The sequence below is a fragment of the Hemiscyllium ocellatum genome, chromosome 8 (genome assembly GCF_020745735.1).
Source record: "Hemiscyllium ocellatum isolate sHemOce1 chromosome 8, sHemOce1.pat.X.cur, whole genome shotgun sequence".
Taxonomy (NCBI): domain Eukaryota; kingdom Metazoa; phylum Chordata; class Chondrichthyes; order Orectolobiformes; family Hemiscylliidae; genus Hemiscyllium; species Hemiscyllium ocellatum.
This window is the reverse complement of record NC_083408.1, coordinates 32,667,970-32,789,865: the sequence shown is the minus strand read 5'-3', so window position 1 is coordinate 32,789,865 and position 121,896 is coordinate 32,667,970. Positions and strand designations below refer to the sequence as shown.

The window sequence follows — 121,896 nt, the reverse complement described above, 5'->3', positions numbered from 1 at the left end:
AGGCAGCATCTCAGGAATAGAGAATTCGACGTTTCGAGCATAAGCCCTTCATCAGGAATAAGAGAGAGAGAGAGCCAAGCAGGAGTTTCTGTGCAGAGGAGATGTCTCTCTCTCTCTCTTATTCCTGATGAAGGGCTTATGCTTGAAACGTCGAATTCTCTATTCCTGAGATGCTGCCTGGCCTGCTGTGCTTTGACCAGCAACACATTTGCAGCTGTGATCTCCAGCATCTGCAGACCTCATTTTTTACTACAAATAGGATACCTTGCCCAGGATGGTGGTCAAGAAGCTGCACCTAACCAGGCTTGTATACAATCATATTATAAATTATACCTTATAGTTGATGAAGAGGATCTGCCAGTGTCTGCAGCATAGCCTTCCTCTGACATATTATAGCATCAAAGAATTTAGGCAGCTGGCCCAGTTCATTTGCTGGTCAATTAGGCCTATCAAGAAAAATGTCATGCAATAGACTTTTTTTCAAAACCTGTGTGACATATCTTGAGTACCTTAGTTTTCAGTCTATGGTGTACTTTAGATTATGCATTATCTAATGCATTGTTGTTCCATTTTGGAACCTAAAGTGGTGATTTGGTTGATTCATACGCAAAGCACTAGAGTCGTGTTTTGGACAGCAAGAGTTTGGAAGCTTTATGTTTGGAATTATTTTGTGTAATGTAGGATTGGAATATACAGATGATCATGAAGTAGTGAAATTTATCCCTTGGGCATCAGTGCAAATGTGAAGGGAAATGAAAATTAAATAAGGGAGGACACAGTAGTTATATGGAATTAAGCCTGTTGTTTACTATGTTGACGAAATCCTTTGTCTATCTGATCTTTTTCCCCATGAGACCTCCAAAAGCACCTTATACTCAGAGAGGATTTGGTCGATTGCTTTACTTGGTTTGATTGACCTTCCCTTAACAGCGTCATCTGCTGCTGGAGGTTCAGGCAAAACTACTTGAGTTGTCCTGCCTGGCATCCTCCCTCACCACTGCTAACTGCTGATTCTGTTACAGAGGTTCTTGCTTGGCACTTGGTGTCTCAATAACTACATGCAGCACATTACATCAGTCAGATCTCCAGGAGTCATCTGATTGATGGCATATGTTGCTTCAACTCTTGCCTCCCAAAGGACATCCTTCGCCCGTTTTCCAGGATAGGCTTTACTACATGAGTGCACCCTTCTGATTCACAACACACAGGTTATTCCAGGATTCAAACTCCATTCGAGCCATCATGTGCGAACACTTAAGGTTTGCATTTCCACTGAATGAGCTGTTTCCCTCAACATCATCTAGCATAAACTTAATGTCAAGCAATTGTCCCTCTGTGAACCATTTTCTGAGGCTGATTCCAGCTGTCAGTTCAACAATATAGGTGTGGCTACCTGTATCCAAGTGATAGATGATTCTGCAGGGATCAGAGTCCCAGACATTCTTTATCCTATTCTGACCCTGATTTTCCAGTTCCGAAAGAATATGCTTGCACTGATTGGAAATTCAATCCTGTCAGCTTTGCAATTGTTAAATGCTTTTCTTCTAAGTCCTCTTGGATACCAACTTAAGCCTCATGTGATGCTTGGCCATCCACCGGCAATCCCCATCAGAAGGTGGGGTGAGCCCAAGGAAATGGCCCACAAGAAGGACTGGGCCTCATCCAAAGAAAGGATCGTATGGAGGATAGCCTGTGGGTGAGTGTGGAGTCTTATTATAAGCATAAAACAGTTCCAGAGGGTTTTCGGGCCACTTTCATTTACTAGCAGGAGGCAAGGTATAGTTGCATCATTTATATTGTTCTTTACCCACTGGATGAAAGGTGGTGATGTGACTCTTGGCTATGCCAAAGGCCTTGCAAAGCTCCTGTAGAATTTTACTGTTCAAGTTATGCCCCAGTCACTGTGAATCTTACATCAAACATTGAAACAGACATATCAGCCACATACTCTGGCTATAATACAGGCCTACTGGTCATGTGTGAATTTGTTGGAGTTTTCTTTGAGTATGAGAACACGTTCAGTCCTATCAACTGGGATGAAGAACCACAGACCCTATTGAAACACTCTTAGAGATTTCTTGAGACCAGGGATGGCATGCTAGGCAAATTTGTTTCCCTGTTTTGATAAAAGTACAACACTCACAATTGCGATGGTAGTTATCAATAGCCATCTCGAATCAATAATGCTTCTCACTGATCAAGACAGTCATCTTTTCAGTTACCTGGTGTCCTGCTTGATCACAAACTTCACAACTCAGATGAGTTCCTTCACCTCACCTCCCCATAACAATGACCCAGCTGACAGAGGACTCCATCCTCCTTGATTCTCTTCCAGCATCTCACACTATTGTCAAGTTTTGATCCATCCAATAGCTCAAGCTTGGTTGGTGGATGTAGGGCCTTCTAGGAATGGCACAGTCTGCTGGTGTCTGTGTTTATCAGCTGAAGCTGCCTGAGGTCTTCTTTTGAGATAGATAGCAAAGGTGAGACAACACCTGGCTCTCCCTGTCTGGACCTAGTTTGGATCTCACTCATAGGTGCATTGAAGTGTCCAGCATTCTGTACCTTGGTCGAAATATCCAGCATTCTCCTTCACCATCAGCAGCTGTTGCCAGAGGTTCCATGACACTTGAAGTAACTTATAGAATAGAATTTAATCCCATGGTCTGAGTTTTTAAGAACATATGAAATAACAACAATGCCACACAGATCCTAAATTCTGCTCCACCATTCAATAATATTTACATTAGCTCCATGTTCCTGTCCTAATCTACTGTCCTTAGACTCTCTTCATGTTGACTGTTAATTTCAGTCTTGAACATATTCAATAATGAGCATGAGCATTCCAGAGCCTCTGTGGTAGAGAACTCCAAAGATTCATAACCATGAGTAAAGGAAGCATTCTCTTCAAACCCCAAAATAGTCAATCCCTCATCCTGAGCTTTTAATTCTTGATTCTTCAGCTGAGGGAAGGAGCTTTTTGTCAATTGAGATACTCTCAAGGAAAGTTACGTACTCTGCAATGAGAAAACCTCTCCCACTCCTAAACTTCCAAGAATCAAGGCACAGTATACTGCTACTACTCTTCACAGGACAACTCTTTCATCACAGGATGATGCTTAAATATTGCTGAGAGGCACTTTTGACATGAATCCTTGACCTCATCGCCCTTATCAAGGAGGAGGAAGAGAGCATGCTGAAAGATCTCAGAGAAGCCATAATTGTGACCATTTTCAAGAAAGGAGACAGGTCCGACTGTGGAAATTACAAAGGGATCTCTCTACTGTCTGGCATAAGAAAGGTAATTGTACAAATCCTCCTCAACTGCCTTCTGCCAGTGGCTGAAAAGGTTTTTCCTGAGTCTCAATGCAGCTTCCGCTGATCAGAAGGCACAATGGAAATTGATTTTCTGTACGTGACAAATCTAATAGTGCAGCGAACAACACCATACTCTGTACCAGCCTTCAGCTCTGTCAATGGTGAGGGATTGTGGGATATCCTCCTCAAATGCAGTCACTTGCAGAAATTTGTCACCATTCTCCGTCTGTTTCAGATTGACATGCAAGCTATAATCCTCATACACGGATCCACCACAGATTTAATACAGGGTCAAGCAGGGCAGCATCATCACACCAGTGCTGTTCCCCACCTTCCTTGGTGCAACACTTCACCCTATCTCTATGAAGCTCCCAGTCAGAGTGGGGCTAACCTACAGGATGCATGAGAAATTGTTCAACCTTCAACACCTGCATGCCAGAACCAAGATACTCCAATCTCTGTCATTGAGTTATAGTATGCAGATCACACTTATGCGTGTGTACATTAGAAACCGGTCTACAAACCATCATTGACACATTCACCAAGGCATTTGAGAGACCAGACCTCAGAGTAAACATTCAGAAAACAAAGGTTCTCTACCAGCCCTGTCCCACCACATAATAGAGCCTCTAAACATCAAAACTCATGGTGAGCCTACAGACAATGTGGATTATTTCCAATATCACAGAGCCTCTCCTTGATGTGAGCAGACATTGACCATAAAATCAAACATTAACTCCAATGCACCAGTGCAGCTTTTGGATGCTTGAAGAATAGAGTGTTCAAAATTTGAGACCTCAAACCCAGCACCAGGTTCGTGGTCAACAGAGCAGCTGTAGACCCCACCCTCATGTATGCAGCAAAAACATCGACCATATTCAGCCTGACATTATGACCAGTGGTGCCTTTGCAAAATCCTGCAAATCCAATGGCAGGATAGCGAACCAAAGTGAGTATCCTCTCCCTGCAATCCTCACTTTCTCCTAAACCTATTAGTCAACTAATTGTGTTTATAGCTATTTATCAGAACCAATCTAGCACTTATGTCTCTAGGAATTCATGGCACTTTAGCAAGTAAAGGAGGGCAAGACTATAGCAGGTGAAGGAGTAGCCAGAGATGAAGACCCTGGGGTTGGGGAGTCCACAGCTACAGGACATAAGTTTAGGCTGAGAGAGAAAAGATTTAAAAGGGACCAAAGGGGCAACTTTTTTCACACAGAGGGTGGTGGAGGCTGGGACAATTACAACATTTAAAAGGTATTTGGATGGGTACATGAATAGGAAAGGTTTAGAGGGATATGGGCCAAGTGTTGGCAAATGGAACTAGATTAATTTAGGATATCTGGTCTGCATGGACAAGTTGGACTGAAGGGTTGGTTTCCGTGCTATATATCTCAATGTCTCTATGACTCAGGCCTATATCCCCAGTATCAAGACACTGCTGCAACAGGCAAGCCACATTATCTGCATATTATCTGCATGTCCAGACACAAGACTCCTTAAATAAGCACCATACTCCAAGCTCCACAATGGTAAGTGATTACTAGGATGGCAGAGAAAATGATACAAGGACACCCTGAAAGACTCTCTGAACAAATACAACATGCTCACCAATGTGTGGAATCACTTACCCTACAACAGACAAACTGGAGAAGGAACATTCATGAAGACACCAACCACTTTTGAGTGTCACTGAGTGAAGCGAGGGAGGGCAATTGCAAACAGCAGAGAGCCAGCAGAATGCTAGATGCTTCCCATCCAACTATTCCTCAAACAGCACCTGCCCCATTCATGGCAGAGTCAGCAGCTCCAGGATTGGATTTTATTCAGCCACTGTAGAATCCACCTCAGAGTGGAAGCAACTCATCCTCTCAACCATATGGGATTGCAAAAGAACTACTACTATGCCTCACATGACAACCCTATTATCACAGCACGGTAGTAGTGTAAGGCACTGTATTGGTCCTGAGATACGAAAACCAAAATGGTACATGGTACCACAGGTATGGTCATAGCAAAGCCTATAAGTTGCATCTAAACTTTCTTACTCGTACATGCCAACCTCTTTTCAATAAAACTAAACGTGTCAAACATTTGCTTTCCTAATATAGTCTTCATTTAGAATATAAGTTTCAAAAGTATAACTTACTCAATGATGTTTGTGTACATTTTGAGATCTATAATTACCAACGGATTCCTTACAATCAGTTATATCACGATGAGTGAAGATTGAGTATTTCATCGCCATAACTAAAAACGATTACTTTTGTGCAAATTATTGAATGGAATATAGACCCGATGGGCCTCTTTCGTTCATTTTCACTATAACCGTCAAGTGCTAAAAAGACATGGCTCGTCAGAACGCAAACGTAAGTTTGTGCCGTGGAAATATCTTCACGAAAGGATAAACAACTTCAGGTGAACAAAATCACTTCGTTTTTAATTACACACGGGCATCTCAGAAGGAAACATTCACAGTACAGTTACATGACGCCTTTGACAGCCCCCGACACGTCCCAAAGTGCCGCGCAGAATAGCGATCTCAAAGGAATGGTCAACTTTATTATTTCAGAGCATAAGTAAATAGTTTGGTAGACGAACATATCCAACTAAATGCATGAAGATGACTTGAGTGTAACTACTGGGTGGAGTCTGCCTTTGCTGCGTGGGGAACGAGCAGCGTGAAGCACTGCGATAAGATTGTGAGAACGCTACAACCAATGTCCCAGCGCAAGTGATTGCGGCGGCACTGCGTGCTTCCCGCTCTGGAGCAAAACCCTCGACCCTCCCCTGGTTTATCTGATGGGCAGCTCTTCATGGAGGGAAGGTCAAACAGCTTGCATCCTCCATGACTGTTGTGCCCCGTAACCTTGCAGCGCTAATCTGTTGCAGGAAGGACTCACGCCCTTCAGGATTGTTACACATCCACACCTTCCTCCCCCTTCCCGACCTCCCGCGGGGAAGTACACATGCGCACAAGACCACCGTCGCTGGACACCTCCTCCATCCTCGAAGCTCCGAGGTCGACAGAACCCCTTCCGCGCACGCGCCTCATGGGCCGTGACGGTCTGGCATCCCCTTCCCGGACCGCACATGCGTGCCGGCGTGGGTGCTTCGGGGCGTCGTGGGGAAGGGGAAAGAGCGGCGCAGGCGCAGGCCGGCAGTCGCCCCACCTGCCCCGGCCCCCCCGCGCACGCGCAGTGCTGCCGGGAGCGTCCGTGCGCACGCATGTTTCGAGCCGTTAGGTCACACGCAGGGCCAAGTGTTGGAGCGGAAGAAACAGAGTCACTCGGGTCGTGCCAAAGGGACAAACCGATTGAAAAGCGGGGAGAAATGAGTTGGAGGGGTAGGGGAGACAGATGAGAAAATACAAGACAGATTGAGGGAGGTGGTTGCGATTTCCCCCTCCCCCCCGCTCCTCAAACCAAATCCACACACTTGGGTTTCGGCTCTCGGTGCGGTGTCGTGTGAGAAGGAGGGGCGGTTGGGGGCGCGAGCGCGAGCTGACGGTGGGGGCGTGCCCGGGTTTCTTGTTTCTTCACGCGCTCAGCTCCTTCCACCGGACTCCTCCACCGGACTCCTCCACCTTCCCGAGGTGCAACGGTCGACGGGCGGGTGGGCCGGCCGCCGCGAGAGGAAAAACAAGGGAGGCCCCGAGCACGTGACGGCGGGCCAGAAGCTGGTGGTGGGCGGCAGGACGAAGGCCCAGGGGCGGAGACATAGGCGTGGAGGTGGGGGGGACGTTTTGGGGTGAGGGGAGCAGGACGGAGCCAGGGAGACGAGTTAAGGCAAGCGTGTGGCTGGTGGGGGCGCTGAAAAAGGAGGAAGCTGGACGTCAGGGAGGAGCTGCAGAAATTAGCACCTCAGTGGCAGCTGCGCGTCTGGAATAAGGCAGGCCCAGCATGCGGGAAATCCTGCCCCCCCTCCTCCTCCTCCTCCTCCCCCGTGAGCAGAGTTTTGTTTTGCTGGGCAATTGAGCGGGCAGGGTAATTAGGCGGCATCGAAGGGCTGTCTTATCGCAGCCTCAGCACCCACTCTGAAAGCACGGGCTTGCAAGCGGTCAGGTTTTCGGGTGTAAACATCGAAGCCCGGCGGAGGCGGCGAAGTGCTGCCGTCGGCGGCGGGAGAGAATCTCCTTCCCCGTCGTTGTCCCGCCCGGTACTCCAGGATCTTTGCCGGGGGCCACGTTGCCGGAGCTAGGCACGCAGGACGCAGAGCTGAGCACCGGCATCTGTTTCACACGAGATGGGTAAGAAGGTCTGATTTTTTTTTTAAAAACCGTAGCAACGCCCTGCTTTTCACCCCCTCCCGGAAGGTTTAAGAACGTGTTCAGTCTTCCTGTGTCAACATCGCCCGGGAGGAGGGGACCGTACTGCTTGTTTTTCCACTGGTTATTTCGTCTGGAGAGAAGCGTCGGACAATAAAACCCAATTTTTGTTGTCGTTGATACCTCCTATACGCTTCTGCTTGTTAGGGCATGGCGGGAGTTTACATTTCCTGCCGATTTGTTTTTGTTTTTTGTTTAAGCAGCGCGGTTTATACCTGTAAATCGAGAGGCCCACGGGGAGAGCCTATGCACCGCGGGATGAACTGCTTTGGGGACGGGGTGAGGGGAGCTGGGTTTAAAAGTGTGAAGCCCGCAATCTGAGCTGAGTCGGTTCCCTGGGAGTAATGGGAACAGCAACATCTTTCAGTCTCGACACGTGTGGAAAGGAACCACCAGACCCGGCCTCGGACTCTCAGTAACACAAGGGTTAGCCTGGTTGGGAGAAACATTTACCCCCCTCACCCCAAATTCCCGAAGTTTATAGTCTCAATCAGGTTGCTGTTGGCGGCGGATTTGGTTTGTTTGTTTACGTTGGGGGCAGATTTCTCTTGCGATTGACAAAACTCCGCTTGCCCGCATTCCTGTCTTTCAGTTGGAGTCCTGGTATTTGCTCACTTACTGATTGAAAGGCGCTACAGGGAAGGGGGTTGAGGACAACATTCCCGAATTAACATGAGTCAATGTTGTACTCCTTTCATGAAAAGAAGTGAGTATCCCCCAATAGCCACGAGGAGGTCCAGCCACTGACCCAAGATTGGGGGCAGGACCTAGACTCTAATGCCCATCGTTGCGGAAGAGGTGTCTCACGGACTGTTGGTCCCCAGAACTGGCCTCTGGTCCACATGGGTTTGGGGTATTCGATGTTTTGATATTTGATCCCTAGAGTTTGAGGTATAGAATGTCCTGGCTGTAATCCCCAGGTTTTGGGATGTAAGATGTTCTGGTTTGTAAACCATTGGTTTTGAGATAGGATGTTCTAACCTCTAATGCCCAAGGTTTTGGATTGGTATATGTTCTGGTCTCTGATCCAGTGGGAGTTGTAATGTTGGATTTTCTGCTTTTGAAATAGTTGATACATTGGTTTTAATTTTTCAAAACTGAATAGATTCGGGGAAGGTTCCTTTAGATTGGAAAATAGCTAATGTAACTCCTTTCGTGAAAAAGCAAGGGAGGCAGAAAGGAAGCTACAGGCCAGTTAGCTTACCAACTGTCATAACCCAAATGTCAGAAGCTATTATTAACGACATTATAATGGGCCCTTAAAGTCCTGGGCAATCAAGCAGGGCCACCATGATCTTGTCAAAGGGAAATTATACTTAACTAATTTATTGAAGTTTTTTAATGAAGTACCTTGTGGTATAGATGAAGGGGACCAGTGGATGTACTGTATTTGAATTTCCAGAAGGCATTGGATATGTTGCCACATCAGAGGTTATGATGGAAAATGAAAGCTTTGGTGTAAAAGGTAACATATTTGGCAAGGATAGAAGATTGGCTTGCTAACAGTAAGCAGACAATGAATTTTTTTCTCTCAAGTGATGTGCTGCAGAGTTTGGTGTTAGGGCATCAACTACTTGCACCTTATTTGATTTGGATGAAGGTTTGTTGATGGCATAGTTATGTAAGAAAGTGAGTTGTAAGGAGGATATAAGGAGCCTACAAAGGGATATATATAGATCAAGGGGGTTAGTTAACTGAATACTGGTAGGTGATACATGGTTTAATTCCTTCAGTTGTTCAGGTTACCATGGTATCTCCTTCTCAACCTCTCCCCACATCTGAGGCTTGATGACGCTCCGGTTAAACCATCATTGATTGTCCGTGTAGTTACAGAGCAACCCTATGGTCTGGTAGGACTGTGATGTCTTTGTTTTAGTTTAAGCGAGTGGGCAAAGATCCGGCAAATGGAGTATTATGTGGGAATGTGTGAAATTGTCAGTTTAGCAGAAAGAATAAAAAAAAGAAGCATATTATCAAAATGAGAGGTTTCAGAGCTCTGAGATGCAGAGAGATCTGGGTGTCGTAGTGTATAAATCACAAACAGGTTAGAATGCAGGAGCAACAAGTAATCAGGAAAGCTTATGTTATGCTTTGTTATAAGGGGAATTTAAATAAGAATAAGGTTATGCTTTAGTTAAACATGATGAGCATTTGTGTGAGATTGCATCTGGACTACTGCATTCAGTACTTGTACTTATGGAAGGATGTTCATGACTTGGAAGCAGTTCTGAGAAGGTAAACTAGACTACCACCTGAAATTATTGGATTGCCTTATGAGGTAAGGCTAGACAGACTAGACCTGTAACCTGCTGAATTTAAAAGAATCAGAGGTAACTCAATTGAAACATGTAACATCCCCAGGGGACTTCACCAGGTGAATGTTGAAAGCATGTTTCCTCTTTTGGGAGAATCTACACCTAGGGGGTCATAATTTAAAACTAAGAGGCACCCATTGAAGATAGAGTTGAGGAAACATTTTTTTCAGGGTTTAAAGTCTTTGGAATTCCCGTCCTCAAAAGTGAATGCAGAATCTTTAAATATTTTTAAGGCTGAAATAGATTCTTGATTACCAAGATGTGGGAAAGATTGTTGGGGATGTGCAGGAATGTAGAATTAATGTTAGAATTAGATCAATCATGATTGTTGAATGGAGGGGCAAGCTCAAAGGGCTGAGTGGCCTACTCTTATTGCTTGTCGGTATATTCATGATTCACAGGATTTTGGCGTTCTGGCCTCTGATTCTCCCCCCATTCCACGCCACTCTCAGGCATGTTTTGAGCATGTGAGATGATCGGGTAACTGATCCCCGGGTTTTGGGGTGTGGAATGCTCTGGTCTTTGATCCACGGGATTTGGGGGTGAGAGATGTTCAGGTCTTTGATCCCCAGGGTTTCGGAATGCGGGATGCGCTGGTCTTTAATCCCCACATTTCGGGTTGTGGGATGTTCCCTGATCTCCAGAGTTTTAGGTGTGGAATGTTCTGGCCTCTGATCCCAGGATTTTGAGTTGTTGAATGTTCTGGTCTCTGAGACCGCCCTGTTGCTTCACTTTCTGAGCGACAAACAATGCCACTCAGTCCGGGGCTGCTCGGTTTCCTCCCCCACCCCCACCCGCCGTCTCCGCTGTCCTCGGAAGGGATCAGTGGAGTATATTCGGGCTATCAAAGGTCCAAAGACCGGGGGCGTATTGAAAACTCCGATTTGGGGGCCGAGATGAATGGAGAAGGCGCCAAATCAGATCGGGGAGCTCGATTGAAGCGGTCTGAGGCGGCAACAACTCCCCTTCACGTGGTAGGGAGGAAACGGGGATATCGGGGTTGGTGATTGAATGTGTCCCGGCAGAGTACCCGCCATCGACCCAGTCGGTCTTTTCGGTAACCGCCTGGTTCAGCCCGATATTGGGCCCTTCAGGATCCGACCGAAACCTGTGCCAGACAGGATAAATCGAGCGCAACATGATGCCTGCCGATTTCAGAGCCTGCTGAAACAGCCTACTCGTGAGGGATAATGTACCCTCCATGCGTTTCCTGTGGTCCGCATAGGGTAATCAGACTCTGAATCAGGATTCATTGGTTTTAGACCGTCAATAATCAGGTATATGTAAATTGTATTTACACAGATTGGACGCAAGCAGGACTAAATACCTTAGAGACTGAATTGTACATTGGGTAATTATGACATTGTAGACACAGGATTGGGCTAAGCTGTGAGCTTCTATATAACATTGGATTTTTTTAAAAAAGTAAGCATTTGAAGGACCCACAGCATCAAAATCAAGAACAACCTGCCAGTGGAGGAACAACATTTGAGACCTGATCTTTTAAAGTTTATCAATTTACTTTGTAACTTTTATTACATTGCCCCAATATTTTGAGATAACACAAATACTTTGACTTAGTTGTAGCAGATAAGTAAACTTTGGTTGCAGGGTTTTCTTTTAATATAACATCACAAAATTCAAACTTGCTTGTGTTCAAAACAATGCTTAATAGTTTGGAAAGTGAACAAGAATCTGATTTATTTTATTATCATACATGTTTTATGTTCTGTTACTAAGCATCCTTGCAATACTCATTGTGGATAAATATTAAAATTGAATGTAAATTCTTAGCTTAAATGGAGACTAACCTTTTTAACAACAGCTTAGTATTTGTGCAGCAGCATCTTTTAATGTTTAAATGTTCTGAGGTGCTGCATTGGATGTTTATCAGACAAAAAGAAACAAATCAATCCATAGAAGGAGAGAAAACCATGGGTGTTTAAATTCTTAAAATAGAACAAAACAATGGCGAATGCTGGTGATATAAAATACGCAAAAAGAGAAATTGCTGGAGAAACTCGGCAAGTCTGGAGCACATGTGGTCTCTTGCATATTTGTAATTTTATTGTTTTCACCACTGGCAGCTTTGCCTTCAGCTTTCAAGGCCTTAACAGCTAACGGGGTCCCAAAATGTCTCTGCCTCTCTCCTCTTTCGAACCTAAGAATTTAAGCAAGCAAAAACAGAAATTATTGGAGAAACTCAGCAAGTCTGGCAGCATCTGGAGAATTTTAAAAAAAAGTCTGAAGGAGAGTCACTGGACCTGAAACATTAACTGATTTCTCTCAATAGATGCTGTCAGACCTGTTGAGTTTTTCTGGCAATTTCTGCTTTTTGTTTCTGATGGTTCACTGGTCCCCCTACAGTGTGGAAACAGGCCCTTCGGCTCAACCAGTCCACACCGACCCTCCGAAGAGTAATCCACCCAGACCCATTTCCCTCTGACTAATTGACCTAACACTATGGGGCAATTTAGCATGGGCAATTCACCTGACCTGCATATCTTTGGACTGTGAGAGGAAACTGGAGCACCTGGAGGAACCCACGCAGACACAAGGAGAATGTGCAAACTCCACACGGGCAGTCACCCGAGGCTGGAATTGAATCTGGTGCTGTGAGGGTATCAGTGCTAACCACTGTGCCGCCCATTTATTTGGAAGAAACTATATATGCTGTCACTGTTTGATTTAAGTTTACAATAAATAACCAGCAAGATACTGCATGAATTTATTTTATCTTTAATTTGTATATTACTGAAAACATTTATGATGAGTTGCACATTGGGGGGTGGAATTAGATCGTTTTTAAATAGAATAACGGGTGCCTCGGAGAAGTTTGCTGGAATCTGAGAGGTTTGAACAGTTTCTGAACATATTTGGATGATTATGAATGAAAAACTGATGTCTAATTGAGATAGTTATACAAAACATAGATTATGGAGTTAGGTATGACATTCAAACAATTTATAATTTTACTGCAAAATTGATGATCTTGGCCCACTTAAAATTTACTGTATTTGTAGCTGTTTTGCAATGATCATTATTGTGCATTTTATTGGTGTGTGTACTGTTAACATGCCAAGGCTACAATTTGTAACTTTCTGGTACCTATGTTGTGTATATTTGAGTTAACATTTCAGATGAAACGTTTGGAAAGTGGGTAGAGAATTGCGTAACTTTTGTGATACTTAGAGTTTGACTGGTGTGGTTGAAATTCTTCATATACCTGTATTGATTTGTCTTCAGCAAGTTTTATCACTTTGAAACATTGAATCAGGTGATATTCATTGAGTATCAAACATAATCTCTGTGTAGCTATGTTTTAATGGTCATTGAGGTTAGGCTTTGGTACATGCTATTAGGCCACTGTGCACATTTGAGAGTCTTAGATTGTTTTGTTATCAGCCTGAGTTCAGGTGCTGCACCACTACTTACTAGCAACCTGAAATGTGAATGGAGAATCTAATTTGGCTCAGGGTTAGAAAGTAATAAACACAATTTTGACTAATATCTTTTCAGATACTGGCGAATAGTGTACGCTCTTTAAAGTAAGCCATATTGGAGAGATGACTTACCGAGATATATAAATTACACCATTTTGATGGACTTGGCAATCACTTTGTTCTGGAGTAACTTACCAGTGCAGCAGCACCTGTAGAAAGAAACTGAGTGAATTTTTTGAGTAAATTATGACTACTTTGGAACTGAAGAGAAAATGGAAAACTGATATGGTTTATACTGTAGAAAAAGATGGAGAGGCGCAAGCAGAATAGAAGTGAAAATTGGAGGATGAGCAAGATTGGCGAGCATAAATGTCTCAAAAGGAGTAATGGTGGGGCAGTAAAACAGGTCAGAGGTTAATGAAGTTGTTGCACTGTCTATAGAATCCAGAAGGCTATAAACTGCCTAAGTTGAAAATAGTACTGTTCCTCAGCTTTTATTGGGCTCCACTGCATTCGACCTATGTCAGAAATTACAACACAAAAGCAAGATGGTGAATGAAAATGGAAGGTGACCAGAAATTGGGGTCATGCTTGAAAATTGAATGGGTGTTTTGTGAAGCAGTCACCTAATCAATGTTTGGTCTCCACAATGTAGAGGAGAACATATTGTGAGCAATGAATACAATATCCTCACCTGGAAGGACTCTTTGAGGCTTTGGACAGTGAAGAGCGAGGAAGTAAAGGGGCATGTAGTACACCTCCTGCGATTGTGTATGGAAAGGTTGTGACAGGGGTATGAAGTGTTGGGATGAAGAGAAGTGAACCATGTTGTCATGAAAGGAATGGTCCTTTCAGATTGTTGACTGGAGGGAGAAAGTTGCTTTTAATGGTGACTTCATATTAATCATGGTGGAAATGACAGAAGATGATCCTTTTAGATATGGAGACTGAAAATTGAGGTCAAGTACAGAATGGGTGAAGGCAAACATGCTGTAAACAGTTCAGGCATAGTGGAAGGCCTTATTATTCTCAGTAAGGGAGATCCTTTGTTCAGGAAAAAGAAATATATGATAGAAGCACAAATGTGGAATGTAGTATAATTGCAGCAGATGCAATAGTGAGCGGAGTGGAGTTCCTTCGGGAAGCCAGGTGTGCAGAGGTGTAGCAAGGTAGCTGTGGATGTCAGTGGGTTTGAACTGAATACAAGTGAACAGTTTATGCTTGGCACCAAGGAAGGGAAGAGTCTAAGATGAACTAAGTGAAGGCAATAAAAGAGTGGAAATTAGAAGCAGAATTGATTTTTTTTTGCCAGTTCCGGCCAAGAGCAGGAAGTGGCACCAATTCAGTCTTTGACTTACTGGTGAAGAGAGTTGTGGAAGGGGACCCAAGTAGGATAGTGATAAAGAATGTTCTACAAACACCACAAAAAGGTGGGCTTATTTCAGGGGGCCCACCAATGTATCCAAGGCCCTGCTTTTATTTGGAGAGAGTGAGATAAATTAGAGGAGACATTGTTTGTGAGAACAGGCTCAGCTAGGCAAAGTGGTGAATCTGCACAGATCAGGTCTCCATACCAGGAAGAATCAGAGCCCTCAAACTACATTGTAGGGATAGGAATGTAGAGTGATTGGATTTTCACTGAAGAGGAGATGGTTAGGACCAGAAAACTATTGGAAACATGTTGTAGGGTATCAGAAAAATCTCAAATATATGTGGGAAGAAACTGGGCAAGGAAAAACAGTCTAATTCAGAAGGAGTAAATCTAGTGGGGCAGGAGCAGGAAGAAATGATAAGTCTGCCAGGAATTCCTAGTTTCTGACATCTTTCCAAGTTATTCACTAGTACAGGCCTTTTAGACTAGCTGATGTTCAACATTTACTTGTTGACTTCTATCTGACTTTTCAGCGCAATGGGCTTGTATCTGTTTATTTCTGTTTTGCCACACATTGCTTATCATGGTTCAAAGAGCACACTGGGGAATTTTTAAATATTGTGCATCTGACAGCCTGCTGTATGGATCCGATAGACAACAGGAACCCTAATTGGGGATGATCCAGATCAGAAAAATGGATTCAACCAAAGAACATGCAGGGAACATACAACGACATAACTTTTCACATCTTTCTTGGAAACTTTCTTGATCTTAGTATCAAGATTCACTGTATGGCAACTGATGCATGTTAACTTGAACTGAGAGTTTGAGTTCTTTGGAAACGTGGGATTCTGAACGGCCGCCAATGGATACGGAGAAGTTAGGAATGATTCCTGATGGAATTTTATTTGACACTATAAATATTTTTGTTTGTATCTTACAGGGTGGTAGATGGGCCTCTCTTGACAACAGGTTTGGATATCTGTTTTTCTCTCTCTCTCTCTTGTTCTATCTCGGATGAGCTTTGAACTCCAAAACAATATGGAGAAACAGCAATTAGTATATGCAAAACAGGAGACCAACACCACCTCAAACTCAGGCACTCCTGCTGCATACTTTGTCATTCTCAAGCAGGCACCTGGCAGTGGCGGCACTGAGCGTAGTATGTTGGTGGCTAAACAAGAACTTGGGGGTGTCCTAGAAAAAAGAAACAAATTGGGACCAGGAAATGTTCACCACCCATTCGAATGCCGCTCTGGAAATGTCTGTGTCACGTTGGAGAACCAGGAGATGTGGAGTCAGTTTTACAAACGTGGCACAGAGATGATCTTAACAAAGCATGGCCGGCGCATGTTTCCTAATTGTAAATTCTGCATCTCGGGGCTTGATTCTTCACGGAAGTACATTCTCGTGATGGACATTGCTCCTGTTGACAACCATCGCTACAAGTGGAATGGGCGTTGGTGGGAAGTAAATGGCAAAGCGGAACCACATGTACTTGGCAGAGTGTACATTCATCCCAATTCACCTTCCAGTGGAAGCTACTGGATGAGGCAGCCTATCTCCTTTTACAAATTGAAACTTACCAACAATACTCTAGACCAGGAAGGTCATATAATCCTACATTCCATGCATCGGTACCTGCCACGCTTGCATGTTATCCCTACTGACAAACCCACTGATGTAATTCCTCTCAATGGCCCGAATGTACTCACCTTCACTTTCCCACAGACCGAGTTTGTGGCCGTGACTGCCTATCAGAACTTAAAGATCACACAACTGAAGATTGACTTCAATCCATTTGCAAAGGGCTTTCGGGATGATGGGCTGAACAGTAGGCCCATGCGGGAATTGAGATCCCGAAGCAATGAGTCAACAGATGGCGGTTGCAGTGATGATTCTGCTTCTTCCCGAAGTGCAGTTTTGGACTCCAGTAAACACATCAAAATTAAAAGTGAGGAGCAATCTGAAATGCATTCCAGGCACATGAAAATGCAAGGTGACATTTGTGCATCTCCAGCTACAAGTTTTGATGAGGAATTGTACAACACTGATGAAGAGGAAGGGTGCTTTGAAACCGAGATACCAGAAGCCAGTGAAATTGATTCAAGAATGGGCATGAGGCAGAAAAGATCAACTGAAAGGTAAGCAAAGGCTTTGAAAGAACAACAAGTCAGATTTTTATTTTAACATTAACTTGTTCAAAGCTGTCTATCTCATGACAGCACCATGTCCCCTGTCATTTTGATACAGGCACCAAAAAAACTGACTTTTTTTAAAGGAAGTTCTTATTGTCCTGATGCTTAAGTAGCTGCTTAATGTCTGTAATATTCAGATAATTTGCTTTTTCTTTGCTTCAACGTAATTTGTACTTACCAACATGAAAAAAACCTCCCTTAGTCTATCTCTCTGCCAAACATGTCCATGAGAATAACAAATAGCTTAAAAGTGCATCAACACTGTCCCAAACCAAACACAAAGTACTTAAAAAAACCAAATAACTCTGAATGCTGGAAATCAGAAACACGAACCGAAATTGCTGGAGAAACTCAGCAGGTCTAGCAGCATCTATGGAGAGTCCAGTGACCCTTTTTCAGAAACTATTTCTGTTTTTATTTCTGACCTCAAAGTACCTCCATTATAATAGTGTGACAGTTCCAGTTTCAATCTGGATTTTGTGGCTTTGTAAATCATCATTCTAAATTATTTTAATCTGCATGTATTCCTGTTCCAAAGTAGATTTTGGAGTTCTCAGCTTGTTTTGCTAGGCCCGTGGCAAGGCAGAAGGTATGGTTCTCCATGACATCACGGGATTTCAGCGTGAGAAAGGATAGTGTGTCAGTCCATTGGGCTATTAAATCGCCATACACCCATTATGTTTCTCGGCACTATCATGAAGGTTAGCTGGCAATGTTTAACAAAAGGATAAGCCATTTAATAGAGTGCAAGACCAATATGTGGCAGATTTGAAAAAGGCAGTATTGCTTGGTGTGTGAGATGTCAGTCACTGTAATTGATAGCAGATGTAGCCTATTTCAAAGTTACTGTGTTTGTTTTCAGGACGGTTATCTGTTAAACTGCAGCCATCTATCTTTAACTTTAGTTTCAGAACATTGAAATTGCTGTGTTTGGTATATTGTGCTAAGCAGTTGTTAGTCTGAGGTGGTCTTACCACAGTTGAATTTGTTGCTTATTAGTAGCTAGAAATAGCACAAGGCATCACTGTCTTTAAAGAAATTGAATAAAGTCGAAACAGAGTGGCTCATAAGCAGTGTGGTTTGTCTGTCAGCTCCTGTATATTTTGTTATAACCTGTGGCCCTGCCTCATCAGAATGTTTAGTTGAATACTGTTGTCCCAATTCATGAAGGGTGCCTAGAAAGTTTTTTTTTAAGCTTTTTGACAAGCAGCACTCATGGAATTTGAATCCTGTGTTAAGCAAGCTTATCTTACATATGTTTGACCTAGTAATTTTCCTTCAACCTAGGTTGCCTTCACTTGAGACAGTGGCACTTAATTTCAGTTTTCAAGACTAGTGAATTCTAGGTCTTTGAAATTGGCTCATCATCTCTTGATTGGTAGGTGAATAAGATCACATGTCATGTGTCTGAAGTTTTGCCTGACAGTTTTTCAACTTTTCATAGGGAGTACTGCATCTACATTTGGATGCAACAGCGTAGAATAAAAAACTATTTCAGAAAGGAAATAATTGTTTATTGCAATAAACAATTTTTATGTATTCTAACTAAAGAGACTAGCAAACAGTACAATGTAAAACTAAATATATTACCTGCCAGTGATATTTGGTGACCACTTTACATATGTAGTACTCTTTGTAGATTCACATTATTCTATTCTGGAAAGTTAGTTGTTGAAGGATAGTATGGAGCCAACTTTTACCCAGTCTTGCATTTTACAAAGTGAAACATTACAAGAGTGAACCTTCTAACAGTACTATTCCATAATTTCAGTATAAGTATTTGAAACAAAATAACTAATTGTGAAACTCCAGTTAATGTCCTCCACCTTCATGTAATTAACTGCTTGTGATTTTAATGATTTGTAGCTCAGGTTGAGGTACAGGATCTAAGTTTGCTCACTGAACTGGCAGGTTTGTTTTCAGATGTTTCGTCACCATGTTAGTTAACATTCTCAGTGAGCCTCTGGTGAAGCACTAGTGTTTTGTCCTGTTTTCCATTTGTATGCCTTTGGTCTATTAAGGTGGGTGATATCATTTCCAGTTCCTTTTTCTCAGAGGTTAGTAAATGAGGTCCAAATCAATTGTTTTTATCAATGGAGTTCCAGTTTGAAAGCTAGGCCTCTAGGAATTCCCGTGCGTGTCTCTGTTTAGCTGTCCTAGGATTGATGTGTTGTCTCTGTTGAAGTGGTGTCCTTCTTCGTCTGTACGTAAGGATCATAGTGGGTCATGTCTTTTGATGGCCAGTTGGTGTACATGTAGCCTGTGAATGCCAACTAGCCACCAAATGACATGACCCACGATCATTAGTATCGTTACATCCAGACGAAGAAAGACAACACATCCATCCTAGGTTAGGCTAAACAGAAGCACGCACTGAAATTCCTAGAGGCCTAGCTTTCAAACTGGAACTCCATCAATAAACACACTGATTTGGATCCCATTTACCAACCTCTGAGAAAAAGAACCAGAAATGATATAACCCACCTTTAAGAGACACAAATAGAAAGTGGGACAGAACACCAGCACATCACTGGAGGCTCACTGATTGTGTCACGTAGCATGGTAATGAAACGTCTGAAAACAAACCTACCAGCTCAGTAAGCAAACTTAAAACCAGAATTGAACCATTTATACACTTTTAAGAAATGTGTGGCAGATTCTCAACATTACTGTGGGAATACTTGAAATAACTTGTATACTTTTGTTGAGCACTTTATCTTTTTCATTTGAAAACAATGCAATAAGTGCTTGGTAACTCTGGTGCTCCAAGTTAATTCTTGCAGGCCAGGGAATCAATTTGTTCAATGTTTTCTTGCTATTTCAGTACTTCCCAGTATTAACTTGATTTGTCTATGGTCCTTCAAGTCTTCTGGAAACAACTAGTTTTGTTCAAGAAGATTGTACCACTGGTAATTTCAACTTTTCTTTAAAAGGGGACATGAAATATTTTGTTTAGCTTACTTTCTGCTTTCACAGTGCGTACTCCTCATGGTCATCTCTTGATTGTGTAATCTTTGGAGATTCTGCCTCATCCAAGAACTGTCTTCATTGAAACCATATCTAATCACTACGTGATTTCTCATAGTGTTCATATTGTCTTACCTTATTTAAATATATCTAAAATCATGTTCCTCCCTGAAATAAAATATGGCTGTTGCGCTGGAACTGTTCAAAAGTCAAAATTCTTCTCTTCAGAAATTTAACCAATTCGTTATCTATCTGCCGCTTCAAGAACTCCCATGCTTCAGCTTTGTGTTTTTGTCCTCTGAATGGGAGATGGGAGACTGAATTATTACAGTTTTTTTATGTGCCCTTAAATCAGAAATGTGTCGATTGGAACAGTCCTCTCTTTATTCACTTAAAGATCTAATTTATTGAATCAAGACTGTGCATCAGATCTTGCAGGCAGTGGTGAAGGCATGGCAGTCAATACTGTCCTTGAAGAATACTGTTTACAAAGATTTCAAGAGATCAAGAGTGTTTTTGATTTGCCCATATTCCAATTTGAATTTCAATTTGAGGTTAAAATAAGGGAATAATGGTTTCTGGGCATAGTGCAGTATCATCAAGTAAGTTGAGCAGCCAATCAGATTGAAAAATTCATAAAGCAATTGAGAAACTGTGTATCAATTGGATTTCTTAGTTTTACAGAGAAGAAATTAAGATTGGACATAAGATGTGAAAAATCAAACTTTAAAAATTTATGAAGTCTCCTGTTCAAATAGTGGTATTCTATTTTTACACTTTTAATTTGGGAAGGATAGAAAAGGTATTCATAAATTATGACTGGGTATGTGTTTAAAGATGTAGCTCCATCTCATTCACCAATGATTAGTATTTTCAATGGTTTCTTCAAGAATGGTGTGAAAGGTTCTTGTCAAATCAGTGAATCTGTCTTGATTGTATTTGCAAAGACTACTCACAGGATGCAGTGGCGTAGCAGAATCCATGTGCATGTGTAGACGCTGGAGGTTGTCTGTTTTAGATAGTTTATTGCCGTTATGAACCCACTCTGGCCTACCACTTGCTTTCTTTGTCCTCCACTTTTTCATGCTACTTAGGGTAATTCAGGAAAGGTTTTTTAGGTATTTCTCGATTCCCTCTCTGAACTTTCTGATTGTTTACTGTTTTAATTTTCTGTCTTGCTCTCATACTAACTTCTCTGACCTCAAATGTGTGTAATGCAGGTATTTCTTCTATAACACGATGGTTGTGTTCTGTGCAACCCCACATTATTGAAAAATTGGGCTTTAGAAACTGTGCATAAAGTGTTGGTGATGCAATCGAGTTGCAGGCAACACATGTTTTAAAAGTTAACACTTTAGAAACTGTATCCCCAATTCGTCAATCATGTTACAACAAATTTGCATTAATGAAATGTGCGTTATAGCAGAATGACCAGTATTCCAATGAAGTTCAACATAAGCTTGTGGAACAGCATTTCAGTTAGGCAGTTTATAGCTTTCTAGGCTTAACATTTTCAGACTTTAAAATCTCTCCATTTTATTTCGATTTTCATTAGAGATTTAAATTTTACTCATTTTTCACTTTTATTTTGGTTTCAGACAGTTGTTATTCTGTATTGATATCTCCTTTCAGTGCACATTTTGTCTCTTTACTTGTCTCACTTTCACCACTTCTGATGAAGTACCACCAGTTCTAAGTTCCTCACCCCTGTCCCCTAACCTATCCAGCGTTTTCTGTCTTTATTTCAGGTTTTCAACATCCACAGTAATATGCTTTTGTCTAGCTTTCTGTTCTTACTGGCCTCCTTATGACTACGTTTCTGATTCCCACAGTCCTTCATTCTCCATTCACCCCACCCAACCCCCATTTGTACTTCAGCCATCAAAGGATCAGGACTATATTTTCAACTTCCACCCCTCCTCTTGCTTATCTCCCACCTTGGTACTCCCTAATTGTTCTTTTGAACCTTAGTCCACAATCTGTAGCTTTACAGTAATTTTTCTTTGAGTTCCAAAGAGCTATGAGTTTGTTTTTTGTGCTGACACAACACTACTTCAGATTGCTCTTCACTTGCCTCACCATTAACAGATTGTCTGTAAGTTGTAAGAACATAAGTTGTGAGGGTGACAATGGTTACAAAGATTAGACAGGGTAGATCAGTGAGCGACAAGATAGCAGATGAAATATAATATGTAGATATGCAAAAATATTCCTTTTGGTAGTAAGCATATAAAAGCAGAATATTTTTGTTTAAAAAGTCTGAAACTTGGGAAAAGTTGATATTCACAAGGATGAACTTGTACAAGGTACACAGAAGGTTACCATGTAGATAATACAAGCAGCTGGGAAGACATATGGCATAACATTGTTGTAATGAGGTTTCAGTGGAGGAATTAAGATTTTGCTACAGTAGTGTCAAACTTTGAGGCCCACACGTAGAGATTTGTGCATGGTTTTAGACTTCAGATATATTTGTGTCAGAGGCAGTCCAGCAAAGGTTCGCTATATTGGAATCACATGCTGGAGATCACACTGGATCAGACAACCATCCATAGGGAGAGAGAAAGCTAACCTTTTGTAAGAGCACTCGAAATGTTAGCTTACTGTCTCTCCAATAATGCTGTCTGACCCACTGTGATCTCCAGCATTTGTTTTCAGTACAGATTCCAGTATCTGCAGTAATTTGCTCATAAAATTGTTTTCCTTATTGGTTCTGGGATGAAAAAAATTGTCCTAAATTGAGAAGCTGAGTACATTGGGTATATGTTTAGTGGAGTTTAAAATAATTCAAGTTGATTTCATTGAGACATAGAATAGTCTGAAGAGTCATGACACTAGGGGTATACACTAAAAGGTTTCTCTCCAGGTAGGGGAGTTTAGATTGTGAGAATATGATCTGAGGATAAGAGGATGATCAGTTAGGATTCTGATGAGAAATTTCTTTGCTTAAACTTTCAATCTTCCACCACTGGGACTATCATTCCACTTTAATTTTAACCCATTGCTTTATCAATTGACCAGGATTTAAGTGTTTTAACATCAAACTCATTCACTTTCTCAGTCCCTGAACGGGAGTTGTGTGCTCTAGAATTCGAACTAGTCAGCATCTCAAAAGCAGTTAGATGATAAGACGTAGGAGTAGATGTAGGCCATTCAGAACATAGAACTGTACAACACAATACAGGCTCTTCGGCCCTCGATGTTGTGCCAACCTTTTATCCTACTCTAACAACAAACAAACCTACATACCCTTCTTTTACTATCATCCCTGTGACTATCCAAGAGTCACTTAAATGTCATTAATGTATCTGACTCTACTACCATGGTTGGCAGTGCATTCCATACACCCAACACTGAAAAGAACCAACCTTTGACATTTCCTCTAAACCTTCCTCAACTCGCCTTTAAAATTATCAACTCGTGATAGCCACTTCTGATCTGGGAAAAATTCTCTGGCTATCCACTCTGTCTATTCCTCACATCATCTTGTACACCTCTATTGAATCATCTCTTATCCTTCTTTGCTGCAATGAGAAAATCCCTAGCGCTCTCAACCTTTCTTCATAAGGCGTGCCCTCCAGTACAGACAGCATCCTGTACATAATTATCCAGTGTCCGGAGCCCCCTGTTGTTAAAAATTCCATAGATTCGCCACCCTCGAAAAACATCCTCCTTGTCTTTGTCTTAAATGGGCCATCTCTTAATCCAGGACCTTCTGGTCCTAGACTCCCCCACAAGTGGGAGTAACTTTTCTGCATCTACCCTCTCAATGATTAAAGTATCTTCTCATTCATCTAAACTTCACTGAGTGCAGGCCCAATTTACTCAACCTTTTTCATAAGACCGTTCCTCCATACGCAAGATCAACCAAATGAATCTAATGCAGTATATCTTTCATTAGATAAGTGGACCAAAAATAAACGGTATTCCAACTGTGGTCTGATTAGTGCCTTCTGTAGTTTTAGCAGGACCACCATATTTTTATATTCCCTTCTTTTTGAAATAAAAGCCAACAATTTCATATCTTACTTGCTGAACATGTGTGCTAACTCCCCTCCCCACAAAGCCTTTGCAGGCTCCATTCTCCCCCATCTCACCTTATTATGTAATGGCATTACAAATACGCCGTACTGCATAGAACCTTTGTGCCAGGCAGTGCCAGTGAAGAGAATGGGAGCCTGGTTCATTTTGGGAACAGGCTTGGTACATTGCATTAGAATGCTAACTGGAGATGGAACATAAGCCTGGCTGAAGACTTATTTTTGTGGCAGTGCAGGCTAAACTGTGAAGCTGAAAGAACCAAATGAAGAATTGAAGAGCTAACAGGTTTGTAGAAAATAGTGGGAGATGGGTTGAAGTAAAGAACAATTCTGGATAGGATTGCGGAGAATAGGACGATGAGGAATATCTGGGGCAGGGATGCATAATGAAAGATTGAAAAGCAAGAAGTGTTCGAGGGAAAGGTCAGTCTTATGCAGAAGACAAGTAGGGTAAGGCCGAGCAAGTAAAACTGAGCAAGATCTAATATGACGGCAGCTTCTGAGAGGCTAAATAGGAGAAATTGGGGGTGAAGGAAATGACAGTAACAATTCTTCAAGAGAGGTCACATATTGCTTGTGAGAGTCAGTGTCCACATATTGCTTGTGAAAATAGTGTGAAAAGGAAGGTAGTGAATCGACTAAGTTGGAAACACCACTGGGTTACTTTAGCTTAATGGCCATTTAGTGACCAAATCTTGAAAATATATTGTGACATGCAATTCTCTGCAGATAATTCCAATAATAATCATTGTACCTTTAAGTAACAAGCTGTACCTGCCAGGTATCTACTTTTGACTTGTGTTTTGAAAATTTGCTCTATCTAGTTTCTCAGGGAAGGAGAAGACAATTGGAAATCGCTTGTAAATAAGGTGAGTTAGGCTTTAACGAGATACTAATGTGTGGAAATAAGGTAGTTACCATTCAGTGGTGAAATTCTGAAATTGCCATTTGGAGTTGAGGGGAAAACTGGAAAATTGTTTCTCTATTGTTGAGAATCTGATTTTTTTTTCATTCTTACTGTATATTTTTCCATCTCTCCCATCATTATTCATATCACTCCAGAACAATTCCACTCTTACTATCATGTTATATGTGGATATGTATCAGATCTTTGAGAATATTCTATATTTGATATGAATTTAACTGGCTTTATTTTTTTTTTATTCTCCAGCATCTTAAAACAGCTCCCTAACGTGTATTCTACTCATTCATTCGGTATTGCACCAGCTGAAGATCAGGAAGAATCTTTCAATATCGTTATCAAAGAAGAGCCACCAGAAGATGAGTACTACCATGCAGCAAACAGAGAGAATCCTGATAGTGCTGGGCTGAAATGTAAGAAAGAGGAGGAGAGTTATTTAGATTCTTCCAACCAGAGCACTCCAGCTTCAGAGCAACAGCTTGACGGGGCTAATTGTGATTTAGTGAATAAAACTATCGATAAAAATGGTGCCAGTGAAGTGGATGCAAATACTGGGGCTGTGAAACGGCCATTGAATAGCGCTGAAGGGGTGGCTAAAGCCAAGATGCTGCGAATGGAAAGTGGCAAAATGCCCGTTGTTTGTTTGGAGCCATGCACCATTACAAAGAGTACTATAAAAATATCTGACCTGCCACAAAAGTTGCTATCTCCTCGTCGGAGAATCAGGGTACCTTTGACTCCTCGTGCTCTCCTCCCTCTAAGTTCAACTGAAAAACCTTCTCACTCACCCAGTTCTGCTGAAAAATCTAAGCCAGAAAGTGTGGACTCATTGCCAGAGGGCATCAAATGCAAAGGGAATGACTCTGATTCTGTGTGTGGAAGGACTAAAAAGAAAAGGAGTACTTCTGCAATGTCACATAGCTCAATTGCATCTCATACAACACCATCCCAAAAGGCTTCTAATGAAAATTCTGAATTTTGCAACACCAAACACAATGAAAAGACTACAAATTGTGAGATTTGGAGCCCTGCAGGTAATGTGGATAATTGTATTGAGGATTCACCTATTTGTTCAAAGTCATCACGTTTGTCGACTAAGGCCATCAGTTCAGGTATCTGGAGACCTCCAGATGGCACAGCTGAGAGTATTAAAGAAATGCCTGTACTACACTCCAGCTCCAAGTCTCAGTGTGTATCAAAACAACAACATCTCGCAGTCAGAGCTAATAGACGGAGTCGATCAAAAAAGTTGCAACAGTCTGCAAAAGGTGCCCATCCTGACTCTGCAGCAGTTGTTTCCCTGGATTCCTCTGAACCCTTGGAACAGGAAGAAGTGTTCTGTGATGTCAGTCCAGACCTGGATGATGTAGAGGGAGTTACCTTCGTGTCATATGCATCTCAGGTAAGGGTGTTATCTGTAAATTAGACATGTATTTCATTAAACAATTTATTCTCATGGTTAAAACATTTCATTCCTACGTATATTGACAAAACAGCTAATAAATGGACCTTTCAGTATATTTTATGAATACTTAAATGTTCACAGTTTACAGTAATTCAAAACTGGTCTCCCTCCTATTGGAAGGATGTTGTGAAACTTGAAAGGGTTCAGAAACTATTTACAAGGATGTGCCAGGGTTGCAGCATTTGAGTTATAAGGAGAGGCTGAATAGGTTGCAGCTATTTTCCCTGGAACATTGGAGGCTCAGAGGTGACCTTTATAGGCATTTATGAAACCACGAGTGGCATGGATAGATGAATAGACAAGGTCTTTTCCCTTAGGTGGGGAATGCCGAACTAGAGGGCATAGGATTAGAGTGAAGGGGGAAAAATTTTCAAAGGGATCTAAGTGGCCACTTTTCTCTCACAGGATAATGTGTGTATGGAATGAGCTGCCAGAGGAAGTGGTGGAGACTGGTACAATTACAACATTTAACAAGCATCTGAATGAGTATATGAATAGGAGGAGTTAAGAGGGAAATGAGCCAAGTGCTGGCAAATGGGACTAGCTTCTGTTAGGATATCTGGTCGGCATGGATGAGTTGGACTGAAGGGTCATTTTCCATGCTGTACATCTGATTCTGACTATAATTCTGACCTTTGGAACACTATGGTTTGGGACTTTTTAGTCATTGTTGTCAGAAAGGCTGATCATTAAATGTGTACCGAGAGGGTATGGTGTTTATTCAAATTAACTACACCTAATTAAGGATGAAATAGATCTATCCAGCAGTGTGACAGATTCATATCAAACTAGAAAACTATTTATACAAAGTTTTCAAAGAAACGTAGGGCACTGCATGTTGTGACTGTACAGGACATTGATTACGTCACTTTTCGAACATTGTTCAATTCTGATCTCCCTGTTCTCGGAACGATTTCCAAAACCTGAAAGGGTTCAGAAAAGATTTACAAGGATGTTGCCAGGGTTGGAGAGTTTGAGCTGCACGGAAAACCTGAACTGGCTGGGGCTATTTTCCCTGGAGTGTTGGAGGCTGAGGGATGACTTTTTTCCTAGAGGTTTATAAAATCATGAGGAGGATGGGTAGGATGAGAGACAAAGTCGTTTACCCCCAGGATAGGGGAGTCCAAAACTAAAGGGCATAGGTTTAAGGTGAGAAGGGAAAGATTTCAGAAATCTGAGGGGTACCATTTTCACAGAGGGTAATGCATGTATGGAATGAGCTGCCAGAGGAGGTGGTGGAGGCTTGTACATTTAGAGTCATAGAGGTGTACAGCACAGAAAGAGACCCTTCAGTCCAACTCGTCCGTGCCAACCAGAAATCCGAACCTAATCTCGTCTCATTTGCTATCACTTGGCCCTTACCCCCCCTCAATCCTTCCGATTCATATACTCATTCACATGCCCAATAAATGCTGTTATTGTATCAGCCTCCGCTACTTCCTCTCGCAGTTAATTCCATACACGCACCACCCTCTGTGTGAAAAAGTTGCCCCTTGGGTCCCTTTTATGTCTTTCCCCCCTCACCCACCCCAGGGAAAAGACCTTGTCTGTTTATCCTATCCATGCCCTTCATGATTTTATAAACCTCTATAAAGTCACTCTTCAGCCTCTGACGCTCCAAAGAAAACAGCCCCAGCCTGTTCAGCCTCTCCAGCCTCTCTGTATAGCTCAAACACTCCAATCCTGACAACACCTTTTGTAAATCTTTTCTGAACCCTTTCAAGTTTCACAATATCCTTCTAATAGGAAGGAGACCAGAATTGCACACAATATTCCAAAAGTGGCCTAACCAGTATCCTGTACAACCACAACATGACCTTCAAACTCCTATACTCAGTGCTCTGACCAATAAAGGAAAGCATCCCTTTCTTATTTCATAGTTCCACCCAAATAATCTTCCTGGATGTATTCCCAGGATAGTAGTAATATTATCCCTTATCAAAAATGCCACTCCCCCTCCCTTCTTGACTCCCTTCTAACCTTCATATAACATTTCTATCCTGGACCATTAAGCTGCCAGTCCTGTCAATCCCTGAGCCACGTTTCTGTAATTGCTATGATATCCCATTCACGTGTTCCTAACAATGCCCTGAGTTCATCTGGCTTCTATGTTGTAGTAATTTATCAGTCTTGCCTTGTTCTCTACTTTACCCTGCCCTGACTGTTTGACTTACTCCCTTTTCCAACTGTACCAGTCTCAGATTGATCACCTTCCTCGGAATTTCCTTGGATCCCACCTTACGAGTTTAAATCCTCCCGAGCGGCTCTAGCAAATCTCCCTGCTAATTCGGGTGCAATCCATCCTTCTTGTACAGGTCATTTCTACCCCAGATGAGATTTCAATAATCTCTCTCTCTCCTGAACCAGTCCTCAGCCACTGCATTCATCTGTTCTATCCTCCTATTCCTACCCTCACTAGCTTGTAGCACCGGATGTAATCCAGATATTACTACCCTCAAGGGCCTCCTTTTTAAATTCCTGCCTGACTTTCTGTATTCTTCCTTTTTCCTTCCTATGTTGTTGGTTCCAATGTGTATAATGACTTCTTTCTGGTCCCTATCCCCTTGAGAACATTCTGCACCCTCTTTCAGACATCCTTGAACTGGTGTTCCCTGGCACCAGGGAGCCAACACACCATTCTGATTCCTCGTTGCTGGCTGCAGAAAATGCGTCTGTGCCTCTGACTAGACAGTCCCCTATTACAATCGATCTCTTGAAGCCTAACTTATCCCTCATTGCATTAGAGCTTGTCACGGTACCAGAAACTTGGCTGTTCGTGCTACATTCCCCTGAGAGTCCATCACCCCCTACCTTTTCCAAAACAGCATACTTGTTTGAAATGGGGGTAGTCACAGAAGACTCCTGCACTGCCTGCCTACCCTTCCTACCTTGCCTGGCGTTAACCCATCTACCTGACTGTATGTATGACTTTTCTCCCTCCCTATAACTGCCATCTATCTCACCCCCTTAGCTCTTGTAAATTCGTCATTGCCTCTAACTGTCGCTCCAACCGATCCATGTGATCCAATAGAATTTGCAACCAAATACACTGCAGACATAATCAACAGTAACATGGAAACACTCCCTAAATTCCCACATTTGACAGGAAGAGCATATCACTCAACTAAATGCCATCTTTTGCTCCTTCACATCTACAGACCCAGAAAATATCACTGTCTTTTTGACCTAAAACAGTGCTCCAGGCTAACTTAGTACTTGTGGTTTATATTTTAAAAAAAAAAATCAGTAAGGGGGGATTCAGGGAAACATGTAATCAAGAAAGAACTCACTCTGTTCACTACTGCAGACTTGAAGTGAGGTTACATATTAAAACTATACACTTATCTGTTCCTGTGCTGTGAGTTGCCCCACACAGGTTCCTCCAAGGTCAGCTGTGAATTTTGTTGTTTGTTAGTTTTTCCTAGATGCACTCTGATCTCCAGAGATTCATGTACTCAAACAGCAAAGGCAGTAACTGTGCAGATTCACTGCTGTGTCTGTTTCTTTCTCTCCCTCCTGACCACGAGCTCGATGCCTTTGTCTGTCTTTTCTCCTTTTAAAAGTGCTGTTGTTTTGACATTTTTCTCCAAAGTTCCAGAAGAATGCAACAGCATATAAAACAGTGTTTACTGCTCCTGGAATTTGAGGAAATCACCTCCAACACCTAAAATACCTCCAAAGGAGCAACTCTTCCAGCCACAATTTTTCCCGTTCTCCATCTTTGATTACCCAAAATCTTCCATCTCCATACAAATATGTTTCTCAATTTCCTGCTATTAGGGTGTCTATAATACAATCCTAGTAATGTGATCATCCCATTTTTATTTCTCAGTTCCATCCAAATAACTTCCCTGGATGTATTTTCAGGTATACCCCCCCCCAATTACAGCAGTAGTGCAATCCCTTATTAAAATCTCTGTCGCTGTCATCTCAGCCAGCCTCTCAACTATCGGCTTCCACTGTAATCTAGTCCAGCCTCTCAACTCTCCCTTTCAAAATCATCTGGATGGGTACATGAATAGGAAAGTTTTAAAGGGGTGTGGATCAAATGGGGCTAGATTAATGTTGGGGATATCTGGTTGACATGAATGAGTTGGACCAAAGGTCTGTTTCTGCGCTGTACATCTCTTATATTGATTTGGTATGAGTCCATATTTCACTTGGATCAATTTAACACCTTGTAATCCACAATATGGTTGTTCTGTTTTATTGTTTCTAGCAGATTACTACACACAAACCTATCTTAAATTGAGCTGAATGCATTTGAAGATAAGTTTTTTTTAGATAAATATCTAAAATAGCTATAAATAGAGATAGCTCACTAATATTCCAAATTCTTCTTAAGCTCTAGATTTCATCTGTTTCCGATTGTTCTCATACTTTTATCTTTGGGTTCCTTTTGGTGCTGTTGTGTTTAACTTTCTCATGTTCCAATCTGAACATCAAGTTAGGCATCTGAGGCCTGATCATCTCAGTAAGATTGTGGCTGATCTGATTGCTTCACAGTCCTGCTTAGCACCCCCCCCCATAACCCTTTATTCCCTTGCTTATCAAGAATTTAATATAATGCAGACTCTTCTATTGTTATTTGAGGAAGAAAGTTGTGACCCTCTGAGGGAAAACATTATCTTCTCTCTGTCGTAAATGCCTTGACCTATTGTTTAAATAATTTTACCTATTCCTGGATTCTTCCAAAGGTACACATCCTTTCCACAGACATTTGTCAAGACATCTTAATCAAATTATCTCTCATTTCTTATCCCTTTCAAATTTGAGGGTGACCGGAGAAAACTTCATCTTTAGAGTCATAGAGATGTACAGCATGGAAACAGACCCTTCAGTCCAACCTGTCCATGCCGGCCAGATATCCCAACCCAATCTAGTCCCACCTGCCAGCACCCGGCCCATATCCATCCAAACACTTCCTATTCACATACCCAACCAAATGCCTCTTAAATGTTGCAATTGTACCAGCCTCCACCACATCCTCTGGCAGCTCATTCCATACATGTACCACCCTCTAAGTGAAAAAGTTGCCCCTTAGGTCTCTTTTATATCTTTCCCCTCTCACCCTAAACCTATGCCCTCTAGTTCTGGACTCCCTGTTCCCAGAGAAAAGACTTTGTCTATTTATCCTATCCATGCCCCTCATAATTTTGTAAATCTCTATAAGGTCACCCCTCAGGCTCTGACACTCCAGGGAAAACAGCCCCAGCCTGTTCAGCCTCTCCCTGTAGCTCAGATCCTCCAACCCTGGCACCATCCTTGCAAATCTTTTCTGAACCCTTTCAAGTTTCACAACATCTTTCCGCTAGGAAGGAGACCAGAATTGCACACAATATTCCAACAGTGGCCTAACCAATGTCCTGTACAGCTGCAACATGACCTCCCAACTCCTGTACTCAATACTCTGACCAATAAAGGAAAGCATACCAAGCGCTGTCTTCACTATCCTATCTACCTGTGACTCCACTTTCAAGGAGCTATGAACCAGCACTCCAAGGTCCCTTTGTTCAGCAGCACTCCCTAGGACCTTACCATTAAGTGTATAAGTCATGCTAAGATTTGCTTTCCCAAAATGCAGCACCTCGCATTTATCTGAATTAAACTCCATCAGCCACTTCTCAGCCCATTGGCCTATCTGGTCCAGATCCTGTTGTAATCTGAGGTAACCCTCTTCGCTGTCCACTACACCTCCAATTTTGGTGCCATCTGCAAACTTACTAACTGTACCTCTTATGCTCGCATCCAAATCATTTATGTAAATGACAAAAAGTAGAGGGCCCAGCACCGATCTTTGTGGCACTCCACTGGTCACCGGCCTCCAGTCTGAAAAACAACCCTCCACCACCACCCTCACTTCTACCTTTGAGCCAGTTCTGAATCCAAATGGCTAGTTCTCCCTGTATTCCATGAGCTCTAACCTTGCTAATCAGTCTCCCATGGGGAACCTTGTCTAACACCTTACTGAAGTCCACATAGATCACATCTACTGCTCTGCCCTCATCAATCTTCTTTGTTACTTCCTCAAAAAAATGAATTAAGTTTGTGAGACATGATTTCCCACGCACATGTTGACTATCCCGAATCAATGATTTCCCACGCACAAAGCCATGTTGACTATCCCTAATCAGTCCTTGCCTTTCCAAAAACATGTACATCCTGTCCCTCAGGATTCCTTCCAACAACTTGCCCACCACCGAGGTCAGGCTCTCTGGTCTATAGTTCCCTGGCTTGTCCTTACCACCCTTCTTAAACAGTGGCACCACGTTTGCCAACCTCCAGTCTTCCAGCACTTCACCTGTGACTATTGATGATACAAATATCTCAGCAAGAGGCCCAGCAAACACTTCTCTTGCTTCCCACAGAGTTCTCGGGTACACCTGATCAGGTCCTGGGGATTTATCCACCTTTTAACCGTTTCAAGACATCCAGCACTTCCTGCTCTGTAATATGGACATTTTGCAAGATGTCACCATCTATTTCCCTACAGTCTATATACTGATTAGATCATCATTAGCCATTATTATTGCAGTTGCAACCTTTCAGTCTTTAACATGAGTTCTTAATACAGTTGGTAGTGTTTTTAAAATTCCTCTGAGGATATTGTTTCTAAGAGCTTAATATGTAGTTCTTTATAAAGCTTTTATTCATCTAACCCTTTCAAATTCAATATAGGTTTGATCAGGCTGGTTCCGTAAACTCCAGAACCTTTGCCTAAATGTCTCTGCTAATTTCTTTGAAGTAAATTTAAACGTCTTCACTGAGAAACCACTTCTGACAGTGAATCATGTTGTTTTGTGCTATATGGTCAAATTACTCACATAAGCAATGCCCAGTCTTTTTCTACAGCATCTACTTCAATACCTGCCATCTTCTGTTCAACTGTTCTATTTTAAGGTAATATTCACGCATCTTTGCTTTGTCTTTCTCTTGCACTTTTAATTCTAGTATTCTCAATTGATTAGTTTACATCAGATTAGATTACTTAGTGTGAAAACAGGCCCTTCAGCCCAACAAGTCCACACCGACCCTCCGAAGAGCAACTCGCCCAGACCCATTCCCCAACATTTACTCCTTCACCTAACACTACGGGCATTTAGCATGGCCAATTCACCCGACCTGCACATCTTTGGACTGTGGGAGGAAACCAGAGCACCCAGAGGAAACCCAGGCAGACACGGGGAGAATGTGCAAACTCCACACAGTTGCCTGAGGCAGGAATTGGACCCGGGTCTCTGGCGCTGTGAGGCAGTAATGCTAACCACTGTGCCACCATGCCACCTCTGTTCTCTTCTTTCCATCTCCCGTTACTTATTTTTTCCTGCCATCTATAGTTTCTTCTTTCCTCATGCTCAAACTGCTTCAGCTGTAACTGAATGCCACTTGATTCTGACAACTTACTAACTGAAATACTTTACCTCTTTTGTTTTTCCTCTAAAACCAAGTAACATGCTAGTACCTCAATTAACTCCACATTTTTGTTCTGTCAAGCAGTGCTACCTCTAGTTTGCCTGACAGTCAACCAAGCTTGGTTTTGAAATTTCCTTTGAGATTGCCAGCTAATATCCTTTGCTTTTTCCAGTGTCATTCCTTCAATATTATATAGATCCTGGTGCTTTCTTTCATCTGTATTACTGAGCAATACTACACCCAAATCTTTATTGCTTCTGCTTCTAACCCAAACTCAGATGCTTCCACTGGTTGGTAAAAAGACACAAGAGGCAGGTTTCCTTACAAAACAGTCTCTTGACTCGTCAGTTAAAAATCACACCTTATAGCAACTCTTGCAGGAAAGATACTTCATTTTTCAGGTTTACAGTGAATTTTGATTGCAGAGTACAGAGACTGCTCCTGAGCTGGAAAGGACTGAACGTTGCTCACTCTCTCTCCTTCTCTGTATCGTATTCACAACTCCAAGCTGTTCAGTTACTTGAGAACCAATCCCACTCTGCCAATTGTCTGCAACTCAATTTTAATTACTATGTTCTTCAAACATTTGTTTCTGATACTTGTCATGGATGTCAGGTTACTTGCTTTCAAAACTGCTGCCGCTTCATAAAACACTAATTTTTAAAACTCATCCTCCAGTTTTTAAAAACACAAAATAAAAAGAGATGTTCCTTGCAAAAGATAGCAACGATACCTTTACTTCCTTCTTCCTGCCATTTATATAAATTTTGAAAAGTTAAGGGTCCAGCACTGATCATTGTGGGTACCCTCCCATTACATTTTGCCAACTGTCAAAAACCCATTTCTGCCTGTTATATTTCCTGCTAGCTAACCAATTTCCTATTTTGGTGTGAGATGTCTGCAGCAGTGACAGAAAGCTGTCTGGAAGTGTAACCAATACACTCAGCATCTTAGTGTGTATGCTGTTCACGTTCTCCTGTATGTCACGTCTAATCCTAACCCAAAAGAGGTACTTACCTGAGTCTTGTTCAGCAAAACCCATCGATGGGCTCGTCGCAACAATTACTTGGCTGCTAACTGAGCCCTTGGTTAGCCAGAAGTGGAAGATCCAGTAAACGAGTGCTAACTTTCCATGGTGCCTACTTCCACCTTGGTCAGTGCAGGCAGTCCATGTATTGTGACCCCCTTACCCAAGAAAATAGTGTGCATCGGTTTGTAGGCTAGTCAGTTTTATTGATGTTTGAGGGATAAATATTGATCACATTACCAAAGAAAAATGGCTTTTCAAAAAATCTTAACTAATCATTATTATTTATTTTTGTTGGAACTTGCTACGTATAAATTGGCTGTTGTGTTTCTGATATTGCAGTAATGATTATACTTAAGTACTTCAGCTGTAAAGCACTTTTGGACTTTGTGAGATTGTGAAAGAGTGTATAAATGCTTGTTAAGACAAAACAATTTTGTCTTCCCCTTTTTCACTTTTTGTTTCTCAAACCTGGGCCGTTATAATAATTATGCCAATTTGTATAGGAGGTAGGTTGAATAGCAGTGGGAACTGAGTGATGATTTAGTGGGAGGAAATAAGGGAACTTGACTGTGGGGTATTTGCTTCAGATGTTGGCATTCAGAGCTCAAACAAACAATTGGATTAGGATTATGTAAGGAGTGGTTCACTTACAGCTGTTTGTTTTGCATCAAATCCACATTTTTGAATTTCTTGACTTTAAACAAGGCTAAAATAGTTATGTTTGTGTTTACTTCTGAATTGTTTGTTATGCTCTCATTTAAATATTTTTTCAGGATGCCTTGCAGTCCCACCTGGTTGAGCAGGTACCAGAGAACTCTAGTGATCTCATCCATCAGACAGGTATGAACCATAAAAATTCTCCATTTTGTTGTGTGCAGAGCAATGATGCTGGTAGCCAGATTAACCTGAGTTAATTAACCTGGAGTTCAAGAAATTTCTCTGTATGCTATTTATTCAAGTTTTATTTTACCAGAACCTTACTGTTGCTTCTGGTGAGAACTACGTTACAGTTCTAAATTCAGTAATAGAAATGAGCAAAATCGACATGAAAGTTTCCAACTAACTGAATGCGTGTTCTAGAAGAAAACAAACTAAAATTACTGGAGAAACTGAGCTGGTCTGGCAGCACCTGTGGAGAGCATGCAAAGTCAATGTTTCAGGTGTCAAAGCCCTTCATCAGAAGGAGTAGCAGCTAATAAAAGGTGGTATGTAAGCTAAACACAGGGCCTGAGTAAAAAGGAGTACATGACAGTGAAGATGGAGCCCAGAGAAAGAAACAGGCAAACAAAGAGATGGGTAATGGTATGCCAAGGATGGAGAAAAGCTGACAATGGAGACCATAATTGGGTGAGAATGGGTTGGCTAACACTGAGTGACAATGAAAGTAATGATGGTAGACAAGAAGAAAGATTAGAATAGAAATTGAATTGGAGAGAGGAGCAGAACTTCAAGATAGGCATACCTGGAAGAGATGTGACAGTGAGTTAAACACTGAAATAAAGGCAAGAGCTGTAGATGCTAGAAATCTGAAACAAAAACAGATTGCTGGAGAAACATCGGCTCTGCTTTATCTGAATTTATCCATCAATTTCTGCTTTTGTTTCAATGTTCTAGGAGACAGCACAGAATTTGTGATATTGCGAAAGCTGTTTTTTTTCACTACAATTAATAAAGGCTTTCAGTGCCCTATACATGGCAATAGTATAAGGTGTAATTCTTTCCTCAAAGATAGATAAATGGGAGCAAAATGACAACACGGGATAGGAATGGCCATTTAGTTCAGTAGTCAGATTTGTTCTTATGATCGCATAATCATAGTTTTTACCCCGTCATGAATATTCTGTGAAAATGCATTGTGAACTTCTGTTGAACTACTTCTGTGTTGCAATGGTAAATGAAACCGGTCAGTAAAATACATGTCTAACTTTTGGATTCTGCGTGAAACATCAGACTAATTTGGCTTCTTTATAAAACACTTTCAAGGTTGAATTCACACAGCATTTAATTATCTAACTATATTTGTCCCTATAATCTTTACAAACCAATTGTTCAAATAGCTCTCTTTGTAAGCATGGTACCTAGTAGGATGTTGATATTCCAGTTTAGAGTCAAATTTCGCATATTAACTTGGAGTATGGGGAGATTCCTTCATATGTGAAGTTTTGTTGAGTACTCTGTTTGGCAGTGAGTGGGTTGATTGACTTTGATGGGGAAGTCAAAGTTGAGATTTAAGTCCAATCTATTTTGATTCTTTTTCCTGTTTATACTCACTATGCTTTTTTGAAAACGTGATGTTGCTTTTTATTCTTGCAGTTCCCCAAGAAAGTGATGAGGAGAAAATTGAAAGACTGGAAGAGAAGCTAATTGAAGACTTAACTCATTTTGACTCCAGAGTCATTATGCACCCATCACTTAAAACAGGTGACTGTGATTGATATGACAAAGCATGAAAGCCAATCTGCTTGTCATCGGAGATTGTAAAGTAGATGTTAAGAAGTGATTTGAGATGTATCTAGTCAGTTTGATTTCCAGTATGATATGATCGATTTCATGTGATCATTTATATGTTGCACCTTTAAATTCTATGAAAAACAAACTGTTTTGGTTTGTTTTGTAAGGCTTTAGGTCTGATTTAAATGAATGTGTTCTTCCTATAGCTGGTGTTAAGCCAAGTTCCCTGATGTCAAAGGTCAGCCTAAACTTGAAGCATTTGGGAATTGTAATACTTCCTCCATCAGCAGGATGCAAAGATGCCTTAGAATGCTCACCCTCCACACAAACTGACCAGAGACCTCCAGGTGAGCAAGCAGCCAATTTAGTGAAGCATGATCGTCCTGTACTAAATAAAAATGTTTGATACCATTCACTGATTGGGCCCACATTCTGTTCTTCCCTCATCTGTATCAGTATTGACTTTTAGTCATTGGGTTTGGACTCAACTGTTTCTGTCAGTGTCTATGAAGATTTGAATTAATTTTTTCTAAACATTTTAATTTAAAATTCAGAGACAAGACTGAATTCAAACTGTCAGTTTAAATATTGAAGCACTGATCTGTCGACCAGAGCATTTTAAAAAATTGATGTTAGAACTTAGAATGTAATTGATCACATAATATTTGTTCAAGCTTAATAATTAAGTGGATTTCAGAATTTTGTGACAAAGCAAATTTGTGAGATATGAATAAAATTAGGTAATATATCTCCATTTAAATCAGATGGCTTTATTTTTCAGTGAAAGCACTGCAACTAAATTGGAAAGGAGCTATGCTAGTATTGACTTTTCCTGATTGTTCTGTTCACAACACATCTCGACTCTTGTTAATGTTGAAGATGTATCAAACTGAGACCATAAAATTTGGAGGGCTGTAGTTAAAGGATGAAGCTCATGTTGGGTATTTGAGTCACACTGTTAGATGTTTAATGTCTGCTTACCTGTTCTGTATAGATATATAAATCTAAACACAACTATGCTTAATATTTTTCATAATAGAAATCTGGTTAATTTTCTTCTTCTTCCAAAAAAACAATTTTATCATTGGTTCCATCCCTACCTGTCAGTTTGGGCATGCCATTCCATAGTGCAGTATGAGATGTTACGAAAGCTGTGTTTTTTAACATGTAATAAAGCCTGTCAGTGCCCTACATGTGGCAACAATGTAAGATATAACTCATTTTTCAAAGATACATAAATTGGACTAGAAGGACAACATGAGATAAGAACGGCTATTTAGTATAACAAGTTATGGGATAGCTGTTCACCCTCTGTCCATTTGAGCAGTTTGGTGTTTCAGAGTTGATTCAGCCTTAGATTAACCTTTCATATCTCCACCCTTTTCAGAACTTTTTTTAAAAGAAAAGGCGCAATGGTATACATTATTCTTCCTTTTTCCACTTTTGAAAGCAGAATGTATTTTTCTGGAAGATACTGTTTTTTTCAGACTAACTGTAAATCTGGATTCTTAAAGTAACCAGAAATGTGATCAGAAATGAGGCTTGATTAATCTTTACTTCTCTTTGCTCTCAATTTAAATTTGTACAGTAACAATAGCCACTAATTTTAGATGAGAATTTTTGTTTTGTACAGTTACTGACGTCTCCTTTTAACGTGTGTTTTTCTTAATAAACATTCAACAGAAGAAGAAATTCCATTTATTTCCAGAACAGGAAAAACAAATGATTTTACAAAACTGAAGGGTTGGAAACAAAAACTTGCACAGCAGACTGGGGCATCTGTTTCCAAACAGACTGAAGCAAGTAAGTTTTTCAAATTGGTGCGCTCTTGTGACTGAAAATGTTCATGGGGATAATTTTCAACTGGCAACCAACTGGATTGATTGCCACCTGATTTTTTTTTTTCTTTTCACTCTGTTGAAATTAGTTTAACAAAAATTAACATGATTTTATGAGGGGCAAACAATTTGTTTGAAGTACATTTTACACCCAGACAACAAAATTTAAAGCTATCCCAAAGTCATTCTTCCAACCCCACTTCAAAGAACAGAGGCTGCTGCTATCACCTGACCTCTCCAATTCCCATCCCATCCTGAATTAGCTAAATTTCTCCCATGCTTGATAGCCTGCACTTTTTTTTCTCTTCTGCAACCTGTCAACCCAGTTACTTTTATCCTTACTTAGATGTTTAGTCATTGCAGTACTTGACCAGGCCATCTGTTACTCTTCTACATTGAGCTGCTTGTTGTTCTTTGGGATCTGGTGACTCCATCAAATGAGGAGGGGCAATATAAGGGGGGGGGGGCTCAAACCTTCACCTGTCAGGTGCTGGGATAGATCCTGGTAGCAAATGTATTTCACTATATGGGCATTAACAATTGGATTTGATGTCAAGGAAGAAATTCCATGTTTAACCTGGTCTTTTTCTTTTAGTAGATCATGTCAATACATCTCTTGAGCAAAGTGCCTGCAGATATGTGACAGCAAGTTACGCTGCTTACTGTTTTTTTAATTCATTTAAATTTTGCCACGCAAAAGTCAAAGCTAGCTTTCCCAAAGCAACTCAATTCAGATTGTGGCCAGAGGTATATTACAGAACTGAATACCAGCCATCAGGCTTGTGGGGAGATGGGGGGACTATGCTGCTTCCATCAATGAAAATTTCTTTGAACTCAAACAGTAATAAGTGAACTGATTCTTTGTTTTGGTGTTTGTTCCAGCTTCCAGTTTGGAAAACACTGTGAAAAATCGTTCTGCCTTCTTAAGTGATAAACTGGATGAATACCTGGAAAATGAAGAGAAAATCATCAAACAGCGAGCTGATCTGTGCATAAACAAAGTATCAAAAGTTGTTTATCAGATGCCCACCAAAAGTTCCAGTTACGTCCGAACATTGGATAGTGTACTAAAACACCGGGCGTCTGAAGCCACCCCTCGACAGTCTGACTCATCTAGGCATGCTGTGGTTTCCTCACAGCCCACTTCAGTTGACTCTGTTTCCAAAGCCTGCGAACGGAGTGGAAAAGTAATGCGATCTAATGCAGCCAGCAAAGAGCAGAAGTCTTCAAGCAGTACAAAATCAACACCAAAAACAGCCAGCCCACCTACTAAAGCATGTTCTACACGCATGAAACCTCTGGGGCTGTCCAAAAAGCAAAAGAAGTTGATGGATCTGGAGAATAGTGCCCTTTGGGATGGAAAGTCAAGGACTTACATTACTGAAGAACGAGCAGAGGCATCTCTCTTAACTCTACTCACTGCACAGGTACTAGCTCTGATTTATATTAAAGGAAAGAAACTGGTGAAATATGTTGACAAGGGACTAAAAGAATTCAAAACTTGCTGAGATTGATCTTCCATTTTTAATTAGAAATTGCAGTGTACCTGTAATGAATGCTGATAAAGTTGAGTGCAGATGGAACAAAAGCAGACAATATCTTAATACACTTTCAAGTGCTAACAAGTTAAAAATGTGATTTTGTTGAAACAAACCACCTTCTACTACGCTTTATCAGTATCTTGATTATAAATTGTTAATAATGTCTGTACTTATTTTCACAGTAGTTCAACCTGAACATACCAAAGCTTAGACCTCCTGAGCAAGGTGAAATTATGTTGCCTTTGAAAGGTTACTGTTTCCCACAGGGTACTTGCAAGTATGTACTTGTAAGTTTCACAGCCTTGTTAAGTTCAGTACTGTAATTTCTTCAGACTCCAGTTCCTCTGAAGGCATCATCAAGAAGAACATTTACTTATTAAATTTTAATTTTCTGTCTTTCTCAACATTCAAAACTTGATTTTTTTAACTGATTTTTGGATAGCCTGGGAACCTGTTTAAGATTAGTGGCAGGTCCTAATTCCAGGGTTCATGGATTTCTATTCTCGGGGTTTCTGACTTTCAAAAGTCCCTTTTAAGTGAAGGCTGATTTCCTGCCAACCTGCATAGCTGCATTGTGGGGTTAGTGTCCTTAGCCTCCTCAGTTCTCTTGGAGTTGGGCCAACCTTTGATGGTTGATGGCATTTCACAGATGTCATGAACCACAGTCAGTTTGAGGGAGTCTTTTTAAAGGTGCATTCAAAAGATGTTCCTTGTGCCCCTGTGTCCACTGGATGCCTGGGCTGTTCACCAAGTTTCATTATACATTAGCTCAGAGCCCAAAGTCTGTTGAAAAACATGAACCCCAAGTTAAACTGTTTCTCTTCTGTCAATTGCACTGTTTATTTACGCCAGATAAAGGTTTGAAGCACTTGAAGTTTTTCCATTGATACTTCATACTGTCTAGATGATTGAGCATTTTATTGGCATGCAGCAAAAAGAAGATCTTTTAATGAAAGTCAAAAATTTTGATTTCAGTGGTTCATTACTGTGATACAATGTATTGAGGGTTAGTAGACATGGATGTTCCATAGCAATGCATGAGAGACTATGGGGAAGTAGATGGAGGGACTTAGGTTCATGTGGGGGAGTAGAGGTTGTTGGGGTAAGCATCAGCTGGCATGGATAAGGCATGGGGGGTGTATGAGGTCCAGAATTGCGCAGCTCTGAAGCAAGCTATTTATATTACCCATTGCAACACCTAACAGGCCCTGTAAGTGCCTACAACCTTTTACCCAGATTGGCTGACTAGCCTGCTATTTGCCTCCCCTTGCCCAAGCAATAAAAAGTTAATCTCTGGAACGATTTCCTTCTGAAGCAGGTGTGCAATGCTGGGTATTTCCATACATTCACTACGCACTTCAAAGGTGAAAATCCAGACCCAGCGTATTGTAGTTTTCTGCTTTCTGGTCATATTATGCTTTCCAATTAATAATCTTCCAAGTTACATCTGCACAAGCTAGTCTGTTATATTCCAATTGCCACTGCTATTGATTTTCTTTTCTCCACTGACCAACTAATTGTTGAGGTGAACATTGTAGAAAGTGGATGCCACTTAATATATTTTAATTGAAAGTCAGGTCAGGAACTTGTGCACACTGTTTGAAGGGTATGTTGATTGTGGGCCTAGCACGAGAAGCAGTGTAGCAGAAGACAGCACTACTATTTTCTTTTGCTGAACTAATATTTCAAGGCAGACAAAACATGGAACTATTAAACAGATTGCTTTCCCCTCTGTAAGGAGTTTGGCAACATTCTTCTATGTTGGATTTTATACTTGTCTAAGTTAAGTTGAACGGTGTAAGATGTATGACTAACACAGTTGAGCATAAAAATGCATATTTCTCTCATCATCTCTTAGGGAAAGCTTCAAACTAGAAAACACAAAGTGATACCTAAGCGGGCACCAATGTGTAAGAATGAGTTCTGCCGCTTAGGCTGTATCTGTTCTAGCCTGTCACAGATGAAAGAACCGCCCACGCATTGCCGCAAGCCAGAATGCATGTTCAATTGTATGTGTCCAAAACGTGAGATGTTGGTGCTGAAGTCTTTTGGGCGACGCAGAAGGCAGCTGAGCAAGTCTCTGCGGGAAGATCTGATATTCTACGATGCATTAGCAGATGATGATGAATGGAAACCAAGAACCAGAAAGAGGAAAAAGAAAAAAGTAGTTGAATATGGTTAGTGCTTTCTGTAATGATTTAGGATAAAGTTTGGTAACTTTATAGAAGTTAAAAGACTGGTTTACAAACTACATCCCATTTGGTGGAAAAGTGACTACATTTTTAAATTAACATAGTTCATGGAGCATGTGCACAATGTAGACCACCAACCTCTTGAAGAACAAAAGGATCATAATTTGTTGAAGGAACTCCTGGGCCAGATTTAACCCGGAGTCCAGATTTGAGTGTTGGATTCAATTTTTGTCCTGGCAGAGGTCCGGTTATACTCACCATCAGTCCTCTATCTCTAATGATAGTCTAGCACTGTCGTCCTCTGGGTCTGTGGTGACTGTGATGTACTGCTGATCTAGTTCCTCACATCATGAGGTACTGAAATGTGCATTGCTGGAAGTGCGTTCTTTTTAGATGTAAACTGATATCTCATCTTCCCTTTTCTAACGATGGAGGTGAACGTTAAAGATTTCCTGACATAATTTGAGGAAGATCAGAGAGTTCCTCCAGTACCCTGTGAGTGCCTCCGTACCTGGCAGAGACTGAGATTGTTATAGATGTTCTTCCTTTCTACTTTTTCCTTACATTAATTGTATTGAGTGGGATCCTAGCTCACATTTTCTAAACACTGACAAAACTTGTTAGTTAACTGCTGCTGGGCAAAACAAATGTTAGTCCTAGCACTATAATGTGCATTATAAATAATAGCATTACTTTTGATTTCAACTCTGATAAGATAATTTGTTAACTAATAGTTATTTCAGTTAGAGTTTTATGCACAAGATGCTAAATCAGCCTTTGAAGGTGATAGTGTTTAAATTACATAATAGGTTTGTCTTCGCGAATGGAAGGAAATATAATGAAACAATTACCTCGAAGCCATATATATTATACTTAATAAATAAAGATATCAAGTTTTTTTAAATACAAAAATCTGCAAATATTTTAGGGATTGGGATGGATACAAGGGAATCGAGACAAACACAAAATAGCAGACTAAGTTCATAGAATCTATGTATTCTTTTGTAATGTTGGTGTGATGTCAGTCTCCTGGTGTATTGAAGGCATAATTTTTAAAAGACGTTATAATTCCTGTAGCATCAAAATCTCTATCAGTACCTCCACCAGTAAAGTAGAATGGGAGAAATACTGTCTTTAATTTTTGTTTTCTTTTCCAAGCAGCAATTCCTGAACCGGAGAAACCTGTGCGACCATTTCCTCTATGGGTTCGGCAGGAGGGCGAGGTGGATCCTGAGCCAGTCTACACTGCACCTCTCCCAAAATCCTTTCATAGAAGCAAATTCCTTCCATCATCCCAACCACCATCTCCACTAAGTCCAGATGGGCATGACTCTCCTAAAGCTGATGTTAGTTCGGTGTTGTCGACTCCTGCTAGTTCACCGAAGCCCTCTGAGGTGAGCAGATGAAATTCACGTAAGGTCCTCCAGAAGTGTGTGTTCAGAAGTATCATTATTGTTTGGTAATATGTTGTGTTCTTAAAAATTTCAGCATTCATTCATATTGTGCTTTTCTCAGAATTTTTGCATGTCCCTTTTGTGAACAGGATACACCACAAAGGCATGTAGTTTAGTTTTCACTATTATTTGTGAATGCTGGCACAGTTCAGTTCTCAATGTGAATAATACAAATGTGTGGTCAGTATCAGGGACAAATACCCACCCTATAGAATTTCTAAATTATGAATTCGCCATAGGGCAAAAGGAGGAGAGGGAATAAACACCACTATCACAAGAGGAAAAAAGTGCAAGGGAAACTACTGGGCTTGTGACTGATGAGTTGCCTGGACCTGGTTTTAATTTATCCTAGGATATTAAAAGACTTAGCTACAGAGGTAGTGAGTACAATGGTCGTAATTCCACAAAGATCCTTGAATTCTGGAAAAATCTTGGCGAGGAAAGGTGCCAGTGTAATACCTTTTTATTTTAAAAAAGGAGACAAAAGCAGGTAATTATGTCTGTTGTTGGGAAAATGTTAGTGTCTGTTATAAAGGATGTAATTGTACAGCATTTAGAAACTAAAAATTAAGCAAACAGTGTCAGCAGCCTTATAAAGAGGAATCAGTCCTGACGCATTTATTAGAATTCTTTAAGGAGGTAATGAGCAAGATAGATAATGGGGATGGAATGGATGTAATATATTTGTATATTCAGAAGGCATTTAATTAGGTACCACACTTTAGTAAGAGCCCATGGTATTGGAGGTATTGTATTAGCATGGAAAGAGGGTTGACTAACAGACAGACAGACAGAATTGGGATGAAGGGGACATTTTCAGCATGGCAACCTAATGCTAATGGATACATATAGGAATCAGTGCTTGGGCTGCAATTATTACAGTACATGTTAATGCTTTGGATAGGTGAGAAGGTAAATGGTGAGGATGACGCAAGGAGTCCGCAGTGGGATAGACAGGTTAAGCTAGTGGGCCGATCTTTGCAGATGGACGACAATGTGAGAAAATATGAGGGTGTGCACTTTACTTAATGAAACATTGATCTCTTTTGTTATCTGAATTGCTGAAGGCTGTGGATTCTACAGAACAAGAATTTCGGAGTCTTTGGGCATAAATCTCAAGCTATCCGCCATTTTCAGTTGGGAAATCAAAGTGTGAAAATAGGGGAAATATAAAAGTGGAGGGGAGGGGTCCTCTAAAGGTAGACAAGGCTGGGATACTGTAAGCAGTTTTGGACTCCTTTCTTAAGGAAAGATGTAATGGCATTGAACGCAGTGCAGTGAAGGTTCACCAGGCTGAAACTGTGTAATAAAGGTCTTATGGGGAGAGATTGAATAGGTTTGGCCTTTTCTCACTGGAATTTAGAAGAACGAGAGGCAATTTCATTTAAACATACAAGATTCTTAGGGAACAGGTCAGGTTAGATACGGAAAGATTGTCCTCCTTTGTGGGCTGGTCTAGGACCAGAGGGCATAATCTTGATTGTCAGCTCACCAAGTTAAGGCAGAGATGATGAGAAATTTATTCCCTGAGGGTTGTGAATTTGTGAAATTCTTTGCAGAGAGCTGTAGAAGTTCGGTTGTTAAATATATTCAAGATTAAGCAAGACAGATTTTGATTCAGTAAGCTTCAGTTCCTATGTCTTATGGTCTTAGTTCAGATACTTTTCAGGAGTTGGAGCCAAAGGTAGACCTGTTAGCCCTCTGGATAATCATAACTCCTTGTGTGTAGGTAGAATAATACAATTCGGGAGGCTGATGTCCTTTCCTTTTGCTAGGCATAGAGTTTCGTTTTTGTTGTCTTACCATTTTTCGCATCCACTTGATTGTTTGAGGATAGAAACAGATTTGGGAAAGATTTAATTAACACAATAGACACAATATTCCACTGCAAACTGAACTAAACATGGTGGTACCTTTTTTAAATGTGAAGAGAGGAATCTTTTCTTAGTTGGGGTGAAGCTGCAGTCAGATTTGGACTCTCTCCTTCAGTCATGGTTGATTTATGTGGTTGTTGAGAAATGGCTATCATTTGATGCAGTTAATAACTATATTTCTTTCCAACCTGTATCCACAGCTGACACAAAATGAAATTTTAAAAATCTGGCTAGTTTTCTAGGATTTGGTTCTCCAGTGATATTGCACATCTTTTCTTTTTAAAGACAAAACATTCTAATCACATTCAAGTTTCATTTTTTTTAGTGCTTCTCTACATTTAGTTATACCTGCCACCTTGTCTGTCCAATTTCCAATTATATTGGCGATGTGTTTTAAATGTTATCATTTTACCTTTCTTATCTACTGCATTAATTAGCTTTGTATCATCTAATAATATAGCTATTATATTGACTCTGACTACAATTATAAAAGAAGATGCAAAATGGTTCTCTATGTGACCCTACTGGTTACCTTCTCCTCGGCTGATGACTGTCCTATAGAGCAAGCCTTTCAACTCTATTTGCAAACAATTACATACCCATAATAAAATGTTTCCATGAATTAAAGCTTTCTTATTTTCAGTACAAGCTTTTTCACAGGATCATTGTTGAAGGCCTTTCTGAAATACAAGTGTAGTAAATACACAAATGTATTCTATTGCAAAGATGAGCAGAAAATCACACTGGATAGACCTCCAATTCATTTAACCTGTAAATCATATTGGCTACCCAATTAGATGGTTCAGTGGGTTCTTTCTGCAAACACTCTTGTTTGGTGAGTGAGATGGTTTACATTTGCTCAACTTAGCTCTGAGAGCTTCATTTTTGAAGCAATCTTTCCTAACCTGTTGTTTATTCCTTTTGAAGGTCAAAACAGTATTTCTGTTTAAAGGTAAAAACTGCAAAATTATTCCAGGAATATGTTGAATAACAAACAATTGAATTTCATTTTGTAATTCTATGTAGAATCTATCTGACATAAAGATTGCCTTCCAGTTAATCAGAGATATGTACATGTTATTTTAAAGCCTTGCAATACTCTCATATTAACATAGGCGAAACAATTATTTTGCTCTTGTCTAGGTAAGCTTTCTTTTAATTTTCTGCTTTTTAAATTATTTTTATGTTTGCTTAAGGCTGATGAGAAAGGCCCAGTGTATTGGTATTTTGAAAGTATGATGACCTGTGCACGTGTTTGCGTCTTCGAACGCAAAAAAGTTGAAAGATCAATAATCTGCACCTGCAATTCAGAGCACAGTTGTGGACAGGTAAACTTGTACTTTTTCACTAGCATCGATTAGGTATTTTTAAATGCACATGAAGTAATGACCAGAGAGTTGAAGAGCTGACACTTTACAAGAGCTGGTACAGTGGTTAGCACTGCTGCCTCGCAGCGCCAGAGACCCGGGTTCAATTCCCACCTCAGGCGACTGACTGTGTGGAGTTTGCACATTCTCCCCGTGTCTGCGTGGGTTTCCTCCGGGTGCTCCGGTTTCCTCCCACATTCCAAAGATGTGCGGGTCAGGTAAATTGGCCATGCTAAATTGTCCGTAGTGTTAGGTAGGGGGTAAAATGTAGGGGTATGGGTGGGTTACGCTTCGGCGGGTCGGTGTGGACTTGTTGGGCCGAAGGGCCTGCTTCCACACTGTAAGTACTGTTTCATACTGTTTCTGTTTCATACTTCCTATTGTGTGTACAAGTCGCACTCCAGGGAATTGAGTGTACAACTTTGGTTGATGCGCACATGTATAACTGAGTACCTGCAGATGAGACGTAAAAACAAGCCTTGTCCAATGGATGTAAATTGCACTTTGCTAAGGTAACCAGCAGAGTGCAACCTGAGTCCTGGTTAATATTTATCCCTCAAGTAGCATTGTAAGAACTGATTATTTGGTCATGACATCACTTTTTGTTGAGTTTGCTTTTGGAAAACTGTCTGGTTTCCTACCATGTCATATAGCCATTTTGACAGTTCACTGAATTGATTTGTGATGTACCTTTGGATGTCGGAGACTGACAGGTCCTATATCAATTGGAAAACCCCTCATTCTTGGTATAGATAAGGAATTCTTAGTGATGCTGGGGAATGCCTTGTATTTGGATCAAGTACAAGTGAGAGAGAGTGATGTTGGAATGTTTAACCTTCACAAACCTTTAGGTTGTTACAACAGCATCCGTTTTCTGCCCTTAAATGGATAGAAATTATGTTGCAATGATGTCTGATTTCAACTTTTTAATAAAAACTTAGCAATTAATTTTGTTTTTGTCAAATTAATTGAGTCAATCTATTTTATATCTGCTTCAAGACTTTTTGTTTCTTGGTGGTCCAAATGGAGAAGCAACTCAGTGACAACGAGCACAAGCAGTGGTGGCTGGTTTCCGCTTTACTTCCCCTGTACATGTTAGCTTATAGGTACCCTTCCTAATGCTTGCATACCTTAGATTGGTTGCTGTGGTGAGTATAAAATGATGGCAACACACTATGTGACCGTGGCAATGCTCACCTCTTATTGCTGCTGATCTCTGTTTAAGTCAGCAAAAAAACATGTGCCAGGGCATGCCGTTGATAAATAGGACAGATGAAGAGAGCTGTAGGCTGTTTGCCTTGGATCAGGCATTTCCTTTTTCTTGCTAACCAGCTAGGGAAGAGATGAATTAGCATCCAAGTCCCTTTCTAAATTACAAATGTGTTCTCATTTGTTTCACCTGAAGTTCTCAAAATTGGAAGAAAGACAGTTAGAGAAATGTATGGAAAGAGAGTGCAAGATTTGTATGAATGGTATGCAAAGAGAATAGAAGACATAAATAAGACATGGGAGTGAACAGATAAGTGTTTGCACAAGGTTGAAGGAAAGATAAAGCAAGGGAGACTTTAGAACATACACAGAAAAAATAATTTGGACTGGGTAAAGCTTAGAGACTAAAGAGATGAAAAGATGATAAGCCATGCATATTTGGCTCTTTTATAACCTCCGAAAATCCTAAAGTACTTCACAGCCAATAAAGTATATTTGAACTATAGGCAGTGATGTAGGAAACAAGAGAACAAATTTGTTCGTAACAAACTTCCACAAATGATCGTGATAATGAAAATAACAGTATGTGTTTTGGGTATTGGTCGAGTGTCGTCTATCAGCTAGAATGCAAGAAGAGCTCTCCTGCTTGAAATAGTACCTTGAGACTCTTGCATCCACCTGAGAGATTTACTGTCTGATCCAAAACGTGGCACCTCCAAGTGCAGCACTTCCTCAGTGCTGTAAAAGTATCAAGTCAGATTTTGTGTTCACGTCCTTGGAGTGCAATTTGAACCTACAATTTCTTTGAAGATTACTATTGAGCCACAGCTGCTACCATGTCAGAATTACTTGTGCTAAATTTTCAAGCCGCACCTTTTGTGTTTCTAGGAAAACAATCTATACAGTAAGATTAATAACAAAGAAACATTTGAAGCATGCAAGTTGAAGCACTGCAGTGATTCCAGCTCCAGAGAGGGTAAGGACCATTTTGTGTATGTTCTGGAACTGACATGCATATAGTGTAGTAAATCCTAATAAGTAGAAATGAGATAACTTATTAAAGAATGCTGTAAGAGTATGTTCAGGAAAATAGGTTTTTGCAGTCTTTTGCCCACCACAATTGCCAAATTTGAAGTGTCACATAACTGAGCCTATGAGTAGTAAAATACCTACACTTAGAGGATCAACTAGTGTTTCTCCTTACTGCAGTATTGCAGCAAAGAGTGCACAGACAGCTCCAGGTGGTGTTGAACCATATAAATGCATAGTATCATACCCTATGGCGTTTTGAATTCTATTTCATATACTAGATAACCCAGTGTATTGTTTACTACTGCTCAAGTTGATAAGTTTTGGGAAGACCTGAGGCTGAAGGAAGATGCACACTTAGATTAATGAAAGTTTATGAAGAAGTCTAAAAACAGGATGAGGATTTTTAAACTTGAACATTGGGGGAGCCAGGGGTTTAATGAAGATCACTGATTACTGGAATGGGTCTTAACATTGAATGAAATGCACGCAGCCGACTTCGGAAAAGTTGGGTTTTATGAAGAGTCACAGGCTACCAAATGAAGTGCTGAAATGGTTAAATCTGAAAATAATAAAGCAATGTAGGAAGATGAAGAGATAACAGTAGGAACCAAAGAAGTTGGTGATGCATAGCTGGAATTGTACACTCTTGAGTGGTTATCATTTTGAAGCTCAGCTCAGAGTTGAACAGGTTGCCCTGATTGCAGTTTACCCAATATATCCGTAGTGGAGTGGAGTCAGTACTGTGGGAAACCACATTACATTTAGGACTTAAACAGGACTTGAAAGTTGAGCTGGGCACTTGTCAAGGTAATATAATGGATACTTCTCATCGCAAGTGAGACATTCAAAAGATTGTTGTGGGGGGGTGGATTTTTCCCATGTAAAGTTGATGATGCCTAGATTTATGCTGTTAGCAATAAGTGACTTGTACATGAGGATATCATGGACCCATCATGATATCTTCATGTACAAAAGCTGTCAGACACAAAAGCTGATTCCACTTTTGTGTCTGACAGCATCCCAGTGAATTTTATTAAGAACCTATTGCGTCTGAGGGATTGTATTAGCATGGATAGAGAACTGGCTAATTAATAGATGATAGTGTTAGTGTAAGGGGGGCATTTTCAGGATGCCAACTTGTGACAGGGATCCATGTTGGGAATGCATTTATTTACAATATATATTAATAGCTTGGGAATTCAGAAGATTCACTAGACTAATGCTGGATATGGAGGGACTATCTTATGAGGAGAGGTTGAGTAGGTTGGGCCTACATACATTGGAATTTAGAAGAAAGGGCAACTTTATTGAAACATACAAGATTCTTGGGCTTGACAAGGCAGATGCGGAAGTAATTGTTTCCTCATTGGGGAGTATAATCTAGTAGGTATAATCTCAGTACAAAATCGCCAATTTAGGATAGATGATGAGCAGTTTGTATCCTCAAAGAGGAGCAAATTGGGAGGATTCTCTAGTAGAGTTTCAGCCACTAAGTATATTCAAGGCTGAGAGATGAAATTTTAATCAGTAAGGGCATCTACAGTAATGGAGAAAAAGCAAGAAAACGTAGCTGAGGATTATCAGATCAGCCATGAGCGAATTGATTGCGAGAACAGACTCCATGGGCTGAGTGTCCTACTTCTGCTCCTGTGTTTTACAGTCTTATAGAAGCACTTTGGAACGTTTTAACCTGTTGAAAGTGGCATATGCATGCAAGCTGTTGTACTAATAAAGGAAACTCCATTTTATGCCTCCTGAGGGGGAAGATGGTTCAATATACCACTGGTTACCAGATACACATTGGATATTCCTGTGACTTTTCACTGTCAACTTTATGAAGTAGCTAACATGAAATGGATATCCACTTAATGGCAACCAGGATAGGATCACATTAAGCTCATGTCTGGACGTTTGCACTCTGGTTTGGAGTGCAAAGTTCGTACATTCCCCAAATCTGTAAACCTAACCACAGAGTAGCTGAGAGGTCAGATTTTTGTTACAAGGTGGCTGCATTTTCTGAGAAGGTCTGCCTTGGTGCACCAGCACTGTATTGAAATTATTTCTTCAAATTATTTAAAACAAACTTTTGTCCCAATACATCCTGCATGCCGTTTATGTTAATTCACGCTCTCCCATCTAACTCCTCATACCCTCCATGCCAATGTGTGTGTCTCGGCCCGTCATCATGCACCCTCCTATAGCCATGAAAATGTTTCTTTGTAGAGGAAATATACTTATTCTGAGTATTCTGAAGTACCCCCTTTAACTGGGGAAAGTCTTCGCTTCCTTATTGATCTATCCCCTAGCCTGCTATCCTAATTTAGTTCAGCTAGCTTGATTTTCATTATTTAAGTTTAAAGTACTAGTCTTAGACCCACTTTTATCCTGTCATATTACACAGTACCAAATTTAGTAGAACCTGCTGTCTGGTTGGTTTCAGACTATACAACCCTAAGAAGCTGTCTCAATAGCATTCCGTGACCACCTCATCAAAGTATATTGATGATCGGATTTTTCAGTTCATGTAATGATTAAATCATCCATGATTAGTGTTGTCCCTTGATCATAATCATCAATATTTCTTTTTACGCACTTCATCCTGCGCTGTGGTTACTGTATAGAGTCCAAGGAGTATCCCTATCAGTGACTTCTTTCCTCTACTGTTATTCATCTCCACCCAAACCGATTCTACATTTTGTTCTCCTAAACCAAGCCTTGCCCTTCAACTTTATTTAGTTTCCTATTCATTTTGAATATCTCCTATTCTTCAACATTCAGGACCCAATTCTCCTCATCCTACACCCGTATCTCCATAATTATCAATTATATTTGTTTACTTCAGACAATCAATTTGCGCATTTGGTTAGAAATACTACATATCCTTAGGTTAAACTTAGAGGCTTTATATCTTTTTGTTTTGTTTGTAGCCTAGTCTTGAATTTTGGTGTAGTCTTAGGATTTTCCTTTGTGTTCTTCCCTGCAATTCATTGATCTTCATTTCCCAAATTTTTATTTTGTGCTCCTGCCTTTAAATTTCCAATTCATTGCATTGACCCAAGCTTGATCCCTCACTCCTGTTTAATTTAAAACCCTCTTTGCTTCCTTAGTTCTTTTGCTAAACACTGAACCCAGATAAGTTCGAGTGCAGTCCGTTCCAATAGTGCAGTCCCCATTTTCTCCGCTGTCAGTGTCCCTAAACTGGAACATGTTTCTCCCACAGCTGTGTTTTGAGCCATATATTTATTTCGCCAATCTTACATACCTTCTTGTTAATTGGTATCAGGCTGACTTGGGATTCTACTGTGCAGCTTGGTTGTGCATCCTCATACTGTTCAAGTAGAGCCTCTTTCCTTGTTCTATCTATGTTATTGGTACCTAATGAACCATGACGACTTAACTCCACTCCCCACCCTTAAAGTCCTACTCTACCTGAGCACTTGCCTTTTGTCTGTACAGAACTGTCAGTATGCTATCTCAGACTGTTACTACATTTCCTTTATGCTGTCCCCACTTGAATAGAGTTGTGTACCACCATGCCATGGTCAGTTATATCATCTAATCTCCTATGGAAACAAACATGTAAATACTTGGAACTGTCAATCCAGTACAGATGATGTTAGGTTGTAAAATCAGTATTGCAACAGAAGTCCTGTGATGGTAGTCTTTGAACCTTAGTCTCAGAGTGAAATAGAAATCACTGGTTTAATTTTGAACCATACAACTTTTTACAAATGATTAATCTTGTATCAGCTTTGGCAGTTCCACTGAATTTATTCACATTTTATGCACAAACATGATCACTTTTACCAATCTGAGGGTAAAAAGGAGAAAGTGAGGACTGCAGATGCTGGAGATCAGAGGGTACCTGACCTCTCCCAAAGGTGTCTTGAAACCATATCTAAAAGAGTCCTGTAACACGAGCAAATCCACAAGGTTCAAGCATACTGTGATGAGATCTAAACTGCTCACTTCAAAATTCAAGTACCTAACTCAACAAACTTTGGGAGGAGTAAAATAAAAATAAAGTATTACTTTAAAAAAACTCAGCAAATGTAGTAGCATCTGTGGAGAGAAAAACAACATTCTGCATCCAATATTACTCAGCATTCTGAAGAAGAGTCATATTGGTGTCTCAACATTATCTCTTTGTTTCTCAACCTGCTGAGTTTCTCTAGCACTTTCTATTTGTACTTTTTATTATTTGTGTGCAGAGAAAATTCTGGCTTTCTAATTTGTCTATTAGTCTTTACCAAATTCTAACCTCTGCATTGTTTTCCAGCCCCTATTCTAACTCTGATTTAGAGCAGGCTGCTCCCAATTATATAGGTAAAACAATGACTGCAGATGCTGGAAACCAGATTCTGGATTAGTGGTGCTGAAAGAGCACAGCAGTTCAGGCAGCATCCGAGGAGCAGTAAAATCGACGTTTCGGGCAAAAGCCCTTCATCAGGAATAATTTTCCTTTAAACTTCTGCTTCCTAATATGTAGAGTTCTGCTAATAATTTGGCGCAGTGCTACCAAAGTATGCATTGCCACAGATATCATACTTCTGTTGAAAGCACTAAACTAATGTGGGGGTTATAAATACGAAAGGAACAGCTCAAAGTGATTAACAATGCTTGAAATTATATTGTTTCTTAAACCTAAGTTCTGTCAGCATTAATTTTTCCTTCAGCCTTTGTTTTATCTGCACTATGTTAAAATGGAAATGTTTTTTGAAAAGTTCATTCTTGTGATATGACATTGTGATAAGGTGAGTTATTGTCCATTCCGAAATGCAATGAGAATAAGGTGGTTTGTTTTATTTCTGAACCATTTCTGCCAAGTTAAGACAACTAGTGTCCTTGGTCTTTGGTGAATTGGTTAGATTTTTATGACAATAGGTTTGTGGTTACTTTCATTGATACTAAAATTTTGGGTGGGACTGAATTAAAAATGCAGGCTGTTATTGAATTCGAACTCATGAAAACTTGATAATATTCTACTACTACTCCATCCTGCAATAATTAGGGTATTTTTGTCAAAAAATTTAAAGTGGTAAACCTACAACATTATTTATCTACATTTTCATGTCTTTTCTTTTGTGCACAAATGATGTAGGATGCTTCATTGGCCTATTCAGACCATGTTCCTACACACCGATTTTCAGGGCTCATAAAGCCAGTCAGTGACAAAGAAGCAGAAACTACTGGCTCAAAATGGCCTTAGTTAACACTGCGGGCCAAGAGGAGCCTCTTCCTGCTCCTTCTAGGAATGTTTGCTTTCCTACTTCTGATTTATGATTACTTCCATGCCTCCTTTAACTCAGGATCGCTCAGATCCTGACTTCCTTTTTGCCCAAAACTCTGGCCTGTAAACCATTTGTCACTGACCTTCCTTTATGTCCTAGCTGTGGCAACTCCATTACGTTGACTTTCTTGCTCGACAGCTGTGATAACCATCCTGTTAATTTGGCCAATTGACAGGCAGAAACTGCAAAAACTGTTGTATTCAGGTCTCACCTTTTTACCGTGTTCCCAGCTTTCATGTATTTTCTGGCTGTTTTCACCCTTACTAACTTGCATTCATATCACATCTTTAACCTAGCATAACATCCTAAGATGCTTTACAAAAGTGACTACCAGCGAATATTTTGTGTCAAGCCACATAGAGAAATTAAGAGTAGCTGGCCAAAGGCTTGATCAAATAGTTAAGTTTTAAGAAATGCCTTGAAGGAAAGACGTTTTGAGAGCTTTGGAGCTGGATAACTGAAGTGAACACTGGCATTGGTAAACCTATGAAAAACAAGTATGGTTAGGAAGCCAGTTTTTGTTTCAAGAGTTGTGTGTGCATTGCTGAAAGACCAAGATTTATTGCCCATCTCTCATAGTCCTTGAAAAGATGGCGGTGAGTCATATTTTTCATCAATGTATGAATTATTAATAGACCACGAGTTGGGCAAGTAGCACTTGAACCAGGAGCCATTTATTACACATCTTTATAGCTACACAATCAGATTATAAACCTATCAAATATTATAAACCTATTGTAGCCAACATATGTACATAGTGTGGAATATTTACAAAAACATAGGGAGCATTGTGAGCGCCACACCTCCCACCACAATCCTAAGCATTGCTTTCATAGTCTACGTTGAAATGATTAGTCTCTCAGAGGATGGTGGTTTTTAGATGAGTCTAATCTAAGGAGCCTTTCTGGTGTAGTCTACCACACTTCTAAAAGCTCCTACTGTTCAGCAGATGTTTTTCTCTGTGATTGGCTGCTATTATCCTTTGAATCATCTGTTTCCTCTTTAAATTTGGCCAGCCCTGTCTTGGAGACCTGTGACTTGGTTGACACCACAGGTTCCATCTGGCCCATGTCTCCTCTAGACCAGCTCATCCTTGGTCAGCATCTTATACAGCGGCAGTCCTGCTTGAACTACCCCTGTTGCTGGAATAATTTCTCCCTAGACATATTATTTCTGACCAAGACTGTCTCTTTTTCTTTTGTGGAAGATCCTTGACTTTGACATTCCTGCCCTTCTGGCCACCTGTCCCTCTTGATTACGCTGTACCATCTGTCTGGTCTCTTTTGGCCATAGCAAGTCTCTCACAGTTCGTTACTGATATTTGAATGTGAAGGATGTCAGCAAGCACTTGGTCGTATGTGACGTTATGATATATGCTGAGGAAACTTGTTAATTCACTGACCGATCAAACACTCCCTTTGGAAGGCCTTCAAAAGTTGCTTCAAGGTCTGTACAAGTCTCCATCTGGTCATTTATCGCTGGGTGATGTAGAGCGGATCTTGTCTGTCTGACTCCATGATATTTCAGGTACCCGCCAAACTCTTTTGTGAGAAACTGTGGACCTTTGTCACTCATAACTTGTTCAGGGATCCTAAGCCTGGAAAATATTTCATCCATTCCGTCTACCGTTACTTCTGCTGATACCGACTTCATGACCACCACCTCGGGCCACTTGGAGTGGTCATCCACATTTGTCCCTCTGCTGCTCTTGTGAACTCACAATTTTCTGCTGCCTTGATAGTTGAGAACATTCCCTTGCTTGAGGGGATGATAACACTAGCACCGTCTTTACTAATGTGTAGAATTCACATGATACCGCATTCTCCTCAATCTGGGCGTCCGCGCTCAGCCACCAAAAATGGCTTCTTGCTATTTCTTCTGCACCACACCAGGGTGCCCTTGGTGCACTTGTTCCAGCATGTTTTCTTCTTTAATGGGGAAGGAATGACAACACTCACGTCATTCTGGGGAAGGGTTCCAAACACGTACCTTGTCTTCCTGTGAAAACTACATAATGTTCAGCCTCAGTTGGGCACCTCTGTATCCCTCAGTAGTGGCAGCCCTAACAAGTCATTTGCATTGCTGTGCTTCTCTCTGTATTGGTGTCTGATTTCATATGTGTAGGCTCACAGAGCCAGTACACATCTCTTTGCTGCTACCATTGACCATATCCCTAGATGCAAGACAAAAATGAAGGTTAGCGGCCTGTAGCGGTCAACAGCACAAAGTGTCTGACGTAAAGTTGTGAGGAGAACCATGTAACACTGAAACGATGCCCAATTTTTATTTTTAGCTTTTTGTCGCCTGTTCTCAACTTGGGCATAGTTCTCCTCCCACTTTATTAATGACCTTGATGAGAATCCAGTGGGCTTTTCCTCCATTTGGTGAGATTTATGACAGTATAGTGCCAGCTCCATAAGGCAAGATGTCACATGCTAACAGTAATGGTAACCTTGGGTTGAAGTGAGTTAACACTTGACCTTTTTAAGGCTTGCTTCACCTCGTGGTAAACCTCCTTGCATGGCAAATTCCATTTTCATAGCTGTCCTTTCCTGAGCAACTTATGTAAGCATTTTAGTATAGGTGTCAGATGCAAGTCAAGCTTGCTATAATAATTTTGTAAGTCCCAAGAATGATCTCAGTTGAGGCACAGTCTCTGATCTAGGGGCCTTCATGCTAACCTCCATCTTGGGCAACTTATATAGTCCTTCAGTGTTGATTTGATGCCCAAGTATTCAATTCAATCCCTCAAAGAGAACACTTATTTCTCCCTTTTTTACTTGTAGACCATACTTCTGCAACTTTTTAAGGGTTTCATTGAGGTTTCTCAAATGCTCCTATGGACTCCAGACAACCCACTTAAAATTTGGCCTATGGCATTCTGGAGCAGAGCTGGTGCTGACTTGACAACAAAATGGAGATACCTTTAGCAGAAAAGTCCCTGAGAGTCTCTATTGTTTGCAACAACTGAGACCTCTTCATGGACCTGCAACAGATCCATTTTAGAGAATTTCTTTCCTCGCACCAGTCCACGGAATAGATCTTTCATGAGTGAGAGTGGATGTTGTTCCATTGCCTTAAAAGTCACCACAAATCCTCGCTGCATCATCTGCTTTTAAAGCTGGAATACTTAGAGCAGCATATTCACTAGTGGTTACTGGTTCCAATGTTTCCAGATTCGTCGGCTGTTTCAGTTCTGCCTCAACTTCAGATAGCTTTTTTTAAAATTTCTGACCAGCCTGTCCTCTCTCAAAACAAGAACAAAATAGTCCTTTGATTCTTTGAAACATTGCAACTTAAGGTGGTACACACTTTGGAAGCCGGCTTCAAGACCAGGTCTTCTAGTCTGTGGTCTGTAGTTCTTGGGTATAATTGATCATTGTTGAACAATGGCATCCTTTATTCAGTGAATACTTAAGTATTGTGTACTCTGTCATTATTGCACACCAGAGTAAAATTTCAAAAATTGCTGATGATGCCCAACTTGGGAGTTGTGGCAAACATTGATGATGGCATAAATTGACTGCACCAGGGCTTGGCTATTCCAATGGGCCCTCAAGTAGCATATGGAACTTAATTCAGAAAAGTGTGAGGTTTAAGTTTTTGCAAGAGAGATATCTAGCCTAATTATTGATTTAATGAATGGCACAGAGACTGGGATGTCCCTTGAAGTGGCAGGAAATATTGAAAGAATAGTTAGTAAAACATTTAGGATCTTGGGCTTTTATCTTTATAGAATGTGTGCTGAAGCAGATAGGTTGTGATGATTCTCTATTAAGTTTTAGTTGGGCCCGAACTAAAACTTTGCGTCCAGCCTGGTCCCCACATTTCATTAAAATGTGAGGGGACACATTTAGATACTGCAGAGGGGACTTAACAGAATGGTTCTAAGGATGAGGACATTTCAGGAATAAAGGATGGATTTTAACCACAAGGTGAGGTGACAGAGACTGGTGGTGGAAGTGAAGACTATTAATGATTTCTAAAGGAAATTGAATGGGTATTTGAGTGAAATACGTTTAGTGAGATGGAAATACAGTAGTGGAATTAGACTAACTAGATTGCGCAGAATTGATGAGTTAACTTGTCTGCTGTACTGCTTTTAGATTTTCAATCTTCTCATTTAACTTGGACTGTTCTATTTGAATTTCTTTCCTATGTCAAGAAATTTAATCTGACTGCAACCACTCTTGGAAAGAATTAAGGAATAATCTCAGAATAAGATGTTTTTAAAGTATTGGGGAGAGTTGTTTGCTTACAGACATCTAATAGTTTATTGATAGTTTCTGGTTGTTAAAATGTATCTGAGTAGTGAAGACATTTTTAAAACTGAGGAGACCTTAACAATTGTGATCTGAATTATATCACCAAAACTTGACCTTTATAGAGATTGTGTTCTGTGCATGACCTGAGCATGTCATTCAAAACTCTTTTTTTTAAAAAATCAATCACTTTGTTTGGCTTATCTAGTGTTGGACTTTGAGAAATTGGAAGATTCTGAGAGTGATTCAATGTCACCAAATCCTTCGGAGATGTGCAAATCAAAGACAACCCAGGATATGGACTTGGATGCACAATGTGATAGTCCTCAGAAAGAGACTGCAGAATGTCCATCAACAGAGCAACAGACAGCGGAGTCTAAAAATGCACCTAAGCTGATTGAGATAATTTCAAATTGCAATTGGGAAGCAGAGCGTGTAAATATCCTTAAAGTGATTGCATGCCACACCGTCAATAAAGGGACTTCGGAAAAAATATATACTGGGAACTTCCTTCTTGAGATCATGTCAAATTGTGAAAACAACCAAGCCCTTTCACCTGAAGGTGCACCGATTTATAGCTCCTTAGTGAAGATTACTCAGCCAGGAATCAGGGAGAGAGAAGGAAAAATGTCAGTTCACACGATGTCCATTCAGAAGGTCTCCCAATCCTCTTGGCGCAAGCTGCCTGAAACACGACCAATTGCACCAAAAGAAACACCTAACAGTCACATTACAGGGAAAAGTCAGCTAACCAGCTTTCATTTAAGCTCACAAGTGGCTAATAAGGGAAAGCCAGTATATAATGCTGATTTGCCCGCTTCCATTAAAACCGGCTTGATCCAGGTATGTAGAAGGAGGGGAGAGGAAGGTGATGTAGTTCACATACAGCTTAAAGCCGTAATAACTCATTTGTAAATGAAATGAAGTACTATTAATTCATATAAAACAAATGTAAACCAAGTTAAATATTGATTTCCATAAAATATTTTTGAATTTTAAAATTATTTCTGTTTACAGACTTTCCTATCACTGATAGACCGTTTTGGGACTGTTGAACAAGTTTTCCCATTTCTCTATTTTGTCTTTATTTCTTTTGATTAGATCAGTGGAAATGAAAATAGTGAGACAAAGTTGACACTAGGTCAGGTTGGAGCACTGCATTCAGTTAATAAGGTGATTGCTAACCTTAAAAGAACATTGAAGTCCACTGAATTATTTGAGAAACCTTTCTCAGATACAACTATCTCTTCAAACACAACTCAACCTGCCTCGAAGCAACCAATGTTTTGCACCATATCCATTGACAGCAAAGAATTTCAAAATACCATTGATGCTACTTCTGGTAACAAAGCCACAGGTAAGGATAATTCCTGAAAAAATTACAGATCAACAAATCATGGATTAATAGTTAATTAGAAGTAGTGAAAAATGCAGGGATCTAAATGACATGGAACAGAACGTGATGGGCATGTGTTAGATAATTGTAATTTAACTCAAGTTAGAAAAAAAATTAAAGGTTGAATCTCTTTTTTACGTAATGTTATGCTACACATTCTTTAGGTTCCCTGGGCCAGATAGTGTATGGGCTGTAACGGAACATTCCTCCAGGATATCATTGGAGGACACTGCTCTTTAAAGTAACTCCTGGCATTGTCTTCCCCCAGAGGATTAGCATAACTCAGCACTACCAGGAACAGTGCTGCGCAAATGAGTTTCTCCTCTTTTAGTCTGCTAAAAGTAGAGGTTTTTACTACATTGTATGGAGTAGTAAAACTAGTGGAGGTGAGATGATTAAATTGTGTGTTGAGATAGTTGACTTTTGTTATGGTGTTTTCTGTTGTCTGGCTGAAGAGGGGAGTTGGTCTTTTCATGCTTCAATGTTTACAGAAGGAGCACAGTAGTGAATAGTAAGATGGAATGTCTAAGGATGCCATAATGTCAGAACTACAGTTGAAAGCCACATTTCTCAAGGTCAATTAGCCATTCTTCTTTATCGGCCAGTTCCTAGCAAATCTGACCAGCTGCTGGACAGCATAGCTAGGAGCATGAGAGTTAGCAAAATAATAATTGTAATAAGATTGCAATTTACCATGCTCCTGACAGCTTTCTGTGCTATTCATTATAATCAGGTATCAATTTTTTTGTTTTTACTTATTCTGCACCTTCCTTTCTCGTTCTCAGGCAGTCATGCAATACCTGATAGCTACACTCGCCTTGTAATAAAGAAAGATGGAGGTCTGCAAAAGTCGAAATCCTGCTTCAGTTCATTGCAGCCAGTGCTTGGTAGACAGCAGGGTGGCACTCCATTGTCCACATTACCAGCAGTCAGCATTGCTACACTAGCTGGTCCTTCTCTGATATCAACATTAGTGGTTATGGCAGCTGGCCCAAACACACTCCCTTTTGTAGCTGGTCAATCACAAAGCAATGACTTGTCTGTTTCAGTAACCACTGGTAACCGCTCCCCAAATAACACTCAGACCACAGGTGCTGTAGGGCCGCCATCTTCTGCCCTACTGACAGTACAGAGACTTTCAGAGCAGAGAGATGTATCTACAAGTGAAGTTGAAACTCCTGCGAAAAGTACAGCAACAACTCTAGTTGCAGTGATCTCAGCAAGTGCTTCAGGAGTCAGGACAATGTTATCTCCAGTGATCTCGCCCAGCTCCTCTACCATGAACACTGTTGCTCTAACCAATACTGTGAATACAAAAACAACCATAATGTCAGTATCAGCAACACCAAATAATACCACAGGTATGCTTCACTTTTATTTATACAGCTGTACAATTGGCATTTGAGTTAGATTTCTGTGTGTTTCATTGTAAGATTCAAGATCACTGATGAACGGGGAATTAAGGGAAAAGAGGAAATCTTAACACCTTAGTCTGTTGAGGGCTGAGAAAGTTCAAAATAGTGAACAGCCTTAACTAGGCCTGTCACAATTCTATCTACTTTTGATTTGATGTAACATGGAGTCTGACAAGTAATCTAATCTTGGGAGGCAGACTGGTGACTATAACATGTTAATGTACCCGGAGCACCAGATTTTAGCAACACTTTGGACTTCAGCTATCGATTGGGTTTCCTAGGACTTGGGAAATCTGGCAACTGAAGACAAGAGAAAACTGCCATTTCAAGCAGCTAAGTGCTTTTCCAAGATTGTGTACTGACATTTTTTTTCCTATCAAATCTTTCAAAACAGATCTGAATCTGTTGTTTGATTCCCATTACACACCCGCATCTCAAAACAACCTTATTCAGCCTGAGATGGTTGCTGGATGGATCTCAGCAAGGCCGTCACTATATGTGGATTTTCCCAGTTGCTGCATTCTGTAAATGTTGGAGTAAAAATGCCCATTTTAAATCCTTAATCCATATCCCCGTTATGTTATGCATTCCTTGTGTTGCTGCTGTTCTCTTCTCGCCTACCTGCCTCCTATTTTAATCTTGCCTGCATGCTGCAATGAGATTAGAGCTGTAGACATTCTTAAAGCTTGAGTCTTGATTTTAGCCATTTATGTCTCAAAAGCAATTTATTCAAATAAAAGTAAAGTACTGCAGATGCTGAAGATCTGAAATAAAAACAAAATGCTGGAGAAACTCGGGTGTGACAACATCTGTGGAACAAGAAACAGAGTTCACCTTTTAAGTCTTGTATGACTTCTAAAGAGTTCTTGAATTCAATGTTAACTCTTTCTCCACAGATGCTGCCAGATCTGAATTTCTCCCAACTTCTGCTGAATTTATTTGAGAATGCTTAAAACTTCTGTGAACCTAATACTTTACATAATGTGGCAACACTCAAAATGTTTCGTGTTGCCGATGGATTGAATGCCTATGTCCAAAACGTACTGTGTTCCTGAAGTAAACTATTCAAGGAAAATTTAAAAAGTATAATTTGGTTACAGGAACACACATCAAAACCATTCAGTGGTGCAGTCTCAACTTCTGCTTTGCCAATTACTAATAATTCTAACTTCTTGATGAAAAAGCATAAAGGAAAGCCTGTTAACTTTTAGTCACTACTTCAGGGGAAACTTTCCCTGATATCAAACTCCAGGTTTTTTTTGTCATTTAATTACATGATATAGATTTTGCTGAATAGGCCAGCATTTCTGGTGCTGATCACCCTTGCAAAGTTGATGGTGAGTTTCTTCCTTGAACTGCAGTTTTGATCTCGTTATTTCAGAAAGGATATTATTGCCTTGGAGGAAGTACAAAGAAAAATTATACTTGGGATGGGGTGGGAGAGAACTATGAATAGAGATTGGCCAAACTGGACCTGTATTCTCTAGAGTTTCAAAGAATGAGCGGTGAACAGTGCTCCCAAGATTTCAGGTCATTCTTGGTCCAGTACCTCATAGTGCCACCAACTAGCATTAAGGGCGGCACGGTGGTTCAGTGGTTAGCACTGCTACCTCACAGCACCAGGGACCCAGGTTCGATTCCAGCCTCTGGCAACTGACTGTGGAGTTTGTATGTTGTCCCCATGTCTGCATGGGTTTCATCCTACAGTCCAAAGATGTGCAGGTCAGGTGAATTGGCCATGTAAAATTGCCCATAGTGTTGTTGGGCCGAAGGGCCTGTTGCAACAAGAGGGAATCTCATCTAATCTAATTGAGACTTCCAGAATACTTAAAGGGATAAACAGTAGATGCAAGTAAGATGTTTACCTTGATTGGGACATCTAGAACCAAGAGAGAAAATTTAAGAGGAATGCATTTAGCACTGAGGTAAGGGTAGCGAATGGTTGAAGTTCTGTATCCTAGAAGACTGTGGAAGTTCAGCTTTTGAGCATATTTAAAGTGGAGGTTGATAAATTTCTGGTGGTCAGTGGTGTAAAGGGTTATGGGGAAAGTGTGATAAGAAGCATTGAAGGTTTTGGTCAGTTATGTTTGTAGTAAATGGTGGGGAAGGCTCAACAGGCTGGTTTATTTCTGTTCCTAACTCATGCAAGCTCCAGTGGCAGGTGCACATACACAACTGTTTAAAGAGGGAGTTCCAAGATTCTGACGTAGCATCTTGCTATTCCTTCACATATAATTCCACATCAAGATGATGTGTGACTTAAGGAACTTGCAGGTGATGGTGCTTCCTTGTATCTTCTGCCCTTGACAGAGGTTTTGAAGGAGCTGTGTTGAATTGCTGCAGTGCATTTTGTAGGTGTTACACACTAATGTCACTGTATTGTACTGAATAGAGTGAATGTTGAAGATGGTAGATGGGATGCCAATCAACTAGGTTGCTGTGTCCTTTGTTGCTTTGAGTATTTTTGGAGCTATAGCTATCCAGGAAAGTGGAGAGAATTTTGCTCATGCTCCAGAGTTGTATCTTGTAGTTGGTGGACAGACTTTGGGGGTTAGAAGGTGAGTTACTCACTTCAATATTCCTAGCCTCTGACCTACTTTTGTCTGATTAGAATATTGACTCCAAGTAAGATCTTTGAATGTCAAGGGAAACTGTTAGATTCCTCCTTGTTGGAGATGACCTGGCACTTTGTGATGCAGGTATTTTGTCACTTGCCACTTCTAGCTGAAGCCAAAATGTATCCGGGTCCTGGTGCATTAGGATAAAGATTGCTTCAGTGTCTGAGGATGTGTGACTAGTACTGAACATTTTGTGATCATCAGTGAATGTCCCCACTTCTGCCTTTATGGTGGAAGAAAGGCCATTATTGAAGCAGTTGAAACTGAGGAACTCCTGCAGTAATGTCTGAGGCTGAAATAATAGATCTCCAGCAAGTATCCTCCATTGCTAGCTCCATTTTCCACCCACTGGATTGGGCCCAAGATAATTTGGTTCCTCAATATTTTTAAGTTCCTCCTAGTAATTATAGCCTCAAAAATCTCACTTTAGTCCAAGAAAGTCTGCCACCTATAAAGATATATAAAGGTTGTATACTTTCAGTGGCTCTGAATATTAGTTCAGGATTTATTTCACTAAGTGCACCATTATCTCTGAAACTTTGTTTTTCCCTTGCTTTCCTATCTTCTTGACAATTTCCTTTCCTGCCCTGAAGAGCTTGCCTGTATGTTGCCACTGTTCGACAAATGCTGACCAACTCTTTGACCAACTCACTGCAGAGCTGATTCTTCCACTTGTGCATTATTTAAGACATGTCTTTACATCAGCATTTCTATAATTGTAACTAAGTAGATTTGAATGAATCAAACTAACTAATGTGGTGTTTTGTTATGTCAGGGATACCTAAACAGCCTGAAGCTGCCAATTCAGTTACATCTGATTCTTCTAAAGCTGTGAAAACCAATGGACCACGGTTGCTTTTGATCCCAACACAGTCTGGAACATCTTCAATCCGGCCTGTCCAGAATCTGCAACTCTCACCTGGGCAGAAATTGATACTACAGCCCCTAAAATGTCCAGATGGGAACCTCTTCCGACATCCAAATGGCCAGATCATTCAACTTGTGCCTTTAACAAATGTTGGTTCTGGGGCTCGTCCAAATCTCCACCAGATGGTCTCACTTAACCTACGGAATCCAGGTGAATTCAGTCTTCAAGTCTTAGTACGGACTTGTTAAATTCACTTTTTGTTCAAAAAGATATCCTTATTTTGAAATAAGCCCACAGCTTGCTTGATGCAAGACAAAAGAACTGCTGCAAAGGATTCTGACCGAGATCTTGCCTTTAGTGTGTCTCTTAACAAAGTGATTTCTTTGGCAACCATTGGTGATGATCTTGACACCTGTTATTGATGAAATGTTAGAGGGCACATTGTAAAATAAGTATGAAGTCACAGAATAACTTAACTTTAGGGGGAGAAGACCATGCTTGGCAAGTGAATTGTGGAGTTCTTCAAACTCCATGGATATTGTTTGAGATTTCGCCAAGAAATTTTGTTACAGTGCCACGTGAACCTAGTTCTCATTGTAGAAAAGCATATAACTTTGAACGGTTAAAGAGTTGGTTTCACAACTGGTTGTATCAAAGGAGCTGCTTCGGAATGGTGTTTAACTACGTAGGGAGTGTTTCAAAGATTGATGCTGGGACCTTTTTTGGATATGGGGATAGAGATGAAATTACCTATTTGCCACCAATGTATCAGGGAGAATTGTAAATTGAAAGGATGGAAACATATCCATTTCAGGTTAGGAAGTTGAGAAATGATAAATAAAATCTATTGTTCCTTTCTAAATTTAAGCTAATGCCTGATAATGTAGACCGTCTTCTCCACATGCCACATCCCTTCCAAAAACATTTTTCTTCCACCACCCGCTAGAGGGAATTATCTATCTACAGCAGCCCTAAACATTCCTTTAATCATAGTAAATAACAGAATTAGGTCACCCTTTACTTTTCTGTACGTCAGTTCAATTTTTTTTGTCATTAAATGATTTTATCTCCCACACCTTTTCCCATTAAACATAGGCCATTCGTCTCATCAGTGTGAAACTTGAAAGTGTTCAGAAAATATTTAGAAGAATGTGCTAGAGTTGAAGTGTTTAAGCTAAAGGGAGAAGCTGGGGCCATTTTCCCTGGACTGTCTGAGGCTGAGCGGTGAGCTTATAAAGGTCTATTAAATCATGAGGGGCATGGATAGGTTGAATAGCCAAGGTCTTTTTCTTGGGGTAGGGGAGTCCAAAACTAGACTGCCTAGGTTTAAGGGGAAGGAAATGTTTAAAAGGCACCTGAGGGGCAATTGTTTCACGCAGAGGGTGGCGTGTGTAAGGAATGAGCTGCCAGAGGAAGTGGTGGCGGTTGGTACAATTACAACATGTAAAAGATATCCAGATAGGTACACGAATAGGAAGGCCACAGAGGGATATGGGCCAAATGCTGGCAAATGGGATTAGATTAATTTGAGATGTCTGGTAGGCATAGACGAGTTGGACCAAAGGATCTGTTTGCATGCTGTACACCTATATGTCAATAGGCCAGCCTTGCTGTTCAAGCTAATTATGACTCATCACCTAACTTTTATTGCCATTTTCCCCAATATTTCCATATCTCCTGACATTAGCATCCAGAAATCCATTTATTTTTCTTGAACAGACTCTGTAATTGAGCTATGTGGAGCAGAGAATTCCAAAGATGCACCATCCTCTGAGGAAAGTAATTCCTCCTGAAATATTCTGAGATTGTATCCCTCAGTTCTGGACTCACCAGCCAGAGAAAGTGTGTTTCAATGCATTCGTTTCTCATTCTTTTCAACTCTAGATCCAGTTTTCTCAATCACTCCACTTGAGATGCTCCCACCATCCAGCTGGAACTAGAAATGGTGTTGAAACATCATTGGTTTACACATAAGTGTTGGGTATAATGCTGATCCTTAGAGCATTGTTTTATCCTAACTGGATCAGTGTGAAGGAAAGTAATCCTCCTAATATGTAGGAATTGTATGAGATTTCAGTAGTAGATTTTGTATTCCATTTTTTAAACTGAGTTAGCCAGATGGACATAAATAATCTTATTGGTATCGTATGTGTGTTCTGTAGAGAATTGTCTTTTGTTTCGAAGTAAAAAAAATCTCAAAATGGTAAGAAAATACTCTTGACTGCCATGAGTGACACAAATCAGAAGTCTTCATTCCCACTTTTTGCATATTTTATCACATAAATGAGACTTTCATGCTAAATGTTGCTACATTTGAATGTTCCAATGAACGATTGCTGAATCATCAAAAGTGATTATTTTCTCAAATAAGAGTACAGCTTAATTTCGGTTCTAGAAAAAAAATCTGAGCACGACAACGAAAATATTGCAATGGTGCAAATAGAAACATCATGGGATTTTAATTCAGACTTTTATGATTACCTCTAAAGAAGTAGATATGGGGAAACAAAGATTTGATTCGCGCAAAAATAGAAATTGCTGGAGAAACTCAACAGGTTCTGGCAGAATCTGTAGAAAGAAAACAATTAATGTTTTGAGTCCAGTAACCGTTCTTCAGAAGGTTGGTCACTGGACTTGAAACTGTTTTCTCTGCACAGGTGCTGCCAGATCTGTTGAGTTTCTCCAGCAATTTCTTTTGTGTTTCAGATCTGTAGCATCCTCAGTTCTTTGTTTCATTGCAAAGATTTGATAGTGAACTTAGCACTACAAGAAAGAATGTGTAGTACATCCCGACAAGTAATATTATATAATTAGATTCATGTAAACTTTTACTTCCAGTGTGGAAATCTTGAAATTCTTTAGTTAACGATTTCTTTTCACACTTCAGGTTCCACAGGAGGAATCCGCTTCCCTACACCTACAAAAACTTCTGCAGCACCTCCCAGTAGTAATGTTCCACCTCGCATTGTTCAACAAGGGATAATACCACAAAGAGGAAGGCCACGTATTATTCCTTTTACAAAAGCCATTCCTGTTGCATTAAAGGTGTCCTCTGCTGCTACGCCTGTTAACCCTGTGGGCATGGCTGTTCCCATTGTAACTACACCACAGACAAAGTTTATAACTGTTAATGCAGCCAGTAATCCTGTTGATACGACTAGTAATCCTGTCTGTGCAGGCAATCTGGTTCCCTTACAGCCAATGGGATTTGCTTTGCTACAGTTACCACCAGGGCAGAAACTTTTACCAAACACCATCATAACCACTGGGGGGCCACTGAGGTTTGTGAGTCCTCAACCTGGTGTGCCTTTGACTGAAAAAACAGACAGTGAGAAAAGCAGTAAAGGAGAGGAATCGGAGAACGTTTCAAACCAGGATAGCAATAGCATCTCAGAAGAACAGCTGACTGAAGCTGGCCTTGAAGATATTCATGTTGCAGGCTCTGAGCTTGTTGAAACAACGGTGACTGAACATTCTCCTGGAGAGGACCATGTCTGTGCTGACCCTTTACCAGAAGCTAAACTGGGAGACAAGTCTGAAGCAGCACATTCCTCCCCTTCCTTAAGTGAGGTGGATGATGAGATGGAAGCTGATTCTTTGGACCAGAAAGCTGGGCTAGAAAAGTCCACCCCTGCAGAGTTGGCTGACCATTCGTACACCAGTGAAATGCACAATATGAAAGAAAATGAGAATGGAAGCTCTTTTGTAGAGCTGGCTGACCATTTGTACACCAGTGAAATGCACATTGTGAAAGAAAGTGAGAATGTAAGTTCTTTGCAGGAGAATGCCCTGGGACCTGGCAAAGAATTGGTTGCTGAACAAGATGTCTCAGAAGCTAACCCTCTAACAATCGGAAAGAAACCAGATAATCCATGCAGTACAAAAGAGCAAAATGACCTGCAACCTGAGAGATTGCAGATGAAGACAAAAGGCTGTAGTAGAACAAATACTTCTGATACTTCCTTTAACTGTGAAGAAGATATCCAAAATGATTCAGAAAGTGAGGAATTTATGGACCTTGATTCAGATATGCAGTATATAAACAACCTGGAATCAGATAAGGATACGGACTCTCCGAGTGACATGGAGGATGGTGAGATTCCAAGTGATATAGAGGAGATAGATATTGAGAAAATGGTGAGTGCTTACTTTAGTCGGTAACACAATAGCTGGCTTCACATTATCTCACTATTTATATTTTACTATTGGAGTAATGTTGTTATTGTTCCCATTAGTTGATGGGTTATGGTTCAATTTTTAATATTGAAATTTGGATTCTATGGACATAAAGCGTGAATCCATTGAGGAACATTTGGGTAACAACTGACTATTTCCAGTTGTGCTCACAAACTGAGAATCGTCTTTCCTCCAAGTAGGCATCCAGATTATTTGAGGATGCCAAACCATTACCACAACTTAATGTTAGGCAGGTCAAGAAGGCACGCCTCAAGTCTAGCTCAATTGCAGTGAATTTCTGCAGTACCTTTTGTAGATGATACAAACTGAGGGTCAGGGTATCAGTTGTTTGGGTGTGGTTGTCTATAAATGTGCAAATCAAGTACGCTGCTTTGTCCTGGATGCTGTCAAAGCTTTGTGTTGTTGGAGCTACATTTATCCAGGCACATAGGGAATATTCCATCATTCCATTCTGGAGTTGTGCCAGAAGGTGAGTTACTGTTACACGATTCCCAGCCTCTAATATTTTCTTGTAGCCATAGGATTTGTATGACCAGTCTAATTCAGTTTTTACCCAGTGGAAGCTCCCATGATGATGGTAGTGGAGCTGTAGCAATGGTAATGCCATTGACTGACTGTCAAGAGGTTAGATTTTCTCTTTTAGGGGGTGGTCATTGCCTGGCATTCGGTGCCAGTGTTACGTCTCGTCAGCCTGGATATTGTTTAGGTCTTCCCACAAAGGAACGTAGTCTGCTGTAGTATCCAAGAAGTCCTAAATGGTGCTGAACATTTGTGCAGCATTCCCACTTCTGACCTTAGAGGGAAGATCATTGAAGCAACTGAGCTTTTGTCCTTGGATGCTACATTGAGTAACTCCCATAGTGATGTCCTGGGACTGAGATTACTGACCAACAACAGCTTTTGTGCTAAGTTTGACTCCATTTGGTAGAATTTTCCCCAGTTCCCACTTACGTTAGTGCTGCTTGGATGGAAAATGCATGAAGGAGTATAAATCCTTAATTACCTGTATAATCAAAAACGCTTTCATTTGACTTCTGTGTAAAAGGGAAGCATCTGTATTGCTGTATGTTCTCCATGGGTTTACTGTTGCTCAGTAGCCTGTGACATGATGCATCTTTAGTTCTTCAGTCACGTCGGTACTACATATAGTAAAGCTAGCAAGGTGAGGCTTTTCGTGCAAACTTTAATTCTTTAGTTGTACAGTCACCAAGAAATCATTTAATAACAATTCAAAAACATGTTCTCATTGGTTGAGGATACATTCTTGGGTACCAGCTCTTTGAAAGGTGTTTGTCATCAATAATAAAATGAAAATACTTACAGATTAAAGAAATATTTGAATTGTTGAAAGCGTTCAGAAAAGATTTACAAGGATGTTGCCAGGATTGGAGGGTTTGAGCTATAGGGAGAGTCTGAATCGGTTGGGCTATTTTCCCTGGAGTGTTGTAGGCTGAGGGGTGACCTTTATAGAGGTTTATGAAATCATGAGGGGCATGGATAGGGTAAATAGGTAAGGTCTTTTCCCCTAGGTTGAGGTGCCTAAAACAAGAGGGTGTAGGTTTAGGGTGAGAATGAGCTGTCAGAGGAAGTAGTGGAGGCTGGTACGATTACAACAATTAAAAGGCATCTGGATGCCTAAATGAATGAGGAGCATTTAGAGGAATATGGCCCAAGTGCTGACAAATGGGACTAGGTTAATCTAAGATATCTGGTCGGCACAGACGAATTGGATCAAAAGGTCTGTTTCCGTGCTGTATGTCTCTATGACTTGGCAGGTCTGCTAGTAATGTAATTAATTGTTCATTGGCATTGAGAAATTATATCAGCATTGAAGCAAATCATTACAAAGTCTGATAAAAGAAATGAAACTGGACAGCCGAAGCACTGGAAACTGAACTGACACACTCTCTCACTTGCACCACACACACTAAACTCGCACTAAGCAATAGCCTGACAGTCCGTTCACAGAATCATTCTTCACAGACAATGCTCTGAATACCATTATCGATATCTCTGGGTGTGCCTTTTTACATCAGTAGGATGGACCCACCACAGGTGGTGCACAGTGATATCCAATTGTGAGAGAGTTGCTCTGGGAGCCCTCAATGTTGGTTGTAGACCCCATGAAGTCTCCTGGTATCAGATTAAACATGGGGAAGGAAACTTGCAACTAATGACCATTTACACTCAGTCTAAACTGACTTAGTTCTCCTTCATGTTGAGCACTGCTTGGAGGATGAACCTAGAATGGTAATAGCATAGAATGTACTCTGGCTGTGGGATTTCATTGTCTGCTGTCAAAATTGGCTTGGTAACACCATTATTGATCTGAGCTGGCTGAATCCTTAAGGCTATGCCTGCGAGATTAAGTCTGTGGCATATAGTGATAGAACCAGTGAAGGGAGGGGGAAAATCTGTTGATCTCATTCTCTAATTGTAGCACATGCATCTCTCCATGTCTGTATCAGCAGAAGTGGACTCCACACCGTCCTTGTGGAGACAATGTCTCATCTTGCCATTAAGAACATCCTTCATAAAGAATTGTAGTATTACTGCTTCGTTAAACTAGACAGCGTGAGTAGCGCTACCAACTCAGAGTTGGACATCCATGAGGCATTATAGGCCATCAGCAGCAAAAGAATGTTATTCAATCACAATTTTCCATCTCATTGCCTACTCCACCATTGCCATCAAGCCAGGGGATCAACTCTAATTTAATGAATAGTGGAGGAGGACATGCAAGGAGCAGTTCCAGTCATAGTGAAAAATGAGATGTCACCCTAATGAAGCTATAGCATGGGACTACTTGCATGCTCAGCAACTTAAATTGAATAAATAACCAGCATGAGCTAAACAGAGCGAGCTATTAGTATTCCCACAACCAGCAGCTTGTATCTAAGCTCTGCATGTAGCCATTTGTGGCATTAGGATACTGTACTGCTAGCAAAGCTGAAGTTGATGGGAGTCGGGGGCGCGGGTGGAGATCAGGAGAGTTTGAATCTGTTTCATACTAGCATAAATTTATAAGTGTTGTGGTTGTGGCAGTTGATCGTCTTAGCCATAGGACATCACTGCCGGTGTTAGAGTAGTGTCCTTGGCCCAGCCATCTCCATGTAAAGCCAGAGATGATATTATGCAGTTATCAGCAAACATTGAGATGTCACAAATGGTGTTGAACCGATACTGAAATAGTTCATGTCAAAAGCAGCAAGATACAGGCAACATACAGGCTTGGATTGATGTGTGGCAACAATGTTACTTGCTACTCGAATGCCAGGCAATGACCATCTCCCAACAAAAAAGAATCCAGCCTTCATGCCCTGACATTACTTAATCAATAATGAATTCCAGCATTATCATCATCCTGGGGTTCTCGTTGACCAGAAACTGAAATTGCTCGGCCAGATAAGTAATGTGGTAATAACGGCAGATTAGGGACTGGATATTCTGTGATGAGTAACTTACTTCCTGACGACTCAAATCCTGTCTCACACTACAAAGCACAAGTTAGGAGTATGCTGGAATGCTATCCCCTAGCCTGAATGTTACTTGCCTCCAACAACACCTAAGGGTTTTGACACCTAGAACAAAGCTATCTGCTTGATTGGGCATCTAAAATTTTCAATACACTTTCTATCATTATTGCACATGGATAGTTTGTACCTTCAAAGAGGTGCACTGCAACAACTCTCTAAAGCTCATGACACAAGCCTGAAATCTCTCACCTATAAGGAGAAAATTGGATATGCAGGAGCACCACCACTTACGAATTCCATCCAAGCCACTCACCATTCTGACTTGCAACTATAACTCCGCTCCTTCACTGTCCCTGGGTCAAAATCCTGAAAATTCCTCCTTTGCAACACCATGAGTATGCCTACATCATATGGAATTCAATACTTCAATAAGGTAACTTGCCATCACCTTCTCAAAAGCAGTGAGAGATGAGCAATAAATGTTGGCATAGCCTGCAATAGCCATTTCCCATGATTTGTAAATTTGAATGAGTTATATCATGTAGGTCTTTGATAATGACGTGAAACAGATTGACCTCTTAAATTTGACTTATTAAAACTTTTAATAAAATTCAGGATTCTTGTGTTATTGTGGTAGTTATAGCTTGATTTGTTAATCCCTTGAAGAACGGGCTTGTATTTGGACCTGCAAAAAATTTTATTTTGTTGTGTAATGTAGTTACTTTGAATTTCAGTTTTGTCCTCCGTTTGTCATATCAAATACAGGTTGGGGATGTTCTGTTGTGAGAGTGATTAGAATTTTTTCTACTGTTTATAGTCTTTAACTTTTTGAAAACCTCATTTGCAGTTTGACTCAACCTCCAGTGAAGAGGCTGTGGATATTGAGACAGTGGACGAACTCTCTGAGAAAATCAATATTGCTCGTCTTATTGCTTCTGCTTCCCACCATCGTACCAAAGCCAAGTATGAAAGTGTGTTTTTAATTGAAAAGGCATTGAATGCTGGCTTGCATTTTTGTGTAACTGTACCTTTCATTTGATATTGCATGACTTACTTTTGTGTAAATAGTACTTAAGGAACATAAAAATTATGAGCAGTCCCATTTTTTTTTCTGTAAGGTCTTGGCTGATCTATGTGTGTTTGAAATGTAACATTTTTATCAACTAGATAACCTTTGATTCCCTCACACAAGAACTTAGCCACCCATGTTTTCAAATTATTAAATGACCTCACTTCTACTGCCTTCTGAGACAATGTGTTCTAAAGTCATACTACACTCAGAAAACCATTTTTCTCCTTATTCAAAATGGCTGATCTCTTAATTTTAAAATTGTGCCCTCTAGTTCTGAACTTGCCAGTAAGAGTAAACATCCTTTCCATGTCCACCATGTCAATTTAGGATCTTATGTACTTCAGTCATGTTACCCCTCACACTTCTGGAGTGGAATCGAGCCTAGCCTGTCCAATCTACCCTTAGAGGATCCAAGTCATTCTAGTTACAGAACCAGTAAACCACCTTAGAACTACTTCTGACATATCATCTCCTTCCTTCAAATAAGGAGACAAAAGCTGCACACAATATTTCTGATGTGGTTTCATTAATGCCTTTTATAACAAACTCAGATTTGGTAGAATCTGTCTGGGGTGGGGGCAGGGGAGGGGGAGGAATGAAATTACCATTTCAAACCCAAAACAGTTCTAAGTTGCAGGGGCTGAAGAAACATCGCCTCATTTTTTGATTAAGGCATTTCACTACTATCAGTACACGACAGTTAGTTCAACCACTTCAGACTGTCGAAATTCTCCATTTTGTTGCAGAGACACCAATGAAGAGAGACAGACACGCAGTCTTATTAAGTTGGCTTGCTTTCAGCAGAGTTATTTACGTTCTGCTGTTAGCACCAACCATTCATGCACAGCTATTCTTCAATTGTATCTCTACAGCCATTTCCCTTTTGTTTTGGGTACCCTCACCATCTATTCCACTGTTCATCCAACCGCTTTTGTTAACTGTGTAACAATCCTCATTTACCAACTTTTTTTTGAGTTCCCAAGAAGACCTATATTTAACTTGAAAAATTTACACACACTTTCTGTCCATAGATACCACCAGATCTGAGCTTTTTCTAGCATTTTCTATCCTTACCATTATGTCCCGTTCATCTCAATAAAGGATGCCATCTTATTTGCTTCGCAGTTACATGCTTCACCTGTGTACAAACTTTTTGTGACTCACGCACTAGAATCACAGGATCCCTACAGTGTGGAAACAGGCCATTTGCCCCAACAAGTGCACACTGACCCTCCAAAGAGTAATCCACCCAGACCCATTCCCCTATTTTATTATTCTACATTTACCCCGGCTAATGCACTTAACCTACACTATATGGCCAATTAACCTAACCTGCACATGTTTGGATTATGGGAGGAAAAGGAATACTTGGAGGAAACCCACGCAGACCTGGGTTGTCTGAGGCTGGAATCAAACTCTGGTCCCTGGCACCGTGAGGGAGCAGTGCTAACCACTGAGCTGCTGTGCCATCCCACGACAACATCTAATTCTCTCTACACTTCAGATTTTGCTTGTTGTTATCTGTTCAAGTAACAATCTGCTTCACTTCTCTGTTAAAGTGAACATCTTCATATTTTGCGATGCTAAAATCCATTTGGCAGATTTTTGCCTGCTACAGTGTTCTCTGTGACCTCCCTTATGTCATCTTCACAACATTCTTTGTGCTTATCATCCTACTATGCCTTCACTACCCTCATCTAAGGCATTGATGTAAATGGTAAATAGTTGAGGTGTCTGAACACAGCACCTGGAGGACCTACATGCGAGTACTCATACACGCACACCTGTTGGTTATGATTGGGCTTGTCCCATCTTCAAGAGTTGCACGGCACCATCATCTCTGCAACAAAGGTTTCTGGTTAAATTCTGTATAGGTGGATGAATACAAGTAGCATGAGAGAAGTATGGCGAGCCATTGACCTAATTCTGATGGCGATGAAAATTATTGAACTTTTGTTGTACAATGGAGGCATATTCCAGCTATAGTTCCTACAGGATCAGTGTTTTTCTTAAACAAACCCAGAGTGTTGGAGAAACTTGGGTCCAGCAGCATCTATGGAGGAAGAATCAGAGTTAACTTTTGAATTGGTTATGACTCTTTAGAACAGAATCTTTTCCTTAGCATTATGAAAAGATGTGGAAGCAGTGGATGAGATTTTCTACACTTTTAAAAGAATACAAATCTGAGGACAAAACAACTTGTACTGCCCTTGCAGACCTATACAAAGTCTACAGGGGCTTTGGACCAAATTCCTTATCTGTCTGTTCAAGCAAGGTACAGGGTAGGAAAAGGTGTGGCAACCAGTAAGCCCTAATGATAACACCCTAAACATCCAAGCAGCTTTGTCTTATGCTTATATTTCATATTCCTTTAGTTCTGTTACTATTTTGCTGCGCTGAAAGTTTGTAAAAGCCTTTTTCCAGGCTTTGGCTTAATGGATCCTAAATTATCAGCATGAACAAATAATGGAAACAGCCTGATGTGTGCAAATTATGTGAAATTAGAATTAAGTTTTATTTAGGTACGTTTCATACATATGTACTCTGAATAATTGGAGAAGTTGAGCATTGCTTGTGCGATTAACTTAACACCCTTCCTTCTAAATTTTTACGTATTAAGGTTTTGTCTCCTTTTGTGTTGAAGTTGATTGATCAGTCTCGACATTGGCAAAATTTGTTAGTGAGAAAATATCAAGATCTCTTGTCAGGAGAAAGTATCAAGATTTATTTTATGCCTCCACGAGTGGTGTAAAATAATCTTTGTTTTATTTTGTGTCTAGATGTCACTTCCATAATCCGTACCTTATTAAAAAAGCCCCAGAGGAGGAACCCAAACCCAAGGAGGTAAGCAATAATGTAGAGAATATCAGTGTGGGGAAAGGTTCAGAGTCCAAAAAGTTTGTTTAATCTTTGAGAGAGACAGTGATTATACATGAAAAGTTGGGTAGGAGGCCTACTAAAACTGGAATAGCAATTGGTTTCTTTTAGCAGTGTGGGTTTACATACTTTAGTTAGACTCATGGAAATATTTATTGGAAAGTCTGCAGTTGTAAAAGGTTAACCTTCAGAGGTTTTGTAGATTCTGTTTCATTGAATAGCAAGTGACTTCAGAAATGTACTTAATGGAAATATTCTGTACTGTATTTTTCCCCAATAGAAACCTAACCCATATCTCAGTAAAGAAGCAAAAGCCCAACTGGATGCTCTGGTGGTATATCGGACTGCACATACAGTAAATGAGAGGCGGAGGCGCTTTGTGATGAGAAACCTCTTTGAAAAATTGAAGAGGACCCTGGGGCTGCGCAAGGAACAGAGAGCCTCAAAGTATTACATTCTCAAACAGGTTTGTAAAATGCTTTGCATTTAACTATATTTAAATAGCCAAGTTTACTGCTGTGTTTTGTTATCATTCAAGCACGGATTCTGGGTAATCCAAGATGGAGGACAGGAAAAAGAATTGTGCTATAAGAGCTGCTGCTTTATTTTTGAGGTAGTTTCAATGTTGGAGTTGATTTCCTTGAATTCCATGAGCAGTAATTACTGTTTTATAAGCTGTTGTATTGCTTTGGAAGTTTGTGGGGGGGAAAAAAATCTAAACAATGGCACTTTGAAAAGTAGGAAGAGAGACAAAGGCAGAAACCACATGGTCAGTGAGTGAGAGAGAGAGAGAGAAACCTACACTGCTGTCTGGCACAGCAGTGAATCTGCACAGCTACTGCCTTTGCTGTTTGAATTCAGGTATTTCTGGACATCGGAGTGAGTCTACAAAAAAATGAAACAAACAGCGAAATTCACAGCTGACCATAGAGGAATCTGTGTGGGAGAACTCTCACAGCAGAGGAACAGATAAGTGCATGATTTTCAAGTGTAACCTTGTTGTCTTTTTTTAATAGTGAATAGACTGGGTTCTTTTTGATTATATGCTTTGAGATCTGTGTCTTGATTATAGTTTAATCTGGAGCAGTGTTTTTTAGAGCAATAAGACTGTGCTATTTTCTGGGTATGTAGATTATTAAAGTGTAAATGTAGCCTTTAGTAGAATGATGTGCTCTTCCTTTCGAATGTTGGAGATTAGGGAGAATTTCTGTGTTAATAGTTATTATGGCTGCGGTAGGTGTGTTTGATTTGTGAATCCTATCAGATCGCATGGATCAGTTGTGGTGGCAGTTAGAGGCAATGAGGAAATTGCAGGAGCTAGAGACTGTGATGCATGACTGTTGTAGGAAGGGAGAACAACCGGAGATACATTCAGGTAGATGGGTTACTACCAGGAAAGGTAGGAGAAGTAGGCAGGTAATGCTGGAGTTTCTTGTGGCTATTCCCATCTCTAACAAGTATGCTGTTTTGGAAAAAGTAGGGGGCGATTGACTCTCTGGGGAATGTAGCACGAACAGCCAAGACTACCTCTAATGTAATGAGGGGTATGTCAGGTTGCAAGCCATCAATTGTGATAGGAGACTATCTAGCCAGAGACACAGATGTTTCTGTGGCCGACAGCAAGTAACGAAAATTGTCTTTTGCTTCCATGGTGCCAGGATCTTAAGGCTATCTCAGAGTGCAGAATGTTCTCCAAAGGGGAGTGGGACTAGCAGCAGGTTGTTGTATACATTTGAACTAATGACATTGGAAGGAAAAAGGATGATATTCTGAAAGGAGAATATGAGAAGTTAGGGAGGAATTTAAAAAGGAGATCCTTGAGAGCAGTAATATCAGGACTACTCCTGGTGCTATGAGCTAGTGAGGATAGGAGAATACAGCAGATGAATGTGTGGCTGAGGAACTGGTGCAAGGGGAAAGGGTTCACATTTTTGGATCATTGGAATCTGTTCTGGGGTAAAAATGACTTGTATAAGAAGGACAGATTGCATCTGAATTGGAAGGGGACTAGTATACTGGCAGGGAGATTTGGTAGAGCTGCTTAGGATTTAAACTAGTAAGGTTAGATGTGTATCCCAGGGAGATGTTGAGGAAATAGATCAGTCTGAGACTGGTACATTTGGGAAAAGGAAAACGTCAAACAGTCAGGGCAGACAGGAACAAAGCAGAGAGCGAGGTAGCATCGATAGATTAAGCTGCATTTATTTCAATGCAAGAGGCCTAACCGGGAAGGCAGATGAATGCAGGGCATGGTTGGGAACATGGGATTGGAATATCATATCAGTTACAGAGATGTGGCTCAGGGATAGATAGGACTGGCAGTTCAGTGTTCCATGAAACAAATGTTATAGGAAGGGTAGAAAGAGGGGCAACAGAGGAATGGGCATGGCGTTTTTATTTAGGGATAACATTATGGCTGTACTTAGGATATTCTTGGGAATACGTCCAGAGAAATTATTTGGGTGGAACTGAGAAATAAGAAAGGATGATCAACTTATTGGGATTGTACTATAGGACTAAGGCTGGTAGGTATAGGGAATACTGGATGACGAAAGAAATTGAGGTTTTGGTTAACAAGAAGAAGAAAGCATGCGTCAAGTATAGACAGCAGAGATTGAGTGAATCCTTAGAATGTAGTGGGAGTATACTTAAGAGGGAAATCAGGAGAGCGAAAAGGGAACATGAGATAGCTTTGGCAAATAGGGTTAAGATGTATTCAGTGGGATTTTATAAATATATTAAGGACAAAAGGGTAGCTAGGGAGAGAATAGGACCCCTCAAAGATCAGCAAGGCAGTCTGTGTGGAACCGCATGAGATGGGAGAGATTCTAAACAAGTATTTTGTATTGGTGTTTGCTGTGGAGAAGATATAGAACATATAGAATAAATAAATAGTGACATTTTGAAAAATGGCCATATTACAGAGAAGGAGGTGCTGAATGTCTTAAAGTACATAAACATGGATAAATCCACAGGATCTGATCAGGGCTACGCAACAACTCTGGGAAGCTAGGGAAGTGATTGGGCTCCTTGCTGAGATATTTATATCATTGATAGTCGCAGGAGAGGTGCCAGAAGACTGGAGGTTGGCTAATGTGGTGCTACTATTTCAGAGAGGTGGTATGGAAAAGGCAGGGATCTGTAGACTGGTGAACCTGACATCAGTGGTGGGCAAGTTATTGGAGGGAATCCTGAGGGACAGGATTTACATGCATTTGGAAAGGCAAGGATGATCAGGGCTGATCAGCATGGCTTTGTGCGTGGGAAAACGTGTAATGAACTTGATTGAGTTTCTAGAAGAAGTAACAAAGAGGATTGACAAGGGCAGAGCAGTAGATGTGATCTATATGGACTTCAGCAAGGCGTTCGACAAGGTTCCTCATGGGAGATTGATTAGCAAGGTCAGATCTCATGGAATACAGGGAGAACTAGCCATTTGGATACAGAACTGGCTTGAAGATGGAAGATAGAGGGTGGTGGTGGAGGGTTGTTTTTCAGACTGGAAGCCTGTGGCCAATGGTGAATTATTTATTTGGATGTGAACACGAGTTTGCAGATGACGCTGAAATTGGAAGTGTAGTGGACAATGAAGAAGGTTACCTCCAGAATACAATGGCATCTTGATCAAGATGCCAGTGAGCCACAGAGTGGCAGATGGAGTCTAATTTAGATAAACGTGAGGCGCTACATTTTGGAAAGGTAAATCTGAGCAGGACTTGTACACTTTCTGGGAAGGTTCTGGGGAGTCTTGCTGAACAAAGGGACCATGGAGTACAGGTTCATGTTCCTTGAAAGTGGAGTTTCCGATTGATATGGTAGTAAAGAAAGTTTTTATGCTTTCTTTATTGGTCACAACATTGAGTATAGGAGTTGGGAGGTCATGTTGTGGCTGTATAGGACATTGGTTAGGCCACTTCCTATAGGCAGGATATTGTGAAACTTGAAAGGGTTCAGAAAAATTTACAAGGGTGTTGCCAGGGTTGGAGGGTTTGAACTATGGGGAGAGGTTGAATAGGCTGAGGCTGTTTTTCCTGGAGTGTTGTGAGCTGAGGGGTGCCCTTTTAGAGGTTTATAAAATGATGGCAGCCTGAATAAGACAAATTAACAAAGTCTTTTTCCCTGGGTTGGCGAGTCTAGAAGTAGAAGGCATAGCTTTTGGGCGAGAGGGAAAAGATATAAAAGAGACCTACAGGGAAACTTTTTCACGGAGGTTGGTACGTGTATGGAATGAACTGTCAGAGGCTGGTACAGTTGTAACATTTAAGAGGCATTTGGATGGGTATATGAATAGGAAAGATTTGGAGGGATATGGGCCAGGTACTGGCAGGCGGGACTAGATTAGGTTGGGATATCTGGTTGGCTTGAATGGGTTGGACTGAAGAGTCTGTTTCCGTGCTGTAATCTGTATGGCTTAATATATCCCTAACAATTCCTCCTTTTCTACCTTTTATACAAACTTATTGATCTGTTTGCATTAGTTACTGTTCTCTTTATTTTAGTGCGCATCGGACTGAACTATAGTCTGAGTCCTTGGTCCCCTCCAAAGCAAGGAAGGTATTGGTGTAGTCATGGTAGTGGTTGTGGAGGGGTGGATGGGGGAATAACCCAGTAAGTCCTAGTAATCTCACTGAGTAACTTTGGAATATCCATTAGATTTCAAGTTGCCTTTTCCAGAAGCTTAGTCATTGGCCCAATTCATGTTTTGAAATTGTGTGGTAGAAAACAATATTTTGATGCACTCTGGCCTTTGACCCTTTTGGGTTGGGTTTCAGTAAAATTTAGACATTTTTGTGTATTCTGTGTAATGTATTTATGAATAGAGTTCTATATCATGCTAACTTCAATGGGAGAGCAACATCAGAGATGTGGTGCTTGGTCTGGGATTAAATAATTTTACCTGAAGTGCTAATATAACTCAATGGTGACTTAATGCAATAGATAAAATATTTTCTGATCACTCGATTCTGTCCTGTCTCAGGCATTTTCCGAAATCCAGAATCTCCAGGATCATGCTGATCGTCTGTCAGCTGAGAGAAGCATCCAGACTCGTAAAAGGGATTTACTCATCCGAAAGGTCTCTCTCTTGACTGGTAAGAACTGATATATAAGTCAGATGAAATTACATGGCTTATTTAGCTGCAGCATTAAGCCTGGCTGTGAACATAGTAACTTTTGTCAACAATAGGAAGTATATATAATGATGCAAATCAACTCTAAAAGTACTTACAAAGCGACAGTTTGCTTACAAAGCTAGAAACACAGTTTTGGATCTAACAGCATTCATGATTACAATTAAATGTAATTCAGTTGAAAAAAACACCCTGGCTTAAGGAATGAGGGGAGAAAGAGAGACTACTGAAGATGCTGGAAAATATTATCTAAGCCCAATGTATTAATTTTAATTATTTTCCCTATGTTTAGGGAAGACTGAGGAGGTCATTTTGAAGAAACTGGAGTACATCTGTGCCAAGCAGAGAGCATTAGATGTTCAGAAGAAAAACGTTGTGCAACCAGAAGCTGATGCTGAAAAGCAGCACTGCAGCAGTTGGAAAAGAGTACCTAATTCATCTGAAACTATGGACATTATCCAGAAGGTGGCAATGAATTTGCAGACCCAGAAGCCACCTAACGTCACTATGCTAACAAGCAAGAAGGACCCAGCACCAGAGTCTGCGAAACCCCGTATTCTCACTAGAAAATGGTCATCAACAGCTCCACGTGTGTAACTTCTTGCCTTCTACATAACAGCCTGACAATATTGCACCAATGGGCAAGAATAGTGGTATTTAAAGGAGGTGGCAGGTTTTGGTCTGTTGGCTGGAGCTGGGAAAGAACCATCTTTTCTCTTTTAGGGAAGATGTGCTATATCATGTGCCACTTAACTGGGCAGAGATATGTTTTTCTGCTAGATCAAAGATCTTGGGAGCAGAAGTCCTGCCTGATGAGGACAGCTGACCAGTCGGAATCCAGCAGCTTCATTGAATAGCATCCACCTCAGGCCTAAATTGTCGCTGGATCTCAGGCAAAATATAAACATTCAAATTAGAAACAGTAGTAGGCCACTCAGCCCCTTAAGCATGCTCTGCCATTCAGCAAGGTTGTGGCTGATCTCTTAATCCATAATCCTGTTCAACCGTGATAAATTTTCATCTCCCTACTTATCAAGAATCTATCTACCTCTGCCTTTAAAATATTCAGACTTTGATTATCATCCACATATTTATCCAATGACCATTTTAAATGCCCTTAAAGTTGGTGAGTCAACTACTGTTGCAAGCAGGGCATTCCACAGCCTTACTACTGAGTAAAGAACCTACATTCTGCACAACCTATTGCGCATTCTCCTCGTGTCGGCGTGGGTTTCCTCCCATAGTCCAAAGATGTGCAGGTCAGGTGAATTTGGCTATGCTAAATTGCCCATAGTGTTAGGTGAAGGGGTAAATGTATGGGTCAAAGGGCCTGTTTCCACACTAAGTAAATAATCTACCTCTGACTTGTGTCCTATATCTATGACAGCTCAGTTTAAAGCTATATCCCCTCATGCTAGCCATCACCATCCGACGAAAAAGGCTCTCACTGTCCACCCTATCTAACCCTCTGATTACCTTATGTCTCAGTTAAGTCACCCCTCAAACTTGTTCTCTCTAATGAAAACCACCTCAAATACCTCAGCCTTTCCACATAAGACCTTCCCTCCATACCAGGCAACATCCTGCTAAATCTCCTCTAAGCCCTTTCCAACGGTTCCACGTCCTTCCTTTAACTCGGCGACCAGAACTGTACGTGACACAGTTCAAGTGCAGCCGCATTAGAGTTTTGTACAGCTGCAACATGACCTCATGACTCCGAAACTCTACCAATGAAAGCTAACATACCATACGTCGCCTTAACAACCCTGTCAACCCGCATGACAACTTGCAGGGATCAATGCATATGGATCTGTCTGCTCATCTACACTACCAGAAATCTTACCATTAGCCCAGTACTCTGTATTCCTGTTACTCCTTCCAACGTGAATCATCTCGCACCTTTCTGCATTAAACTCCATTTGCCACCTCTCAGCCCAGCGCTGCAGCTTATCTATGTCCCTCTGTAACTTGCAACATCCTTCCGTAATGTCCACAACTCCACTTACTTTAGTATCATCTGCAAATTTATTAACCCACCCTTCTGTGCCCTCATCCAGGTCATTTATATAAATGACAAACAGCACCGGCCCCAAAACAGATCCTTGTGGTACACCACTAGTCACTGAACTCCACAGGTTGGCGCAACATCGAGGGCCGAAGAGCCTGTACAGCGCTGCATTGTTCTATGATTCCATGTCTTTTGAGGATGATAATTCCAAATACCTACCAGGCTCTCTGTTAAGAAAAATTTTCTCATCTTTATCGTAAATACATGATATCTTACTTTCAGTACTAGAATTTTCAACATTAGAAATCATTCTTTCCATATGCAAACAGTCAAAGCACTCTTGGGATATTAAGTTTCAACTAATCTTCTAAACTGCAAGAAGCCAGTCCAACCTTTCTTTATAATACATTGTAGCCATTCATATCTAGGAGACATTCACTTAATGGCTTCCAACACCTTTACACCCTTCATTAAATGAGGAGACCAGTGCTCCACATAGTATGTGCAATGGGTGCGTTGAACCCTTTTATTTTCTCTTAGACTAGACCATACTGTGGTTTCTTTGTTTAAACATTTATTCCATGCATGTATGGGAGATGTTCATAGTCAAAAATGTCAGACAGCTCAAATCTTTATTGTTTTAATGCAAAGAATCATCCCTCTTGATTGTACTATTGACATTCTTAATTATTTGAGCCAACTCTTCACCTTTTTACCTAGCTTCCTTTCCTTTCTATTGTAACCTTCAATATTTAGATCCCAATCTATATCATCCAGCAACCATGTCTTTGTCTATCAGACCATGGCACAAATAGAAATGTGTTATCAATTTATCTGTTTTGATTTAAATACTACATGCATTCAGTTACAGAGCCTTCAGTTTTGTCCTTTCATTATTTCTTAAGCTCTTTAGATTTGTACTGTCGTGATTTATCATTTGCCCCAAATATCTTTATCTGTTGTTTTGTCCCTATTCAGACTTTACAGCATTTCTCCAAATTTGATCCTTTGCCCCACTATTTAGTTTGAAAGCCCCCTTTTCCATAAGACATAGGAGCAGACATTAGACCATTCAGCCCATTGAGTCTGCTCCGACACTCAATCGTGGCTGATAAATTTCTCAACCCCATTTTTCACTTTCTCCCCATAACCCTTGATTCCCTTGATAATCGAGAACCTAACTATCTACGTCTTAAATATACTGAATGACCTGGCCTCCACAGCCTTCTGTGGCAATGAATTTCATAGATTCACCACTCTGGCTGAATAAGTTTCTCCTTATGTCCGTCCTAAAACTTTCCTCTAAGGCTGTGCTCTCCGGTCTTAGTCTCTCCTACCAGTGGAAACAATTGTTCATGCTATTCAGCATTCTGTAGTTTCAATTAGATTCCCCTTCATCCTTCTAATCTCCATTGAGTATAGACCCAGAGTTCTCAAACTTTCCTCATATGTTGAGCTTTTCTTTCCTGGGACCATTTTTGTGAACCATCTGAGCATGCTCCTGAACCAGTATATCCTTCCTGAGATATGGGGCCAAAAACTGTGCTAAATATTCTAAATGTGGTTTGACCAGAATCTTGCAGAGCCTCAGAAGTACATCCCTGTTTTCATATTCACATCCTCTCAAAATAAATGCTATCATTGCATTTACCTCCTAACTACTGACTCAATCTCCAACTTTATCTCGAGAGAATCCTGGACTAGAACTCCCAAGTCTCTTTGCACTTCAGACATCTCCATTTTCTCCCCATTTCGAAAACAGTCCATTCCTTGTATTCTTCCTACCAAAGTGCGTAACTTCACACTTTCTCATGTACTCTATCTGCCACTTTTTGCCCACTCTCCTAACGTGTCAAACTTTCTGCAGCCTCCCCGCCACCTCAGTGCTATCTGTCCCTGTACTTAACTTTTGTATTGTCTGCAAACCTAGCCAGAATGCCCTCCATTCCTTCATCTAGATCATTAATGTATAAAATGAAAAGTTGTGGTCCCAATGCTCAGCGTTGCGGAACACAACTTATCATCAGCTGCCGTCCTGAGAAGGAGAAAGTGAGGACTGTAGATGCTGGAGATCAGAGCTTAAAAATGTGTTGCTGGAAAAGCGCAGCAGGCCAGGCAGCATCAAAGGAGCAGGAGAATTGACGTTTCGGGCATAAGCCCTTCTTCAGGAAGGACCCCTTTTATCCCCACACTCTGCTTTCTGCCAGACAGCCAATCTTCTATCCATGCTAGCACCTTGCCTTGAACACCATGTGTCTTTATCTTACTCAGTAATCTCCTGTGCAGAATCTTGTCAGAAGTCTTCTTGAAGTCTAGGTAGATAACATCCATTGGCTCTCCTTGGTCTAACCTGCTCATTACTTTCTCAAAGAATTCTAGCAGGTTTGTCAGGCATGACTTCCCCTTGATGAAACCATACTGACTTTGTCCTATTTTACCATACACTTCTAAGTATTCAGAAATTTTATCCTTCACAATGGATTCCAGGATCTTGCCCATAACCGAGGTTAGGCTAAATGGTCTGTAATTTTTCGTCTTTTGCCGTACTCCCTTTTTAAATGGAGATCTCACGTGAGTGATTTTCCGGCCATCTGGGACTCTCTGATTCTAGCAATTCCTAAAAGATCACCTCTAATGCCTCCACTAGCTCTTCAGTTATCTCCCTTAGAACTCTGGGGTCTAGCCCATCTGATCCAGGTGATTTACCAACCTTCAAGCCATTCAGTTTTTCTTGCACTTTCTCCTTGGTGTTGATCACCATACTCTGCTCTGCCCTCCTCACTCTCTTGAATTTTTGGCATATTACTCATGTCTTCCACCATGAAGACTGACACATAGTAATTATTCAATTCCTCAGCTATTTCCTTGTTCCCCACTACTATCTCTCCAGCGTCATTTTCCAGCACCCCAATGTCCACTTTTGACCTTTTTATGTCTAAAGAAACTCTTACAGTCTTCCTTTATATTATTGACTAGCTTAATCTTCTCCCTCCTTATTTCTTTTTTTTTGATGCCCTCTGTTGGTCTTTGTAAGCTTCCCAATCCTCTAGTTTCCCACCTGCCCTTCAGCACATTAAATGTTTTAATTTTACTTTTATGCTATCCTGGACTTCCCTAGGTAGCCGTGGTTGCCTAGTCATCCTCTACCATGCTGCTTTTTCTTGGGATAAATCTCAGCTATGTCTCCTGAATTACTTCCAGAAATTCCTGCCATTGCTGTTCCACTCTCTTTCCTGCGCAGCTCAGAGTCCATTCTACCCAGCTCATGCCTCTGTAGTTGCCTTTATTCAGCTGTAATACTGTTGCTTCCGATTCTGTCTTCTCCTTTTCATAATTGAAGAGTAGATTCAATCATATTATGATCACTGCCTCCTTAAGGGTTCCTTTACCTTAAGCTCCTTTATTAACTCTGTCTCTTTGCACAACACTAAATCTAGTATTGTCTATACTCTGTGCTCCACCACAAGCTGCTTCAAAAAGTCATCTCGTATACATTCCACAAATTCCTTTTCTTGCGAACCACTACCAACCTCATTTTCTCAGTCCACCTGCCTATTGAAATCCCACATGATCCCCCCTTGCCTTTCCTACACGTCTTTTCTGTCTTCTGGTGTATCTTGCACCCCAGCTCCTGACTACTGTTTGGAGGCCTATACATAACTCCAACTGTTTTTTTTTTAATCTTTGCAGTTCCTCAATTCTAACTGCATTGATTCTATACCATCTGCCCTTACTTCGTTTCTTAGTATTGATTTGATTTAATTTCATAATTTCTTTAATTCCTTCCTAATAAGGCAACCCCACTTCCTCTGCCCATCTGTCTATCTTTTCGATAATATGTATATCCTTGAATATTCAGCTCCCAATCCGGGTCGCCTTGCAGCCACGTCTCCGTGATGCCCACCATGTCATAACTGCCAATTTCAATCTGTGCCACAAGCTCATTTACTTTATTCCTTATGCTGTGTGCATTCAGATATAACACCTTCAGTTTTGTATTAACTGTCCCTCTTCTCATTGTCATTTGTCTGTTCCATTGTGCTTGAAGTTTGAGAGTATTTGCAAACACTCTGTCCTATTTGTGTCTATGCTGGAGAATTTAATAACCTCTCTGAGTTCTGGACTCTTACTCCCAATAAATGACCTCCGCCATTTAGTTTAAACCCCTGCCCACAGCCCTAGGTATGCAATTCGCTATGACTCTGATCCCAGCACAATTCAGCTGAAGACCATCCCATCGGAACAGGTCCGTTTTTCCCTTGTACTGGTGCCAGTGTCCCATGAATTCAAGCCCATTTCTCCCACACCAAACTTTGAGCCACGCATTTACCTGCTTAATCTTATTGACCCTGTGCAAATTAATTCATGGCTAAGGTAGTAATCAGAGATTATTACCTTTTATTTGGTTCTGGTTTTAATTTAGCTCCTAGCTGTTCCTATTCCCTTAGCATTACCTTTTGCCCTAGTTTTACCTATGTTGTTGGTACCTGCATGGACCATGACCACTGGATCCTTGCTCTCCCACTCAAAGTTCCTCTGCAGCCCAGAAGTTAGGCCATTTGGCCCATTTGAGTCTGCTCCACCATTCAGTCATGGATGATAGATTTGTCAATCCCATTTTCCCACTTTCTCCCTATAATCTTTGGTTCCCTTGGCAATCAAGAACTTATCTATCTTTGTTTTAAATATAATCAATGACCTGGCCTCCACTGCCTTGCATTGAATTTCACAGACTCGCCACTCTCTGGTTAAAGACGTTTCTCCCTATCTCTGTTCTAAAAGATCTTGCCTTTTACTCTAAGGCTATGCCATCAGGTCCTTATCTCTCCTCCCAGTGGAAACATCTTCGCAGTGTCCACACTCCAGATTGTTCAATATTCTCTAAGTTTAATTCAGATTCTCTCTTCCCCCCCCCCCCCCCCCCACATCCTTAAACTCCATCGAGTAAGGTACCAGAGTCTTCAAATATTCCTCATCTGTTAATCCTTTCATTCCTGGGTTCATTTTCATGAAACTCCTATGGACCTGCTCCAGGGCCAGTACATCCTTTGAGGTATTGGGTCCAAAATTGCTCACAGTACTCTAAATGTGGTTTGACCAGAGCTTTATAAAGCCTCAGAAGTACATGCCTGCTTTTATATTGTAGTCTTCTCGAGATGAATGACAACATTGTATTTGACTTCTTAACTACCAACTCAACCTGAAAGTTTACCAAAAGAAACCTGTACTAGGACTCACAATTCCACTTGCACTTCAGACTTTGAAATTTGTCACCAGTTGGAAAATAGTCCATGCCTCTCTTCTTCCAGCCAAAGTAGATGGCTTCACACTTTCCCACATTGTACTCCATCTGCCAGTTCTTTGCTCACTCTTCTTAACCTGTCTAAGTCTCTCTGCAGCCTCCCTCTCTCCTCAATACTACCTACCCTTCCACCTTTTTTTTTATTATCTGCGAAAATCATTTTTATTATAGCCAAAATCATTCACTTTCTTCATCCAGATCATTAATGTTTAAAGTGAAAGTGGTCCCAACACTGACCCTTGCGGAACATCACTGGTTTCATCCTGAGTAGGACCCTTTTATCCCCACTCTCTGCCTTCTGCCAATCTTCTATCCATGATAGTTGCTGGCCTGTAATACCATAGGCCATTATCTTACTCAACAGCTTCCTATGTGACACCTTATCAAATGCCTTCTGGAAGCCCATATAGATAACATGGCTCTCAATGGTCCAACTTGCTTGTTATCCACTCAAAGAATCTTAACAGATTTGTCAGGCATGACCTCCCCTTGATGAAACCATGCTGACTTTGCCCTATTTTACCATGCATTTCCAAGTATTCAGACATTTCATCCTTTGCAATGGACTCTAAAATCTTACCAGCATCTGAGGTCAGGCTAATTGGCCTATACTTTCCTGTCTTTTTCCCTACTCCCACCTTAAAGGGTGGGTTACATTAGCGATTTTTCAATCTTCTAGGGCTCTCCCTAACTCCAGTGATTCCCGAAAGATCACTACCAAAGCCTCCTCTATCTCTTCAGTTATGTCCTTCTGAACTCTGGTGTGTAGCCCTTCTAGTCCAGGTGACTTACTCACTTCCAAAACTTTCAGCTTTTCTAGCTCTTTCTCCTTGGTGATGGCCACCATATTCATCTCTGGTCTTCCACACCCCCACCACCACTCAACCCCCCCCAATCCCCTGACTCTGTTGACATTTTAGGATATTACTCGTGTCTTCCACAGTGAAGACTGACATAAAGTACTTATTCAGTTCCTCAGCCATCAATTTCCAGGGACCCAATGTCCACTCTTGCCCCCTCTTTTTGCTCTTGATATAGCGAAAAGAATTCTTGCAATCTCTTTTAATATTATTGGCTCGCTTTCCCTCCTATTTAGTCGTCTCTCTCTGTATTTCTTTCTTCGTTGTCCTCTGATCTTTGAAGGCTTCCCACTGCCCTTTTCCACATCATTTGCTTACTCTTTTGCTTTTATGCTGTCCCTGACTTCCCCGGTCAGTCATAGTTGTTTCATCCTCGCTTTCATATGCTTCTTTCCTCGGGATGAGTTTTTGTTTTGTTTCTCAGAAACTCCTGCTATTGTTGTTCCACTCTCTTTCCTGCTAGGCTCCTCTCCCAGTCAATTCTACCCGGCTCCTCCGTAATGCCTCTGTAGTTGCTTTTATTCACCTGTAATCCTGTTACACCTGAATTCACCTTCTCCTTCTCAAATAGTTGAGTAAATTCTATCATATTATGGTCACTGTCTCCTAATGGTTGCTTGGCCTTAAGCTCCCTTACCAAATCTGCCTCGTTGCACACTAAATCCAGAATTGCCTGTTCTGTAGTGGACTGCACCACAAGCTGCTCTAAAAGGCCATCTCAGAGACATTCCACAAATGCCTTTTCTTCTGATCCACTACCGACCTGATTTTCCCAGTTCACCTGCATGTTGAAATCCCCCATGATCATTGTAACCTTGCTTTTCTTACTCGCCCTTTGTATCGCTTGGTGTACCTTGTGTTTCCAATCCTGACCACTGCTTCGTGGCCTGTAGGTAACTCCCATTTGATTTTTTTTCCACCAGTTGGGATCCTCAACACTACTCATGCAGATTCTATATCATCTGACTCTACTTAGTTTATTGCTACTGATTTGATTTCATTTCTTACTAACAAGGTAACCCCACCCCTCCGCCTGGCCTTTTTCAATAGGATGAGTATATCCTTGGATATTTAGCTCCCACTCCTGGTCCCCTTTCAGCCACACCTCTGCCCACTGCATCGTACCTGCCAATTTCAATCTGTGCCACAAGCTCATTTATCTTATATTTACCACGCAAATTCGGATACAGCACCTTCAGTCCTGTATTGATCATCCCTCCTCTCATTGTAATTTGTTTATCCAGTGTGTTTGCAGTTTGGTTCTTAACCCTTTCCAAACACTGTCCTAATTTGTATGCTGGAGACTTTAATGAGTTCTCCTTTCTTTTCATTTTTCATATTTTTCCATTCCCTTGGCTGTTAACCTGTAGCTGCTTGGACTGTTACTCTTCCCTTCCCTTCCTCCCCAACTTCCTAGTTTAAAGTCCTGTTGACCACCCACTTACCTTTTTCACTGGTCCCAGCTCTGTTCAGGTGGACACGTCCCAGCTGTACAGATCTTTCTTGTTTCAGTACTAGTGCCAGTGACTCATGAAAAGGAACCCCTCTCTCCCAATCAACTCTTTCAGCCATGTTTACTTCCCTTATTCTCACATCCTTATGCCAGTTTGCATGTGGTTTGGTCAGTAATCCAGAGATTATAAACTTTGACATGTTCTTTAATTTTTAGTTCTTGATAATCCCTAAACAGGTCTTCTTACCTAATCTTGTCTATGTTGTTTGTATCGACAAGGATCACAACAACTAGATCCTCTCACTTCCTCTCCAATATCCTTTCAAGCCAGTCCTGGACTCTGGCACTGGGCAGGCAACATAATATGTGAATTCTCTATCCTGCTTACAAAGGATATTATCTATTCCTCTAATTATAGAATCACCTACAATTACCACTTGTTTTCTGTATTGTGTCCCTCCTACTACCCTTTTTTACTCTCCCATTTGGATGAGCTCCTGGATCATGCCGTGGTCAGCTACCTCACCCATCCTGCAGCCCTCGCTCTCATCCAAACAATCAAAACAAAACCCCAAGCATGTTTGGCATTTGCAATGTCTGAAGAGTTCTCAATGCTGTCCCTGAATTCCCTTCCCTGCCTCAAAATGCAGTCACACCCTCTCTCTATTAGTGACCAAATCAGAAGACCCAATCTAAAAGAAGTGACTGCCAAGTTATTCCAGTTATTTTCTTCCCTCTGGATGTGTTATAGTGCATCTAGTGTGACCATGGGAAACCATTCTATCAGCCAAAGCTGCTGAAGTAGTAAAAACTTTATGCAAACATGTTTGCCCCGGATCTCTCAAGAATCATGGAGCTCACATCTGCTGCAGCCATGTCACATCATTTGCACATATGGTTCTGTGGTTCAGTTAACTGCCTCGATAATTTATTCAACTCTTTTGTTTCATGCTTTTATCATCCCTAGCACAAGTTCCTGTACTGTTTTAAATCTTGGGAAGATAATATACCTTAACTACTATAGCAGTTGTCATCTTCACTTGCAGTAAAGTTAGAATTAATTTTTGGAGGATGAGTTGAAAATGAACACCTCCTTCTCTTCCTCTCTGAATTCACTTACACATCAAACTTTCAGCATTCTGTCCCAAGTTGCACTCTGGTGCAAGGTCACAGAGAATAATGAGGACTGCTGTGTGTGGGGGTGTAGTCAGCAAGGGCATGGTTGTGGCTGTCAGCAGACATTCCTCGTCCCCCACCTGTTTCCTTGTCGTGATCCATATATTGTGGGCTTCCGTCAGCCCACTGCTGGATTAGTATCACTTGTGGTGAAATGAATCTTTTTCAGGGATGTTCATCGGCAACAATTCCTCAAGTTTCTTTCCACTGATTTAATTAGGTTAGAGGCAGGAATGTACTAAGAACCCAATCTGCCAAATTTCCACTTAAGTGTCCCCCACTGCCAATCATGCCATGGGGAGGGCATCAAATTCTGCTGATTGGCCAATAGTAATAGCATAAGACTTTTGTCTCCATATCTGTGATACAACAAGAAGTTGATTGAAAGCACAACCTGCAAGTCAGCAAGATCACAGTGTGTTTGAGAAAGGAATAGAGAAAAATTAATGATATCAAAATAGAAAATTAGATTTGGAACCAAGAAACAAGAATGGGTTGCTTTCCAAACAACAGTATTTTTCATGGATCTTATCCCACCAAAGTGCATGAGAAACTTTAAAAATCTCAAATTTTAACTTTTTTATTGTATGCTTCTAAAGAAATATGGCCTCCATCATCTTGAATGCTTCTCAAATTTTTGTGATATTTTTCCAAATATTGGATCAAGATGAGGATTTTATCCTGGATCTTATCCAGGACTACAAGTAAGGTTGCACTAATGCAGCATTCATTTAAGACTGTTTCTCTTCTTTTGACAGATTCTCCAGTCTCTTCTGTCCCCTTGACTCCTGGGAGTTTGCTAATGATGCCACAGGGTCAGGTGCTGACTTTAAAAGGCCCACTTGTTTCTGGTGAAAACCCTGTCTTCACTGCTGAAGGACTTCTACATGGAAACCAGTTGTTACCCAAGTGTGATGACACAGCAGGGGCAAGGTTTGCAGGTAATACTTCTGAATTTTGGACTGGATCTTGCATTCATTCTATTATTACAAAATTATAGTGTTACAATAGAAAAGACTTGCCTGAGGACTGGACAATAATGTGGTTCAGTGTTTCCATCTTTAGGATCTAATTGATAATCCAACCAGTGTATGAATTAAACATTTCTCTCACATATTAATTAGTGCAAGAACTGACTGAAAGAATTGTGTACACAAATGCTGATCTAACTTCAGTCACAGGTAGGCATTTGAAAATGGAATTGTCACACAATTGCACTGTGTTTTTGGAAGAAAGGAAATCTCTCAATTTGGACATAGTTGACTTGGTGTTAGGTGCTTAAGCTGAAAATGTATTCCGTTCCAAGCATTGACATGCTTCCATAACACTGAATTTATTTTTAGTTCATAAACATTATAAATGGAGGCACAGGGCATAAAATCAAGTGGTTGTCCTTTAAGTGAATGAAGTGAATATGGTGCTTCTTCACAGTAGTGTTGTCTTATCACTCCTGTGATTGTTGATTTGCACTCAATTTCCATACCTTAAATTAAAATTCTTTTACTCTGTCAAATCTTTCCATGTCTATGCCTTTCTCTAATCTTGCAATCCTAAATTGTTATGTTGTTATGGCCACTCCCTGTTTTTTTTTTAAGCTGCTCTTGTAACTCCACTCCTTTGACTGAAATCTGATCACCTAATATATCTGAACATGACTTGTTGTGAAACACCAGGTTAACTCCTTTAAAAGGTCTTGGGTCTTTCTACTACATTAAAGGTACTATGTAAATATATGTAGTTCTTTGGAATTAATACACACTATCTTAACCCCAGGGTTGTGTATATGTGAGAGGAAGGCAGTTCATACTTCAGAACTTGGCTATGTTCTACACTGCCCTGTTATACTGGCACTTTTTATTTGGATTCCCATCAAAACTACTTTATGAAAAGTCATAGAGTCATAGAGATGTACAGCATGGAAACAGACACTTCGGTCCAACCCGTCCATGCCGACCAGATATCCCAACCCAATCTAGTCCCACCTGCCAGCACCCGGCCTATATCCCTCCAAACCCTTCCTATTCATATACCCATCCAAATGCCTTTTAATTGTTGCAATTATACCAGCCTCCACCACTTCCTCATGTAGCTCATTCCATACACGTACCATCCTCTGAAAAAGTTGCCCCCTTAGGCCCCTTTTATATCTTTCCCCTCTCACCCTAAACCTATGCCCTCTAGTTATAATCTCAGCAAGAGGCCCAGCAATCACTTCTCTAGCTTCCCACAGAGTTCTAGGGTACACCTGATCAGGTCCTGGGGATTTATCCACCTTTATGCATTTCAAGACATCCAGCACTTCCTCCTGTGTAATATGGACATTTTGCAAGGTGTCACCATCTATTTTGCTACTTTCTATATGCTCCATATCCTTTCCTACAGTAAATACTGATGCAAAATACTCGTTTAGTATCTGCCCAATCTCCTGCGGCTCCACGCAAAAGCCGCCTTGCTGATCTTTGAGGGGCCCTATTCTCTTCCCAAGTTAACCCTTTGGTCCTTCATGTATTTGTAAAAACCCTTTGGATTCTCCTTAATTCTATTTGCCAAAACTATCTCATGTCCCCTTTTTGCCCTCCTGATTTCCCTCTTAAGTATACTCCTACTTCCTTTGTCCTCTTCTAAGGATACACTTGATCTATCCTGTCTATACCTGACGTATTCTTCCTTTTTCTTAACCAAACCCTCAATTTCTATAGTCATCCAGTATTCCTTATACCTACCAGCCTTCTCTTTCACCCTGACAGGAATATACTTTCTCTGGATTCTTGCTGTCTCATTTCTGAAGGCTTCCCATTTTTCAGCCGTCCATTTACCTGTGAATATTTGCCTCCAATCAGCTTTTGAAAGTTCTTGCCTAATACCGTCAAAATAGGCCTTTTCTCCAACTTAGAACTTCAACTTTTAGATCCGGTCTATCCTTTTCCATCACTATTTTAAATCTAATAGAATTATTGTCGCTGGCCCCAAAGTGCTCCCCCACTGACCCCTCAGTCACCTGTCCTGCTTTATTTCCCAAGAGTGGGTCATGTTTTGCACCTTCCCTAGTAGGTACATCCACATACTGAATCAGAAAATTTTCTTGTACGCACTTAATGAATTCTTCTCCATCTAAACCCTTCACACTATGGCAGTCCCATCTATGTTTGGAAAGTTAAAATCTCCTACCATAACCACCCTATTATTCTTACAGATAGCTGAGATCTCCTTACAAGTTTGTTTCTTAAATTCCCTCTGACTGAGAATTTTGGAATTAATTTTAATTTTTTATTGTTCAGTTATGAAATATAGCCTAAATAATCTTGATTTCTTCTCAAATGCATTATGGATTAATTAGTTTGGATGTCAGAATGTGTGTCAAGAGGATATTGTAGTGGTCCATGAGAAAGGGGCAGAAAGCAGAAGCAACATGAATTGGAGACATTTTCAGTGCAGCCAGGCACAATGCATTCCTACTTATTAAAGTGTTGCCTCCATGTTAAGGCTCTAAAGTTCAACTTTTACTCCATAACCATCAATGCTACACAGGCAGGTAGACAGATATTTGGCATGACGTGCCAATTGCCATGCAGCGAAAGCCAATAGTCCAGCTGTCTACTTGCTGGAATCGTACAGAATTGGCGGATTGTGACATCAATCAGTATCTAGTGCAAATCTTGGCATATGATCATCTATTTTGGGAAAATCCTATTAATGTCCCCACAAACTATCTTGCTGCTGGCCAAACGCTCGATGATTTGATATGACCATCCAGGTCACAGTAGCTCTTAATTTTGAAGCCAGTCGATCCTTCTAAGCTGGAGCCAGTAACACCTCTTTAAAAATTTCTGATTTGTCATGCATCACTGTATCTAGAATATCACCAAAGGACTGTATGCAAAAGGAATGGAATTCATTTTCTTCTTTCAAGGTGGGAAGAAGCTGGAGGAGGGGGGTTGTGGTTTTGCCAAGGTAGTGGATTCCCCAGTGTTAAATGGAGCCATGAACAAGATGCGTGTGGTTCTATGGTTGCCAAGTTTTAATATGACGATATACTGCAGCCAAAAGGGGTTCAACACCTTGAAAGTGTAGTTCATGTATAAACTCACAGACCACTATGTTGTTGAATTGCTGCTGTCTCAGTAGCAGGCTTGATGCTTTTGTCTTAAGACATTCAGCTGGTACGTCATTCTTCAAGCCACCATGTCAAAATGGAGGGGTAGCTGCATGGCAACAGGGCTGCCTGCTCCACGTACATCTGGTGAGACCACTTGCAATCCCATCACAGTGGACAGTAATACTAAAAGGAGAGCCATGGTCCAACTGGGAACTTCATAAATCAGAAGTGCTCTAGTTTCTGCTTCCTAGCTTGTTTGGATGAATCCCTCCAGTTCCTCCCAGAACTTGTCGTCATTCATGGTAGTCTGCCTCATCCTCCACAACCTAAGGATCACAGGGTGCAGCCCTTGAAGCTTTCAGGAAGAGACACTGGAAACACCATTACATCAGATGGGCCAACTATGAGCATCTCATCAGTGTGTCTGGCTGCACTGAAAATGTCTCCAATTCATGTTGCTTCTGCTTTCTGCCCATTTCTCATGGACTACTACAATAACCATTTGACACACATTCTGACATCCAAACCAATTTAATCCATAATGCATTAAACAACGCACTCTTATGTATTACATGTAAGGCAAACATTAAATGATCTTTGCCTGTCCTGGTGCTCCTCTACGTTGCTACCTCAGTGGCTAAGGCATGGTTTCTTACATGCACTCAGAGCCAACAAGAGCCTTGTAGGATGCCCTTGAGCAGCTTGGCTTTGAGACTGTTAATTCAGAATGCACTGCCTTGGTATTGGAGACAGCAGTCTGAGTTGATGGGCAACAAGTACACTGGTGGAAAGGAAATGGTGGCTACATTGATCCTGTCTGAGGATAGTATGCTTCTGCATTGTGGAAGAACTACCAGACTTCTGGTTGTTCAACAATCGTAGGAATCAGAGTTCATATTGTTCAACTACGTCAAGACCTTGAAAGCCCCTTTGACCAGAGGTGTTCGCATTAATGATGGCAGCATTAAAAATAGAAGTACTGGAAAAATTCAGCAAGTGTAGCAGCACAGCATCTGTGGACAGCAAGAGAGGCAAAGTTAACATTTCAAGTCTGATATGACTCTGCAGAACAAAGATCACATTTTGGTGTGGTAATGGGGAAAATTGAGTGGAAAGCAAGAGATACGTGGTCACCACTTACAGCTTGTGCTTCATACCAGATTGCGAAATGAGGGTGAACTGTAATTTGAAAAGAGGAATAGGCAGGACTAGCTTCATCCTGGTTTGTTTCAGCAATACACTTGTTTATAGTGATCGTAGGAACAGTTATTAACCAAATGCACAGTCTTCTCATGCAGTGTGAGAATATGCAGCCATGGTTTTGCATTGCTAGCCTTTTGCAGTTATGTGCCAATTGCCCTGTCAGAGAAGGAAGTGTCAGTGAATATGTTCCACTGTATTCAGGTGAAGTGCCTCATAACTGAGTAGTTGGCAATATGTAGAAACTGTGATGTGAGGGTGAGGTGGAGCACCTGCAGGTTAAACACAAGTCCTGATTGCTAGACATTGATGATATCTGTTCATTAAGGAGTGTGGCTATGATTGGTAGGAAGCTGAGGAGGAAGGTAGTGGCCGTGTCACCAAATTAGTGAACCGGAGACCCAGGCTAATGTTCTGACGTCCCACCACAATAGATAATGGGAATTTGAAGTCACTTAATAACTGGCAATCATGAAACATTATGGATCTAGTTCACCCTCCATATAATTCCAGACTTCCTGCAAAGTGGTTGACTTTGAAATGTCCTTTGATATAGCCTGGTTAGCTTCAGTTGTATTAAATGCTGCAAAGTCTAAAGAATGAAATGAAATTGGATGGACCATCCAGTATCGACCTATGCATTGGACAGAGCTGGGTTTGCCATTGTCCTACTAACTAACATCTGAGGTCTTGTGCCAAAAGTTAGAGAACTTTCCCACTGATCAGTCCATCATTAGCCTGACTTAGTGATATTCACTGCATGATAACCTTTGTACAAGCTTCCAGATACCACTGTCCCCGATATGACTTGCCCTACCAGACCTGAAAAAGGTATAGAGGAGCCTCGACTATCCGAAGGACACAGGACACAGACAGGGAGTATTTCGATTGGTTAATTGAACGCTGGATAACATAGTTTAGCCGAGCATCGGGACCTTGCGATCTTGTCGGATAATCCAATATTTGGATAATCGAATGCCAGATAATCCAGTTTTTTGTGTATGGTTGGAAGGGGATTTTCTGGGAATTTCAAGATTGACTCTGGACGCAGCAAAATCTCATGGCATTAAGTCAGACTTTGGCCAGGAAACCTCCTGTTGACAGCCCCCAACACCAAGTGGCTGATGGATCAGGAGTCCACCTTGTTGGACACAGTTGGAAGAAGCACAGAGATTGGCAATGTCCTATCCACCATCAAGGCATAGCTGCTAGTCTGGATCTACAGCAGTTGGCATTGGAACCAGCAAGAGGAGAAAAATCCACTTGACCTCTGCTTCACTAATCTACCTATCATAGATGCACTTGTCCATTGCAGTACTGGTAGGAGTGACAATAGCATAGTCCTTTTTATGGAGATAAAATCCAATCTTCACATTTAAGGGTTACCTCATCTTCTGAGAGATTTAGAACACATTTAACAATTCCCAACTGGGCATCCATAATATGCAGTGGGTGATTAACAGTAGGCGAATTCACTAATATTCTTTAGGAAAAGAAATATGCCGTTCTCGCTTCGCCTGGCTGACCTGCGATTCCAGATCCATAACACTGCGGTTAACTGTCTACTTCCCTCTGAAATATCTTCACAAGCCACTCAGCTGTATCATTTGCTACAAAGTGTTGTCAAAGAAATGAAACCCAACAGATCACCTAATATTGACCTAGGCACTGGAAACTGCAATAAAAAAAACACATTTGTTGACCCTGCAAAGTCATCCTCATTTAGATCTGGAGGTTAGTACCAAAATTGAGAGGTCAGAATAGTCGAGCAACAGCCTAATATTGTCTGTAAGGTACGATTCCATAAGTATGATTATGTCCTAGGCCTGACCATCCCTGGATATGTCCTACCGACAGGACAGAGCAGGCAAAGATGGCAGAACAATGGTTTACAATTAGGAGGGAGTGGCCCTGGGAGTATTGAACGTTGACTTCACATCCCGTGACATCTCATGGCTTTAGGTTAAACATGAACAAGGAAAATTCCTGATTACCTTGTACGGTCCTCCCTTGGCTGATGGATCAGTACTCCTCCATGTGGAACAACACTTGGAGGAAGCCCTAAGGATGGGAGATTTCAATGTCCACTATCAAGAGTAGTTTGGCAATAGCCCTACTGATTTGAGATGGTTGGGTCCTAAAGCACATAGCTGGTACATTAGGTTTGTGGCGGGTAGTGAGGGAACCAAAAAGCGGGACTTGACCTCATCCTTATCAATCTGGTTGCAAATGCATCTTCCATGTCAGTAACGGTAAGAGTGGCCACTGTTTAGTCCTTGTGGAGATGAAGTCCTACTTTCACATTTGAAAATACCCTCCATCATGTTGTGTGGCATGATCACTCTGCTAAAAAGGGCAGACTTTGAACAGATCTACTAACTCAAGACTGGGCATCCATGGATGTTGTGGGTCAGCAACAGCAGCAGAATCATACTTCCCAACAAAATCTGCATTTTCATTGCCATGCATATTCCCCACTCATCCTGATTCATTGAAAAGTGCAGGAGTATGCCTGGAGCAGCACCATGCAAATCTAAAAATGAGTAATCAACAGGGTGCAGCTACCAAACAGGACTATTTGTGTGCCAACTTAGCTCTGTTAAGATTAGGTCAGATTCCCTACAGTGTGGAAACAGGCCCTTCAGCCCAACAAGTCCACACCGACCCTCCCGAAGAGTAACCCACCCAGACCCATTTCCCTCTGACTAATGCACCTAACACTAGGGCAATTTAGCATGGCCAATTCACCCGACCTGCACTTCTTTGGATTCTGGGAGGAAACCGGAGTACCTGGAGGAAACCCACGCAGGCACTGGGAGAATGTGCAAACTCCACACAGACAGTCACCTGAGGCTGGAATTGAACCTGGGACCCTGGTGCTGTGAGGCAGCAGTGCTAACCACTGAGCCACTGTGCTGTCCAGAACTTCCACAACTGAGGGGTTAGATCGGAATTCTTTAGTCCTGCCACATCCAGTTGTGATGGATTTGGATAACTGACTGCAGGACAGGGCTCCACAATATCCCTGAAAATCACTGTAAAAGATACGACTAAAGCATTTGCAGCCATCTTCAGCCAAAAGTGCCAACAGGATTATCCATTTCTTCTTCCTCCTCTGGTAGTCCCCAGTACTACCAGTCTTCAGCTAATTCAATTCACTTCACATAATATCAAGAAATGGTAGGAGACACTGGGTACCGCAAAGGCTATGGGCCTTGAAAGCATTCTGGAAATAGTGCTGAAGACTTGTGTTCCAGAACTTGACACTCCCCTAGCCACGCTCGTTCAATACAGATAATTGCTCAGTTGGGAGAGTTTTAGACTGTAGATCTAAAGGTCCCAGATTCAATCCTGGATTTCAGCAAAAAGTGTTTCCTGACTGTGGGGTAGGAGCACAGTGGCCCAGTGGTTAGCAGTGCTGTCTCACAGTGCCAGGGACCTGAGTGACTCCAGCTTCTGGTAACTGTGTGGAGTTTGCACATTCTCCCTATGTCTGTGTGGATTTTCTCCGGGTGCTCAGGTTTCCTCCCATAATCCAAAGATGTGCAGGTTTGGTGCATTTGTCAAGGGTAAATATAGAGTAATAAGATAGGGGAATGACTCTGAGTGGGTTACTCTTTGGAGGGTTGGTGTGGATTTGTTGGGCCAAGTAGCCTGTATCCACACTGTAGAGATACAACACTGGCATGTTGTCTATCTGACAATGTGAAAAATTGTCCAGATATGTCCTCTACACAAAAATGAGGACAAATCCTGACTTGCCAGTTCACTCTTATTGATCATATATCACCAATAATGCTACTCAACAGCATCTGCTCAACAATAAATTGCCCAATGATACTCAGTTTGGTTATGCCAGACCATTCAACTCCTGACCTCATTACAGCGTTGGTTCAAACATGAACAAAAGAGCTAAATTTCGGAGGCACAATGCGAGTGACAGTCCTTGACATCAAAGTTGTGTTTGATCAAGTGTGGTATCAAGGAGCCCTAGCAAAACTGGAGTCAGGGGGCAACTCTCTGCTGGTTGGAGTCAACATAAGAGCATCTAACCATTGCCATTTGTCAAAACAGTGATGCCATTTACCATCACTGAAACTCCAAATATCAGTACACTGGAGGTTACCCCTGACTTGAAACTGAACTGGACTTGCTACAGAAACGCTGGCTACAAGAGTAGGTTAGAGGCTCGGAATCTTGCAGCAAGTAACTCACCTGACTCCCCAGTGCCTATCCACCATTTACAAGACACAAGTCAGGGGTATGATAGAATACTCCCCTCTTGGCTAGATGGGTGCAGCTCCAAAAATATCCAAGAAGCTTAACAACATCCAGGACAAATTAGCCCATCCACATTGGCACTACATTCATAAGCATCCACTCCATTTACCACTGATGCTCTATTGCTGCAGTGTGTACACTTTCCAAGATGTACTGCACAAATCCACCAAAAATCGTTAAACAGCATCTTCCAAATCAATTACCACTTCCACATGTGGGAACGCAACCACCTGCAGGTTCCCCTCTAGCCCACCCACCATTCTGACTTGGAAATAGATCACTGTCACTGGGTTATGTCATGGCCCAGCATTTCCTCCACCCCATCATTGCCGTCAAGACAGGGAACAATCTGGGCTCAATGAAGAGTGCAGGAGGACAAGCCAGAACAGAGAACTCCTACCTAAAATGAGATATTTATCTGGTGCGGCTACAGCACAGGACTACTTCCATGCTGCTTCTGTTTGGTATGCCATTAAGCTAAGCAATTCATTACTAAAGGATTGGTACAAAGGTCTTGGTTCTGCTTAAGGGCAACAAGGGATAGGCAATAAATGCTGCCCAGGTCAGATGGATGAATAAACAAAGGTACTGTCACTTCCAGCCATAAATAATGGTGACGAACCAAAAGCTCACTGGAGATGGAGGGGACAAGTTAAATTTGCATAAAAACTGCCAGGTTATAATTATCTCCGAGAGAACCTAACCATCTCCTGATGTTCAGTGGCATTACCGTTGTTGAATTCCCTACTAGCAAAGAGTTTGTCTTCACCAGAAACTGAACTCGGTGAACCAAATCAATGTTGTGCTATAAGAGCAAGTCAAGGACTAGGAATTCTGTGGCAAGTCTCTGGCCTCCTCTTTCCCCAGTGGTGGTTCACCATTTACAAGGCACAAGTTAGGAGCCCCATGGAGTACTCCAACCCACCTGACTGAATGCAACTCCAACAACACTCAGGAAGCTTGACAACATCCGGATAAAGAAGTCTACTTGATTAGCACCACATTCAGCACATTAACCATTATTCACCCCTTCCCATGTATTTGAGTTCTACTAGGGTTGGAGCAGCAGGTATATGAGAACGCCATTGTGTGTAAGATCCCCTTCAGGCTGCTCACTGCCCTGACTTGGAATTTTACTGCTGTTCATTCACATCAGTGTCAAAATGCTGGAACTCCTTTTCATCCGAACATTGAGTGTAACTGTGCCTCAAGACTGAGTGGTTCAAGAAGGCAACACACCCCCGGCACAGTTTTCAAGAATAATTACAAATGGACAATAAATACTGGCCAACCCATGAATAAATTTAACAAACACCGTCACTCACCTTGATCACTCGTAAGCTCATTTAATATTTTCACCCAGCAATATAATCAGCTACTTTGTGCCAAATTCCTGATATTGACCTCTCTGACAAACTGCTTCCTTTTGTTTCAAAGCACTCTGAGAAACCTCCTAGCCCACCTGTGGAAAATCCATGCTGCTGTCTTTATGTGTACAACTTTAAGGTTCCTGCAGTAATTTGGAGAATCTAGGAATACTTCTTCTGTATCATTTTCTCAGATATGATCTTTGGCTATTTATTCATTGGATGCAGATGTTACTCATTACCTGCTCATATACCTGCTGCCCCAACCCTTCTAATAGTAGAAGGCCTCATTTGTCGTCAACCCATTAACAAAGATGGTGGTGAGCAGCTGCCTTGAAGTGTTGCAGTCCATGGGAGGTTAACAATAACCGCAGTGCTTCCAAGAAGGGATTTCTCGGTTTTTCAATACAGCGGTAGTATTGGAATGGCGTTTATGCTCCAAAGCTAGATGGTTTGTGGCTTGGAGGGGAATTGGAATATTGTGGTGTTTTCATGTATGTGCTGCCCTTGCCAGTCTTGCTCACCATCTCCCAGACACGTTGTTCCTCCTGCATGTAGAACAGCCCTATCCTTTCAATATTGCAGATTGACGTTAATAAGTGCGAGCCTAGCAGAAACCTAGGCACACTACTGAGTCATCATGAAGTTTACTTTCTACCTGTGTCTTCTTGAGCAGTTCAAATTCATGCAGTTTCCTGATGCTTGGTGGTTGTTTTATCTAATCTATTTTCATTGCTCCTTGATAACAAACATCCAACTAATACTTTTGAAGTATTTGGGGTGAATCTTCTATATCCATGGTGCATCATTGGCCCAAATATGTGATGGTACTACACTAGTTACTTTGACATTAAATATGAACTCGCAGTGTTTTTGCCTTTGTTACTTAATCTTGAGCTGTAAATGAACTTTTCCTTCTCTCTGTCTCTCCAGGCATTGCTTTAGTTACTATCCAAGTGCAGGGCTTGCCGGTTCCATTTCAGGTAAACAATGCTACTGTTGAGGGATCTCACGGTTCCGCAGGGAAAACATCTGCACTCTCGAGCACCAGACCTCCTGGGACTGAAGTGGTAGGTTCTGGTGCAGCTGATGTCATGCAAGGGAAAGAACCCAAGTCCGAAGCTTCAGCAGATTCACTTGGTAAGAAATATTTCATGTACTTTGTGGTATGTTTTCTACAGAATGTTTTTAGAATGCCACTGTGTAACCCTGTGTAATCGTTTCAGGATTGCATTTTAGTTCTCGCTGCCCTTCAAAAGGAGAACAGAAATGTGACCTGGTGAAAGTACTAGACTCCAGACTGCTGTGTGTCAGGGAGTGTATTGCCCAACATTTCTGGGGAATTAAAAAGCAGTTTAAAAGTCTTACTGGGGGACTTGGCAGTAACAGATTGTGGCAAACACTGCTGTCCACCCCCACAAGTTTCTTCAGCACAGAAATGACATCTAAGGATTCATTGTTTATATGGATCATGAGAGATCCTAACCCCTCCTCCATCAATCATTTGAATCAGAATAGAGTTTGGCTTGGTACTTTGGATTTCAGTTAAGTTTTATAAATAATCATCCTAACATTTAAAATCAGTTTTGCTGATAATTTAAGGTCAGCATGATTAGGGTTAGATCAGTGCATGACAGATGTTTGACTGACATCATAAGAAATAGCAGTAAGCCATTCAGTATCTTGAGCCCACTCTACTATTCAGTGAGCTCATGGCTGGTCTGAATGTAGACTAACTCCCATACCTGCCTGCTCCAAGAATCTTTGACTCTTGTCAATCCAAACAATCTGTTTAGCTCAGCCTTGAATATATTCAATGACCCACATGCCACTTTTCACTGAGGAAGAGAATTCTGCACACAACTGACCCTCTGAAACAAGAAATTCCTCCTTGACTTTTAAACTGCGAGACTCCTGAATTTGAAACTGTGCCCCCTTGTTCTAGATTCCATCATGAAGGGAACATCCTCTCAGCACCTACCCTATCAAGTCCTCTCAGAAGCTTAAAAATTTCAATACGATCACACTAATTCTACTAAACTCCAAAAAATATAGACCCAGCTGAAGCTTTCCTCATAAGAGAAATTCCTCATTTCAGAAATCATCATCCAAATAATTTCTCTTGAACTGTTTCTACTGCAAGTATGTCCCTCCTTTAAATAAGGTGACTAAAACTGTACGTAGTGCTTAAAGTTGTGGTCTCACCGATGCCCTGTACAGTTTTGGCATTTTATATTTCATCATTGTTGCCGTGAAAGCCAATATTCCATTTGTCTTCCTGATTACTTGCTATGCATGCTAACTTTTTGTACAAGGTGGGCAAAGTTCCTCTATACATTTTTCAAGTAATTCTTGGTTTGTGATGTTATTGGAGAGGCTAACATTTTTTTGCCGGTGATTAACTGCCCTGGCGAAGGTAGTAGTGAGCTATTGTCTTAAACCTCTGCCAGCTTTGGAGTGTAGGTACACCCACAGAGCTGTTAAGAAAGGAGATCCAGGAGTTTGAACCAGCAACAGTGAAAGAATGACAATATGGTTCTAGGTCATGATGCACAGTTTGGAGGGAAGTTTGCAGATAGTGGTGTTCCCATGCATTTACTGTCCTTGTCCTCCTAGGTAATGTAGGTTTTTAAAATTCATTTTGGAGGATGTGGGTGTCACTGGCTGGATGATCATTTATTACCCATTCCCACTTGCCCTTGAGAAGTTGGTGGTGAGTTAGCTTCTTGAACCCCTGCAGTCTCCCTGCTGTGGGTGGGCCCACAATGCCATTTAGCAGGGGGGAGTTCCAGAATTTTGACCCAGCAACAGTGAAGGAACAGCGATCTATAGGATGGTGAGTGACTGAGAGGGGAACCTGAAGGGGTTATGTTCCCATATATCTGCTATGCTTGTCCTTCTAGATGAAAGTGGTAATCGGTTTGGAAGATGCTCTTTGGAGGGTCTTTGGTGAATTTCTGCAGTGCGTCTTGTAGATAGCAGCAGTGGTACTGAGCGTCGATGATGGAGGGAGTGGATGCATGTGAATGTGCCAGTCAAACGGGCTGCTTTATCTTGGATGGTGTCAAGCTTCTTGAGTGTTGTTGGTTACAAGTTTGGACAATCCTGTTGAGGAATCTTTGCTGATTAACTGCAAGCATCTTTTAAATTGTTCATATTCCTCTTATGCATCGTTGGTAGAGGAAGTGCATATTGGTGGATGCACTGCCAGGCAAATGGAGAGCATTCCTGGTTTGTGCAATATAATGGCTTGAGGAAGCAACAGGTGAGTTACTGTAGAATTTCCAGCTTCTGAGTGACTGACTGGTGTTTTAACCACAGGACTTATTTGGCAAGTCTGGTTCATTTTCTGGTTAGTGGCACCACAGAATGAAGTAGAGGTTTCAGGGATGGTGATCCTACTGAGTGTCGAGAGGTGATGGTTAAATTCTCTCATTGGAGATGTATATTGCCTGCCACTTGTATGATACAAATGGTACTTATGACTTTCGGCTCAAGTCTGGATGGTATTCTGGTCTTGCTGTATGTGGGCATGGATGCTGCAGTATCTGAGGAGGTGCCAATAGTGCTGAACATTGTGTAATTATGAGTGAACACCAGCACTCCTAACATTATGATGGAGGGAAGGTTATTGAGGAAGCAGCTGACGTGGTTTGGCCTTGGACATCACCCTAAGAAACTCCTTGGAGTGATGTCCTGGAGCTGAAAGATTGACCTCCACAACCTCCAGCATTTTCCTTTGTGACAGATAATAATTGGAGAGCTTTTGCCCGATCTCACTGATTTTGCTCAAGTTCCTGGATGCCACACTTGGTCAAATGCAGCCTTGATGTTAAGGTCAGTCAGTCACCTCTGGAGTTCAGCTCTGTTGTCCATGTTTAGGCAAAGACTGTAGTGAGATCAGGAACTGTGAGACCTTGACAGAACTCAAACTGAGTGAACAGATTATTGCTTTGTAATGGTTTCTTGATAGCCCCGTTGACAACAAGTTTTCTCATTTTTTGATGGTGGGGAATATCTTGATAAGGTAATAATTGACATGGGTGGAGTTGTCCTGCCTTCCTGCACAAGGGTACTTTTCCACATTGTCACATAAAGGCCAAGGTTGTAACTCTCTTGGAACAGGTTGGCTCAGAGCATGGTAGTTCTGGTGTACAAGTCTTCAGCACTGTTTCCAGGGTGCACACCCTTTGCAATATACTGTGCCTTCAGCCATTTGACATTGTATGGAGTGAAACAGATTGGTTGACAATTAGATTGGCATCTGTGATGCAGGGGATCTCTGGAAGAGGCTGAGATTAATGACCTGCTATGTACTCCTGGCTGAAGACTTGCAAATGCTTACCTTTATCTTTTACGTTGATATGTTGGGCTCCTCCATTGTTGAAAATTGGGATATTTGTGGAGCCATCTCCTCAAGTGAGTTGTATAATTATCCACCACTGTTCACGACTAGATGTTGCAGGATTGCAGAGCTTGAATCTGATCCATTGGTTGTGAAATCACATAGCCCTGTCTAAAGTCTGCTGCTTCCACAGTTTGGTGTGCACATAGTCCTGCTGTAGCTTCATCAAGTTTGGGTATACCAAAAAAGTGGAGTACATTGTTGCTCCTGGTATACCCTCCTAAGTTCTTTGAACCAGGGTTGATTTCCTAGCTTGAAAATAATAGTGAAATAGGAGATATGCTGGGTCATAAGAATGCAGATTGTGGTTGAGTACAGTTCTGCTGCTGATGGCCCATAATGTCTCTTGGATGCATAGTTTTGATTTGCTAGATCAGCTTGAAATTGATTTCATTTAGCAAGATGGTAATGCCACACAGTACACGGGTGGTTCTAACTGTGATGGTCTACCTGGTTAGATTAGATTAGATTAGACTTACAGTGTGGAAACAGGCCCTTCGGCCCAACAAGTCCACACCGACCCGCCGAAGCGAAACCCACCCATACCCCTACATTACCCCTTACCTAACACTATGGGCAATTTAGCATGGCCAATTCACCTGACCCGCACATCTTTGGACTGTGGGAGGAAACCGGAGCACCCGGAGGAAACCCACGCAGACACGGGGAGAACGTGCAAACTCCACACAGTCAGTCGCCTGAGTCGGGAATTGAACCCGGGTCTTCAGGCGCTGTGAGGCAGCAGTGCTAACCACTGTGCCACCGTGGTCTCCGCCAGGATTGTGCAAAGGTCAATCTTAACAGCACTGCCATAAATGGACACGACTGCACACTTGGATTTGTGGGACGCAGTCGAGTAGTTGTTTTCCAGTGGTTCCTTCACCAATTGCTGGAGACCCAGTGTACCAGCTATGTCCTTTAGGCTGTAGTCAGCTTACTAGAAAGTGACTATACTTGAGCTACTCATGGTGATTGACATTAAAGGTCCCCAAGCAGAGAATACAGTATTCTGTGCCCTTACCATCCTCCGAGAGCGCACTATTCAACATGCTGGAGAAATGATTGCAAAATCACTGCAGAGGACCATCATCAGCTGGAGATTTACTTGTCCATGTTTGACTCCTGCCATGAGCCATCATGGTGTCCAGAGTTAATATTGTGGACTGCTAGACCCACTGATTTCTGACCGAATACCACTCCACTCTGACACCTGATAAGTCTGTCCTGCTGATAACAACATAAGAAATAGAAGCAGGAGTAGGGAATTTGGCGCCTCAGGCCTGCTATGGGTTGAATTGCCCAAGCCTCAACTTCTGTTTTCATGCCAGCTCTTCAAAACTCTTTCAAAAATTTATAGATTGTAAATGGTTGAGGCTGAGCACTTACCCATGGCGTCCCATTAGTTACACTTTGTCGTCCTACAAAAGCCCGATTTTTCCTGACTGTTTCGTATTGGTTAGTACACCATCCATGTTAAATAGCACCCCACAAGGTGTAAGCTGTTATCTTTTGTAGATGTTTTTTATTTGGAACCTTTTCAAATGCCATTTGGAAATCCAAATACAATGATCTACTGTTTCTCTTTATCCACCTTACTTGTAATACCCCAAAGAACTCCCAGGAAACCTATCAAACGTGACTGGCCTTTCGCAAAACATCATCCCTGGTTGATATTATTATTATTGTTGTTATTATTTGTCATCATTTGAGGCAATTGGTTACTGTTGTAATGCTTTAGACTTTGATGGTTTGATTGGAATTAAGTGATAATACTGGGCAAGTAATTATTCTTGCAATTGTTCACATATTTCTTCTGTTATTATTCACTAAGATACTGAATAATGGCCAAAAATGTGAATATGAAGGTGACTCATTGTGGTTGATGATGCATACTTCACAGTAAATATTTAAAGGACAATGGTAGTTAGTAAAATATGTTCTTTTCCTATTCTGTGACTGACAACGTTGAAAGATTGGAATTACTAGAAAAGGTTTTGTTAGTGTAATTGAAGTGCACAAAAATGCGGCATGCACAGCACCAGTAAATTCAATGATGTGTTCATTCTTTTCTATCTTATTGCAGGTGATAAAAATTCCTCCTTCCTGATGCCAAGAATAGTGAATGTGACCTCTCTAGCAACTGGAGAATCTCCATCATTGAATATGCAAGGAATGAATGATTCGTTTGCAGAAGTGGATCCTCAAGCTCTTGACTTCAGCATGAAAGGGAGGAAACAAGGAGAACAAGTTTCCAGAGACAGTAAAAGAACATCTGACCTAAGTAACAGCTCAAACATTACTGGAGAGTTCACTGTACTTGGTGAAAGTGAGGTCATGCCATTTCTTATTGTATCACCAGAGGCTTCAAAGTCCGAACATCAACAACAAGCACAGCAGATTGCAGTTTCTCATGTAGTGGGTTCTGACAAAATCGATGGATTACCAAAGGCATTGGATCTGTCTTGTTTCCCTGATAAAGCTTCAGTGTCTTCCACAGAAAAGGCCTGGACTAGAGAGGAAACATCAACTGGGTCAGCACCAACAACTGAAATAATACTTGAAGACAAATTGGAGTTTCAGCTGATGAGCAGTCGGGTGCAGACATGCAACACTGGCAAAGCTATTGGACTGAGTGACAGGGATACAGAACTGTCATCACTGTTAAAAGCCAATGGCACAACGTCTAGTGAGATGGTGGATACTGATGGCTATGAGCCATTCACTTCACTTTTAAATGAGCTTGCATATTTAAACCAGCAGTTCTCTGATGATGAGGAAAATCCAAATGCGTCTTCAATGTCTGATCACCAGACATTGGGCTTTATTGAGAATGGAAATCGAGGAGACGATATTGATGAATTTTCATTGATCCACGGACCAATAAGATTGGTGGACATTGGTGCTAATGAAGCCACTGAACTGAAACAGACATCAGAGAGGGAAAGTGGTGGCTCAAGTAGCCCCCTTGTATTGCAGTTGGAAGGAGAGGAATTGAATGTTGAGCAGTTGCTTAGCAGCGAGATACCAGTGGATTCCCAAAATGAGTTGGACGATGGCACACTGGATTTCGAAAGCGATCATGCTTGTGGGGTAAACAGTTCAGTAACTGTTTCCCCTCCTCCACTTGTACATATGAAGGCAGTCTCACCTTCATCAAACACAGAGGTTCCAAGCAGTTTAGACTTGCTTTGGAGACCAATGCCTAAATTGGCACCCCTTGGCTTAATTAGGGTACCTGGAAAGGTTGAATCAGTAACAATGACAGATCATTCTTCAGATAATAACAGGCCTATGCCCGCACTAGCACGCATCTCATCTCCACAACACATTAGCACAGAGAGTCCTTGCAGTGTTTCAGAAGAACACTTCAACAATTCCTCTGTGAAAGAGTGATCAAACTGCTACTTCAAAATTACTCTCTCCTTGGCCACCTTTTGAGGATTCTCTTCTGAAAGCAAGTACACTTTCGGATCATCTCTCCAATGATTTTAAATATGAAATTGAAATAATTATTCTGAATGGAATTAAACTTTGGAGATTTGTGGCGATTGTGCTGGGATTGCTATTAAAAATAACCAATGAAGTGTATTAATAATCTGGTATTTCACCAGATAATGAATCTAATGTATAGTTTCTTCTACAATTCACCATGAATATTGTGGTGATCCCAGAACTGATTGCTGAAATTGAGTATTTTGCCATTTGGTTTTATGATGTAGAATCTTCGATTTAAAATCACTTTCTGGACTTTTTGTACAGTTTCTTAACTTGTCACCTTAAGCATAAAGATGCTGAGCATAACTTCCTGGGTGGGTATTAAACATCTTTTGTATGTAGCTTGTATAGTGTAGAGATTAAGCTTTGCTAGAGCAATCATTCATCTGGAGTACAAACTGACTTTGTTTCGGTGGTTTCGTAAATCTATTTTTCTGAATAGCTGAGGGAGTGTTGGTGTATTTCACATGCACCAGACCTTCCTTTTAGATTTCCTAGTATTTGAATGGAATCTATTGTGTTGATACAGATGAAAATTAATTGATTATGTTGAGTGCTAAAAGGTTGACAGACGAAATCTGATTTTTGATGTATCTTGAATAATGTGTAAATACTGTGCTACATATTTTTTTTAAAAAATTGTGAAATAGAAATTTCTTAAGTTTTTTTGGTTTTCTTTTGACAAGATCCCACTATTTTTTTAGAAAAGACTCTAACAAATCTGAATGGTATCTCTTGTGTATGTGGTTTAAAGGCATGTCTAACCTTGCAATTAAACTAGTTAAACCAGGTACTATATTTACCTTTGACAGACATTGTATGCATTGTAATGTTATGTATTGAAGATTGCAATGAAGGGAGTCACTTTCTTGTATTTCATTTGGATGTTGTTTGGGACTGGAAGACTGTACTTATCGAATTGACTCTGAAATGGAATCAGATTACTGAAGAATTTCATTCATTTTCTTGAATGTAGAGACTAAATGGTAGTCCCACTTCATTCTTTCTCCATCACCTGCTAAGATTCAATTATCAGACCTTTTCATTGATCAATAACAGCAGGTTCAGTTCTGTTCTACGCTGAAAGCGAAGCTTCACAAGATAGACATTTTCTCCTACTAACATTTATATGGGGAGAAAAAGTCTAACTTTTGAAAGTTTCGTGCAAGTTACGTACTTTTTCATCACATACTTCTCCTTTTGCAGAATTCTCACCTAATGCTTTCTATCTATGTTTAATGTCTTTGAAACAGCAAAATAAGATTTATGGGCTATAGTCACTAGGTGGCTCTGTGGAATAAGTTTCGTATGTTTGCCACTTCAGATCATCTTCCAAATAACAAGATGCACTGTAGCAGCTCAGAGGCTCCTTTGATGTATCACCCAAACGGAACACTGAAACCATCTTCTGTGCTTGTTATTACTCCAATCAGCAGAGAGTTTCCCCCATTTCCTAGTTTTGTTCAGTCTCCTTGATGCCAAGCTGTCAAATGTGACTTTGATGTCAAGGTCAATGGCTCTCACCTCACCCCCGAAATTAATTCTTTTCTCCATATTTGAAGCAAGGTTATAATGACAGCAGGAGCTGAATGCTCCTAAGCAGAAATCAAACTGAATGATAATGAGTAGGTTATTGCTGCGCAAATGCTGCTCGATAACACCATTGATGAACACTTCTATCACTTTACTGATGAACAAGAGTAGACTGATGAGGCAGCTGTTCAATGGGTTGAATTTGTACTGCTTTTTGTGTGCAGGACATAATCTGGGCAATTTTCTATGTTGTTGGGGTTGGTGCAAATTATAGACATATGGCACATGAAATGCACGTTGTATGTCCATGTTAGACTTGTATTTTTGTTTTTTTTGTTTCTTAATTTTAGTGAGGAAATACTGCTTAGCTATAATTATAAACCTCTCAGGATTGGATGACATTCTCACTTCTCTCCCACATCAGAATGACAAAACAGAAATTGTGTATCTTTGCTTGATGCTGTCTCTTTCCATTTGCTGTATAGATAATAGGATTGTACTGCAGGGACAGTAGAGAATGGCAGAAAAGGGTAAGGGCATACTGGGAAGCAGATTATAAGATGTTCCTGGTATGGGAATGCGATAGAGCCTGATAGTGTGGAAATTGATTGTGAGCCATATAGCGAAGATGACCATCTACAGAGAATAGTAGCAATAGGCAGTAAGAAGGAGGCAGTGGCATGGCATGGAGGAGGGAGTAGTGAGTGATAGTGCCTTTTGAGCCACTATCACCAATACGTCCAATATCAGTCAGGTCAGAAGGGGACTTTGGACTAAATCAAGATGGAATAAGAGAAGCACTAAGATCGGAAGAGGAAAGAAAGAAAATGAAAAGTTGGCACAACAAATGAGGATACAATGGAGGCTAATAGAATGTACACAAACACGTAATAAATGTTATGCAAGTGCTACTAATTCTATATTGAAGCCTTGTATCTTTTCCACATACATTGTTTAGTCTTTCTATCTACATACGCAACTGAAGTCATGTTGCTTTCATTGTGTGTTTTATTGATTGGTTGCAAGTTAGCCGCCAGTAAATCCAAACCGAAGCAAGCAGTATACCCAGCAAAGCAAGTTCAGAAAACTACTAAGGATTGACGAAACTGTCATCAATGACCAGTCTAGAGAATCAGCCAACATAAGACCATCGATCACAAGCTATAGTAGCAGAATTAGGCTATTTGATTCAATGGGTCTACTCTGCAACTTGATCATAGAACATGGAATCCCTACAGTACAGAAGAGGCCATTTGGCCTTTCAAATCTGCACTGACTGTCCAAACAGCATCCCACCCAAACACCCACCTTACTCCCTATAATCCTGCACTAGCAACAGTTAATTCACCCAGCCAGCGCATCCTTTAACAAAACTTAAATAGACAAATTAATTCATGCTTATCAACCTCAAAATGGAATGGCAAGGTGGCTCTGTGGTTAGCACTGGTGCTTCACAGTGCCAGGGACCTGGGTTAGATTCCTCTGGTAACCAGGTAGAAGTGGGTGCTCGAGATCAGTGAAGATTAGAATGGTGCTGGAAAAGCACAGCAGATCAGGCAGCATACAAGGAGCAGGAACATCGGCGTTTCGGGCCAAAGCCCTGATGAAGGGCTTTTGCCCGAACCTTCGATTTTCCTTCTCGGATGCTGCCTGACCTGCTGTGCTTTCCCAGCACCACTCTAATCTTGACTTTCTCTGGTAACTGTCTATTTGAAGTTTGCACATTTCCCCCTGTGTCTGAAGTTTCTTCCAGGTGCTCAGTTTCCTTTCCCAGTCCAAAGATGTGTAGGTTAACTGAATTAGCCATAAATGCCCCTTGTGTCGACTGAATAGCAGACTTGGTGGGTTAGCCATGAGAAATGCTGGATTCCAGGGGCAGGTCTGGGTGGGATGCACTTCAGAATGTTAGCATAAACTGGATGGGCCAAATGCTTCCACACTAGGGATTCTATGATTCTACATGCAAGTTCCTTCATCATCAGGGTTGTGAAACTGACTCAGTCTAGAAGACAAGGTTAGATACTCCACTAAACAAATCTGTTGCACCGCAATCAAGCTACATTTTCAGGAAATGATCACTGAAGTCAGAAAATTGCTGAGTTGTAAAAACAGGACGGTCTGCTAATTAATCAGCAGGTGTGATGAACGTGCAGTAATGAGAGTAACCTTATTGTTTTAATTTTTCCTGGGAATTTATTCTCACCCTTAAATCCAATTTCACTGTCAAAACTGGCAGTGACACGCGTCAAATGGCAGTTACTTCTGCCTGAATGAATGATATCTCAACACAAGCAATTTTGTATTGAACCATAGACGTTTTGTAGCCCAAAAAAATTTGATTCATTATGCAAGATTCATGCAAAAGTGGTTCCACTGCCCTTCTCTCTCTCTCTAGCCTCGCTCATCGTCTACTTTAATTGCTTATTCTCTTTTTTAAGATATACAGTACAATAGACTCTACATAACTACCACCTAAAATCTAGTATTACTTGGAAAGAAATATCTCCTAAATTCTCATCGCTGTTCGTGACATTTTCAGTTGTTGACCCCTTTGATGTTGTAGCACCAACTGGAGGATAATCTTTCCATCTTTATTCCGTGTGAAGTTTCTAGGTGGTTTCAGACAGATCTGTTGGGGCATTTAATGAAAATGGATTTTTTTCTTTTCTGGATTGTGAAACAAACGCAGCTTTCCTTATCCTAAACCAACTTCATCTTTGGCTTGAAAGGTGTATTATCCTCCTATAAGAGTCTAATCTGAGGATTCCATCAGTAGTGATTGCAGTTGTTATTTTGAAAGCACAAACAGTATGACATTAACCTGAGAGGGCAGTTCTGTATGAAAAATGTAATTGAACAGGGTGCTATCAATATATCAAAAAAGGTGTAGGGGAATATGACAGCTTATGGTATTCAGTCTTGGAACTCCTTATACTTACTGCCTGCACCACAAATCTAGTTACAGCCTTTGACACATTTAAGCTTTTGCAGTGGATAGATTTTCAAAGAATGTATTAGTTCCTCATCTTTGGTTTTGAAAAATGATAATTATGGTAGATTGTGTGCTGACTAAAATGGTATATGAACTTCATTGTCAGCGCATGAGGGCCGTTTCCCCCCAGAGACGAGTGATTTAAATGAAACAGCACTTTCCTTCAGCAGCTATTCACAACAGGCAGTGTATTGACTGGACTCACTAAATCCAAAACACAGGAGAAGGTTTAATTCTGCAGTACCTATGCGTGCTCTCCCCAGCCTCCTCCTAATGACTAGGCCTGCCAAACTGAGCTGGTTAAGAGCTGGCCAGTAAGATTCTTGCAAATCACAGACTGCTATATGGAAATAGTGCCTTACTTTCAGATAGTAAGCTGGCAGCTTCTGGGCCTGAAAAATTGGTGTTGGAGGCCTTGTTTTCAGGGATGGTAGGTCTTTTGGTGTTTCTTGATGTGGATAGGGCCCAGGGTTAGAAGCAAGGACATGGGTGGAGCTTTGACCAGTCACCACTTTGCCCCCTATCCTTACGTCCGCATTGGAGTAAAAGGAGGCCTGACCCACCAACCCAATGGGTTGGTCACTGTTGTTCATCTGCAACTGGGCTAGTGGTGAGTTGAGGCCTTTTAAGAGGAATTATTTGTCCACCTAACCACTTAAATTCCTAGGAAGTTGAGAGGGTCTCCAATGGACCATCTTGCCCAGCACTTAAATGCTGAGGTGTTGAGAAGAGAGTGATTGTATTTCTGGGGCCAATTATTTGCCCTTCATGCCACTCCCAGAGATGGGAAAATTCCACAATACTGTCTCCTGTTAGATGTGGCTTCACAATTGGACAACATTTTCAAGACAATCCAGAATGTGTTCAGTTACATCAGCAATCAATTTAAAGTTGTCAATTATGTTCGCAATGTGATTCAGTTACACTTGCTATAAGTTACTTATTGGTACGCAGCGATTCATTCTGTACAGGTAAAAGAAACATGCATGCACTGTGCCTCTTTGAATTAAACAGGTGTAGAGGAACAATAGTACCTTAACCAATTTATTTTAATTTGCTATTCCGTCAACATCCTTTTCTCGAGCAATATAAGTTGTTGCTCTCTTACAAATGTATTCTTGCATCTATTCTGATGAGTACTTGAGAAAAAACTTTTGACAACGTCTTCTTTTCTCCCCCCAGCAATACTCCAGTTCTGTACTCCCAAGTGACCGGATGCTGCATTTGACAAAACATTTTCCGTTGTTCAAAAGCTGGCCTAAACCTGCTTTTGTTTCTTTTCCTTGCTGTTTGTTCTGGTATGACTGGAAAGTGGGCACCTTGCTTTACCTCTTTAATACCCTGTGTATTTATGCTCATCTGCTTTTCAACCTGAAACATTAACTGTCATTTTTCTCCCATTGATTAATTTCAGCATTTTCTGTTTTTATTTCCTGCACCTGTAGTGTTTTGCTTATGTACCTACACTCGCTCTGTTGTCAGCTCATTTAGCTGATATCCAGTCCCAGATAGCTGCAGTCTGATTCCCTGTCACAAGCACATGGGCTTGTACTCTGGGAGCCTGGTAATGTCATGCTTCATTGCACATCACCAGGTCTAACATTGCCTGATCCCCATTGGGTTCGCAATGAATTGTTCTAGGAAAATGACCTAAATACTCTGAATTCTGCCTTAGGTTTCCTCTGCCATTCTGACTCTCCTAATGTATGTGAAGATTAAAGTCAGTCATGATTACTATATTGACTTTGTTTGTATGCCCTCATAATCTGATTTATTCTTTATCCTATCATGTAGTTACTGGCACTTTGCCTCCACAAGGACTGTGATGAGGCTAAGTGTATTTTCCCCTCCAGCTGGAGCTATCACTACTTGCCATAGACCCATTTTAGCAGTTGTATCCTTTAGGAAATGATGTCCATCAAAATGTTTGCAGTTGGAATGTAAGGTGGGAAAATGAGGTTATGCACTTTGGAAAGAACAAAAGGTGAATGTTAGCTAAATGGAGAAAGATTGCAGAAAACGAAAGAACAGACTGACCTGGGAGTCCTCATCCATAAATCATAGAAAGCTAGTTTCCAAGGTCCTCAGGCAGTAGGGAAGGGAAATGGAATGTTGGCCTTTATTTCAAAAGGAACGTAGTACAAAATTAGGGCAGATTTGTTAAAAATGGTCAGACCGGTGCTGGAAAACTGAATAGTTCTAGTCCAAGGGAAGATTCCAAAAACAGCAGATCATAACTAAACTTTGTAGTCCTGTCACATCCAGTCATGAATGGTGGTGTCAGAAAGTGTGGTGCTGGAAAGCACTGGTCAAGCAGCATCCTTGGAGTAGGAGAGTCAATGTTTCAAGCATAAGCTCTTTATCAGGAATGTGGGGCAGTCCAAGGGCATTGAGAGATCAATGAGAGGGGGCTGGGAATGTAATAGGTTGTTGAAGGTGGGGGTGATGCTGATAGGGTGGTGTGGACAGGTGAGAAAGAAGATGGACAGGTTGGATAGTTAGAGTGTGGTGCTGAGTTGGAGGTTTCGGTCTGATATCGAGCATCTGCATTCCTCACTTTCTCCTAGATGAATGGTGGTGGACAATCAAACACTTCACTGGAGGAGGTGGCTCCACAAACATTCCTATCGTCAAAAATGGAAGAGCCCAGCTTGCCGGTGCAAAGTTCAGACTGAAGCATTCACGGCAATCTTCAAGTGGTGAGTGGATGATCCATCATGATGCCCTCTGGACGTCTCTAGTATCACAGATGCCAGTATTCAGCCAATTTGATTCACTCCATGTGATAACAAGAAATGGTTGAAGGCATTGGATAACTCAAAGCTATGAACCCTGCCAACATTCCCGCACTAATACTTGACTTCAGAAATTGCTACACCCAAACTGTTGTAGTACAGCTACAGCAGTGACATCTATGACTGGAAAATTGACCAAATTTGTCTTGTGTATCCTAAGTCGACTATCAATTTTTGTCAGGTGATGGAAAGTGTCATCAACAGTGCTATCAAGCAGCATCTGCTCAGCAATAATCTGCTCAATGATGCACAGTTTAGGGTTTGCCAAGGCCACTTAGCTCCTGAACTCATTACGGCCTTGGTTCAAACATGGTCAAAAGAGCTGAATTGCAGAGGGGAGGTGAGAGTGACAGCTCTTGACATCAAGGCCATATTCAACAGTGTGTGGCATCAAGGAGCCTGAGCAATAGTGGAAGCAGGGGGCAAACTCTCCATTGGTTGGACATAGGGATGGGTACAAGTCCAACAACAAGAATAAGCTTGTCACATTCCAGGACAAAGCAGCCCACTTAATGGAAGCCATAACCATTCCCTCCACCACCAATGTTCAGTAGCAGCAGAATATACCATCTACGAGATGCACTGCAGAATTTCCCAAGGCTCCTTAAATAGTACTTTATAACCATGACTACTGTAATCTAGAAAGACAAGGGCAGCAGATACATGGGAATGCCATCACTAAGTTCCTCTCCAAGTCTCTAACCACTCTGACTTGGAAATCCTTTACTTTTGCTGGGTCAAAATCCGAGAATTACCTGCCTAATGGTAATCTGGATCCAGCTACAGCAAGCGGACTGGTGTCATAGAGTCGAAATCATACAAAATGGAAACAGACTGTCCATGCTCACCAGATTTCCCCAACTAAAATAGTCTCGCTTTCCTGTGTTTGGCGCATATCTAATTAAATCTTTCCTACTCATATACCTGTTGAAATGTCCTTTAAATGTTGTAACTATACCTGCATCCACCATTTCCCCTGGAAGTTCATTTCACATACAAATCATCCCTGTGTGGGAATTGGTGGTTCGAGAAGGCAGCTTCCCAGCATGTCCTCAAGGTCTGAGTAATAAATGCTAGCCAAGCCAACGATGCCCACACTCTTGAGTGAATTGAAGAAAATACGGCTCCTTAACCACTGATTTTATTCCCCCCTCATGTCACTGTCTCAGACAGTTGGCATATTCCTATTTCACTCCCAAGTTGAGCTTCTGCTTTTATATCCTCTCCATCACACAGGCGACCTACTTCCACTACTATAACATGGTCACTCTTGTCCCTTTGACTGACCTTATTTCATACTTCTGTCACCTCTTGACTGTCTTGACGTCATCTTAACAGGCTTCTCACCTCCCATAAATTTCAGCTCATCCAAAACTCTGCTCCATCCAATTGTGAACAAGTTCTACTTCCCTTCCTGATCTACAGTGGATCTAAGTTCACCCTTACCTCCAGTTTATAATTTTTCATTGTGTTTACATGCTTGAATGGCATTATCAATCATTGTTTGCTTAGTGAAATTGAGAATTAATGTGTAATTTCAACATTGACCTCATGCAATTCCTCCACACGTTTTATCCCAGCGCTGAAGGCTGTTTTCATCCCAATGATCTCTGGCATTTCTTCCCTAAGTCTTGATCTTTCTTTCCTCTTATAAAGATAGGTATGAAAAGCCTACCACTTAACCTAATGTTTAGTCACCACTTTTTTTTGTTTGCAGCTTTATGAATTTGTTTTTTGTCCAATTATCCTTCTGTGTTATGGAATGAGTTGTGTGGTAGAGTGGTTATGTTTCTGCACTGGTAATCCAGAAGCATTTATTGACCTCGGGTCTTGAGTTAATATAGCATAGCAGTCACGGAATTTAATTAAGCAAATTGAATTAAGAATTTTAATCAAGTAATGCTGAAACAAAAAGCTAATCACTAACAGTGCCCATGAAACTAACAGATTGTCATTTTTAAAAAACTGATTTATTAATATCATTAAGGGAAAGAAACCTGACTTCCTATCTGCTTTGACCTAAGTTGACTCTTGAGCCACAGCACTGTTTGATTCTTAACTGTCATTTCAAATCACCTAAAATGACACCCTGTTGTGCCAAAACACCAAAACCAGGAATCAGCCTGGGGATTTTGCAGCTTTACCTGAGGCATTGGACTCTGACAGGACACAGCATCACATCTTTACAGGGTATGTCTAAATTGGACAGATTCAGGGCAAATCTAGTCACTCAACACTGAGCATCCATATGGACCAAATGGCTTCATAATTGTGTTCCATCAGTCTCTGTAACCTCATAGGTTGGAGTTCGTCTCAGTAGAACAGTCATCAAATCAGGTAATCGTTCAGCAAGCAATTTGAAGACCTATGCCAACTTGGTGAAGCTACAACACAGCACTGCATCCATGCTAAAAGTGGCAGGAAGATGCTGTACATAATGCTAAATAGCCCACAGCCAAAGGATCAGTTCAGTTGAGAGCTGCAACCTAGAGAGATGAATGATAGTGGACAATTCAACAATCAATCAGAGGAGGAGGCCCATGTAAGCCTGTCTATCCCAAATG

The 121,896-nt window shown here is 41.0% G+C and overlaps 1 protein-coding gene across 2 annotated transcripts; it reads left to right on the top strand.

Moving 5' to 3' along the window:
- The first annotated feature begins 7,482 nt into the window (after positions 1 to 7,482).
- Positions 7,483 to 112,678, top strand: mgaa (MAX dimerization protein MGA a). 2 transcript variants are annotated; one of them, XM_060828800.1, is made up of 25 exons: positions 7,483 to 7,567; positions 15,719 to 16,919; positions 25,152 to 26,304; positions 35,584 to 35,650; positions 37,124 to 37,231; positions 37,468 to 37,608; positions 38,945 to 39,064; positions 39,982 to 40,526; positions 42,499 to 42,817; positions 43,994 to 44,226; positions 47,357 to 47,488; positions 49,625 to 49,712; positions 59,530 to 60,164; positions 60,423 to 60,678; positions 61,503 to 62,078; positions 65,526 to 65,828; positions 68,506 to 69,755; positions 74,139 to 74,254; positions 77,144 to 77,207; positions 77,521 to 77,706; positions 82,219 to 82,330; positions 82,662 to 82,958; positions 93,927 to 94,109; positions 105,046 to 105,252; positions 110,601 to 112,678. In XM_060828800.1, exons 2-25 carry the CDS (start codon positions 15,793 to 15,795, stop codon positions 111,908 to 111,910), a joined length of 9,528 nt encoding a protein of 3,175 aa, XP_060684783.1. In that variant the 5' UTR covers positions 7,483 to 7,567; positions 15,719 to 15,792; the 3' UTR covers positions 111,911 to 112,678. The 2 variants fall into 2 exon arrangements, with proteins under 2 accessions (XP_060684783.1, XP_060684781.1); XM_060828798.1 differs by having other exon boundaries at positions 43,991 to 44,226.
- Positions 112,679 to 121,896: the final 9,218 nt, after the last annotated feature.

Excerpts from the sequence above, each read along its gene's own strand:
- mgaa (XM_060828798.1), top strand. The coding sequence starts at position 15,793 with ATGAGCTTTGAACTCCAAAACAATATGGAGAAACAGCAATTAGTATAT. Across the intron at positions 44,227-47,356 it reads GTTCACCGAAGCCCTCTGAG|GCTGATGAGAAAGGCCCAGT; the intron begins GTGAGCAGATGA and ends TGTTTGCTTAAG. Across the intron at positions 105,253-110,600 it reads AGCTTCAGCAGATTCACTTG|GTGATAAAAATTCCTCCTTC; the intron begins GTAAGAAATATT and ends ATCTTATTGCAG.